General features: G+C 40.8%; 8 protein-coding genes and 2 non-coding genes across 14 annotated transcripts; 9 read left to right on the top strand and 1 right to left on the bottom strand.

Annotated features, from left to right (window-relative positions):
• The first annotated feature begins 13,873 nt into the window (after positions 1 to 13,873).
• Positions 13,874 to 19,567, top strand: LOC133970093 (protocadherin-10-like). Its single transcript, XM_062406915.1, has 4 exons — positions 13,874 to 16,405; positions 17,493 to 17,554; positions 17,639 to 17,751; positions 18,114 to 19,567. The coding sequence occupies exons 1-4, from the start codon at positions 13,874 to 13,876 to the stop codon at positions 18,383 to 18,385; spliced, it is 2,979 nt and encodes a 992-aa protein (XP_062262899.1). The 3' UTR covers positions 18,386 to 19,567.
• A 3,444-nt stretch (positions 19,568 to 23,011) lies between these two features.
• LOC133970094 (protocadherin alpha-C2-like) lies at positions 23,012 to 29,217 on the top strand. The gene is made up of 3 exons (XM_062406916.1): positions 23,012 to 25,471; positions 26,909 to 26,945; positions 27,893 to 29,217. The coding sequence occupies exons 1-2, from the start codon at positions 23,039 to 23,041 to the stop codon at positions 26,918 to 26,920; spliced, it is 2,445 nt and encodes an 814-aa protein (XP_062262900.1). The 5' UTR covers positions 23,012 to 23,038; the 3' UTR covers positions 26,921 to 26,945; positions 27,893 to 29,217.
• Positions 29,218 to 38,708: 9,491 nt separating this feature from the next.
• LOC133970095 (protocadherin alpha-C2-like) lies at positions 38,709 to 59,616 on the top strand. 2 transcript variants are annotated; one of them, XM_062406918.1, is made up of 4 exons: positions 38,709 to 41,471; positions 43,743 to 43,801; positions 48,555 to 48,640; positions 57,090 to 59,616. In XM_062406918.1, exons 1-4 carry the CDS (start codon positions 38,931 to 38,933, stop codon positions 57,404 to 57,406), a joined length of 3,003 nt encoding a protein of 1,000 aa, XP_062262902.1. In that variant the 5' UTR covers positions 38,709 to 38,930; the 3' UTR covers positions 57,407 to 59,616. The 2 variants fall into 2 exon arrangements, with proteins under 2 accessions (XP_062262902.1, XP_062262903.1); XM_062406919.1 differs by lacking the exon at positions 57,090 to 59,616 and adding an exon at positions 48,919 to 49,567.
• A 10,194-nt stretch (positions 59,617 to 69,810) lies between these two features.
• LOC133969222 (mucin-2) lies at positions 69,811 to 75,946 on the top strand. Its single transcript, XM_062405551.1, has 3 exons — positions 69,811 to 71,792; positions 72,731 to 72,805; positions 75,137 to 75,946. The coding sequence occupies exons 1-3, from the start codon at positions 69,838 to 69,840 to the stop codon at positions 75,354 to 75,356; spliced, it is 2,250 nt and encodes a 749-aa protein (XP_062261535.1). The 5' UTR covers positions 69,811 to 69,837; the 3' UTR covers positions 75,357 to 75,946.
• A 10,643-nt stretch (positions 75,947 to 86,589) lies between these two features.
• On the top strand, positions 86,590 to 86,661 carry trnad-guc (transfer RNA aspartic acid (anticodon GUC)). Its single transcript has one exon. It is a non-coding gene; the product is annotated as a tRNA-Asp (tRNA).
• Positions 86,662 to 88,136: 1,475 nt separating this feature from the next.
• trnad-guc (transfer RNA aspartic acid (anticodon GUC)) lies at positions 88,137 to 88,208 on the top strand. The gene has a single exon. It is a non-coding gene; the product is annotated as a tRNA-Asp (tRNA).
• A 1,087-nt stretch (positions 88,209 to 89,295) lies between these two features.
• On the top strand, positions 89,296 to 95,424 carry hrh2b (histamine receptor H2b). The gene is made up of 3 exons (XM_062405598.1): positions 89,296 to 89,400; positions 93,791 to 94,588; positions 94,770 to 95,424. The coding sequence occupies exons 2-3, from the start codon at positions 93,968 to 93,970 to the stop codon at positions 95,247 to 95,249; spliced, it is 1,101 nt and encodes a 366-aa protein (XP_062261582.1). The 5' UTR covers positions 89,296 to 89,400; positions 93,791 to 93,967; the 3' UTR covers positions 95,250 to 95,424.
• A 10,458-nt stretch (positions 95,425 to 105,882) lies between these two features.
• Positions 105,883 to 127,337, top strand: kcnip1b (Kv channel interacting protein 1 b). 2 transcript variants are annotated; one of them, XM_062405433.1, is made up of 8 exons: positions 105,883 to 106,673; positions 122,972 to 123,096; positions 124,131 to 124,200; positions 124,291 to 124,361; positions 124,454 to 124,561; positions 124,643 to 124,747; positions 125,033 to 125,095; positions 125,906 to 127,337. In XM_062405433.1, exons 1-8 carry the CDS (start codon positions 106,586 to 106,588, stop codon positions 125,951 to 125,953), a joined length of 678 nt encoding a protein of 225 aa, XP_062261417.1. In that variant the 5' UTR covers positions 105,883 to 106,585; the 3' UTR covers positions 125,954 to 127,337. The 2 variants fall into 2 exon arrangements, with proteins under 2 accessions (XP_062261417.1, XP_062261418.1); XM_062405434.1 differs by lacking the exon at positions 105,883 to 106,673 and adding an exon at positions 117,053 to 117,357.
• Positions 127,338 to 128,346: 1,009 nt separating this feature from the next.
• npm1a (nucleophosmin 1a) lies at positions 128,347 to 134,112 on the top strand. Of its 3 annotated transcripts, none has more exons than XM_062405600.1 (11): positions 128,347 to 128,504; positions 129,838 to 129,917; positions 130,591 to 130,710; positions 130,821 to 130,914; positions 131,015 to 131,127; positions 131,220 to 131,281; positions 131,912 to 131,966; positions 132,054 to 132,134; positions 132,214 to 132,327; positions 132,434 to 132,508; positions 132,953 to 134,112. In XM_062405600.1, exons 1-11 carry the CDS (start codon positions 128,456 to 128,458, stop codon positions 133,001 to 133,003), a joined length of 894 nt encoding a protein of 297 aa, XP_062261584.1. In that variant the 5' UTR covers positions 128,347 to 128,455; the 3' UTR covers positions 133,004 to 134,112. The 3 variants fall into 3 exon arrangements, with proteins under 3 accessions (XP_062261584.1, XP_062261585.1, XP_062261583.1); XM_062405601.1 differs by having other exon boundaries at positions 131,220 to 131,284; positions 132,217 to 132,327; XM_062405599.1 differs by having other exon boundaries at positions 131,220 to 131,284.
• A 2,427-nt stretch (positions 134,113 to 136,539) lies between these two features.
• On the bottom strand, positions 136,540 to 140,972 carry LOC133969250 (claudin-7-B-like). The gene is made up of 4 exons (XM_062405602.1): positions 140,564 to 140,972; positions 138,146 to 138,310; positions 137,976 to 138,060; positions 136,540 to 137,505 (listed from the first exon to the last, which is right to left on the bottom strand). Exons 1-4 carry the CDS (start codon positions 140,784 to 140,786, stop codon positions 137,352 to 137,354), a joined length of 627 nt encoding a protein of 208 aa, XP_062261586.1. The 5' UTR covers positions 140,787 to 140,972; the 3' UTR covers positions 136,540 to 137,351.
• Between the last annotated feature and the right edge of the window lie 3,207 nt (positions 140,973 to 144,179).

The raw sequence follows: 144,179 nt of genomic DNA, 5'->3' as shown, positions 1-144,179 counted from the left end.
CTGGAAGTCCGTGCGGCACCTGTGCACTTTGTTACACAGTGGCAGGAGTTTGTCGTTTTATTCACCAACACTTCAAAACCAAAGTCCTGCTGACAACTGGCAATGGGAACTCTCCTGAGGCCGCAGGTTGGCCCAGAGGCATGGACGCTGATTGATGAATGAAAGGTTGCTGTTTTGATTTCTGCTAGCAGGTACCTGAAGGTCTACCAGGCCGGGAACTAGAGGGTGACTGATATTGCATCTATATTACACAGCAGCACTACAGAGTCTCTTTGAGCACGACACTAGCGCCAAAACTGCTGCACCGCCGCTGCACCGCACCGGCCTCTCCAATTAAACACACGTGTCAACTGGGCTATTTGTGTACGTGTCTGCGAGGGATGTTCCTATTACTCAGAGCAGATGAGATCATGCGATGTTCATCTAGGCCCACATCTGAGGAATATATTTGTCTGGCAGTCAGCCAAGAAAATGTGCCATTTTTTGGTGCAAATTAATTTTCAAATTAAAGAGCAAAGTGTGGTAATTAATTTATATGTTACAGGCTTTACCTGAGGCATTGAACATTTACAAATTTAGATATTAATCCCTTTTTGGCATGTTTTGACATTGAGGGATTTCAGATAATTATAATGGGTTAGACAAAACTCAGGAGAGAAAGAAAAGCTTTGGGAGAGGTTAGACATATTGCACAGAATGGTACACCTTACATCACAATTAAATATTCCCAATGACTTATATCTAAATGACATATTTAAAAGCCTGAGAAGGAAAGTTACACTGAGAAATGCCAATTGCCAGTGTGTATGTAGTTTTGACGAGTTTTAGCAGAAAACTACGAAGCCTTTTAATCATCATGTTGAAAAATGGCACTGTTATGACATGAGCTCTAACAAGAACTGACACAAACATAATAATTACTTTGGCATGCAGCTGCAAAGACAGAAAAACTCACTTTCTGAGATTTTCCCCAAGCTGCCCACCTCTCCAAGTGTCATCATACTTGTGTCATCGTGCGGTTGGATGGATTTCATTTTTCTAATTACACAGAGTGTGTTAGTGGAATAACAATAATCACAACTCGACATTAATATTTTGTGCCAAAATACTGTTGATTTTTTTCTTAACAAACCACAGCAGGACTGCTGAATCACTAGCACATCTATCCACATTATATACAAATTCCTCTATTAAAAGATTAGACAGATGCTGACCTCTACAGGTGTGATTATGCCTTGCATTCTTGACAGTTATCACCTCGAATTACATTAAGGGGATTTTATCAAAATAGAACTGAAATAAATTGGCATTATTTACAGCATGCCAATGGGGAAAATGTATCTAAGCAATATAGACATGCATGCGAGTATGTACACTACTGATGGTTTTAAGATAAAGGCTGACATTGATTCATTTAATTGAGCAGACCGATGAGCAGGGGGTGCTGTAAGACATGCAGTGTTGCTGCTGCGGCACTGATAGATAATGAAATGTCTCACTGGAGCCAAAATGCAGTGGCAGAGCAACAGGGAGGCAGACAGCTAAACCAAATAACTGGGCTATCAGCTGCTACTGACAAACAGCCACAAGCCTGACTGAACTGGAGAAAATAGAGCAGTGGAGGAGACACGGCGGCAATGGAGCACAAAGTGGAGATGACAGCCTTTAGGACACAAGTGACAGCAATTGAGGGTAGACGGAGTACAAGTGAGTGTCAGGCAGAGGGGAAAGCCACGCTGGTGAAACAAGTATTAATGGTGACTGGCACATGAGCTGAGGACGGGCACAGGGGTCTCGCTCCCAGGGTCCTCTCAGGCTGAGACTTGACGCTTACTGGTCAACGGGGGACTATATAATGATGTTTCACTGCACCGATTTCCAAACTTTATTTATTTTGGGAAAGTTTTTTTACATCTGCAAAGCCTCAACAATAAGGTCCAACGGAGGGGTTTGAGCTGCACATCTAAGTCAAAGACTTCTGAGGAATTCGAAAAAGGGAGGTGTTATACTCTCACAAACAGTGATCGCATGAGTCTAATCAAGATGCACTGACACTGAAACAATTTAATATATTTGATCAGTATTATTCCTTTCTGCTGTGCACTAGCACTCAAGTTTAATTTCAGGATGGAGCAGCCAAAGAGAGTGTGACCTTATATGGGAAGACGTATGGGTCCCTGACCAGTTGACAGAAATGACCAACCTGTCACACTGACATGACTTGATAAATAAAATGGTTACACATTTCCCAACACGGCGGAGTGTGAGCCGATAAATCAAGAGGACATCCAAAGGTGGTAACAAAAGGTCTCCTGAGTGAAAAGATAAATCAACTATTAGAAAACTATGTGTTGTAATATAACTCATACATCATAATGCTCATCATCTGGACAAAATGAATGACCTGGGGTCTTGTTCAGGATGAATCACCGTTGCCCTGGAAACGATTCATTCCTAATCAGACAACTTTTCTCAGTAAAGACAGTAAACACTAAAAAACGTTGATAAACATTCAATTTGAGGATGTTATATCTGGAATATTTTGTGAAATCCCACATTGAAAACAGACTAGTTGTGCCTTAAATATAAACCATTAGAGTCAATCTGACAGTACAATGAGTAACATGAAAATTAAATATACCCAATTAATTTGAGATGACAGGCAAATATCAGGTTTGGAATTTAATCCTTAGAAGTGTTCCAATATAATAAACACACAGGACAGGTAAATAAATAATGTTCTCATCGGTCGAAGTGAATCTGAATTGGGGCCAATACGGATTAATACATTTGATTTAACAACTAAATGAGAACATCCACAATAAATTCCAGTTTCCTCTTCAATACCATTACAAATTCAGTGATCAACAATTGCTTTCATTCAGTCAAGGCAGGTTGCATAGTGTTTCCGACCGATCAATGTACGTTTACACATTTTATGTAAAAAGTTTGATTACCTTCCTAATTAAGGTTCTATATATTTAGTTGGATTATATTCCTCCAGTATATATACATTTCCGTCTTGGAATTGTTTTCCTCTGTCAGACTCAGGTTTGCAGGTAGACCAAAAATGCAGGAGTCAGGTTCACAAAAAGTATGATTTAATTAAGTGGAAGGTAGTTCGAAAAAATCTAAGTCCAAAAATGGAAAAGAATCGAAAAGACTGCAAATAAGGCTGAACTAAATAAATGATAGAAACACTGGGTTGTGGGAGAAAGAACACAGTAGAAACATGACAGCAAACATGGTGACAAACAAATGACAGCAAACTAAAAAGGAGAAAGGGAAGCGCAGAGACCTATACACAAGGGAGAAGGGGATAACTGAACATAGGTGAGACACATGAGGAGCAGACGATCACAAGGGCGGGGGGGGGGGGGGGGACAGGACAAAGTAAGGAAATAAAACAGGAAACACAGAACTCAGAATGAACACAAATCCAAACACAAGAAAAACACAGGTAAAAGTCCAAAAACAAAAAAGTGTCCATAATCAAAAGAGTCCAACAGAAATTCCAAAACTCTTTATCTCAGAGCTCAGAGTTTGGAGTCATGACATCCTCTCTTATATCAGTAGAGATGTCCGCCCCCACAATTCATATCAGTTGACCTAGTTTCCAACTTTTAGTGTCAATGGAAGCCTGGGTGTTCATCATGTCACCTCGCATAAGGTAACCTGTTATATTAGATATACAGATACAAGACCAGGAGTAAATATGATAGAAACTTAATGCTGCACTACATTGGCCTATATTTTTAACTTGTTGCTATATGTTATGTCTGTGCTAAATGTTTAGATTTCTTATTTTCTTATATTTAGTTAAATAAATATTAACTTCTTGTATTTAGGTAAATAAATATAAGTTTTTATTGTAAACTGTTAAATAAAAATTGAAAGAAAGGGTATTCATCAACCTGTTTTTCTGTCACATGAGAATATAACATTTCTCTCACAGGCATCTTCCAAATTTTTTCTTTCAAAGCCGACATGTTTTCCCAATTGTTTTTTTTTTATTCATTGACACCTTTTTTCTTTCTTTCTCTCTCCTTCAGGAGACGCAACTACAGTACGGGATCCAACTCAAACAAATACATAGTAAAAGATCGAAATACATTTTTTATTTGATGTTGGAATAGCGTTTCATAATATTTGTATTGCACTGAATATTTAACAGCTCTGACTTTGCAAGTGCAGCTTTAGTCGAATAGTGAGAAAAACTCACTTGTGGAGGATGCTGCATGAACCATGGACTAAACCATGGACCTGACCATAGCCTGTGTTTACAATTAGTGCTCTAACTTAATTTTGACATGATCACATCAGAGACCGCAAAATGTTACTGAAGAGATAATGAAGATGCTCAGCAAGACCAAAAACTAAGGCAATAAGAAAACGACTTTACTTCAGATTGCTTCGTTAATAATCGCTGTGTATTGATTGTTTGGCATGAGGGGAGACTGAGGGAGCCGCAGCTTCCCTTTTAAAATGTGGACTATTGAGATGCAAGTCAAATTGAAACGCTGAGAACAAATCAGCATGCAACAAGAAACAGGAGGTTCTGTAGAGCAGCTATTTGTACACAGTGGTGTGAATGGCAACAAATCAAATGCAATTACATGATAGAACTCCTTAAAGTGGCAGTGTGTAGAATTTAGTGACGTAAAGTGCTAAAGTTGCAGCTTAACACCCCTCACCTCACCCTCCCCTTTAAAACATGAAAGCGAACCTGTGGTAGCCTTCAGTTTTCATAAAAACTCAAAGGGTGTTTAGTTTGTCCAGTCTGGGCTACTACAAGAAACATGGCGGCCTCCATAGAGAGGACCCCCCTGTTGTAAATATAAAGTATTTCAAGATAAAGGGTCCAGTCTAGGGTAAATAAAACAACAAATTGTACAATTTAAATGAAAAACACTTGTGAAAACATCACAAGGATTATTTTATATTCAATTTCTGGTAATAGATCCCTTTCACCTTAATTTTACACACTGGACCTTTAAGTAAAGAGAAGATGGTATAAACATATTTTCAATGTACTGAGCCTGCAGGACGGAAAATTCTACAGCCAGGGACAAAATAAATGTTCTCTCTCCTGACAGTGAGGGGCGCTGTTTGCACTGTTTCAGGTCAGAGCAAAAATATGAAGACAGGTTTAATTTTACTCAAGTGCCAGAGCTACATTAATGCATCAATAAATCCCTCCTTCATCACGGTTATACCAATGTTCCTTTTGTTCAACCTAAAGGTGCTGAATTAACATTGGCCATGTTGTTCCTGCTGCTGCTGGATTCAATTGCCTGTTACTGAGAAGGGCTCTGGTATTTATGCCAGTGGGGGAAACTAAACACCTCTCAGTGTATTAATTCAATAGTACAAATATGGTATTTTAAATTACCTGGGTAGCCATGGGTATTGCATTAGACTGCAATGGTTTTAGTTAGGTGGACCGAGGCAAGATTAAAAGTTTCAAAAAGATTTGTGTGCAAGCTTAGAGACTGGTGAACATGGAGCAATTACCAGACTGATTCCTCCATAAAGGCACTACGGCTAAATCCTAAATATGGAATGTATTTAAAGAGACAGGGTCACGAATAGGGCAAGGATCATTGTGGGTGATGATGAGCGGCCTCCTCAATTGAACTGCTCCCATCTGGACTGCATTATGGCCCCCCTCTATTTGCAAATACCAAATAAAAAATGTGTTTTTATACATGCACAAATTAGGATGTCAAGCTGGTCTGGAGTAAATATCCGCCTATGTCAATGTGGAGCTGTTTTGAGATGCAATGCAAGTGTGTCTCCGGTCACACCAATGCAAATGTGCGAGCGAGAAGGTGAATAAAACATTAACTTCCTCAACGGTGATATTTGCTTCGAAATGTGTGACCGTGCCATGAGTGCTGGTTAAGTCTGCTGTTGTTTTTTGGTTACGTTGGTGTGTTTATTGCTGAAATGCAATCTTTTACAGGGACAAATAAAGAATCGGAAATCGGAATAAATAGCCAAACGCGCTGTGAATGCCCGGCAAACCACTGGTTCACCAAACAAGTAAAGACACTTCACTCTCCATTAAAGCGCCTGAAGGCCTGGGGATGGCCGTCTAAACTCCCTGCACTCATTAATTCAGATGGGGGTAAGTGCCTTTGTCTCAGGAGCGGCTGTTTCCACGTGTGAAGCAGCACTCGCCTGTCCTCGCTGAAAATGTGGGAACATTATGGGAAAAAAACTGTCACACGGTGCAGGCACAGCGATGTCACAGCTAGTTTGACTAAGTTCCAGTGAAGCCTGGGTCCGCTTCAGCTGCTGCTGAGACGATAACTGTGAGAACCAACCAGGCGTTGTAGAAACTCACTGGGTGAAGCTGCAGTTTAGTCCAAAAACAGCCCAGGGCCGTGAGTCAGCGGGAGCAGCCTGTGGGAGCCCGAGAGATTAGCAGGTGCAGCATTAGCTTGTTTACGATGCTAGCCGCTAATGAATTAGCTTAGCTGCCGTTGCCTTAATTTTCTCTATCCTCATGTGCTGCTGCACCTCCTGCAAACACTGTGTCACTAAGAAATTACAGAAGTTAACTCTGGTAATAGTTGTTTACATTTCACACTGTGATATCAACTCAAAGCACTACCACAACGACTTGCTAACAAAACCTAGCAAGCTGATTAGCTGCATGCGCTGGTTGACGCTAATCAGGTGTGGTTTCAATCAAATATTTTGTTTTGTTGTTTGTATGCTTTTCAGCGAAATTTTTTGATCTATGCAAAATAGTATAATAATAATATTTATTGTAATTGGTAGTTGTAGTAATGGTATATTATTTGTAGTAGTTATACTAGTAGTATTATTGTTGTTGTTGTTGCTATAATCCATTATGATATTAAATTGATGCATTTCTATGAAAGTAAAACAACCTCTGTAAAAGCACATTGAACAGAATAAATGAGGCTTTGTATTTACCAGGTACAATTGCAAGATGTCACAGAACCATTAATGCAGCGGAAATAATAATCCATGAATAGAATTTTACATGTTTGAGAATCCAAGGCTTATGCTTCAGCGGAGTACAGACATTGTTGTATATCATTCAAACATGTATCTCTAAGCCATTATGTGTGTGGTGAGCCACAAACTTTACTCTTAAAGCAGCTAGAGGGAATTAATTATTAATCCAAATTTCATACCTGATTTTCTTATGTTGTGTCAAAAAAACAACATCTGTGAAAAAGTGTCAAAAGTCTAAAAACGTTTTCTCACAGGCCCTGCACATAGCACAGCGACAACCAGAGCAACAACAGCCTCCCAAGGGCCCCGAGCAACGTTCTGCTAAGTTCTTAGATAGATATATATATCAGCTGGGTCATTTGGTGGATCTGCTTGTATCTGATGCTAGCTGTTTGTCTCTGGTAGTACTGGCTGCCTGTTCTTCACCTGTATCTGTATATTTTCTAAAGATTGCTGGGCCTGTGCTGCTGCTGCTGGCTGAGGCTGAATGTGGCTCAACAGTACCTTCACTGACTGGTTGGAATATGTGCTGTTAGACTAATGATCCAGCGTCTCCTCTACTAACAGACCAAAGCATAGCACAAGTACATTTACAGAATATTACTCATTAGCACCATCAGACCCATTCAAACTGGTTCCACCAAATTTCTTAGAAGATATTTTCAAATATAAAATGTATTATTTAAACAAAATTGATTGATTGGTTTATCAACTATGGGCTTTTTTTCATTTTCTTTTGCCCAAAAGGATAGTTCTGCTTATCAACACAATGAGTCCCTGACACTTGCTTTGGAAAGGGATGGAGACGGGCAGGGCCTTGCTTGCTTTGCCGAGCACTAACCGTAAGGAGCACATGAGCGGTTCCATATGCCAACAAAACAAACAAAAAAAAAGTCTCTCTGATTCAACCTTTGCTCAGGTTAAAAGTGGGAGTATTTGAGATCATTGGAACTTAGGTACCAAGAATGATAAAAGCTAATAGTGAAGCCGTTTTCAGACATGAACTTCAAGTAAAATCCCCAAATATTGGCGGAGTTTACCCCAAGTTTGCTTTACACACATGCACAACACAGCGGGAGGTTCTCTGCACTGACACGTTCACAACAGAAATAAATCCTAGGTGTTATTCAGGCTAGAGGTGGAGCAGCTGGGTGCAGCAGACAGAAGCTGCTTGAGAAATATGTTGATGCACAGATCTGATAAATACCGCTCGTACTTGCTGGGTTGCAGCGGGGGCTGGAACCAATACCAGCTGAGTGTCGGGCTGCCCCCTGGAAAGGTTGCCAATCCATCACAGGGCCGACATACAGAGACAAACTACCATTTGTATCCATTATTCACGTCTACGGGGAGAAGACCAGAGTACCTGCAGCAAACCCACACAGACACAAGATGAACATGAAAAATCTGGTCGACTATCAGATTCAAACACAAAATCTTCTTGCTGTTAGACGACAGTGCTTCATTTTTCTAATAAAAGGCAGTATCATTTCGAAACATTTCTAATTCTAGACAAACACAAATGATAAAAAATGACAACTGCGATTTTGTTGATTAAGCTGGAACAAAGTGTGAATGCCAAGGCTTTATGATAGGTCAGCCCAGCAGTTCGAAGGCAGTCAAGAGAAGTCTCTGCTCTTGTCTGACTCTCTGTTCCTGGAAAAGTAATGATCTTAGCTAGAGAGAAGCAGCTCCTCAAATTGGCTGTCTACCAGTCCGTCCTCCTGGGAAAGATGCTCATGCTGTGCAGACTGAGCAGTCTCTCTACTGATGCGTGGTGTTGGCATGTTGTGGCACAGAGACATCTGCTTGTCGGTGGGGTAATTGTTTTGTCTTTCCATATAGCGGGCTGACCTGAATTGCTCTGTGATCGGTGAGTCAGTGTTTTCTGAGCCAATTTATTTCATATCCAGGCAGACATGCCCTCATAGTCTGGTACTGATGTGTGCATGGGGGCCATTTCTATAATGGTTTCTATGAAATACTTATCTGTTACCGGAACCCATACAGTGAGGTGGATGGTTATGGTGGTAAAAACCAAAAGTGTGAAACTTGATCGTTAAAGTAAATTCAACAGCCTGCAGTGTCTTTTAACTCCAAAGATAACTAGAGGTGCATGGGGAGTGCATTTCTCCAACGCGTTAAGTTATGAAACCACATTGAAGTTCACTATATCTAGATTTTGGGGGGGATCTGTGCTAAACTGCCCACACGCATAAATATCAGTCCCCTTAAGAACCATGAATTATTCACAGAGAAATTAACAAAAAATTTGAAAAACGACCAATCTTCCAATGTGAAAGAAAGTGAAAAACTATCTATACGGATCTACCCCAAACTGTAATAGGTTCGCTCTTGACCCTTACCATGTCCATTAAACCGATTCTGGTTGAAATCAATCTGGAACTTTTTGCATAAATCAAGATATGACCTTATGAATTAATACATAGACACATAATAAGACACTGTTTGTGAGGTTTAACACTTTACTTTGATAAAAGTTACAATTTGGCTGCGTTTGCTGTTTGATACTTGTTTACCCAAAATCTACTTAACCTATTTAAATTACATTTTGTGCAGGGTTAGAGCACAACCCAATGAAGAACCCATGAAATGTTGCAGATTCAGATCAGAGGGCGGATCCCCATTGTTATAATGTTAAGATGAAGATTCCCATTTTCATTGATTTCTTCTAATTTATGGATCTTAATAAAAAATCCTGGGTATGCTTAGGTGACTGGTATTTATAATTGTGAGGAATTTAGATGTGCTTTTTAAGGGGACTGTTGGGCTTTGCCGGAGCTCTTCTGGGTGACATTCTAGTTTTATTAAGGTATCCTTTATAAACCCTTTTGGAATTACTGTCCTTAATAATAGTTAATGGAACATTAAATTGTGCTTTGAAAATCAATTATAATCCCTGAATAAGATCCACATTTGGATTGTCAGGTAATAGAAGCTCCTCCAAGATTTGCTTTGATTTCCCTCATCAGGAGGAAACGTCACTTGGACGGTCTGAACGCTTATCATCTGAACAAATGGCTTCAGGATCCCTGGAGCAGAATCCGTTTAATTAACATGTACAGTGCTGATATGATGTATTACTGAAAGAACTCTTACCCTTTATAACAGCCTGTGACTGAAATTGATAAACTTATGACTCTTTATAACTGGCATAGTAGCATTCATGACTATACATTTGTGATTTGAACCATTAGTCCTTTATTAATGACTCACAGTAACATCAATATAAACGCTGACTTTGTGGCTTCCTGGGCAGAGATAAAGCCACAAGTCATCAGTTATAAATGCAACTCGGCCATTAAAAATATCCTTGCATTATAATAAATCATCACATCAGCAGTTATAAATGTTGGTAAATCATTAAGGGGCAATGGCTCCAACTGTTTAATAAACCATTAATTCTACCGTTACAAATGATAGAAATGTCAGTTAAGGGTCATCTGGTTGTCACATTCAGTCATCTGCAAAACAGAGTGTTAACAAATTATTAATAAAGGATTCAAACAGCAGCCTGGTCCATAAAATCTCTTCTCTGAAGCTGTAAATGTTGACTCTCGTTAATGAAGGGATTTGGTGAACAAATGTATTTCCTAGAAGGTAAATGTTTGTAAAGCCTTTATAAACGGGGCTTTAACAGAAAGTGCGTCTGGAATTGTTGAAGCTTTATAAGAGACAGTGCTATTAAGGAATCATTACAGGCAATCATTCAGTCAAGAATGCATAAATCTGACAGGCCAAGACAACTCATGACATTACCATATGTTACCAACAGCTCGCGTCTGTGAACCTCACATATGGCCTCGCTGTTAACAGCCAACTACAAAGTGCACATCGAGCCGAGTGCCAGTTTCTCCCTCAGTCTGAAATAGAAAAAAGGTGTAAGAGAGTAAAGAGGCTCTTTTTCAGCCGCTTTTCACTTTCCTGCCACTGTGTCTGGCCCAGACAAGAAGTCAGAGCTGATGAGTCCAGCGGCTTTTCTGTGCCACCGGTCGGCGCCAGGAGGTTTCCAGGTGACTGGTCAAATAACAACTCTTGTGCTCACCTGTCCCTCTTTCGTGTCAAGTGCTCAAAAAGAAAAGCCACACAGGGGCCTTGTTTAATAATGCAGGTGATGACCTCATGAAGAGCCATGTGCTGCTAAATTTACGGAGACAGGGAGAAGGATGGAGTCGCATAACACTGTGAAGCCACTTTATGACAGCATAGACTCAATCTGTGTTTTATATTAATGATAATACCCCAAATATTAACATGATGATAAATACAGGCTCTATGAGAAGGACGGTGGAGTTCTTCTCTCCTCTCGTTTTTTTGGGCATTCACTGATATTTCTGTACCCTGAGTAGGTACAATGAGTAAATTCATTTTCTTGATGAACAGAGACTTGTTATAATGAACACAACCACCACACAACCATGCACATGAGGTCATGTCCTAATATATTTTTGCAGACTCAGATTTAATTTATTTATACAAATCTTTTTTTACATATGGAATATCCAAACTGCAGCCAGAAACCCTTACTCCTGCTAATGTTATGTGTTCTTATGCATTTGATAAACTCAAACCATCACTTTATTTTTAACCACACTTATCAAAAGAGCTGCACGCATACTCTCTCAGCAGGTTTGCTTCTGTTTCACTGCCTTCTCTTGTTTGTGCCCGACTGTCAAATTTCAACTGAGTGGTAAATCCTCCCATATTAGTATGTCTCTATTTAGCACATCCACACCATAACACCTCATTAATAGAACAGAAACGGAGACTATACGTCTTGGTGCATGTGGTTAGACAAATTGGAGAATAACCACAGCAGTCAATCATGCAGAGACATCTCAATTTGCTTTTGGCTCTTCGTGGCACATGGTGCACAACATCTGCATTGTTTTGCAGGGGTTTTTTGTTTCAATAATTAGGTGCACTCAGACCATCTTACACGAGAGGCATTTTACCATTTGAGCGGAGTGGACCACATCTTTCTCGACTAAAACCGCTTAAGTGTTAAAAGCTGAAGAATATAGGCTAACCTACTCTAATCCCACGGTTTTAAAACTGGAAAGTAGTTAAAGACAAAGGGATTGATATTCTACTTTTGCCCTTGAGTGAAAGAGAGAGTGTGTGTGTGTGTGTGTGTGTGTGTGTGTGTGTGTGTGTGTGTGTGTGTGTGTGTGTGTGCGCGAGTGACAGGGAGATAATCTCTTTTGTATTTTTGATCCCTAAATGGTGGTTGTGTCCCCTTATCCCAGCTACTCAGTTCCTGCAGTGCGTAAGTGATGCCATGCACTTAGGCTGTGAAAAGCAGGTCAATATGACCAGCGAGAGAAAACCACATGTGCATCACATGGATAGCCCTGGGATTATTCCTCACAAAATGTCTTAATTCCTCTGTTCACTAATGATCCAGGGAGAATGCCCTCTAATCTCCATTCCATTAATTAAAAAGAGCATGAGCCCATGGAAAACCTCACCATCTGCTGCAGTTTTCCTTCCTGCAGACAGATTGTGTTTTCCGTTTTCAGCCGTGGAACTGCATGGGTTTGTCAGAGCAAGTGGTTTCGGTGTGCACGGTACATAAATACTGCTCGGTTTGAGTAATAATACACTGAAATATGTTGAATAGGCTGTTTTAAACAGGAGCAATCCACAGAAAGGTGCTAATGTCCGTGAGTAGTGGCTTCAGGACAATTTTACAACTTGCAGACTCAGTGTCACTTAGACTTCATTCTAATTTTTACTGAGTAATCGATTTTGATATAAAATGATAAGATAATCCCTTATTAGTCCCAAATTGTGAAAAGTTTGCTGTGGTGCAGCAGCAAAGAGGACTGTCGAAAAAAATAGACATCACTAAAAGTAATAAATAAGTACACATGTAATAATAATGGAAGGAAATATACAAATATAAATATAGTAAAAATAATGTATAAAGTGTAAACAGAATATATATGCAGTTCAAGCAGAATACAGGATTACACATTAGCCATATAATTGCAGACTGAGATAAATATTGCACAGTTAAATGAGTCAAATCTGAGAGAGTTGCTATTGCTGTATTGTAAATATATGGACTTTTATCTTCTTGATTGAGAACGCTCTGATGCATACTATGTATTAATCTAGTGGACTGTTGTGATTATTATATCATTATTTCTACTAAGTTGGTGATAAGGCTTCCTCACATCCCTTTTTCTGATTCGGTAAAGGTTCATTAGAAATGTCCAATTTAGTGACATAAGATAAATTAAGGGATTAATATAACTAGTAATAATATAACTATTGATTCCTTTGCAAAATGCAGCTCGTTATGACAGTACCTTTTTATGCCATTTTTGTAATAGAATCATTTCCATCAAGTTGTATCAAAGCTTTATAAATAAAACTGTATCTTAGAGGTGACTGACAGTGAATTTGGTGCATATTGGTTTGTTTGTATGCGATCATACTGGAGCTTATTATTTCAAAGTGATGAAACTCTCCTCTGAAAAAACTGAATGTTGGATGTTTGACCTGCGGCCAGAGCCTGGAGGCTGTGACATGAATTTGATCGGTGCTATAGGCAGGAAAGATTATCCGAGCAGATGTCGTTTCCCCTCTATTGAAGTAGTACGGCCAATAATAAACACACGCACACACACACACAGACTAATCTGAGATAGGCTGGTAGCCCTTGCGCGTCCCTTTCTCTCTCCTCTCTTTTTTTTCTCTCGGGCAGACAGTCGCTGTTCCAGTCACACCAAAGTCAATTTTTTTTTTCTCTCTCTTCCACTCTGCATTTTGCGCAGTTCTGCTTTGATCATTTCATGTGACTTCACACTTTGGACTCAGTCCACGGTGCGAGATGCGGCTCAGCCTCCAGATGGACACTCAAGGAGCGAAGAGGAGACAGCATGGGGAATGGCATGTAGTGTGCCGTTTTGCGCTGCTCACTTGCTTCTTGGACGCGGTTCTGGGACAGATTCGTTACTCCATCCCAGAGGAACTGGAGCATGGCGCGTTTGTTGGCAACATCGCAGAGGACTTGGGTTTGGATTTGGACAAGCTGTCCGCGCGCAGATTCCGAATAGTCTCCGGTGCTAAGAAGCAATACGTGGAGGTGAATTTAGAAAATGGAGTTTTGTTCGTCAACGAAAGAATCGACCGAGAAGAACTATGTGAGCAGAGTTTGTCTTGTTCCTTCCACTTGCAAGTGGTGATAGAAAATCCTCTGGAGCTCTACAGGGTGGAGATGGAGATCTTGGACGTTAATGATAACTCCCCCAGTTTCCCTTGGACCGAGTTTAATCTGGACATCTCGGAGTCTGCTGCGCCCGGATCCCGCTTCCCTCTCGAGAGCGCACAGGACTTGGACATCGGGACCAACGCGCTGCGCACCTATTTGCTGAGCGTGAATGAGCATTTCCTATTGGACATACAGACGCGCAGCGATGGCAGTAAATTTGCAGAACTAGTTCTGCAAAGCCCACTGGACAGAGAGCAGCAAAGCGCGCACCAAATGGTCCTGACAGCAGTGGACGGAGGCGCGCCGGAGAGATCCGGCACTGCGCAAATTGACATCACCGTCCTGGACGCGAATGATAACGCGCCTGTGTTTGATCAGTCGTTCTATCGAGTGCGCCTGGCCGAAAACGCGCCCAAAGGCACAGTTGTCATAAAGCTCAATGCGTCCGACTTGGACGAGGGTCCCAATGCTGACATCACCTATTCGTTCAGTGGCCACGCTCCCATCAAAGTGCGTCAGCTTTTCAGCGTAGACTCTCGCACGGGAGAAATAAAAGTCAAAGGAGTGATAGATTACGAAAAAGCCAGGATGCATGAGATTTACGTCCAGGCTAAAGATAAAGGGCCCTCCGCTGTGGCGGTTCACTGCAAAGTGCTGGTGAACGTCCTGGATAAGAACGACAACCTCCCAGAGGTGATCCTGACATCTGTCTCCACACCTGTGCAGGAGGACGCGCCCCCGGGGACAGTGATCGCCGTCATCAGCGTGATGGACAAAGACTCGGGTGAAAATGGGAACGTGGATTGTGAGATTCCCAATCAGGTCCCATTTCAGCTCCACTCCTCCTTCAAGAACTACTATACACTTGTGACAAGTGATTTTCTAGACAGAGAGTCGGTCGAAGAGTTTAACATCACTCTCACCGCCCGGGACATGGGCTCTCCACCTCTGTTCACTCGGAAAACAATTCTGGTCCAGGTGTCTGATGTGAATGATAACACACCTCAGTTCAAACAGCCTTCGTATACTGTGTATCTGACTGAGAATAACGCGCCGGGCGCATCCATCTGCTCTGTGACCGCACAGGATCCAGATTCTGGTCAAAATGCGTATCTCTCTTATTCTATTCTGGAAGGTGACATTCAGGGGATGCCGGTGTCCACATATGTGTCCGTGAACTCCGACAACGGGAACATTTACGCGCTGCGATCCTTCGACCACGAGCAACTTAAAAACTTTCAGATCTCCGTTCAAGCGCAGGACGCAGGGTTCCCACCTCTGAGCAGCAACGTGTCAGTGAACGTCTTCATTTTGGATCAAAACGACAATCCGCCTGTGATTGTGGCACCGGTTGGACCAAATGGCACAGCATCCGAAGAAGCTGTGCCCAGATCAGTTGAACCGGGTTACCTCGTCACCAAGATCAGAGCGGCGGACGCAGACGCGGGCCAGAACGCGCGTCTTTTCTACCAGATGCTCCAGGCGACAGACCCGAGCTTGTTCAGCGTTGCTCTGTACACAGGCGAGATCAGGACGATAAGGCCGCTGATGGAGAAAGACCCCACCAGGCACAGACTGGTCATTCTGGTGAAGGACAATGGTCAGCCGGCCCTCTCGGCCACAGTTTCCATCATCCTGTCAGTAGTTGACAGGCTGCCAGATTCGCGACCCGATTTGGATGACCTGTCACTAATCCCCCATCACAGCTCCCACTTCTCCCTGTACTTAATCGTGTCTCTGGGCGCAATCTCCTTCACATTTCTAGTGGCTATTATTGTCCTGGTTGCAGTGCGCAGGCTGAAGGGCAGGCCCTCCGACAGAGAGTCCAACTTCCCCTGCATCCCTGACTGCTGCTGCTGCTGCTGCTCTCGCTCGGAAACATCCACCACCACGGAAGTGTTCAAAAAGACCAACTTGAACGTTCGCATGTCCGCCGGCGCGTCCGGCTGCGCAGAGGCCAACAGCAACGGCAAGCTGCCTCAAGTCTACTGCTACAACATGTGTCTCACGCCGGAATCGTCCAAAAGCGACTTTATGTTCCTCAAGCCATGCAGTCCAGTGATGTCAATGCAACAGAATAATGCCAAGAGCACGGACTATCTGACCTCTGGCTGGAGCGCACTGGACCGTAATGAGCTGACCAACAACAGAGCAGCAACCCCGAACGAGGTAATATACAGGAGTAAACATCATAAAAGCAAAGTTGATTTTCTTGAATAATTATACAAAAAAATGTTATTAAATCACCACCTCATGTCTTTAGGAGTCCTGCTCTCACTTGAGGTAGACATTAGATGTTAATTATAGGGGCAAATGGCCCAATATACACATCTAATTCCATTTGATTTACATATAGTACCAAATCACAATACACATTATATAAATGCAGTAACTGAACAGTTCCCAAAAAGTGAGAACACCACTGGAGAGAGAGGAAAATCCATATAAGAAGAAACATCTAGCAGAACCAGACTCTGCTAGAGGTTTGTGCAGCCCTCTGCCTCAGTTAGGGTGAGATTGGACAAATGGAGGAGAGAGGTGGGTGGAAAAGTGGGTGTGAGAGACCAGGAACAGTTAAGCATCCTATTTAATTTCAGTCAGACTGGTTGTTTATAATGAACACAATAAGAGTGGAATTTATAAAGACCAGTCCTCCACTTTTTATTGTGGCCAACTCTGCAATCATTTGTTTTTCATTTGAAAGGATAGACGGTCATATGTGCAAAGAATAATCAGATGAATATCACAGGCAGGATATTATTACACAGGCTTGCAGGTTTTTTCCTCCAGTCCACAATCAACCTCGGTCCCCATCTTGTAGCATCATACCCTGCAGGCGGGGCAGATTATCACAGTGTGTCAGGTTGTTTGACATTGACATAGCAGGTGCCTCTGGGATAAAAAAAAAAGAGATAAAGATTTGGATCACAGGCCTGAAGCAGTTTCTTGATCTTTAACTCTGCTTTAGTATTTATGCTCTAGTATCCATCCATCCATTTCAAAATTCACATTTGACATATTAACAAAACTTGTTTTGTTTGACTAAATCTTCTCAGCCATCACAACCTGACATTAGACAGCCTATACATTGTTTAATTTGTCGATGTAAATAAAGTGTCGACCTGCCAAATGTTACAAAAGTCGCTCTTTCACCTCTTGTTTTTCTTCACAAAAAAGTCTTTCTAAAATGTCTCTCTGTTGCACTTATTCACTCAATAACTTGCAATTAATTTTGTTTTTCTTCTTTCATTTGCAGCTGAAGTATTCGAACAAGGACTGGACATGGACCAAGAACCAACGCAACTCAGCGTACAAGAGGTGAGCGCCTACAGTTGAGCCAGACACCACTGCTCAGATGCACAAACATTACAGACTACTTATTTACCTTTGTTATCTTTCCAGGTACAGTTCAGCAAATATGGAGGGTACTCTTTCACGCCAGCAAAAATACAATGCTGAAGGGTTCTCCTGCTCTGTGGCGCCGCAGTACCTGACCTGGGGAAACCATATGAAAGGTAAGTGGTGGCAAGCGCGCAATCTGTGCCCATTATTGTTCACATGAAAGAGGAGATGAAAGTCGTCTGTGTGCCTGTGCTTAAGGATTTAGTCTGAAATATAAAACGGTAAACCGAAAAGCAGATAAAACCATGCCCCGAAATTGGGGGGATTTTAATGCATCAACATGAGGATTAGTTAAGCCCCTGCAAGAGGGTTTTTATTTAGCTTTTTTTTTGTGTGAAAAGGCTGAAATCAAGACGATGCCTTCAAAACCACCTTATTCAGATCGAGTATACTGTATGCAAATACGAGTTCTTTGCTGAAATAATCCTCTGGTAAAAAAAGAAAAAAAACACTGTAATTTATGTGCATTTTACAGACTGCAAGATTTCACTCCAGGAGGAGGCAGTGCCAAACTACTCATGGACTCCCAAGTACACCCAGCCTCACTCGGACCCGCCTGACTACCAGCACAACGTGTACATCCCCGGCACCACGTCCGGCTACAGCACCCTCAAGCTGCCCCCCAGAGGCGACCTGGACATGTACAACACCTTCTCCACGTTTGGGAAGAAAAAGAGATTCATCTCAAACTATGAACAATCTTTCGACCAGGATGACGGTCTTATAAGCAATCCAATCTTTAAATGATGCACTAACTCTGCTGTGTGTTTCGCGTGCCACACATATCCCATAAAACAAGTTTGAATACTAAGCACAAATGTGGAGGCGGACAGACTTTACTTCTCCTTTCCCCCCATGTTGAATTTAATACCGCTCCTAGCAACAAGTATGATACTTAAATAAAATAGGTCTATTCCGCGAGCAAAGACGGACTGCAGAGCAATGTGGGTAGTGAAGTGGAACACTCTGAGAAAGTTTATTTTTTTTCTTCCCCAGCAGCAGCAGTGACCTCTGGTAAATGTGATTTGATCCGTTTGGAAGCTGCTGCTTCTCAGTGAGGAGAATGGCAAATGTTTGTCTCAAAAAGGGTTCATAATTTTTAGCCTAAAACACAAAGGTTATGCATATACCAGTAACTGTTATGTAGACACGCCTTTGTGTTCTGTAGGGACAGCAGTACTGAGTATACGATGCCGTGCGTCATTCGTCAACCAACTATGCTAGCAATAAAGTTTCTATATTTTTTAGCCTTCAGAGTAGATGTTTCTATCAAGAAATCTGTATTTAACGAAAGAAAGAAAAAAAATCACTCACTTAACGAAACAGAATCTTTGTGGCCACTGTTATCCATGAGCAGATCAAGCTGTGCTATAGGTGGAGGTGTCTTATCAGTTAATTTTCAATCACCATCATGCTTGGCTGCATTCACTGACATTAATAAATGTAAATGCAATCCAGGCAAAATACAAAAAATAACTCAAAGGAATTGAAAAGAGAAGAAAAGTAATGGAATGTTGTTGGAGTAGAAATGTATACATTGCGGACGAAACATACAACAACAAATGCATTGAAGATATATATATTTAACATTTAAAGTTAAATGTGGTGTAATGCAACTTGTACATCCTGTACATCTTGTTTCCTTTAGGGAATAGTGATCGGACTGATTTAGTTTGTGCAGTCACCCATTGATTTGACACATCGGGTTGAATCGTTGATCGATGCTGTGTGTGTGAGTGTGTGTGTGTGAGAGAGTGTGTGTATGGGTGTGTGTGTGGGTTGCTTGTCATGTTCCAAACAACACACCTCTTGGCCCATCAGATTTATTTATCAACATTCCAAAAACACATGTCAAATTTGTGTTTTTCAGCGTGGTGTGATTTGTATGTCTAGACATGACCACAAAGTTAATCCAATAATTTCTCTGTGTAAATATAAATAAAATCTATCATCGAGTCTTTTGGTGTACAGATATTTTGTGTCTGTTCTCAAACCATTCATTCATTTGACAACACAGCCACACTTTTACTCTTGTTGTTCTGAAACAACTGTTGGAGGGACAGCGTCATCAAGGTCACATGAACTTGAACCTTCACCAGGTAGATTCACTAGAGCAACATTTATATTTGATCTGCATCGAATTGCACACACTGATGAATATCAGTCCCCTCAACATGCCAACATTTTACATCAAGATCCACGAATTCATCTCTTAGAGATCAATGAAAGTGTAGAAAACTGTCCAATACTAAAGAAAGAGAAAAAAAATTTAATCCTGGATCCGCTCCATATCTGGAGCAAGAGTAAAATATAGAAGCTTCTTCCCTGAATCAATATCCCATCCAGGTCTTGTTGAAACCTGTCCAGGAGTTTTTGCGTTATCCTGCTAATCTACATACAAACGGACAGGCCTGAAAATATAACCTTCTTGGTTTTTTCCAACTTTTCCCGCTCACTAGTGTCCCACAGATTTTCGAGATTAAACGGATGCTGCACACATTAAGAATAATGAGGAAAATGTGTCAGGAGCACAAATATCGTGCGTAAAGAAAACCTGCGGATATATAAAAGCTCCTTGTAAATTCATTGTGTGCACCGATACTGACATTGAGATCTGACTCCGCAGGGGTCAGAGGCATTAGGCCCCATCACCCTGGCAGGATAGAATAAGGCAGAGTAATAGATCAATAATCCCTCTCTCTTGATCTAGAAATTGAAAGCAAGAGACCATGCATGCCCTCATTACAATGCATGGAACCCAGTGTTTATGCAGCTTGTGGTGGAGAAGAGGTTGTTATAACCACTGGTTTATGACGTAAGGTTCAGCTCGTCATTTAAACTCTATTCGTTAAATTCTGCTCAGTAAACTCAGGGTTTTAAACTACTGCTGAGGAGATTATCCCCAAGATCCGTCACCTCTAACTGATTAATTGCAGACCACTGGGTTAATCTTGGGCTTGGGCCCGGCTGCTCCAGTGAACTACTTCATGCTGAAAGAACTGAGCTCCAGCAGCCAGTCTAAGATCTAGTTCCACCTCTCTGACGAGCGGGCTGGATGGATACAGTCAAAGTAATTTCTCTGTCATTTTTTAGAGACAGCCAGGAATAAATTAACAAATCCAGATATACCCATGGCCATATCCTGCCAATAATTACAGATAATCATGCCAAGACTTATCTTTGACTGTATCACAAGCGGTACCAGAAATAGCCAGGCTTAACGGCCATACAGGGTCCCTTGTGCTGTGGGTGCAGAGGCGCAGCATATGTCCTGAGTTGGTGCCATGGGAAAATCTCCAAAGCTCTGAGCAGAAGACTTTCCCTTTTATTTCCACTAGAGGCCGCCTTTACCTCACAGATAGTTTGTCCTCTGCAGAAACTGTCAACCAGTGTGTTAGTGGGTGTGAATGGTATCAATTTTGGAAATCGAAAATTGTATTTCTATGGCAGCCCTTCCTCATAGTTTCCCATTTTATGACTTATCATCTGATACTTCAGCTGCATGCATTCATGCATAAAAAAATATTCTTTAACTGGTCTGGAATAATTTTTGGTATATTCGGATAAAGCCCATCCACATCCAAATTCAGTCCTGATCATACTGCTCTAATATTGCTTTTTTGTAAGTTTTTTAATAAAAACCCAATACAAGCCTTAGTATGCCCTTTTTCTTTTTCCTTGTTTCATTAAGAAATAAATTTAATTGCCCGTTGAAAATCAACTCTTTGATGTAAACACAAACATCATCAGCAAGCTTGAGACGCAAGGAAATATTGTTAACAGAGAAATATAAAAAACCCTATTTGAAAATGGCATTACATGAAGAACATTGAAATAAAGGCTTAAATTAAATATCAACTATATATATATATAGTTGATATTATAGAAAGTATTTATTGCCAAGTAGGTTTACACCTACCAGTAATTTGCTCTGGTAATTGGTGCATACAATGAACATAGAAACATAAAAACACAATAAATACAACACACATAAGAAAATCATTAAAAAAAACTGTAAATATTTACTCACTATTTGCTTCTTATTTAATCACTTTTTCTAATATGTATACAAAGTAACATTTATTTAGACATAAACATATCTAAATAAAAATATATAAAGGATAATAGATATAAAAAGTCAAGTAAAAAGTGAAACGCAAATGCTAAACAGTGAACAGTGTCAAATTGCAATATGCAATGTAATGCAGTATACTATAATATAATGTGTTAATTTAACACATCCTTGAGGTGTGGGGGCGGAATAAAAGTCTGAGTCAGGTGGGGGTCCCAGCCTTGTTGATAAGGCCAACTGCAGCTGGGAAGAATCTGGTCTTGTGGCGGGCGGTTTTGGTCCTGATGGACCGCAGCCTCTTGCCCGAGGGAAGAACCTCAAAGAGTTTGTAACCCGAGTGTCAGTCTACTCTTAATCCGTTAGTCCATTATGAATGTATTTTTGCTCCTTCATTTACTTAAAAGAAACAAACATGAAGTATATAACTATCTCTATATGTGGCAGAAGTAGTCTGGCACTTCCTGTAAATCTCTGAACAGTCACTAGGTGGAGTTAAAGGACAGGGCTGCTGAGCCCTGTTCTCAGCTCACATCACAGTTTAGTTTGGGAAATTAAAAAGCTTCAAATATAAAGTAGGCAAACAACCACATTGAATGATAGAGAGCACATATTCTAAGAGCCTCTTATGATAGTAGTTTTCTCTTTGTGGCAGTAACCACAAAGAGAAAACCAAAGCTGTATATACAGAACATACCTATATAAATTTTCCATTTACATGTTATACCTATTCAGTTCTATTTTTATTGCAACCTTGTAGAAGCGGGAAAAGCAGTAAGTAAGGTTTGTTTTTTAACATAATATTTATCGATGTTTAAATATAGCGGGTCAGAGAAGTCATATGAGTATGATTTTTCCTATTATTTATTTTTTTACTTTAGATATTTTTAATACTTCTTAAGAAACCATAGCATTTATAAATCCATTAATGAGCTGGATGCAATGTAATTTCGTTCTATTTTGCACTTGTCTTGTAACTGGTGTGAATGACTTGATTCTTAAAAAAACAATAATGATTGGTTTGAATTACATTTTAATAAAGTGGGTGTCCAGTTGCTGCAAAAAATGATGGTTCAATGAACCTGTTTTATATTTTAGAAATGTTGGTGCTTGACTTTTGACATGTCCCCCCCACACACACACACCTACTGATCGGGCCACACAGACGCTTCGTACGCCCCTGCAGAGCGCTGCTGCGCTGTACATGGCCTAATGCAGCTGCAGCTACAACTCGGGGATGCGAGCATGACACCGGCTTCCAACTCCATCAAGAAAACCTGAACGTGAGGGCGGATCTGATTCATTTCTATCTTTTCTGATATATTCTAACGATGGCGCGTATCTTTGCACCTGCACGGACACGCTCGAATGTGGCCGTTTTCACGTTTATTGCACTGTGGGGATGTGCGCTCTCCATCACCCGCTACTCTATTCCGGAGGAGATGGAAGAGGGCTCCTTTGTTGCCAACCTGGCCACGGATCTGGGTCTGGATGTTCGGAGCCTGGTGCAGCGCAGCGCGAAGCTTGATGTCATCCACAGCAAAAACTACCTCGACATCAACAAAGAGACGGGGGAGCTGATCATCCGCGAGCGGATCGACAGGGAGAGCATCTGCACGACCAAGACAACCTCGTGCTTTCTGAAAATGGACGTCATCCTCGAGAACCCCATTCGCATTTTCAACATCGAGCTGGAGATCATGGACATTAATGACAACGCGCCCGTGTTTCGCAGGAAGACGATGCCCTTGGACATTTCGGAGGCGACCCCTCCCGGTGAGAGGTTTTCATTGACAAACGCCGTGGATGCGGACGTGGGGGCCAATTCAATCAAGACCTACTATCTCAGCGAGAGCGAATACTTTGTCATCGACATACAAACTGGCAGCGATGGTTCCAAATATGTCGATTTGGTCCTCAGCGGTAATTTAGACCGAGAGGAGCATTCAGTTCATAATCTGATTTTAACCGCTGTGGATGGAGGGTTGCCTCCCCGCTCCGGCACAGCCAACATCATCATTAATGTCCTGGATATCAATGACAACGCCCCCCTGTTCAGTCAGCCGGTGTTTGCAGTGAACATGTCAGAGAACACGGCTGCGGGGACGGTGGTCTTGAAGTTAAACGCGTCAGACTTGGATGAGGGCTCAAACGCCCAGTTGATCTACTCATACACACTGTACACCTCAGAGAAGACCCAGGAGCTCTTCTCCCTCGATCCAGACTCAGGTGAAATCCGGGTGAAGGGGGTGATCGACTATGAAGAGATTCAAAGTTTTGAGATGCACATACAGGCTCAGGACAGAGGGGCCAACCCGCTGTCCGGCCATTGCAAAGTGATGGTGTTCATCACCGACGTGAACGATAACTACCCCGAGGTGACAGTGAAGTCTCTGAAAAGTGCACTGACCGAGGATGTCTCTGTGGGGGCGCTGATCGCGGTGGTCACCGTCAGCGACAGGGACTCGGGAGCCAACGGTGAAGTGGAGCTCACCTTGAGTCAACAGAGAACCTTACCGTTCGTTCTCAACAAATCCTCGGAGGGTTACTTTGAGCTGCTGCTCTCAAAGCCTCTGGACAGAGAGCTCATAAGCAAATATGAAATCATACTGAGGGTGACAGACAAAGGCTCGCCGCCCCTGTGTGAAAACGAAACCATCACCTTAGATATTCTTGATGTCAATGACAATGCACCCATGTTCTCTCAGTCCTTCTACACAATCCACGTGGTGGAGAACAACGTACCAGGGGCGCTGCTGACATCTCTAAGTGCATTAGACCCCGATCTAAATGAGAACCAGTACTTGGTCTATTTCATAATGGAGAAGGAGATTGTCAACACGTCTATGTCAATGCTGTTCTCCATCAACCCTGAGAACGGGGACCTGTATGCCCTGAAGACCTTTGACTATGAGCGGGAGAGGGAGTTCCTCTTCCACATCGAGGCCAGAGACTCTGGTGTTCCCCCACTGAGCAGCAATGTGACAGTTCACATCATCATTCTGGACCAAAACGACAACACTCCGCTCATAGTAGCACCGTGGCGGGCGCGGGGCTCCTTGATAGAGGAGGTGATCCCCAGGTCCACAGACAAGGGCCACTTGGTCACCAAAGTGATTGCTATTGATGCGGATTCGGAGCAGAACGCGAGGGTCACATACCAGCTCCTGCAGATCACTGACTCGTCCCTCTTCAGTCTTGATCAGTATAACGGTGAAATCCGGACGACGAGGATGTTCAGCTACAGAGACCCAAGACAACAGCGGCTTGTCATCGTTGCCAAAGACAATGGCCAACCTGCGCTCTCTGCCACTGTCACCATCAAGATATCCACAGTAGAGCACGTCAGGTCCTTTTCAGAGACTACAGAGATGCCACTAGAATATGACCTCTTCACAGACCTAAACTTGTACTTGGTGATCGGTTTAGGAGCTGTGTCATTTCTGCTACTGATAACCATCCTGGTTATTATTGTGCTGAAGTGTCAAAAACCAAAGCCGAAGGTGCTAAAGATGCCCCCGGCCAATAGGAACAGCGTGATCAGCAGAAACAGCATGATCAGCCAGAGGAGCTCCACCATCGCAGACTCCACCCTGATCTCCAGCGATGCCTACTGGTACAGTTTGTTCCTCGCAGAGACCAGGAAAGGCAAAGTGGTGATGAGACAGCCCATAATCCCAAAAGGAGCTGGGTACTTTGTGTCCAGTATACCCAGGAGCATAGGGCCAAGTGAGACCACAGACTCCAGAGCGTCCACACTGGAGGTATGTATGACATGAAATGGCTGCGAGTTAAACTGATACTGATGATTGATAAACAGATGTGAGACAATATTTTAAACCCCAACTTGCATTCTGTTGATGCAAATTGGTAATACAGCACTCTCAATAATTGTCTTTATTACTTAATATATCCCTGTTTTAAAGTAATTCACACATTTCACATAGGTCAGTAGTATATTTAATCGAGCAGACAAGTTTTGTCAGTGTCAACTATCTAAATGTTGTGTTTCTGGTCATTTTAGGTTACGCACATTTCATGAATCCATTTTATGATATTTCATAATGGGCAAGCGATCATCTTCAAGGTCTATGAAGGGTCTAACAAGCAGGGGAAAGTAACTAAGTACATTTACTCAAGTACTTTACTTGGTTAAGTACTGCACATAAGGATTATGTTTTGGGGGATTTTTATTGATGCAAATTTATGTACGCCTTCTAAATTTAAGAAGTGAATATATTTATTTTTACTCGTCTACATTTATCTGACAGCTATTGTTATTAGTTACTCTATTGACATTACATACAAAAACATGGGCTAAACTACCGAACTGTATAGAGACCCCCTAATGTATACATTTATAATTCAAATGTGATACAAATGAAAACCGAATCATCGATGTTGATTGTGTAAACTATAGAATTTGACAAAAATATTTTCTTGACAAATTACATCCATTCAACGGAAATATATAATAGAAGATAATGCACTTATGAAGGCAACAGAAAGAATCATCAGGGCAATTAGTATTAACCAAGATGAGACCATAGTCATGCTGATGTTCATTATCTGTGTGTTTCCCGAGCCGAGTATCAGCACCTCAATGCATAATCAGGCCAAACAAATACCCCCCCTCCCACTCCAGCCCAAACTGAAAATGTGCCACTGTTCGATGTCTAATGTAGTATGTAGGTCATTTATTACAGATGCATATAACACACAGGCAGAGCATAAGCAGTGGGTGAGAGAGAGAGAGAGAGGGGGGGGAGTACTTCAAAGAGGCCCAGACATAGAGGGGCCTCTCTCTCTCTCTTTATCTCTCTCTCTCTCTCTCTCTTCAAGGACACAGACGTGTTGCTGAACGAAATGAGATGCATATGGTGCTGGAGGGGGGGTGTGGGGGGATGGGGGCTGTCGAGCCTCTGGCAGTGCTGCCCCGGCTCACAGTCGACTGTGAACGAGTGTGGATGTGCTGATACCGATCCAGATGTTGTTTGTCTTTGTACAGCTGGACCTGCAGACTAAACTGCAGCACGTGACGCTCTGAAAGATTAAACACCATGAATATGCATACACACACAGGTGTATCTGGGGAGAGGGAGCGAGAGAGCGACAGTGTGTCTTTTGTGTGTGTGTGTTTGTATTGGAAGTGTGAGTCGAAGTTGTACACACTGAACTTGTTTCTTTTTTCCATTCCTAAGTACTCAAAATGAAAGGAAGTCCATTCTACAACTGGAGGTATGCTGGTTGCTGACTACATTCTGTAGATCCACTATAAGTGTGTCGATGTTTTCTATCCTTTCCTGTTTGGTATACATGTTTGATTCGGCTCCAAAACTTTGTCACAGTTCCGAAAGCAAATCTTTGGTGTAATCCCTCAGTCAACACATTTTCCCTATAAAACAGAGCAGAATCAGCTCATTTCCTGTTCGTCCTCGACAAGGGCCGCCGCCCCTCTCAAATCCAAAAACTCTGCTCAAACCCAATCCGACATTGTGAGCGCTAACATTTATATTGGCCAGTCTCTCGAGTAAGAAAACCTATCAGCTTATACAGAGAGCTGAGATTAGAATAAAACTTGGCGGCTGGTCAGATACGTGGTGTGCACATCTGGCTGGCTTGGCAGAGATTCTGGGCAAAGTGATGGCACAGATAGAGGGGGGAAAAACGGATTATAGAATGAATTGTCCTGAATAGGTTCTCAGCATGTAACGTCAGGAGAGCCTCATCCACATCCTTGTACACTATCTTAGCTCGACCAAATTTTATATCTCAATAAAACATTATTCTTCCCATCTTTAGCTGTAATATCGTTCCAGCAAATAAAAAAATAGCACGTTGTGATGCCTGCTTGTGCATGCTCTATTTACACCCCCCACCCTGTAGTAGATAATGGCTTTGTCGTATTTTATTTTAACTCTGAATGTTAATCTGACAGATTTATCCGGAGGATTTTCGGGCAAAATGTATACTCAAAACCACTGATTTGAAAAAAATGAAAAATATTTAATCAAGATCAGCAAAACCTGAGAGCCAACGACATGTCAACGATGTTGGCAGTAACCAGTGGTGGCAGTAACCAGTCACTATCCACTGTTGCAGGAGTGGGGACTTTCTACAAGTTTATATTGAGGTTGAACTTCTCTCGTTGCTAATTTTTTCTTTTTGTTTCTTGTTTCTGTCAGCAGGAACCCAGGAGAGAACTGCCATGATATAATCATCTCTTCGTGGGAAGCTTTGGCTGAAACTCTCCCCCTGTGACTCGCAAAAGAAGAAGATGTCCTCCCCCAGTCTCTCGGCTCCAAAGCTCCTTTCTTTCAAGTTCCTCAAAACCCCCCCGCCCCATACGAACATCGACCACCAATCGCCTCAGCTTTCTACCTGTTTTTTTCTTTCTCTTCTAAGCATGAATCTGCATGATTCTACAAAGTATTTTCAAGTATTCGGAAAATAGGAAAATTTGAATCATTCATGGCAGAATATCTGGACGTTACTAGAGTGGCCTCATGTAGTAAATCCCCCTTCTCCTCAATGCTTTGAAGCTCCTCAGTGGACGAACTTGCCTTCTCTCCAGGGTCACATTATGTGCCGTATCGTTCTTAAAACCATCTGTAGGGTCACGATCATGCAACATTTCTTCAGCAAACACCTCTAATTATAAATACACATGAAACAGGGTGATATGATATGATTCTTCCATAAACCTGGTAAATACATAACTGTAGCTGGTTTTGTCATTGATTCAGGCTTTTGCACTTGGTATTTATCTTTCGTTCCTTTTCTTTTTTTGATAAAACAATTCTACTGTATTATGAGTCTCGCTGTTTACAGAGGCTCGTTCAACTAATAACTTTACAATGACAATAATTGGTGATAAGGTTTTTTTTTTTTTTACAATGTTTTTTGTTCTAACAGTGACGAATGTGAGAAAATGACAAAAAGACAATGAAAGAAAACAAAACTGTAAAAAAGAGGTAAAAAACAAACAGGAGATACATAAGGTGTGTCTCAAGTGCTGGGCTGCATCCTCTGGAGGAGGAGATCTACGACTGAGAGGGCCGGACCGACAAGTGACGGTCTGGTCACGATTTCCTTGCTTGTCATCGGCTTGTCCCACCCCCATCGCTGTTGCCTAGCAACGGAGGTGCAGTTGGACGCTCCAAGGAAGTTTGGCTGTCCTTTGGATGTTAGGTTGAGTTGAAGCATTAGTCGTCTTGTCGCCGACCGGCGCCACTACTTCTTTGAAAAATTGTTTGTCACTAAAGCGCAATGAACCCTGGGAATGGTTGGGCCAGGAAGGATTCTCCCGTTGGACCCTTCTTTTCTTTAGGATGGAAGGAATTGTGGTCGTCTGCAGTTGAAACAACCTTCCTAATAGGTCGGCCTAGTCGTGCAGCTGTGCAGCCTCCGAAGGATGCAGGCCCTGAATTGAGACACAGACTTTTTATTTGATTGTAGATAATGCAGTTCTATAGATTTCTGACACCTGCAGAAGTGCAGTTCATACTTTACAGAGTGTCTTTACATGTGTGCTGCTGTACAGTATCTGACTGGGCACTCATTAATATTGGTGTATTAGGGAAACACAACAACACTGGAACATTGATTGTTTTCAAACAGAAACAGCTTCAGAAGCATGATCCGAGCCAGGGTGCATGAGGCAGTTGTATCCTCAGGTGAAATATGAATGCAGTGGGGCGCTGACATCCCAAAATGGACCGGTACTGGAATGGGCCCTATAGTTTCAAATCCATTCAAAATTGATTTTTCTTTGTAATAAGATTTTGCTTATCACACATGCAGCATAAGCTATTAGATCCTTCGTTTCCCCAGGCTGATGAAACTGCACTACAACTATTCACTGCATTTATTAATTTGCACATGGATCAAATTATCAATCATTGGAAATTAAACAAAAAATGTTAAATGAAAAGAGCAAGATTATTCAAATGTATTTACCTTTGCCATGGTAAAAAGGGAATATAAAGCAAGGTGTCATTTTATGACTACATGTTTTTATAGATATTTTACGTATTGACTATTAATGCTGCTTTCGTGAGCTTCTTTAAGGGCGTTTTTTGTGTTGCATTTTTGTAGTTTAGTGCAGACGATGTTGTTTTTCATAGTGTACATACGTTTAACTAAGACAAGAGTACTTTTCTTGACCTCAGACAGTAGGGCAGTTGCACTACTGTGAAGCCCAGGACTTTCTCAGAAACATGGATCTTATTAGGATCCATCATTAGGGTGCAAATCTACTTACAGATAATTGGCGTAGTGAGATGAAGAACGTTGTGTTATTTATAGGTGCAGTATTCTTGCACTGATCCTGCAAGTAATAATACAAATAATGGTGCTGATCACATATAGGGTGCAGAGAAAAGTGCAGAGCAGATGACGGCACTTTGAAATGTGAGCCCTATTCCTGATGTGAGCGCAGTCTTCAGACGTATCGGGTAACAGTCTGAGTCAGGGACATCTAACCCCTCGCATTGTTAGACCAGGCTGCTGAGCACATAAACACAAGCATCTGTCTGACTCATGGTGTCATTTAATAAGGCATCTCTCGCTGTGGAGAACATGTCGTAGGCAGCGCCAGAACCGATTGATTCCAACAGTTTTTAAAGAATAAATAAATTGCACATATATATATATATATAGAAAAGATGAGCCCCTTGCGTGCCTTCCGCATTGTAAAAGATTCTGTATCCGAGACTGTTGATGAATGAAATAATAGCATTTGTTTATCCCCACAAGAAATTACCACCTTGAATAGGAGATGTTGGATATAGGGACTCAGCCTTTTCGGTTTGGAACCAGTAGATTACTGTAAAATAAACTGCTTTATACTTTGTGTTTTTTATACAGTAGACTTTTTTGATATCTTCTGTATTCACTGTGATCGACGGCACACAGGGTGCTTGTGCTCGATATAGTAAAAAAAAGAGAAAAAAAACAGTGTTATTTCTCATTTGTGTGTGCAGCTCAGTTTTCTTTCTTTTCCTCTGTTGATTTGCCAGTACAGATTGTACAGTAACGCTTCGAGAGTTGCATCAGACATAATCCAGCTCCATCCCACTAAGTGGATCAAAGACAATATGGGAGAGAATGGCCTTGCTTTATTTTCAAGTTGAGTTAATTGTCAGATTTTGATGTTGCTTATTTGGCGTAAATATTCTGCCTGATCCTGCTAGTTTGAATAAAGCTTTTTAATCCGTCTTTCTGTTGCGCTTGTGATGAAAAATGGAACTGAAGTGACTTCTCCATTGTGACACACATACATCTCCCTCTTTCACTCTCTCACTCTGAAATTCCCCCTCTCTCTCTCACACACACACACACACACACACATACTCTCTCTCACACACACACATTTTGACCCAGTTTCTCTGTACAACGCTCTGTACTAATTCTTGGAAATTGAAAACGAAATAAAGGCGATATGCCTGCAGTTCAAATTGCAAAAGCAGACAAATAATAGCTTTGTCAGGATTAGTTAAGGCCCAGAGCCAAATTGCTGCAGTGTGACCACACAGGCATGTCAGTCCATGGTCCTAAAGCAGACTGATGTGAGAGAGCCCCCCCGGATTTTAGATAATCACAACAATTCCCATCATAACCAGAGCCTTCAAGTTTTCTTTTGTGGTGTGCCTTTGAAATGGATTTGCTTATTAATACTAATTAGAAATGCAAATGCGATTGCTCACATCATATAATCCCAAATCCTAAATTCAACCCAAACTCCTCAACCCTTTTTGCATTCAGAACTTATATATGAGTTTTACACTCAACTGAAATATCCATATAGAATAGCACTTTAAACAGTTCCTTTAAATCTGATCTAGCTGCACCAAATTGCACACCCTCATTAAAATCAGTCCCCTAGACATGCCTGCTTTTTTTCATCAAGAACCATGAATTTATTTCCTGGGAAATTCAGGAAGATGTTGAAAAACGCTCAAAATTATTAGATTTTCCACCTGATCAGCAGCCGAGATTTAATACACCTTTCCCGGACCCATACTATATCTGTCCACTAAGTTCCCAGGTAATCTGTCCAGTAGTTTTTTGAGTAATCATGCTTAAAAACAAATAAACAAACCAATGAGTGACTGGGCAGGGGTGAAAACATAACCTCAGAGGTAATAAGTGATTTGGAACATGGTATTCCTAAGCTTCAAGCTGGTAAAGCAATGTTCACCACTCACAGCAGCACCAAAGCACTTTCAAAAACTAGCCAAACTATTGTGGAAGCCTTAAGGTCCTCTGGTTACTTTGCTCGTTTAAGAGAATAGCAAGTAGGTCAGTGGGAATTAGCAGGGCACCTGTGGCTACACTCTGAATGTTGCTGTAACACGTCTCTTTTCCTCCCCAGCGAGTCACATGTTCAGAACTGATGCTGTCCGCGGTTGTGAAAGCGTTGTGCAAACCCGCTGTGACATTGGTTAACTTGTTTACTTGAGGAAATCTTACAGTTTAATTATTTACTCTGCGAGGAGACTTGAAAAACTGTTGCACCCGTACAGCTAACCAGTATTGTAGTATGTAGGGCAGCTGTGAATAGCCACCCACATGTTTGTTATTCAATTAAACAGCAATTCAGTTTGATTATCATCCTGAGGATGGGAAGTGCACGTGTAGTCCCAACATGACTCTGAAGACAAAACAGGCCAGGTTAGAACATTAAGGAATAGACTGTGAATGATGTATCTAATGTCCAATTATGTGCATTGTATTGTAGAGAGAAGCGTCAAAAACAAGAGCTCATACAACCCGGGAGTGTTTTCACAGTGTTTGTGAATTCGTCACGGAAAAACATCCTTACTGAAAAACCTTCGCCTCTCTGAGCAGTTTGTTGAGATGGTGTGGTGTCGAAGTGGTTTACATTAGGCTCCCCATCATACCTCATCAGCAGTTCTTTGTGCTGTGCTTTTTGTTTGCCCTGGACTGCACAAGTAGAGTGCGGTTTATTGATCCCGTACTGGATTAGAATATTAAAAAAAGCATATATCCAGAGAAGGCTGCAAGCTGCTTAGGCATACTTTAACCGGATTAAATGGATTTACCCGATGTTTGGTCACTATGAAAATATGAGATCTGATCAAATTTAAAATCAGTTATCGACAGTGGAGAGACTTTCAGACATTAATGTTAAACTTCAAACTGGTTTCCTGCTGTGTTTGTCCCAACTTATTTGTACAAACAAAGACCATTTCCCTGCTTAAGACTGCAGATGGCAACAATGACTTTGAGCTGAAGCAGTTACATTTGGGCATAAGGTATTCTCTGGTGCCCCCTGTCTGTGTTTTAAGGCCCGGAGGATGGAACTGGGGGATTAGTGGTGTGTCACCCCTGGGTGAAAAGGAGGTGAGTGTTATAACCAGTGGAAATCACAGTTATTTCACTTGTTATTTTTTAAATTTAATGAATAGATTCTGATGTTTGTAATGGAAATCTGAAAATATAAGAGGCTTGAACACCAAATTTGTCTATGTGTATTTTGATAGGGGCTTTCTGCAGAAAGGATCAACACAGAGAGTCACAGGGATCTCAGAGGGAAGATGCAGAGCAGTCAAATGCAAGGTTCTTATGTAGGAGAACCAAGGCTGTTCATCCGAGCCAGGTCAGACTGGTTCTGTAGGTGCAGTTTGAGACAGGAATCAAAACACAGAAATCTTAGATTTACATATAAATCCTTTTGAGATAAAGCAGACATAAATTCAGTTCTGCGGAGAGTAGATTAGATATAAACAGGTTATGACGTTTGCAGGTCTTTTACTTTAAAGATCTTTATAATCGTTATACTTTATACAATATAATTGTAGGAGGCCAGAAAAGATATAAATATACAAAAGTGTAATATTATAGAAAAATATCAGCGTGTAAATTGAAAGTGTAAAAAACAGTAACAACAGTGGCAGCATGAGCTTAGGACTCAATGCTGAGACCATAAACCATCACTTCCACCTATGGATGTTACACATTATCCCATGTTGCTATTAGAAACATTGAGACATCAGTCAAAGTAAAGACGGGCTGTGGGTGCTTGACCCATTTGTGTGAGTGAGTCAGATCAGTGGAGAGGATACCCTGGCTGCAGCCCATGCACAATGGGGTCATGAGTCTTACCACCTAGAGCTTTGACTTGCACTACAGTTGGAGGGATAGAGTGACGAGGGAAAGTGTCCAGTAATGTGCAGCTCCAACCGAGGTCTGGAGTGAGAGATGATGTGTGGTTTAGTTTCGTCACTTGGATGTGGAAAAAGATATAGCAGTTATTACAATGGAGTGGACACACACAAATATGAAGAGGTTGTCATTCTGTTTTAATGAAACAAGACAGGAAAACAAATCCATTACAGAATCTGCAAAGTCTGTGATGTTAGGAGATCTCGGTGGAGAAGATCTGCCTCGCTGCCTGTATCTTCCACCGTTGGGATTTTGTTTCTTTGAGGCGAATGCTGCCGTAGATTATAGGGAATATATGGCTTAATTATTGCAGTATTTATATGAAGAAGTGTAAGCACTAATAAGGGGGTCCACATTCACAGGGGGAAACATTGACTGGAGAAGCAGACTGTGCTGATCGGGAGTACTACGATGGAGTTAAGTGCGGTGTCATCTTTGGTCCATCTGAAGTGATGCCACGAGCCGGTTATTTGTAGCGTGTGTGTGTTTGTGTGTGTGGCTGCCGTTGCCATGGGCTGGCCATCCTGTGCTGCTGGTTTTATACGACTACATGTGAGCTGGAGTCCTTCATATGTACTATTCTGCATATATCTGTAAAAATAACTGTGTCTGTCTACAAAACTTACACAAAGGTGCATCATAACATACTTAAATAATGATAGGGTCATGAAGGGAGTGAATTTGTGTCACATCCGATGCACACGCGCACAGACGGACTTGCTCAAGGACACTGCAGATGTCTCCACAACACATTCAGCTGTCCAGTCATTTAACTCACATTAGAATGTTCATCCGAATAATGAGAATTGTTGCGTTTTTGGAGTGCGCGAGTATCATGGCATCCTCTGCCTTTTGATTATGGTGACATGAAAATCAGCACATGTGGGGATGGTGCATCAAATTTAGAACAACTGGCACGGAAACATTCATCAAATTGTTGTTGCTATGGAAACAGTGCTCTATGCACCAAAAAATGGAAAGAAAATCCAAAATGGTCGCGATAGTGGCAGGTGAACAACCAGCAGTGTGTATTTGAATCCAATGCATATTCTATCAATTCAAATCCTTTGAACAGGATCTTTGCTGTTGTGCACTCGGCGTACACAAGTGTGTTACTGGTGAATTCAAACGTCAAGCCCAAAAATTCTGAGCTTTTCTTTTTTTAAGTACAAGAACAATGTAGACTACACACATGCTTTTATATAATTCTGCCCTCATTAATAGATATATTTCCAGTTCCCATTATCACAACAGAATTATGGATCCGTCTCAGTGCAGTTTGAGGAGGCTGAAATTATTTCAATCAGCTTTCCTTGGGTTTTACTTTTTTCGTTTTTTGTCATAGGCTAGTTACATTATATTGACACTGTTCTTCTTCAGAACATTTTATCTATATTATAGACATTGTTTTATTTTGAACTGGTATGTATTAATTTTTGTTTTATTAGGTGAACTTCTGTCCCATGACGACATCTTATCCTGGACTGTGGATAGATTATTTGAAGAAGCCATTACGGCTCTCCTCCATGAGATGCATTCAGCCAGTGATCTATTCTGCTTGAGGCCATCAGGACAGCCATTTCCTGCCAGCTGTTGTGACCGACTTTGCTTGTCTGTTTTGGACACATATGTGAGACCTCCGCTTCAACCCAAAATAATGATATAAAGTTATTTTGTTCCCTTTCACACACAAATATTGATACTGACTCTATAATATCCAATGCATGCCAATGACTGTATCAACACATTGTTTATAGCAGCTGTTCCTGAGCTGTGTTCTCCCCCACTCCATTTTCCTGTTTGGGACACGAAGCCATGGCTGCTAATTCATTCACTGTCTGATCGCTGTTATCTCCAGGCTCTACCCCAAATTTTACACAAGAGAGCTGTGGTTACTGACATAATAATTCCCTGTGTAGACTCATTTTCTATGATTCACTTCTCTTTCAATGTGTCTCCATAGCAGGGTTTATTTAAGTGGTAAACATATTATACAAAGAGGTATTTTGTAAATCAATATGCAGCAACATTGACATATTATAAAGTTGAGATTGAGAATAAAACGGGTAGTTTCAAAGCATTTACACATCAGCATGGATTTTTATATCATCCTGTTATAGAGCAAAGGTCATAATGATGATTATATTTGTATCTTCATTGATGATATTTGACCCTTTTAGAAAATACTTTCACATTAATAAGAATTCTGTATTCTTTTTACTCATTTCATTTATATACATATGCAGCTATAGATTATATTTTAATCTGAAGTAAATAGAGGTTGTGGTCCACTTCTGGTAAATAACAAATACTTTTAAACCTAATTTTGTTCAATCAAGGGATTAACCGGATTATAATTCTACATGCAAAGATCACAAACCAGGTCAAACGCATGATCAAACTTCCTTAAAGAAGTAATCATAACAGTAATCACACAACTGCGCCGTTATCTTTTGTAAAAAGAGTTTGTTGCCTCCTCACCCACCAATACATCTTTTCAGCACCAGGGACAGCTCCTGTGCGTTGAGCACAAACAGATTCTTTGCAGATGCTTCCTTTGCTCTCAGACACATTCCTGGTAAATGTGTACGTAACGACCCACATTCATTACGTGGAAAAGAAAGCCAGGGAGAGAATTTTGTCCCAGACCGGTCAGTATTTGAGAGCAGCTTTTCCTCAAACAGTCCCTTACAACTTCCTGACGGGAGGACCGTGTTTCCTGCTGCACGGAATCCATAGTAAATGAACACAAACACAAAATAAAGCGTAGAACAAATGTTATACCCATGAGCATGTGTACTCTTTATAACCTCCATTATTTTCCAGTTTTGAGACAAAAGTTTGTGTGACATCATGGCAAAAAGTTTACTGAGCACAACACTTGATGACAACAACACTAATACTTACTTACTGCCCTGGATGCTTTAATGGAACTGCTTTGTACTAAATCTGTCTTACCAGCATTTTGCAGTGTAAACTTTGATCACGTCATCCTAAAAAACACCAGCCCTGATATCAACCTTTTCAAATATCCATCCCTTCAGTTTCTATAGCTGCCTGTCCTGTGGGGGTCTGGGGTGTGTGTGTGGGGGGGGGGGTCTCATCATGCTCTGGTTGAGATACAGTGAACACTCTCGTCATGTCATCTTGTAACACACATGGAGCATCACATTCACACCTTTGGGTTACTCTGATTTTTCCAGTTCACTAAGAGAGGTGCACATGGAAATGTGAGAGGGGGCGGGGCGCATAATTTTTTTTGTGTCTCCTGTATTTTAGTTTTGTCTATGGCGGTATTGATTTGTCAGTTAATTACTTGATGATCTTTTATTTTATACAAACAGTGAAAATGGGACAATGTGCTTTTTTTTAATGGATGTAAGTGAGAATGAACAATTGTCGTCCATAGAGTCTGCCCCCTTCTCCACCATGCTGGCTATGTTGAATTACACAGCCAGTGTATATACATATATTACATTTTTAATTTTTTTAGGATGTTTTCTGCACACCACCAGTAGCACTGTTTCTATAGCTACACCCCGATATCATGTTTCTCTTCGGGACATATTCTGCAGAGAGGAAATGGGTCTCGTGCATTATAGGGTCGACCACAGGCATTTTAAATACGATTATGTGACCTGACAGTCTGAGGTCTATCACTGACAGTGATCCATGTGTAGGGAAGGTTGTGATTGTCAGTGCGAGGCTTTCTCTCCGCGCTGCGCCTGAGCCAAGCGCTCAACATGCGGTGCGGGGCTGCGCCGCAGAATCGCTACCGGCAAATTAAGCCTCCTTACGACTCCAGCATCCAGGCCTGTACAGACAAAGGAAGACACACATATGCGAGCCACAGAACATGTGTCCATGTTTGCGACCACGTTTTTTCCCGTATGAATTTTTCATTTTAGATGAGGTGATGCTGAATATTCCTCACATTATAGCCCTGTGCTCGCTTTTATGCGCAACAGTGAGAATAACGCACAATGAGCCAAATCCCTGGGTTATATTCTCAATTTCAGCAAAAGTCCTCAATGGATGCCCCAGTCATGTGCTGCACAGCAGTTGTGATTTATTTTTACAAACTGAATGACTGGTGTCGCTGAATGCATTAAAAATGTATGCAGCCGTTCTGTGTGGTCGCCTCTTCTTCGTATTGGGGGTGCTTTTAATGTGTAGGTTGCTCATTAACTCCCAGACCATACACCGCCGTCGCAATGGAGGGATGAGAGGAGGAGAGAGAGAGATGGGTGGGGTAGAAGGAGGGCAGCTGCGCCACGGCGGAGAGGAGAGAGCTGAAGTCTGGGTGCGCGCTAGGGTGGGATACGGTCCCTCCAAGGTCAAGTCAGCTATATTGAATTTTGAGTGTTCCGGTTAGTCCTCTTCAAAATAAATCCAATATACATTAGTACGCGCTTGATATTGAAACAGACTGGCTTTACGCAGAGCTGCTATGGCACATAGAGTATGGTGACTTAAACAAAATAAAAAATAGTTATACAGTCAAAATAATTGTTTAATTATTCCAAAAAGACAAACAAACTTGGAAAAAGCCTTTAAGTTTAGAATTAACCCCAAACAAACAAATATCAACCCATTACGCACAGCTCTTTGTTTTGGCACATTTAACTGAAGGAGCTCTAAAGTTGTAACTCTCTTAGCCTGTACTACAGCTACGTGAAAGAGACAATTAACACTTTCTGAGCCTTATTTTGAAAGGTATGCCTCTGTTTTCCGGTTTGCAGGGGCAACATTCTTCAGTCTTGACGGAGTTCACAGCTCCAGCAGCAGGGAAACACACCCGTCAGCAGCGCGCATCGGAGACACAAAAAAAAAAAGGCGCATCGCGGACAAAGGAAATATGGGTGCGCTGAGGAGGATTCACCTCTGCCCGGTCACACGATGGATGAGCCGCTTCTGTTTCATTCACCGGGAGACCAATTAGCCCACCTTAATGAGGTGCTGGGATGCGAGGTACTGCAAGCTAAAAAGGCGGAAGGCTGCGTTTAATCCGTCTGTGGATCCTGTGAGCTTGCAATGGCTGTGGCGGGGATATGCAACCGGATAGGGAATAATGTGCCTTTTTATTTTGTTATATTTTTCTTATTTTGTGGCCTTTCGTGCGGACAATTGCGTTATTCTATTCCGGAAGAACTGGAAAATGGGGCACTGGTCGGTGATGTGGCGCATGACTTGGGGCTGGATATTCGAAAGCTTGCTACCCGAAAAATTAAGGTAACCTCCAACAGCGGCAAACGCTATGTGATTGTCAACCCCAAAAATGGGAAATTGCTCGTGAATGAGAGGATCGACAGGGAGGCGCTGTGTGATCTGTCCAGCACCTGCCTCATTAATCTGGAGGTGCTGGTCGAAAATCCCAGCGAGGTGCACCATGTCGAGGTGGAGATTGTGGACGCCAATGATAACGCGCCGCAGTTCCCCAGAGAAGAGTACCAACTGGAAATCACAGAATCTGCTTCACCGGGGACTCGGTACCCGATTGAAAACGCTCAGGACCCAGACGTCGGGTCCAATTCAGTTCGTATGTATCAGCTCAGCACAAACGACCATTTCGCGCTGGTATCCAACAAACCCTCCCTAAATACAAAGCACATCGAGCTTGTGCTCAAGAAGCCCCTGGATCGTGAACAGACGCCTTACCACCAAATCATTCTAAGTGCTGTGGATGGTGGGACCCCAGAGAAAACAGGCTCTGCTAAAGTCAATATCCGGGTCCTCGACTCAAATGACAATGTCCCCCTCTTTGACAGCTCAGTGTACAAGGTGAAGCTGCTGGAAAATTCACCCAAAGACACCTTGGTAATCAAGCTGAATGCAAGTGATCTGGATGAGGGCACAAATGGAGAGGTGTATTACTCCTTCAGCAGCTACACTCCAGAGAGAGTGAGGCAGATGTTCAGCATGGACACTAACACGGGAGAAATACGAGTGAGGAGCAATGTTGACTACGAAGAGACCAACTCCTACGAGATGTACATCCAGGCGATGGACAAGGGACCCGGGGCCGTGCCAGCACACTGTAAAGTCGTGGTGGAAGTGGTCGATGTGAATGACAATGTCCCTCAGATAGTGCTGTCATCTCTGTCCAGCCCCGTGAGAGAAGACGCCCGTGCAGACACAGTCGTGGCCCTCATTAGCGTTACCGATCGGGACTCTGGCGCGAACAAGCAGGTGAGCCTGGAGATCCCAGCAGGCCTTCCCTTCAAGATCAAGTCATTCAGAAATTACTACACTCTGGTTACCTCAGCCTTCCTGGACCGTGAGACCACTGATGCCTACAATGTCACTCTGAGTGCCACAGATGGAGGAAACCCTCCCCTCTCCTCCCAAAAGACCATACAGGTGGACGTGGCTGATGTAAATGACAACCCACCTCGATTTGAGCAGACTTCGTACACGGTCTATGTGGGTGAGAACAATGGCCCCGGGGCCTCTTTGTGCACGGTGAAAGCTCAGGATGCAGACATCAAGGAGAACGCGCGCATCACCTACACAGTGCTCAATGACAACAACCATGGCATCCCTGTCACCTCGTATGTGTCTGTGAAGGCCGATACTGGGGAGGCTTATGCCCTGCGAGCCTTCGACTATGAGTCACTGAGAGAGTTTCACTTCCAGGTCAAAGCCCAAGATGGGGGCATTCCTCCACTCAGCCGCGTCGCCACTGTCTACATCTACATAATGGATCAGAATGACCACGCACCACTGATAGTCAACCCTCCCGGCAATGGCACGCGCTCCTTGGAGACCGTGCAAAAGAACGCAGAGCCCGGTGCCTTGGTGACCAAAGTGGTAGCATACGATGCAGACGCTGGTCCAAATGCCTGGTTGGTGTACTTGCTGGAGACGGCCACCGACCTGGACTTGTTCAAGGTCCATGAACACACCGGTGAGATCAGAACCACTCGGAGGATCCTGGAGGACAACTCCACCTCCTTTGCGCTGACAGTGTTAGTGAAGGACCATGGGCAGCCTGCTCTCTCCTCCACCGCCACCATCAATGTGGCTGTCATGGAGGTGCTGCCCAAAGTGGTCCCGGACCCCAAGAGGATCATCCGACCTCACAGCACCCTGCTCTTCTCCAACGTGACCCTCTACTTGATTGTGGCCTTGAGCGCCACCACCTTTGTGTTCCTGGTCACCGTGGTGGTGCTGGCCATTGTCCGCTGTCACGCCTACTGCACCCAGCCTGGGTCCTGCTCCCCTTGCTGCGTGTCACAGAAGCCCCCTCCAGACGGCGGGAGCAACAGCGTAAGTGTTGGTCCGCCAGGCGCGGCTGGAGCCGGGGCACAGCCCAATAGCAATGTGATGCTTCGTAGAGACCTTAAAGTGGAGCCTCACTACATCGAAGTGCGTGGGAATGGCTCCCTGACAAAGACGTACTGCTATAAGACCTGCCTGACGGCCACCTCTGGCAGTGATACTTTCATGTTCTACAACACGGGACGTCCCATCAGTGGCACCTGGGGCAGCGGCGCCGACCGCTTCTTCACCAGTGGGAGTGGATTTGTTCGCAGACTGAGTATGCCTGATGCCTCGCTGCAGCTCTGCCCAGAGGTGTGTCATTAACTCTTTATGTTTATATTTGTCTGCAATCCTGCAAGGACATGAATCTTAATGGTTAATCTAAATCACATTTTAATTAAATGTTATTTAGTTGCAAACAACTATTTGAAGCACATAGTAAAACACCCACATTATTGCTAGTCAGTTTTTTTTGCTGCTGCAGGATTATGATATTCCTGCACTACTGTGTAGTCACTCGTTCCAGTTCAGCTCGGCACTCACACTGCATCAGTGTCAGTCCGGAGTCCTTTCAGGGCTCCGGTGTTATTTCTGATGATTCAGAGATTTGAGTTTCAGTTTGAGGCTGTCATCACATCTACACGAGAACAGGTCACGCCCTCTTCACTACTCGCCCCGTTCCCCGTGCATGTGGGCTTGACTTCTGTGCGTGGGTGTGAGAGAGAGTGTGAGTGAGTTAAACTCAACAGTTACACTGAAGCAGTCGGGGGTTAAGTGACTCGATCTAAACCATTGCAAGACTTGTTGATTGGTTGTTGAAAAGGACTTGAATATCTTCTTGGTTTGCCCGTGTGTCAGTGGGAGAGATGTGCACTTGTGTGACGAGACTAAATATTGTGTCAGAGTTTGTCATTACACCCTAAATGTTTTCTTTTCCTGCTCTGAAAGGCTGTGCCTCACTTCAGTGACACAGTGTTCCTCACTAACAAGGACTTCTGGATGTGTGAAATAGTGATTGCCTTCTAAATTAACAAAAAATTATTAATAGCAAGGCAACAATGTAACAATTTTGCTGTTAGGTGTTGAGTAGGCACAAACTCAACCCAACAAAATTAAGTCTGGCCCCTGCCTTTCTTGCCAGAATAATCCAAATGTGTAGTTCCTAAATTCTGAAATCTTGTTGTCTGTTAATCTTGCATTCAAACAGTCTGTCTTTAAGTCTAACTTGAACAGATGAATCCTGATTTTGTGGAATAACATTATTATATCGTTGAAGCCAAGTTAGTATTTTACCCCTGGATGCAGCATCTGAATCATGATGTACCAGTCGCTGGTACATTAATACTAAAATGAGAAAATCTCTCAAACAGTCAAGTCTAGCAGTGACTAAATTGAATTAACCTCCAGCCTGTGTTCCTTAGCCCTGCAAATTAGATTTACACACAGAGGCTGGGGCGGCCGGCTGAGAACACTCCCCTCTGAACTGAACTGAGGAACAACATGTGCCTTCTTTATCTGGGACACTAGCTCCAGCAGGTCGTGCGTCTGAGACCCCCTGATTTTCCTTCTCAGTGTCCTTGAGATCTGAGGCTGTGACCCACATGATGCTGACAGATTCCAGTGTTGGCTGTGCTACCAATGTTCACAGTCAGTTCACACAGTGCATATGCACGGCGCCAGCTCATGAGGAAAATCATAACGAAAGGGTCAGGCACAATTAATGCTAATGAAAGATTAGCTCATTAAAAATAGGACTTTTCCCCCCATGAGGTTTCTATGGGTCTTTGAATTTAAAGGCGTAATCCTGAGGCTAGCATGATAACACATAGGGCAGCCTGGTATAGGCCAAAAAACGTCATTCATCACTAGATAAATGTAGTTTGGATTAGAATGCACTTAATTAATTAGCCCCCAAAAAATCTCTATCATATTGTGAATAATATCTATATGACCTGCAGATTTATTCCTCCACATACGAAAATAGAGTAGAAAGAACGATTGGAAAAATAATACATTTGTGAGTGATTGCTCTTCCCACTGATCCAAGATAAACCAGAGGAGTTGTTTGCCCTAGCGACAATGGATCATCCTTATTTTCATCAATTTACTAGAGGTTGTCAAACACCTCAGTACAGGTTCATCAGGAGCAAATAGATTTACTCAAAGTCGTAGACAATCACACACACAGAAGTCTGTACAAACGCCTCAGCGCTTGGGGAAAGGGCATCGACCTCCCAGTGCTCCCATTTACAGAGCCACAGAGTGAGAGTCTGTCCAAAACCCCATCAATATGGCTCTCATTCGCTGCCCTTTTTAAAGCCCTCAGTGTGGACCTCAATATGTACGCATGCGTGTATGATTCTGTGCTTGCAACAGGGGGAGACACAACTGCAGTGCTCCCACCACGTACCGAGCTGGGATATGCATGATGATTAATTGATGAGACCATGGCCCAGCTTGGCTCTGCACTGTATGAGAGCAAACTAAACCCACACTCTTCCCTCTCTCTATCTGTCTTTCCATCCCCCCACCCTCTCTCTCTCTCTTTCTCTCTCCCTTTCTGTCTCCCTCTTGCTCGCTCAGCCAAAAGCCCCGAATGCTGACTGGCGATATTCTGCATCTTTGAGGGCAGGGATGCAGAGGTAAGCACTTTCCATCTTTAACTCTTTTGCAACTTGTGATCATCATGGAATAAGTTATTAATTCCTGTAGTATCTACGCCCCCGTCTGTGCCACCACCACAGTGTATGTTGCTCTTTACCTCGGATAATGCATTAGTGTTCATACAAATCGCCATTCCTAAAAAATCGGAACAGGCTATTCAACCAAAATGTATCAATCATAAGCAGAAATGACTGCTAGTGACCCCTCAGCATCTGTTTCAACCGCCTCCTCCTTAAGGAGAAGCCGTTTACCGCTCCCATCAGTGGAGGCACTGCATTCCTCCTCTGCAGTGAAACACTATATAGGCCATCTACATTCTGAAAGCCGCTTCCCCCCGTTACAGTCTTTAAGCAGGAAGCATGAAGGACAGATGAGCTGACTATGACCTTTCTCAGATTATCAGATGCACACACGCTTCATTGTCTGCATGTACAAACGCCCAGCACATGTATGTGTGCGTGTCTGCGTGTATTCGTACACGTCCTTCTGCAGATGAGGGGAGAAGTTTTGAAGTCGGACAGCAGAGGACCTTTCAGACACCGAACTCATACTTGTTTATTCACTGGGCATATTTGCAAGCATCTCTAGCTCCATACGGGCCCCATCGCTTGACACAATTATACAAATCACAACATAGATAGGTCTGAAAACGGACAGATGCACTCTATATTCAAAATATTACACTGGAATAGGATAAAGCTTTTAGAACCCCAGGTAAATGGGCGTACATCTACACATACTGCAGGACTGCATAGATTGTCCTTTCCCCAACAATAAGAGGCCGACTTCTAAAGTTTAGGTTGTATTGCTGGTATTGTCTTATTTCAAATGATGTGTTTTCAATGTGTTTGCTCTTAAAAGAATATAATAAAATATGAAGAATTCATTAATTCTGAGTAAGAGAGGCACTACATGTAACATGTAAGCTTTTTTGTTAATTACCTTTTTCACAAATCAGAGAACACAAATTAAAAGGATGCAACAATTTGAATAAAGTCTGTAATGAAGTGTTTTGCTAATTTGATATGAAGACAGCTGGAACGTCAGGGTCTAATGAGTTTCTCCTCCACATGTCTGTCGCTTGTACCGAATTTTCATAATTTCATGCTAACAATGCTCATGCTCACATGTGCAGTCTACTGGTCCGTCTAACTTTGATTTAATTGGATATTAGTGTTAATTTCTATGGTGCTCAGGGTATCATAATGTGCATCATGTCATCAAGTCACTGTAACACGACATGGTTTAACATAAATCATCACCGCAATTTGCCGCTGTCATCTCTAAAATGGCTGGAGCGCACGCAGACCAAGAGACGGCTCACATCAACACTTAACCCTAACGTGCACGCGCGTGTGTGCTGTAATCTCCCTCACTACACTGCAGCTTGTAGCACCGACAGTACTGACCCACATTCCTGGTGTAGTCGGTTACTGTAGGAAACACCAGTCCTCTCTCTGTGTGTGTCATATTCCCACACATTCAAACTGCCCCTCTGCTTGTGGACACGCTCGAGACTCACGCTGCTCAGGACATCCATAGCCATTTTATATTCCTGGCAAATCCCTATTTATCCCAACCAGTGTGCTGCAGTTGGAGACGGATTCTGGATGTGCTGCAGCGAGAGGCCCAGGGGGATCGTGGCCTTGGTTTGAAACGTGCACATGTTTAATATTTACAACTTGTTAAAAAGGCACAATCGTGCACAGTGAGCTTTAGAAGTGGAAGGTAGATTATTGTTATTATTTGGACCGAACCTGACTAGTCATTTCCCTCTGCCTCAATGGGAAATGCTAAGCTCAGCTAATCAGCTGTGGGCTGCAGCATCACATTGAGAGTGTAGGAAAAAGAGTGATACATCTCTCCTGTAACTCTTTGCCAAAAAAGTAAATAGAAATATTTGTTCAAATGTCTTATTATTCCCTCTTTTGAACAAAGAAAAGATCTAGATGCTAACCTTTACATCCTTTGTGTACAATCACAGAAAAAACTACAAGTTGTGGTTTCGAGTGGAGGTCATGTTGCTCGGCAGCATCACAGGATGATAAGGCTGCAGGAAGTTTTTTTTTTGGGACAAGCAGCTGTTTCTCCCGTTTCGAGTCTTAATGCTAAGCTACGCTAACCATCTGCTCACTGTGGACCTTATTTAACAGAAACTGTGTCAGTGGCAAGACTGCAAATAGTAAAATAGTGTGTCAACATTTTCTGAAAAAGTTTAAATATTGAATGATATTACAGACTTCAAAACAAACAGAGCACATTTGAAATGTGTTTATTTATTAGGATACAACCCAGTACATCGTGGCAGAGACATAAATTAATAAAATTTTTTTATATCCATTGGAAGGGAAATAAAGGTCATTCAGCGTGCTACATCAGAACTTGGTTTCCCCCATGTAATGGTTTTCTAATTGATTTCCATGAGTCATCGCAGAGTGCAAGTAAATCCTGTCAATGAAAAGAACAGGAAGATGAACTGTGTCTGCTTTCACTTTGCCATCTCTCTGAGTGCTGTCTGCCTACCAGCTACGTTGAATGAAGAAGAAAAGTAGACCCTCTGGGTTTTCACATTACCAAAAACAAACAAACTGAAACTTATAAATGTGGATTGAGATTGTAGGAAGAATAGTTTCCTGCTTTTCATACAAAAAAAACAAAGCAAACGTCAGGCAGTTCACAACATGCATTATGTTGTGCATTCCAATTGGATACATGAATGATTTTCATCTTATGTAAGTTGTGAGAAAGACAAAAATAAAATACAGTAACACATGTAAATTTTAATATGTTGCATGCTAGATGCTTGTAAGATTAATTCTGTGGCTAAAACCTGAAGAATCGTAACAGGTGCAGCAGTTTATAGTCTCATAAATGCAGCCCAGGGTTTTGTGTAGCAGCACTAATGTGTTCTGCACCATGCTGTGAGCAACCACAATCAATTCCATATCCCTGAGCTGCATTTAATTTTTCTCTCTTCAAACCTGCAATATTTTAAACCAGGCCATCGTTATGAATAAGAATAGTGTCTAAATGTAGACATTAGCACAGTTCAAGAGGGTTTGTACATAGAAAGCTCTCATTGCTGGAAAGGCAAGAGTGTAACACACCGAAGTTAATATCTAATTTGCTGCTTCACACAGACGACAAAATGATTTAAGAAAAATGCAATACAAAAGAAATTTCATACAATATCATTTAAATTCTAAGACATCTTAATGTTAAAATAAAAGAAAACCAATAATACAACATCAATTACAAGTAATGGCAACAAAAAAAAGATAACAGAAACATTGTTAAGTTAAGCGCAAGCTTAGAGATCATCTGTTGGATGAAGGGAAAATAAACAGTTCGATTGGAGCAACTGAATTAAAAGTCCTCTGAATACCTATATTTTAAGTTGGCCACCATCTCCAGTAATATATGAAGAAGAGAATATGGATTATTATGATAAACTCAGATGACTCTGACATCAGCAGAGATGATGAAGACACTTATTTATGTATTCTGAATTGAAAAAGTTAAAATTTGTACCGTGTTTAGTCTCAAAGGTCAAACCATACTCTCAAGCATTTCTGTCCCACGTGCAAAACCTCTGCTCCGCAGGCGCAGGGATGAAACGAGTTTGAACTCACCATTCCAACTATAATCGCAACTGCTCACCACCGCCTGTCACCTCTCGTCAAGTAAAATTTTGAGACTATGGACAGGGGCTGATGCTCCCTCCTTTGATTGGTCCCTTGCGAGAATCCCTTTCTGCTATTGGATACTAATCTTTAAGCTGGGAGAGTAGAAAAGCTCCCTCATCAGAATGGTTTGGGCTCAAACAGGCGTGAGATTTGAAACGCGATAAATCTACATTTATTTACATTCATGCAAATGTAAATGCACCCAGGTTAGGCAAATTTTCATTGACCGGAGCTTTCAATCGTTAAAAAGCACAAACCAGTATGAGTAGGCAACAGTTGATAACGGTACATTCGAGTCTCTAATAAACTGTGGTGCTGAATTCCATTGGTGTAATGCCGTAATGGGAAAACATCCTCGCTGAATTCAGTGTTCCTCAGGGGGATTCTGCAGTGCCCACTGGCTGCACCTCTAGTTGTTGGATTTGAGGAACATTTGCTTTTCTTACTCACATGTACTGGTTTGGTGTTTTCATGGCGGATTTTCATCAGTTAAAGGTAATTCATTAGATGACTGAAATCCACTACACCGGGGTTTCAAGAAGCAAAATCTGAGGGCTGCGCTAGCCTCAGTCTTGTATGCATATTTTTTTTATTCGTTGACCCATCAGTGGTTCTGTCATTGTCGCCACATTGTAGGTTTGCCGTTATTTCCCAAACAAGTCTTGACAGAGACAGTAGGTGTTAGAAATAGCTGCCAGGAAACCAGACGCAGCTTTCCATTGCCAGAGTTCACAAAATACTTTCTGCCGATTCCTCTTCCGCAAGGATAGGCACATTTTCAACATTTGTACGTTAGACATTTTGACAAGTGACAGCAGGGAGGAGGTGTAAATAAAATCAATGCAGGCAAAATTTTATTTAGCTGCTGGTCGCCCATGGCTACTGGGCTGTCGAGGCCTGTAACTGTGACTAATACTGCTAAAAATGGCCTTTTTCTTTTCTTTCATATTAAGAAAAAAACAAATTATCTACAGGTAAGGTCTGTGAATAATTAATTTTGTTTGGATGTGTCGTCTGACTTTGCTGAATGTGTCCTGCGTTCCAGCTCGGTCCACATGGAGGAGTCCTCTGTGATGCAGGGAGCCCAGGGGATGCTCGTCCAGAACTGGCCCACTGTTTCCAGCGCCGCAGGTGAGTGGTTATGTAGCAGTCAGGATGTGTTAGCTTCACAGATGGTGACGAAAAATATGCAAGTAATATATTTTGCCCGTTTTATCTTCAAAAATAATGCCTGAAAAAATTAAAATAAGAGATGTTTACTATAAGTCAGATGGACTGAAATGAAATGTATTAAATATGTACTATTATTAGCTGAAACAGATTCTGGGAAACGATTTTGGAGACAGGAGCTTTCTGTTGTCCATTTCTTGGTTTTGACCAATCATGTTTGACTAGGCTGTTATCCGCAGGTAAATAGTCCATGTGAAGAGCAAAAGATGTGGACATCGGCTATCAGCCTTTTAAATTGCAAAGAGTTTTTAATAAAGATTAGCAAAAACAAAGTCTGGACCTACAACACCTTCAAAAAGTATCACTTATTGTGTTTTGTGTCGGAAAACGTATCCAGAATGTCGGTGGGTTGATTTCCTGCTCCTTCAGTCTGCATTCCGAAGTATCCTTGGCCCTGACAGCCGTGCTGACAGTGTTTGAATAATGTGACAGACAAACTGCTGTGTATTTAGTTGCTGTATGATTGCCTGTGTAAATGTGACTTGTTCTGTAAAGTGTTGTGAGTGGTCGCTAGGACTGATAACATGCTGTATGAATACAGTCCAATGCTGTACATTCTTGTGTATCATGCAGTTCAGAAATGACAAAAAAAGAAAACAAGATTAAATACATAAAAAAACGAGACAATCAGTGGAAATGCAGTGATTTGCAGTAGAATGTATTCATTCAACCACAGTACTGAATATGTCCTAAGTAATAAATGGTTAGCTTTGCATAGGAAACCTGAAAACATGTTAACAGCTAGCTTGGCTCCGTTATAAAATAAAAAGAACTCAGCCTATTAACACCTCTGAAGCTCCTTAATCAATATGTTTATATGTATCTAATTTCATTAAATCATTATTAATAAAAACTAACCATATAATACAAAGTTGAAGCATGAAGTTTCCAGAACAGAATTTTATCAGATTTCAGAGTTCTGCAGTTTTTTTTTGTTTTTCTTAGTTTTTATCTTCTCTCATCACATTAGATTCCATCTAACAGATTGAATCCATTAAGCTGAATGCATCTCAGCTTTTTTTTTACTTTTGGATCAGATAAGATGGTCAAACTGGGGATTTGACAGAAATGAACATCAACACGGTCTTGACTAATAGTGTGATGCTCATTCAGAGCATTGCCGAGAAGCCAACAGCCTGAAGTCGTCGTGCACAGTCACAGACGAACAACTGTTCGACCCATGAAAGCAGCTTGCAGCGTGGAGAGGTGCAGACGGAGAAACGTCTGCAGCCGGTTCAATGAATGAGAGACGAGTTGTCCAGTGTGGGTGCGACCAGTGAGAATGTGCAGCGGCAAAGCAGCTCGTGCATCATCATTCACAGAAACACTTGCACAAAGCTAATGACTACGAAAAATCTGTTACCGTACGAGACGCTGAGTGGATCCTTGGCGTCGGCTGACTGGAGGACTTTGTTACTAGGGAACATTGTGCTGCCCTCCCTTCATTGGCCCAGCTGCCGCTCATTGATTTCCTGTCCAGCTGCAGGAATTAGAACATAGGTGCAGACTTGAGGGTGACGTCTAACATCACAGTCAATCACTCAGTGAGCCAGTGACAGACCGTATCACTGTCTTCTGCAAACACACTGTGTGCATGTGAAGGCTTTTCTCTCTCTCTCTCTCTCTCTCTCTCTCTCTCTCTCTCTCTCTCTCTCTCTCTCTCTCTCTCTCCCAGGGAATTTGTTCGAAATACATGCTGCTACACCAGTTCCCTGTTTCTCTGTGCCTGTTTGCTGCAGAGAAATGTGACAAACCTGCGCCTGTCTGGTTACGTAAAAGCTCAAATAGTGTCTTCAAGAAGAATATCACACCGCAGCCTGAGCATCGGTGCATTGTTGCATCAGGAATTCATTTCGTAGGAGAGGCTCAGCGCTAATGTATAGAAATCTAGCGGATTGCAGGTTGAATCCTCTTGCAGGTTTTTTTGCCATAATGAAACTATCTCATGTGCTGTGATGCATCTAAATGTAGCACCCTCACAACTGTGTTTATGTAAGCGACCTGTGGTGCAGATGAGACGTACGTCTGATGCCGGAGGGGGAGACGAGCTATTATCAGTCATGTGAGAAAGTCATGTGGAGAAAAAAAGAGAGAAGGAGAGATCCGGTCAAATTAAAAGCAATTTTGGAGAGAGGGATCAGAGGAGATGTACTGGGGGGGGGTAAAAAAAGAAGGAAGGTGTGGGGGGATGGAGGAAGAAAGGTTAAGAGGATTGGCAGGTTCCTGCGGTAGTGTTGTTGCTAGGGAACGCCATGTGACCGGTTGCCTGGCAACACTGTCTAACGGAGAGATTGCTGCAGCAGCCGCACCCTCCATCAGCAGGGAGTGGGCGAAGGCAGTTTCCAAGGCAACCGGTCATATCTCTGAATGGGAGATTTAGAGACCGGGGGGGGGGGGGGGGGGGGGTGAAGGAGCGGGGAGCAGAGCAAGGGACGGGGACACTGCAAGGGCAGGTATTAAGACGAAAAAGAGGGCACGCTGTAATTTAGAGGGAACACTGGTTTCGGTGGACGTGTCTCATGCAGAATAGATGCGACGTGCCGCGTGCACCACTGTCAGATTTGAGCAAGTGCCACAAACCACCAGAGGGACGGTTGTAGATGGGAGCGCATCTCGGAACTAGACAGGAAATAACACAGCCTAGTTTGAATGTAGGACACCAGGTTACATGAAATGAGGCTTCAAGCACCCACATATCTACACCAGGTGTCATGGCAACCTCCTCCCAAGGAGTGTTACTGTCCTGCTTACCAGCGGTTACACCATAATCCGATTCAGACACGCATCCGCTGTGAAATGTTGGCTAATGTGAAGCCACCGCAGAGTTACAAATAATCCTCCAGGTCAGAGAAGCTGCAGCACAGACGAGGCAGAGCTCCTCGGAAATGTGTCAACTCCTGACATGAACCGCTCCCTATGAATGAACTATTCACACACACATACACAGGCCTCAAATTAATACATGCACCAGGTTTCTAAATTACCAACGTCAGGGTCCCTAATTTGTCACAGCCAGTGCAGAAAGCCCTGGGGTGTCCCAAGACGACGAGACAATAATCACTTGATTAAACAGTAAAAAGCAACACAACATTTTAGCTCAGATGGTCATACATAGGCATGTGAAATGCTGCAGCGCCGCCAGGTGCACGTAAGCCAAAGATGCACTGCTACGCTGCAAAGTGCACAGTGTTACTGCTGTGAAGAAAACCGTATTCTATCACAGCTGCTTGTCCAGTCTTAGTACGCACATTTCACTATGAAGCTGATTTTTAGACACATTGGGTCCAGCCTCTAACGCCAAGAGCTCTTGAATGTCGTTCTCTTTCCAAGTTAACATCTTTGTCTGCTTATTGTTTGTGTCTGGTGCCTCCTCTTCATCCTGATCTATTTTTGCTTTCATCCGGCTTTGATAGAAATGTCATGAACATGCCCACTCGCTCCCTGTGAATTTAACTGCGGTATTCTCACATTCATTGGTTCTGTAGGCGCAGTTTGAGACAGGAATCAAGACACAGAAAACTGACTGCATATGTTTCCTTTGGAGTTAAAGCAGACAGAAATTCAGTTCTGTGGAGAGTAAATAATTAATAAAAAGGTCATAAAGTTTTCAGGACACACACACAGTTTAGATCATAAGGTATTTAGACAGGTTATATAAGTATTTAGACAGGTCTTTCAAATACAAAATAGGTTTCAACAACACCTAGTTATTTTCCCACTACACTTCCCCCCTTTTTGTCATTTATGACCACATAAGAGAATGCACACTACAGTAAAGAGATGGTCTGGTTCTGGAACTCTCTTGCAGTGACTGGCATGATCCATGTTGTCCTTTCAGCGACCTCTACTGCTGTGAGTGTTGTAAGCAGGATCTGGTACGGTCCTGTCCGGCGTCTATTTTGACAATTTTTCCCGCCTAAGGTCTTTCACTACCACCCAGTTACTGAGCATCAGGTCATAGAGTGGTCCAGTCGGCGGGGTAGGGAGTGCCTCTTTGACAACCCATCTGTGTATGTGCAGCCACATTTCCTCCAAAGAACACGCTCATCCACTGTGGCTCTAAGTCGGAGGTCTTGTGAGTGAGCCGTGGGGGGTGTTCGACCTGTAGGAGTATGTGTGAGACAGATGGTGGCTGGCGAGCGGCTGCTTTCGCTGCTGCATCCGCTCTGGCATTACGTTGTGATTCTGGGACGTTATTCGGTGGAGGAGGTGGTTGACCCTGGGCTCCTGCCTGTGGAACACCTGCTTGTGGTGAAGTTGTTCAGGTTGTCATCTTCTCGGCGGGGCACAGTCGAGGTCGGAATCCTACATTTTGAGACTTTGAGACACTTGTGAGGAGTCATCTGTCCCTGTCAGTGATTTGATGCAGTTCTTCTCACAACATCTGCACACCTTCCTATCTGCCTTAATGTAAATTTTACTTTTCTGGCTTGACTTACTTTTTCTTTCTGCTCTAGCTTCAGTCTCAGCTGTTTTAGCTCCCTAACACTAAAACTTCCACCAGCTGGAAACCCACATTTTTTCATCCACACTTGTATCTGGCTTAGTGCTGTGTCAGCATAGTTCCTTCACATGAAGTTCATGTTAGGAATACTCAGATCAATTCCATTATCTATTTCTTTACATTTCTTTTACCTATTTAAGAAAATAATTATGTTTAGTGTTAGTTACCTTAAGTCTTCAATCAATCTCCAAAATACTTTTGTAAGGAGTAATAGGAAACATAGTAATATAAACATCCTTAAAATAATCTAATACCCCCGATATAATATAGTCAATAGTATTTTCCTCTTATAATTACTTGGTTACTGGTGATTTTCCCCTTTTTTTTCTTTTTTTGCTTAATACATTTTATAAAATCATGCCTGACCAACATAAATCCTAATGCCTAGGAAAAATTGTCTACGTTGCGCACTTTTGGAGTCTTACTTCACACAATCTAAACACTAACGAGTATTATATCATTCTGTGGTTGTGGTCTTAGTAAACTCTAAGGTACCTCGTCAGTCTACCTTCCAGGTTTCTTCTAAACCTTGGTAAATTATTTACGGGGCTTTCACCCGTCTGGGATCCCATCCCCTTAACCCAACTTCTCCTTAAGATTATGTACACCGGTATGAAATACACCTTCAGATTCTCACCAGATAGATTGCAGGAGGTTTCGCCTCCTACATCTAACCCGTCCTTTTTGGGGGGTTGAGTTCTGAAACGTAGATGTAGACACCGAGTCCAGATGAGCCCAGTCGTGCAATCCCACTTCTGACATCAAATTGTGATGGAAATCAGAAAATACAAGAGGCTGCAACGCCAAATTTGTCTTTGAGTAATTTAATGGGGCTTTCTGCAGAAAGCATCAACACAGGGAGAACAGTCAAATGCAAGGATCTTATACAGGAGAACTAAGGCTATTTGTCTGCCCTTGTTCACTTCTCATATCCGACAGATTATGGATTATAATGTTTCCCGTGCACTAACAGACACCGTGACGGAGCATCAAATCGCCATTAAACAGCAGCTTCAGGTAACAGGAAACGATATGAGCGTTGTATAAAATGGAGATGAATTGTTTACAGCACTGCATCACCGGCTCAATAAGCTCATCCGCAGTGTGCCTCAAACATCTCCTTTTATACTCACCGGCTCTCTGTTCAGTTTATTTCAAGCAATCTTCCTCGCCCCACTATTAATAGCGATTGACTGGGACTCATTTCCAGCACTGGAACCTCTCTCTGGGATTTAATACCCAGATTAAATACAGACAGACCATACCATCAAATGTCATAATCCTCAGAAACAGACGAGTATTAGAGCATTAGACCAATGACTTGACTAATGGTATCATTATAATCATGGTAACATCTGACATGGAATAATCATGAAACAAGCTAAATTACCCGAGCCAATTATCTGCAGTTTTTCTTTTTACAGACCTAACAAGCTTACTTTAAGTGAAATTACACAAAACTAGAAATACAATGTTCTTTTTTATATATTTAACAAATACAGCTATACTCTAATAAGACGTAACAAGTCGTACTTTATATGAAATTACACCAAATAAGGAATAAAACACTTAATACACTATAAGATACCAATGACCAACTTATGCTATAATGACTTATATTTATAACAGTCAAACAAATCACAGAGAGCCCAGAGGACATGTTCATTTTTACTTTCCCATTTTCTTTTTGCTCATGAAAAGACATTGGTCCACTTTCTGCTGCTTCTTCCCACGTCCCCTCGTAGCCTAGATGTTCTCCAGAGAACCGCTGAGTTAGTGATACAGCCTAGACATGGCTTTATAGTACATGCACCAACTGGGACTGTTATCAGGCAAAGTCACTATCCAACTCCAGGGGACTGTCTAAAGAAGAAGATAGTATTGTTAGTAATGTCTAATTTGATAGGAAAGTGCTGTTTTATCAGAACATATTCAAATAATTGAACTGTCAATTTGTTTTAATAAATGTAAGTAAAAAACTTTAAAAACCAAAGCCATGACAAATCTGGATTTTCTTTATGACAAAATACTTTATTTTGTCATGTTCTTGTCTTTCATATGCAAATATCTTAATGCAGGTTAACGTCAGTCCTTTACAGCATCCTATCTGCACGAGTTAGTACAGCGCACGATCAATTTGCAGTGAGTCATGGCTCAATAATAAAACAACGGCGGCCTATTAAATGTGTCCAGTCGACAAGTGCAGCGGTGTCCATTACATCCACTCTTCTTATATTTCATCCTCGAAAATGATTAGACTCATCCTCAGAGGGACAGTGTGCATATGGAGACTGTGCATTTTCTGAATACTGTATACTTCCCGTTTGGAAAGCGGTTGGAACCGTGTCAACACTCCCGCAATTTCATAAATAGCCGATAATGACCAAAAAAAAGAAATCAAACAGAATCTTTTTTGCATGGTTCTGTGTTTCATCTAAATAAAATCCAGACGGAAAGTAGGTCAGCGCAGCGGGAACTGGTGTGGGCCTGAGTGCACCATGTCTTCAAAACCCACCCACCCCCATCTTTCTTAGTATCTCTCACCCTGTTTCTCTCTCTCTATCTCTCTCTCTCTCTCTCTCTCCCTTCCTCCCTCCCTTTCTCTTTCTTTTCTTCTCTCCTCATCTCATCAAAAATCCTCTTTGAACTTTTTCACCTAAATAGCTGTCATACCGCCACTTTACATAATATTTTGTTCCATAAATAGATCCTATCCCACGGTTGATGATCTTTTTATATTTCTTTTTCTTTCCTTTTCAAAACTGCTTTCTGGGTTCTTTCTCTGTCACATTCGTACTTGAACCCTATTGAATCCCAGTCTTTGGCCTCATATGAGGTTGTAGGATAATGTTGCAACCAAACATCCAATGATACGAGTTTAGCGTTCCTGTGTTTTTAAAGGTTAGTCCCCTCCAGTGTTGCCTCCTGTGGTCTTGGCTGAACTGAAAATATCTACTCCCTGTGGCTATCGCTGCACTGTCAGGCGATCTCTCTGCTAGCTGCTGCTTGAGTTTGATCATTCCTCACATGCCTGTGTCAGATTTAGGACCATCTCAAGTAAGGAGCAACGCATGACGAGCAGAGCAGTTATTGTAACATAGATCACAGTGCCAGGCTACTGGCATTATGGGGGTTGGAGGGGAAAAACAAGTTTTTCCCAGTTAATCTTGATCTTTATTTGAGTCTTTGGATTGGGCCCTTTTTCATCTGTACCTTCTTAAATATGTGTAGTGATGACGCATTTGTCACAATGAACTCGCTTGTGTAATACCTAGTAAAACAGGATACAACTGTTTCTTTGCTTTGACTTGAACGGGTCAAACTAAATCACATATGTATGTAACTGCATATGCTGGTTGTGTTTACCAAGGCTGAGTATTTCTCCTGCTTCCTGTCCTCATGCGTTGGATACCTCTTTTACAAAGTTAGCAATTATATGAAGGGCTTTTTCACACTTTTTCAGCAAAGCAAACCAAACAGGCTGGAGCCATAGACTTAAGAATCACTACATTACATGTCAATTAGCTGACGGTTTTATCCAATTAGTGCATTCAACATCTATGAGGGGCTAATAGGGGTTCAGCCCATGCCAAGGACACTTCAGCATCGGCTGGGATTCGAGCTGCCAGTCTTCTGGAGGACGACGCCTCTACCCTCTCAGCCACAGCCGCCCGAGTGGTACCAGTATTATCATCAAGCTCTCAACAGACAGTCAAATCGCTCTATTTTACATTATGTCCAACTTCCTCACAGGGAGCAGTGCGGTTATAGTGGTAGTTGAATAAATGTATTGTGTGTATGTTTAACAAAATAACCACTATTTGTTTTCTGTCATATTCTCTGTAGACGGTGATGGTGGAGAGCTGTCACCCCCGGTGGGAGCTGGAGTTGACAGCAACAGCTGGCACTTCAGATATGGCGCCGGGCAGAGCTACGGCCTCCCTCAGCCCATGCCCATGATGAGGCCCGGAGAGATTCCCCCCGAAGCCTTCATCATTCCCGGATCCCCCGCCATCATCTCCATCCGCCAGGACGCGGGCCCTGTGGACGACAAGGGTGACTTCATTAGCTTCGGCAAGAAGGACGAGGCCAAGAAGAAGAAAAAGAAGAAGAAGGACAAGAAGGACAAGAAGGATAAAGGAAAGGATGACGGTGACGAATAGAGGAGAAGGAGTGATTTGAAAAAAGAGCTACCAACAAACTTTCATCCCAATTTCAGAGCCAGAAAAAAAAACGAAATGCATATTGTAGAACCGGGGGATTCTCTATGCACCATATTTGCATAGACACTGTACAGTGGCCAAACCCTCATTAGACCAGGCCTGGCTTCCCCGCACCATGCAAACCTGCAAAACAAATGTTCGTCTCCCTTGCTTGGCTTATTTGGCCCAACACTTCGGCCAAAGTTTATGGTACAACAAATGGTACAACAACAAATGCTCTAAGGAGCTAGATTTCATCGAAAGGCTGGACCGAATTCAAACAGAAAGCAATTCATCAGATTAGAATAGCCCTGCCGTGATTCCCACTTTGTATAATGAAACACAAAGACACCTGAGAAGGTATACGATTTGTATCTGACCATTGTCAGCTGAGGTGGCCCGCGTTGGCACTCTGTCTATATGCAGCCCCCCTTACTTTTTGACTCGCCTAGTTGGAGGTGAAGATGAAGCCAAACTTTAAGAAATGAAACAGAAGCTTTCGTCTTTAGTATTATGGAGGCCTTATGGTCTTTTGTAAAAAAAAAAGAAAAATGAAAAAGTAACAACAATTCAGTACATGTACCATGAGATTAGCACCTTTTCAAGAGAACGAGGTGGCTGAGACGAACAGGACCACTCTCGGATAAAGAGCTCTGTTTCATTGTAACATAGCACATCGCAGAGGCTGAGGACCTGGACTGGGTTGCACCAACTATGCGCAAGTTTGTTCCCAAGGTACAAAATACAGTAGTGGCTGCATGACTGCTGGTTCATTTGCAGTTAGCGAGTTACTGAATGAGACCGGACTAACGGATACTACTCTACAACTGTAGCTATGGTTAGAACATTGAGATTTGAGATGAGTAGCTGAGTAGTAAGAGCACTACCATGCTGATGGAAACAAACCACTTTGATTTGTAGTAGTTTGGAATAAAAAATGAGGATTGATAAATAGATCCCAAACTTGACACTTGAAGGACAATACTAGAATTTCTATGTTTTAGTCCGTTCTCTACAATTCATTTTAAAATCTAACATCGCTGCTTGCAACTTTCCAAAGCACAACAATGGGAATTTGGGGAATTCCAATGTGTTTTTAGTTCCAGGCAACAAACGTTATACTTTCATCACATGTTGATGAATCTTGAGTGCAACTTAGTTTAAAAACTGCCCTGCACCATCCCAGTAAGGTCATTTTGGGCAGAACGCCACACAAAACAGGATGGATTTCAAACAGTGTGACCAGAAGCTGTTAATTTTTTACAGCAGATTCGGCCTTAAAAAGGACAGACTCTTAGTCAGTTACGTCTAATTTGTAGAAAATGGACATAAACGGTCAAAACCACTGGTTGCGTCCTTTCGGTTGCAAGGTGGCCTGGGATTAGTCAAGAAAAAATAATTAAGAGTGTGCGGGAAATACTCCTGCTTTACTGTTAGTGAGTGCAATTGTGTGACTTTGTATCATTTGCACCCGCTTTATTGCTTGCTTAACTACTTAGTTGTTACTTGAGGTTATGTTGTAAGAGATTTTTCGTGGTGCTACCGCCTATATTTTAGCAGTGCGTGAACCGGGATCAGTGGCTTCCCGGGGCATAACTAGGGAACCTAAACGTGCAGCTGATGCAACCGGCCCCTGACCTTGACCCCTCTCTTGGAATATGGCACAGGTCGTCGGGGGGTCTCAATCCCGCTGTGTATCAGCACGCCCAGTTTGACACACGCTGACAACACAAACATCACACTGACTTTCTCTGCCTCTTACCGCACACACACACATACAAGCAAACACACACGTATCCCCAGACATACACACATATATATGACTAAATTACCCTTAAAGACAACAAAACTCCTCTCTGGAAAGTCCAAAATCCAAGACTAAAGGCCAGTGCCACCCTGAATATGGGAGTGTATTATATGGCTGGGAAGGTTGCTTGTCGCTTTGTTTCTGTTCAAGCCTGATCCCCTCTACTTCTGTCTCTGAATGTTAAATAGTCATTCTTCAAGCCCTGCACCACTGCCTCAACTGCTTCAGTGCTTGTAGGATTCGCTTTGCCCGCTGCTCGTTTTCCTCCCCTCTACTCCCGCTTCTTCAGATCAACATGGTCGGACGCCGTCTTTCAAGTCGCTCTCCCTCGATGAACTGTGCGGCATTAGTGCATTTGCATATTCACACACACACCCACACACACACAGACACACACACACACACACACATACACCCACACGTCTTTTGTTCAAGTTCAAGTGAGCTTAGGTGCTTCAGCCTCAGAGTGTCTCTCCTGATGGCCGCTCGCTGACAGCACTGTCATCTTTCGCATTGGTCCTTGCGTGTCACGTTGTAAGGAGTTCTGACGGGTTCTCTGAAACTGTGCTGGATAAAATGAGACAGGATGAAGAGGGACGGAAAAAGAGACGGAAAGTAAGAGAAAGAAAGAAAGAAAAGCAGCCATCGTAGTGTTGTGTGTGCTGCTCCAACGTTCACGATCGGGCAAGTCATGCCTCGTTTGCACGCACAGCGGTACTCCAGTCATTCCTGTGTCAGCCATTAGTGACAATTGAGTTACTTGGGTCAAATAAAACCACGCTCAATGGGAAGTGCAGCACTGGGAATGGTGGTCGACTTGGAAAGGGCGGAATCTTATGAGTTAATGTAGGAGAAACACGGTGCTCCACTGAGAGGAATTAACATTTGAAAGGAACATTTTTAATAAGACTTAAATGATACATTCTTTTGCTCGACCGCTTCACACGAACATTAAAAGCGAGGGCTGCTGTGGAAGTGCAGCGTCAAAGAGAAGCCTGCCGATCGACTTTAGACGACCCTGACGTTGTGAGATCAGTCACTGGAGAGGTGCTCAGAAAGTGTACTGGTGGGTAATGGAACCGCATCTACATAATGGGAAGTGTCGTGAAATCTCGCCTCAGTGTTCCTTTTTTATAAAAATCCATCGTGTTACCAGTCACAGTAGGAGTGTATAGGTGCTGCTATCAGGCTCAATCCCCCCCCCCATGCACACGTTCCCTCCCCGTTCCCCCCAACCCCGTCCTCCAGGTGTACTTCTGTGCTGTCAGATCACCAAGTGGCTGTTTGCATGTTATAAGCAAAAGGAAACAGATACTATATAGATGATATATATACATAGATATGTTTTTCCACTGCGAAATGCGTATTGGATTACATATACCTCTGATACACATTCTCAAAGACGACACGCACACACAAATGTTGAACAACCCACAATCATCCATACACACATGAATAAACACATACGTCCATGTACTCTACTGCAAACAGTCATTTGTGGAAAAATCTGAAAGAATCACATTTTTTTATCCTGCTGAAAATGAATTTAATCTTATAGATATACATGATGCTATTATGTGTTATGCTGAGAAATGCCTTTGTTTTTATCCCAAATGATTTTTTTTCATTGTAAGTAAAACTTTAACTTGTGTTAAGATATGGAACGATGATCAAACAAACACTGTTGTGAAATGAAATCATTTACTCACCCTCCATATCTATTCTTTGCCCAGTAGAGAAATAAAAAAATGTGCAAAAAGACAGAAAAAAACATCAAAATAAATAAAAAAGTGTATTAAAAAAAATCAAGTTGATGTATTCTCTGCTTGTGTATAGTGAATGTTCTTCAGTCGCTGGATGTGACACATGCCAGGCGACTGTGACAGTGCAGATCTGTTCATAACTTTTTTGTACACCTGCTTCTCATTGTAAAGGTGATAATAGTGATTCTTATGATTTCATCAAACTGGTGATGTGTTTTGTTTATAAGTCACAAATAAAGTTTTTCTTAAATATCTCAAAATGTGTGGGGAGTGGATTTTATTGCAGTGTTAAGGTGATGTCGAATTCTGGGGCAATATTAAGTTCAGTATTGAGTATGAGATATTTCTAGTGTCACATCTATAAGGACTCGATCAAAATCATCATGAAAAACTTGTGCAATGCTTCAGGGAGGGAACTTTTTTTCAAGCTGATTACTTTTGTCAAGCTTGAGAGGAAAGGGAAAACGTTTTTAAGGCCTATTTTCGTAAAATACAACCGTTTTTGGAGAAGATTTTGAGATTAAAATCCTAATATAACAATTATAAAGTAAAAATTTTAAGGTATGTGTCATATCAGAAGGGGGACAACCAACGATCAATCTATCTCCTGTATTAAAATGAGGGATGTGGAGCTTTTTGCTTCATTATACCTTAGGATAAGTTTCACAAATTAAATAATATTAATTACATCAGCACCAACTTATCACAAGTATCAGGACTTTGAATGATTGTGTCTATTCTGAAGGAAGAACGACACAGACTTGGATGAAATTTGCCTCTTTTGTGGAGGTGGTCAAGTGGTCTACTGTGGGGTTATCAGTGGGAACATCCAGAACTCTACTGAGCATGAGTTCTCTTTGTTGCTCCCAAGAAATATCAAATTAATTAGAATATATGTTTAAAAAATAGATAGATGCATACATATTTATGAATCACATAACAGGATGTCAGAATGTAATGTCTATTGGCAACACAACTGGTACAATTTGAGGAGGTAGATCTTCAGTCATTCAACTGACCTCATGACTGAGGAGGAAAAGCCAGAGTCAGAGTCTGCAGACTTCAGCAAGGATTCAAACACACTAACAGGGTGTTGGAACTTATTCGTTTCCTCCACTGGAACACGGAGTTCTAGTTTTTTAATATCATCTAACAAGCCGGGATCTGTTGATGTCTGCAACAAGGGCTCCATCTGTCTGTGGCCTGGAGAAATCCACCTACCTTACTCCACCCTAGGTCAGTGATCTCGCCAGTGATACCGCCACCTACTGGTCAAAGCTAAAACTGACAACTGACCCACATTATTCATAGACAGAACAATTAGTATTCACTTATTGTACAGCAATTTGAAGGAGCAGTTTATCATACTTGTTTGAAAGAGAACTTATCCTTGTGACAAAACTTGTTTTTTACTAAGCAGTCAATACTGACATGGTCCTAGGAAATGTGCAGACATGGGACCGTGTAACAATAAACAGATGATAAAGTATTTATCATACACTCTTCACAAACCTGTTATATCATGGGGAAATGGTCAAAACTGCAGTACTGATACATTTCTTTCTGTCTCTTACTTCTTTCTTTAATAATACAATACATCTGGAGAGTAAATACTAAAAACAGATCAAACACAGTTTATTCTCTTTAGTTACTGATATGAGGATGATGTAATCCACTATTTCTTATTCCCAATTGTCTCATTTGTCAAAATCCGAACTGGAATCACATTTGAAAAGCTTTGTATGATCTGCGGTGATGTCCATCTGCCCCTCGGTGGTCATGTTTATAAATGCAGCTTTGAACCCAAGAGACTTAGTTTTTATTTTCAATATTACAATATTATTAAACTTTACTAAATGTTTTAAACTTGCTTCGGCACCAGTGCGAACATGAACTTAATTATAAACTTAAACTCTAATAACAGTCATTATACCATTTACTTTAATAAACATCTATGATCTGGCACTATAATATATAACTTTATTTTTGAACTACATGTTATCAGTTTGTCAGCTGTTTCATCGTGGAGCATAATATAATGCTGTTGAGAATCTAGTGTCCCTGCGGTGAGCATGGTGGTTCCTCTTGTTATCCTTTAATGAACCATTAATCTGGTGTTTTCAGTTTCAAACAAGCTGAAATTATGACTCATTTAAAAAGAAAAATAATAATCTCCAATTATGTAAGGAACAATAGCTAAAATATGAGTGCATGAGTGTAAATCCCCTTTATTAAACTTATGGGAAATCGTGGCTTATAATTGTTATTTATTTATATGAATGAAGAACAATCTAGTTTATAATGAATTCTTTAAGAACTACGCTTGACATTAATTTCAATTAATGACCATTAAAGGATGACAATGTGTTTCTCTTCCTTATTCACTTCATTGTTAATTCAATGAGACACTGTTTTTAGTGGTTGAGTCTTACTGTGTGTGTGTGTGTGTGTGTGTGTTTGTGTGTGATTGCATTAGTGGTGGACCATAGGAAGAACAGCCAATGCTTTTACTGGTGCTATGTGCATCCTCGCCTGTGGCCAGGGGGGACAACAACTAAAAGAAATAATGAAGTGAAAGAAACTGAAATCTAATATTTATACACTTTTATAGCAGCTATACAAACGAATAAAAGTTTTTTTTCCCTTTTTCTTTACAGTGACAGTAAAACGGTTTTGCCAAGTTACTAAGACATCACAGCACATTTTCTCTGATACAATATTGTGCAATCACCTTCAGGCGATGGAGGAATTTTTACGCTCACAAAGTCACCGTCGAGTTCCCCAGAGCTGCAGTGATGGAATATCAGTGCAATCTCCTGAACACAGCAGGAACCTGTTACAATGCAGGAACAGTTAATTTTGTTCATTACTGATAACTACTGTCAGATGCCACTTAAATAAAAGATCTGTAACTATAATAAACGGTGTGGAAATGCTATTAACAATTATTCCTGTTGTCATTTATTGCGAGTGACTGATTTAAATAATGATGCTGATAAATTTTCCCAAGCCCCTGCTTGAAAAATTACAAAAGTGAAAATTAAAAGTGTATATCTCTGCATATACAGGGTCTATATGAATAATCTTTGTATCCATATAAAGGTAGATACGTTGTGAGATTTATGCAGATGTGTAAACATAATTATAAATATCCGTGTGTTAGATTAAATGAAGATGGAACACAACATAAATAAAAGATTACAGGTCTGCCTTAAAATGTTAATTAAACTGTAGCGCGAATAACTTGAAGCCCCTAGTGCAGTTGTAACCTAAAACCTCCTGTAATCCATAGCACAACATCAGAATATTAGCTGTGCCACATCTTATTCTTATAAAGTAAAGCAGAGCAAAGTAAGAGAGGTTTTAGTCTAGATATGTACGGCCTAATCTCCAAATGGCTGTTTTGGCACAAACGGTACCATCTGAGATTTCTCACTATGAAACTCATTTATTTTCACTCATATGTCAATATTTGTAGTAATTCTATCTGAATACAACCGTTTTCCAAAGACACTGGCATGAAAAGTTCTACGAAGAGCACAATGCCAGCTGAGCTCTCAAGCAACAATTATCCGCAGAGGACATTATCTCGGCAATCGATGGGTGACCCCTCTTAAGAAGCATCAGAGCCAATAGAATTGAGGGACAGCCTCTAAATCTATGTCAGCAACACCGTTCGTCTACTACAAGGAATCGAATACTAAATGTGCAGATTTGCTTTTATCTGAGGCACACAAGTGAGCCTGGGACATCAGAATAAGTTAATTCAAAATATATATCCACTTTTTTTAGATCAGCGAGTTAAAAAGCAGTTTCTAGTGACAGTGTGGTAGTTTGTCCTGATTGTTGCATTCACAGAACTCCTCAAAGAGACTCCCGACTCTTTGCTGCAGCAGAACATGAATTCAATGTGACAGAACTCCCAGCGGAGCAGTTTGACTGGACTTTAGCTTCACTCAGTGCTGTCATTACTGACAGGCGTCTTCACATGTACACATAAACACACAGAGAGGTTCAAAATGGAAGATTGAATTCCCCATGCACTGCAGGCAATTTATATTTGGTGGATTAACTGCATTAATAGAATTTATATTAGCTAAGCATACTTTGTTTTGGGAGTAAAATGTTAAAGGTACCATATTTTAATTATACAACAGGTGAAGCTCAATGCATTTGTTTTATTCAGATTAATGTAGCCCTTTTCATCAATTGCATGTTTTCATCTATTTGTCTATTAATTTTATCCCAGCATACAAATTTTTTTCTATTATTTGCTTGTTTTATTGAATGAAATACTCCGATCTTATTTACTTGAGTGAAAATAGCAACAACATTTTTGAAAATTCACTTAGTGAACTTTAGTAGTACTAATACTGCAAGCATTCATTTTGTACCATAGTCTATTTCAGAATAATGTGTATTGTGTTATTGGAAAATAATAACAGTGATGCATTAATGTGTAGATTGACTGCTGCTGATTTTAATTACTTTATATTCTGTTGGGTAACTCATTAATTTCCTCTGGAACCAGCTTATCTCAAACTATTAAAATAACATAACTAATCCGTTCATAATATTTTCTTTCACGAATATGACTCCTCATTATAACTGACTCAAATAAATGGGACGGTACAATATATGGCTCTGAGTAAAGGTTTAAATAGGATGGGATACTCAAGTAAAACACAAACAGAGCAAGATTTTGCAGTACTTGAGTCAATGTATTGGTTACATTCAACCTCTGTTGTTTTCTTTAATCAGTCTGAGTGTAACAAACTATACTGTAGGTGTGCGAGTCTTGTCAGAGATACATAACAGTGGTGTCCCTTACGGTCTGATAATATTTCACACGGAACAAATCAACCTCAGATCATAAACCCAAAGGCAAGGCAGCAGTCATAATGTAGAAATATATTGACATAAACTGAATTAATAATAAATTAATGTTTATTATTCTACAGTCCAACATAAGAATCAGTCAGAGAGAGCATACCTCCACCAAGAGCCAACAGTCCTCTTCTGAAAGAGACATTTAAATTCACTGGTATCAGATTTTTATTTGGATATGCACCAAAACAGTCATAAATATCTTGACTCTTTTCATCAAGATCCATGAATAATTCACTTTGAAATGAACAAAAATGTTGAGAACTATTAAATCTCGCAATGATAAAGTAACTCATTCATCCGCCCCCTCATCTTGATACGCATCAAATTTTAATGGATTCTTCCCTGATCACACCCTTCCACCAGGTTTCATGGTAATCCGTCGTTTAGTTTTTCATAATCATCTAACTAACTAGCTAACAAACAAACACAAAAACCCTCTCGGTGGAACAAAACAAAGTATTTGTTTGACAACTGATCAAACTCAGCCCATTTACTTGTTAACCTCAACAACTGAACCACTGCCAATTAAGAACAAGCTAGATATGAAGGAATTCTTCCTAATACCAGTGAGAGTCTTCAGATACTTGAATTAATCAGGTTTTAAAACTTAGCATGAATAACTGGGGTTCTTCTGAGGAAATATAGTGTTGGTCAAATTATTTTCCCTTCATTTTCTTAAATTATTATATCGTCCCAACAGACAGCAGTGTTGTATACATTCACAGCTGTCAATCCATTTTCCTGCTTTTTAACTTGCATGATAATTTACAGACAGTCCCTACTCCACTGATGCAAGTCACTTCCTCTCTCCCTTTCTCTGTCTCTCTCTCTCTCTCTCTCTCTGTCTCTCTCTCCCTCTCTCCCTTGCTCTCTTTCTCCACCCAGCTGTAGATCAGGATGCATGAATTCTGGGTAGGAGGATAGTGGCTGAAATAAGAGAGAGAGAGAGAGAGAGAGAGAGAGAGAGAGAGAGAGAGAGAGAGAGAGAGAGAGAGAGAGAGAGAGAGAGGGTAAAAAGGCAGGACAGAGTAGGACAGAGTGTGTTGGAGTGCAGCACACAGTAGCACACTGCTGTGTTGTGGTTATGGAGAGAGCATGGGAGCAGCCAGACCAAAACAAAAAAAGAGAAAGGGGATACAGCGAGGACACCGCTTTGGTTTTAATGCCTGATCAATGACAGGCAGATTAGTTTAGAATCTGAAGCATTAGAAAAAAGAGGAGGGCTCATTTAGCAGCACTGCCTTGCAGGACGAGCTGCCTGCAGACTCCTCTGAGTTTGGACTGAACACCGACAAGGGATTTCTACAGTATGAACTGTCACTCCAAACCTCGAGGACCAGGGGGGACATGAAAACAAGGAGCGGAAAACTAGCTTCTGACATTTGGACTCCCGTAAACAAGACAGCTTGCAGCAGGATCCAACAAACATTCAGGTATGTCTGCTGAATAGAAACACACAAGACATTGATTCTGCTGAAGACAAAAAAACTGCTCCTTTTGAATTTGTTATAGTCCTGATCGTTCCTGTGTGGTGTTGCGGGAACCTGTTTATTCATTTATTTAGCAGTGGGATTTAATGGTGAATTAACACAGCAGGACAGTTGTCACTTAGCGTTAGACAGAGACAACAGACATAGGTCACTTTCATGAGCTGATAATAATATACATGGTACATGGAACAAGAAAAAAATGTGTCCCTAGATGACTAAATATTCTTTTTTTTGCAAGTTTGACATCCCCTTATGAATGCTGTTGGGGGGGGGGGGGATGAGGAAAAGGAAGCCTTGTCAGAATGTGTTTGCTTTGCTGGACATTTCTGTCATAAATCAAAGCACACACACACACACACACGGATAAACACACAAACACTCACTCCCTTTCACACTGGATATTTTGCTGGACAGTAATGAAATGCCAGACATGCGCACATTATCGCACTGTTATCATCCGCTGAGATGGTGTCACTTAAATCATTAAAATTACCTCCTGCACACACACACAAGTGGCACATGTGAAATCAAACACAAACACACAAAACTGTGTTACGCCCTCTGTGCCCACAAAGCCTTATGAACTCTCCACTGTAGCCTCAGTGTATACATTATGGCCTCTTTCCAAGGCGAGCTGAAAGTGGAGGAAAGCTGAGTGGAGGCTGCTGGCTCCAGCATGACAGACATCACAATGAGACAGGAGAGAGAGAGAGTTCACCACAGGAGCCATGTGTTGAATTTTACTCCACAAATAAATTATTCCGTGCGCTGTCAGACATCGAGACGAGATCTGTGTGAAGTTTGTTTGAAATGCTAATGACATATCTAACTTGTTCTCGCAGCAACAGCCTCCTCTTATCGTCAGCACCAACATACCGCCAGTCCCATTTCTTACCCCGTCACATCAGAACTTTGCGAGTGAGAGTGTAATTTTCTCAGCTTGAATTTCCGCAAACGGCTTTTGACAACCCCAGTTATCTTTTTACTGTGTATTATTTGAAGCAGAGCCAAATTCTCAATAGTAGGCCTGTGCATTGTTTCAATTTGTCCTGCTTACTCATGCATTCCCTTCACAGCACCATCTCAAAATGCCTTTCACTGTAAACTTGTTCCTCTCTTACTTCTAGAGGGATGTAATGGTGTGGAAACTCTGTCGCTCTCTCAAATTATCCCACTTTTGAGTCAGTCCGACGAGGGATGGGGAGGCGAGCGGCTGACCTGACGACTCCGGTTCCAGTTTTAGGTGTCCCCGCTTTGGTGGGAGTGCGTGGTTTGAAGACAACAGGAGGAGACAGAACTGGAGGGGCCCTGCTGCAAGCGTGGGGACTTCATTCCAGCATTGGTGTTCAGACGTCCCCAGGGAAAAGCAGACCACCTACGCAGCACAGTGTATTGCTAACTGATGAGCTCTCCACGCCATCAGATAGAATTACTCAAACATCCAACAGATGTTGTACCAGCGAAACGGAGTACAAGGAGATATTACTGCTAACAAAGAGTTACAAGGAGAAAAGGGCTATTTTGAAACAGAAATGTGGGGAATCCAAGACGAAAAAGGAAGTGACTTTCAAAGCACTTGGAGGTGAGGCCTCTAAGGATGCGGCCTGCAGTCAGAGGAACAGTAGTGGGACCTATTGCTACGCCAGGGCAATCAAGACGAATCCTCACTTTGCAGGGAATGCAACCAGTGTCAGGCCTAAATACACCAATGGAAGCGTGGTGGATTCAGAGGCGATCGGTGGAATCAGCATCGATAGAGGTGACGCAGAGCCAGTGAGCCGTGCCACCTCTCGCGGAAGGGACCAAAACAGAGTGCAGAGTCAGAATGCAGAGCAGTCGGGGAGGATGGCGCTGTTTTCTGCTGCCCATCATTTTGGGATGCCACGCAAAATATGCATCCTTTGCGGCGGGAGACAGACCGTGACCGCAGCGGCTGCCACTTTGGGGGAGAAAAGCCCTGCTGCTGACGATTGCCCGTTAAAGTCAGCCCTCACCACACTTTCAACTACCGCGCTTTTCCAGATGCCCCATACTGAGGGGGACATGGACCTTAAGGCAACCCAGCATCAAACCCCTGACAACAGCACAGACAGAGTCCATCCACAAATATTATATCTTAATGAAGAACTGAGGTACAGAAAAAAACCACATCCGGCATGTCCAGTGCACTCTAGAGGCAATCTGGTCCCTTTGTCATGTGCATATGCTGCTGCTGATATAAAATCCCTTACCCTATCCCAACCCACAACTCTCCTACAAGCCAAAACCATCACAAAAGCAACTGTAGAAATAAGAAAGGATGATGCAAGTTTAAAATCCTTTGCAAAACCTACACAGGACGGTAAGATCCCCCGGCCGACGAGTCTCATGCTGACTCCACAGTTGGTCACGGCTACCAGACCAAACGACCCGCATTCAAACACTTATCCTAAGCTCGTCAAGATGCCGCAACACAACACTTTAAAATGGACTGGGCCTCAAAATGTGTGCGTATCTGTGCATGCTACACCTAAAAAGACTCTGTTGCCAGCTTCCCATTCATACACTACAGCTGTGGGACCTGGAAACACCTCAGACACTCACACGACAACCACGACCTCTACTGCACTGATGTCCTCAAAAATCACACCTAGTAAAGCTGCTAATGCTGAGGATGAAATTAAACTGCGGCAATCAACGCACACGACTCGAGTGAACGCGGCGACAAATACAACTTATAGCCCGCAAATTTCTCCAAAATGTCCGACCCTATCTAAAGCAAGGAAGGCAACAGACAATATTGATAGAGGAGAGGCAACTGTACGACATAGAGCTGCAAGTCCGCCATCTACTTCACACAATCCATCTCAGAAACCACATGAAAATCCATCGTCAAAGGTTAACATTAGCCCACCTGCACATCCCCATTTCGCTCATACACCCCAGAGCCCTTTGTATCCTAACGCAGCATCAGATCAATCTAGGCATACAACCAATAAGCGAGACGCTAAGCCTGAGGCAAGACAATTTCACCCGATTCAACCTATGTCCTCAAATTCGGAGACTGCAATTCATGAACCTACAGCGTCAGTTAACACTACAGCAGGTGCAACTGGACCCCCACATTCAAGACCTCCATTTCTTTCAGGTCCCGGTTCACCATCTACACATCGCAAGACTTTATTTGAAAGCATTGCCCTCAAGAACTACTCAGTCAGCATGAAAAAAGTACCATCTACAGCCAGCTCCTCATCACCGGCATTGACAGAAATACAAAGAAACGTCTGTGTATCAAGCACAACTATGCTTCAGCCAGCAGACACAAAACCAGAAGAACTTTGTTGTAAAGAAGCGTCACGCAAAAATAATCCCGGTCATGCAACTCTAGCCAATGAAAACTCTGCTTTCTGCAGCATATCCAATCAGGAACACAAGTCCAAAACAACTCTGCTTATATCATCTAGGCCACTGAATGTGTCAAAAAGCCATAACAGAGGCAGTGATGTGAGCGCCCACAATTCGGAGTCAATAATGAATCCCAACGCCGATACACAAACTGATAGGAACAAATTTGGTGATAATCTAAGCAACGAATTTGTGTCGCATGAGTCAAAACGGCAGGAAAATTCAAATCTATCACAGGTCACTAAGCTTCAGAATCACATTTCCTTAATTAAGTCAAGCTGCATTTGTCTGCAGGGCTGCATAAACACAGAACAGCAAAGGGTTGCGCAAGGATACACAAAAACAGAGCACGAGGGACACTGTGCTCCTGTCCCACCAGTGAAAAGAGCCCAGGAGACAGATTCAAACGCAGAACATTTGGCCTTGGGTGTATCACCCAGGCATGCTAATATAAAGCTTAAATCCCAGGCAGATAAACAGACACATTCCTCTTCTGTCACAGCACAAACCAACTTCATTAGCTCATCGACGGCAAACACTCAAGGGCATGTTGACCCCAGCCCCTTCTCTGCTGTCCATCAGAACTCTAATACAGATACATTGTCCCTTCTGCAAGCTCATGCAGGTCTTCCTGTCCCTGCACCAGCCCCATTGAAAAGTGAGGATCTTCGTGCACACACAGGCCCTGGCTGTAACTCCATATTGCGGTCGTCAAAAATCCACTTGGTATCCCATCCCCAACCCCAGTCCCGCGAGGCAGTGGCAATCGCCATAGCAGATTCGAACTCAAGCCCTGCTCCCCCCCGGCCCTACCCGGTGGACACCAGCCTGGCTCACTCCCACCCGGCTGATGCAGCCATGTTGCTGCCCAGCTCCCAACAGTGCTGCAAATCAGCAGCCCTACAGCAGAAGCTCGAGACGGTGGAGGCCAGCCTGGCAGCCAACAAGGACAGGATCACCACTCTGCTTAGCATTATCCATGACCTCGAAACATGCCACACTCCCACCAGCGGGTAAGAGCAGGCGTTGGTGTGTGTCTTTGTATGCGTGTGTGTGTGTGTGTGTATGCGCGCAGGTTATGCTGTACATTGTGAGGACCAGTTTGACATTTAGGTCTTAGCAAGGAGATGGTTCCCACCATATTTACACGCACATTAACTTGAAGTGACAAATCATGGAGGCAATTCGTATATGCAATCGCTGCACCTCAACTATGCTGCATCAGGTGATTGAAAAATGGTTGAAAATGAACAAAACTAAATTTGCTGGAGATGTAGTTGATGGATTATGTTTTATTTAATTTAGAAGCAGCAAATTGTCTGTGATTTTACTTTCTGAAGACCCTGACCTACCACCCACACTGGTTCAACCAATGTGGGTAAACCTCAAATGACACATTCATTACATAAACCATGATATAAGACAAAACAGATACTATTGAAAGGCCACCACACCGTGAAGACATAATAAAGTTGTTGTTTTTTTCGGTCCAAAATGATGCTTTAAATCCAGGTTCGTATTGTGATGATGCAAATCTGTAACATTGCAAGTTTGCAAACAGGTTTGTGGACGTGCACCTCTGTGTGACAGAAACCTACTTGGGCATTTCAGCGGGGCACGTCTCAGAGAGATTTATTTAGCCGTGTAACTCTTCTGGGACAAATAACAGGAATTAAAACGGCCCTCTGGCAATGTGCCTCCGTCAGTCATTCTCATCCAGCGTAATGCGCTAATAAGTTGTGACTGCCTCTGCGGTCATGTTTCAGAATAACCAACTCCTAATAAGCGACATAATGCTCGTTATACAGCTCATCACTGCCATCAGCGACAGTCTGAATGATTAGCAGACAGAGAGGATGAGCGGGGAGAAAATCAAACGGTGGATCTGAGGCAATGGGTGCTTTGGATGTTTCTTACCTCACACACTTCAGTTTACTTTTGTTTATTTCAGACGGCGATCCTTCAAAACTGGAAAGGACCTAAAGAACTGCTCGAGCTGCCAGAAAACTGCTTGTATAATCTACAGGTGAGATAACAGTGACATCCAGGGTCTTGTCTTTGAGCACTGGATTGAACTGTAAGTGATCAGAGGAGCTCCGGAATTCAACTCTTGCCCGAAAACAAAACTATGGCCACAGAATATTAATTCTATGAATACATCATGTGTTATCACATTGAGCTATTATATGGTGTTGATTATAGGGAGGCTCCGTTTGATAAAGTTGAAAATTAGTTTGGGTTGAGAACGTTCCCATGAGACCTATTTTCTGAAAGGAGATTAATAAAATATTATAAGGAAATTCATTTTTCAGACTCAAACTTTATAGACATTTTATAATTGCTACTGGGTGGTTCTTCACTTCACTTGGACAAAAAGAAGAGTACCGTAAAAATCAATTTGAATAAAGTCAGAAAAATCTGTTTAGACTTTTATTGTTTCTTCTCCCTTATTTCTTCATTACTTTTCCTAATAAACTTTGTAACATGTGCCGCTGCAGAGTCAAGTCATTGTACTCAAGGACAAAGTCAACATTTGATTAACAGTTTCAGAAAAACACAACAAGGTTAGGCCAACTTGCAATTTCAGCTGGCAAGCAGTTTCCCACCGTCCTGCTCACTTCACTTCACAGAAAATGAATGACTTACAGTTTGGGCAGCTCACCAAATGAAAAGCTGTGCGCTGCTCATTTGTTTCTTGCTCAGAATACATAGAGAGATTACATTTTGCTCTCTGAGCACACCGTAAATCTTTTGGAACAGCTGTCAAATTGAAGCACTTAACTGCTTGTGACTCAATCCTTTTCACACGACAGATTTATGGAGATTACGGAGGACTTTTCAAAAAATTCAGGCAAGCAAAAAGGAATAGTTCCTGCCTACGCAGCCTGTAAATGGGATTCAGCGCACGTTTGCTTACAAGGTGGTTTGCTTTCATGTCAAATATTTTAGCCGATGGAGTGGGCTGAATGGGCTCAGTACTATCTTCAAATGAAAGATTTCGCATTTTGATATTTGCACATTTTGAAGCAATTTTTAAGAAGACGTCACTTAAAATCCACCTTTTCAGAATACAAATAAAAGAAATTGAATGATATAGACACATTTTCCAATGGTGGTCTGAGAACAAACTTTACGTTTTGAAATTACTTGAAGAAGTAGTGTATTAAAGTGTAGCATGCAAGAGTCCTCCACATGCTGCCTTTGGTCTAGGTTTGCACCAATTAGATGAAAAGTTGCATCAGTTGGAGGCGACAGAATATAAAAATCTCAACAATACTGTGTGTAGAAAAGGAGGCTAAAGGAGGCCAGGAAATCTAAAAGTCTTCACATCATCTTTCTTTTTTTTGGGAGGGGGAGCCTCATGCCCCACAAAGGAAAACCTAAAATGGTGTTTATCTTGAAATATTCAGAACATTTCCCCCTTGATCCATTTACTTTCAAAACCGCTTTTGCATGACAAAAAGATGTTACGTAAGTCGATTTGCTGACTGGTGTGTGTGTGTTGGCATCTGATCCTCAAAGGCCAAGTGTATGATAAGACCCCCCCCCCTCCCCCCGGAATAAAAGACATTTATGTACCTTCATAGAAAAAGGATACCCTGCTGGGGGAATGTCTTTCTGCCCAAACCAATCAACCACTTGGAAATCTGACAAGCACAAAGCTTCCCACAGCTTGAGTGGTACCGCACAAAACAGAGGGAAGTGTAGCGACACAGTTTACAGTGATGTGTGGGATTTATCGAAACAGCCCTCTGCTGTTAAGAGAAATGAGCTGGTGAAATGCAGACCTCACACAAGGAAGAACTCATTTGCATTCTTTGGCAAGAGCTGAATTTAGTAGTTTTCAGACACGTCCTCTGCGGATTGTCCGCACAACGGGGCATGACCTAACTCCAGAGTTTGCCTTTCACGTATCTAGAAGGAGGTTATCTGGTTCACAACAACACAGAGATCTCAGAAGCCTTTAGATGATGGGTTGCAAAGCATGTAGGAGGGATGTATAAATACTGCTGATTGCGTGTTTTTGTTTACAGCATATTCATATCAGCGTCGGTGCATATCGCCAAAAAGTCTCAGACCTCACGTTTGTGTCCGTGGTGTGTTAGAAATGTCATCAATGCTCGCCCTCCCTCTGAGTGGATCCTCCAGGTAATCATTTGCTGTATTCTCACATGGTCTCAGATATAATCCAGAGGGTTTTCCAAGGAGGTTGGCAGGAGAAACTCCGGAAAATGTCCGCCGCAACTGATTTGGACATTTGCGTTCAGTCTAGTTCTCGTCTGAAAGCAGCTTTTGATAACTGTTGTGTTATTTGGGTGGTTTGAGTAATGTTGAGTTGTATGTCTGTTGTGTCCAGTGTGGAGTACGACTTCAGGCAGCAGGAGAGACGCTTCATGGAGGTTCTGAATCAATCAGCTGGCGGAAATAATGCTTTCTCCATGCATCTGTCTCCGCATTTGAACTTCAGCCTGCTCAGAAAAGTCATCATTAAGAACTTAACAAAGTCACGAGTGAAAAGCAAAAAGCTGTGCAAGACTCTCTTCCAATGGCTGCCCAGGAAAATCCAGCAGGTGTAGCTCTCTTCTCGACAGCCTGGTGCTGTTTGACAGCCATTAGCCTGTGTCCCAAGTGACCAGCAGAAGCCTCTGCAGTGGACTTTCATGATTTGCCTCCTCCTCACAGAATGGGATTACTCTGAATTAAGGCTCTTGCCCGGTGGAGTTCCACTCCCCTGCACACTGTCAATGCTTATAAGCAGGATTTTGTACTAAAACGTGCCCCCTCTCTTTGTGACCTTCACCATCACCCCAAAGGCTTTCTATACATCACTATTGGAAAATTTAAGGTTAATTTGTTCTGAGCTTGCCTGCTTGAAAAATGAATGACTCACCACGGCCTCAGATTTAATTTAAATTTCCGAATGAGAACCTGTTCTCTTAAGACTGTTATGATTGATGCACTACGAGTTTCCCCGAGAAGACATTTCTCCTTCAACTGTCCCCTAACTCGCTTCTCCTTAGAATAAATGTGCGAAATTAATCATGTTTTTCAAATGATTTATTAAATGCTTCTGAATTTACTGACAGTTGATTTGTCTGTAAATCTGTTTGTCAACCAGAACTTTGTTTAAACTGTGAATGTTAAACAGAGCTCTATCCGTTCCGTTTCTGAATGAAATAAACACAATTTTCAGCTAAGAAAAAAGGGCTTTTGTGCATCTTTCACGTCTGCTAATTGGTCATCAGAGTGCAGGAAGTCGAGAAACGCTCATTATGCTTTAGCCAATTGTGTCGATGGTCTCCAAATCCCTGAACAATATCAACTTCACAAAGGGTTTCTAAGTAAAACAATGATGTGACGAATGGCTGCAATGAAGCATGAGTCGCAATCACAGCGTTTATGAGAACGTGGACCCACACACACACACACACACACACACACACACACACATACACACACAGGGACATGCAACGCACATCGGAGCATCGACAAACCTTGGAAGGTTTCACTGAAGCTTTCATAAATTATCAATGTTAAGGGAGATGCAGAAAAACTTAGGATAGAAAGCTCACAGTTTGATTAATGAATGTTTGAACAGTCAAGCATAAATAACAGTTAGTCAAGCTCAGACTGTGACATTACGCTTTGAGCCGACTTTAACTCAGGAAAGCTTTAATTAAAAACACCTCTAAGAAGAAATAATACAGAGTGAAAATGAAATTCTTTTAACAATGGCACTAGAGGGAAATAACTTTAACAGCCTTCTAGCCTCATGGGGGGAGCACAGCTCTGCCACTAAGATGCATTTAACAACTGTCGACTGGAAATTATAACGCGAGCAAAGTTGCAATGTTCAGTTAATGACCAAAATTCTAATTATTTCAGCTGCCCAACTGCAGTCTATAAAGATATGTCACAAATACAAAGGGAAAGCATTGTGAAAAACTCAGAAGAACCAGATGAACACCCTGTTGTAACAAATGCTGTTTTCATACTGTCTTACCATTTATAGCGATCACAAAATAAGTTAATGTCACTTGAAAGAGAACTCAACTGGTTTTGAGGATCGTGTTTAAACATCAAGTTTGTTTACTGTTGCATATGAGATATGAGAGTCACATAAGGTTTTATGTAACATGAGAGAGTGTGAGGCAAAAGTGATCCATTCCAGATCCGAGCTTGGGATTACACATTTTTAAAAGCATGGTTGGTAAGTTATTGAGACACTTTTGTAGAAATTCCCAAATGCCCCCAAAAGTTATGAAATCGTGCAAAAAAAACAAAAAACGGTGTTTGTGACCCTTGCAGGACTGTTATAAATATGACCAATGATTTCAAGTGTAGCCTGCTGTCACCAAATGGCAAATGATCATGCATTATAGATAATATACGCACAAGATACTGAAAGCGGACAAATAAATAAACAAAAACTAAAAGATGGCTGCACGGATTCTTTTTTCTTTTCTTTTACTGTCCAACAAGTCAAACAATGTTGAAATGTGAGATTACAAATCTATATCAGTGCAGGACATTTCAACATTTCTGGAAAATTAGTATGTACACATGTGTCATGCAGTTGTTCTAATGGGCCTATAAGCAGTGTCACTTAAACACAAACCATTTTCCTTAACTGAAGTGACACGTCAAATGTTGGTCAAAACTACATCTATGTGGAACGTTCTCATGTCACAGAAATAACGTCAAAGAGACACTGCCACGATACTTACAAACAGGGACATGGTTAAAACTTATAATTGGGATTAACAGACTGCAGCCATGCTTGTTTATGCAGAGGACTGTAAACTCTCTACTTGAAGGTTCTGGTAATTTTCTGTGGTTCACCCAGAATGGACCTGCCAATTTTGAGAAGTGGTTCTGCTCAACACTGTATTGATTTAACAGCATTGTACTGAGCCCGACAGCCAAAGACCAATAGGTCCATAAAAAAACAGACCAGACCACATTTTGCATTTATATGATCAGAGAATCCTACAGTGACTGAAACTACTTGTCCCTTTATGTGACGATAAAAGTGTCAAATTGCTAAATGGCTAAACAAGAAGTCCTGCAATATCACATCTAAACTTCTCTGTAGCTGGAAAAGTTTTAGTGTTCACCTAATGGCGGAGAAGAACAATTTACAGTCTTTCAGTTATGTAATCAAACCATTTTATTGCTACTTTTGAAGTGTGGCAACCGGGTACAGAGCCGCAGACAAATACTGAGGGAAAATTACAGAATCAATACCAACATGTCTGTTATGCCTCAGGAGATAATTCGGCACCAGTGAGGCATTGAGCTGCTGTGCTGGTGCTCTTCAGACGTCACATTTCACACTCCTCTAAATAACTGCAAAGGAACCTGTAAAATGGTTCAGTAAGTAGCAATTTTTCCCTTTAGGTCCGTCTTTATTTAAAGGTGAATTTTACGTATTTAAAAACACATTATTCTGCATGTACTGTCTCACAAAGTCAAACCTTGCAGCCTCCAACGATATAAAGTTATAGTAAATTAAATGTTTCACAGCCCTTTGGACCAGTTTTAATTTTAATTTTTTATATTTTCTATAAAGGTTTTCATGAAAATGAAAAAGTAATTGGAGGAATCCTCCTGCTACAATGATTTAAGCCTCCTGTCTTGGAATTTTCCTCTGATAGTCACACATATGTACAAATAAATATAGTGTTTTAATTTCTTAAAGTTTCTTTGTGTAAGATTTAGTGGCATCTAGTGGTGAAGTTGCTCAAAAGATATTCAGTTTGTCCAGTTTGGGGTACTGTCATAAAAAACATGGCAGCCTCCTTAGAGAGGACCCACTCCTGATGGAAATATAAAGTATTTAAATATAAAATTGCCCCTTTCTAGGGTAAAGAAAACAAGAATTTGTACAATTTAGACGATTTCATGATGACTTGTGAAAACGTAGCTAGAATTATTTGATATGCAATTTCAGCCTTTAAGCCAAATCTTACTTGTCTAAGTGTAGTCTTCTCATGACTTTTCCCAGCACATGCCGATTATAAAGACAGAATTTTGCCCCGTTTGGAAATGACATTGCAAAATAACCTAATATGTAACCAGTACGACACCAGTTAAAAGTGTAAGACAGACAGCTGCAAATATTCATGTGTGAATAGTATATCTATATATCTAAACACAAACATAAAATGTTCTCCTATGATTGCAGGTCAATTTCCTGCCTTTGGTGAAAAGCAATGCACATGAAATCAGGAGCACAAATCAAGCCCTGTCAGGCCCATTATGAGGGAACAAATAAAGCCTGTTAGGTGAAAAGCTTCAATCTCCATCAAGTGGCATTGCTGTTATGGAATCTGTTCCAAGTGACTCCCTCTAAGGTGAAAGAATTACTTCGGCTGCCAACACCACTGAAAGTGACGCCACAGTCTGCAGCTCTCTGCAGCCTTCAGCCACTTTCAGCTCATTAATTTGGTTCACTGGTCCGTCTGGTTGAGGTCCAACGACTTTCACCAGCCCCTGCAATAGAAAAAACTGGGGGCAGCTGCCAGCTCACAAGCTCAACCATGTTGTGTCCTACCTGTGCAATGAAAGGTGCCAGAGCACTGCAGCACGGCTTTTTCTGGTTTTCAAAACAGGACTTAAGGGTGAGATGAAATATGACAGGGGACCTTCTCATAGACACTGTATGAGCAGAGGTGAGGGTCATGGGACAATGGTGGCCAAGCTATCTCCAACCTTTGAGCCCATCAGCTGTCGTCTGATTACGAATTAGCCTCTGTGGCTCGTTTCCTTACTTCACACAAGTCAAACATCTGTCAACACAATATATAGGTGTTGGTGTTTTGTGCCCAGGTGACACTTTTGGCCCATGGCTTTAGGTAAGGTAAAGAGCCGGTTGACGAAGCATGTCAATGTGTTCCCTTTCTTTTACTCTCTGCACGTTTACATGCGGTCAACCAAAACAATCTCAAACCTGATTGGTCAAACTAGAAATGGTAACCAGAAGGCTTCCTTAAACAATAATGTTAGCCACTCTCGGAGCTCATTGGATTAAATTAAAAGCTGGGAGATCACCATTACAATTCATTGTGGTTTGAATGGGTACGTTTCTTAAGGCTTATAGCAGAAATACAAACTTTTTGCTGTATTATATACAGGCGACTTTCTGTTCTATTTTCCCGTTCTTATCAATTATAACGTCACTTTTGGTCATTTGATTTTGTCAGTTATATCATTAACTACTGGACAGACTGCTATGAAAGAGTTAAATGGACATGATATGGTCCCCAGAGGATGAAAGCTGCCCACTTTGGTGATCCCAAATAAACGCTGTTATCATGAAAAACTGATTATGCTAATTTTACTTAGTGCAAACTGAAAGCGTGCCACCAACACACAAGCTATCCCTGAGGGTCCACTGGTGCTGATTTGCATTTTTTTGTATTTCTGAACCACCATAAGCTGTATGTAGCGCCGATGATTCATGCATGCTTTTAATCCAGTAAAACATATGCTAATCATTTGAAAATGCAATACAGCGTAAAATGTTATGATAGTAGCAGGGGTATTAACTGGCTATTTACCCAAATTGCCCTTTACCAGAAAGGGATCCTCTATTTTTGAAATTTTAGGCAGTTTCAAAGAGGTTAATTTTTGGTGCAGTACTTTTCTCCACTGGCAGCCTGCTGTACACTGACAGTCATTTTCTTTAGACGGAATTTCTGTGCAAATTGGCCTGTTAGTTGTCTTTCCAGCACGGTGAACAGTGAATGGCTAAAGCTACAGTATATGTAGATTTCTATTTCTGTTGCCGACATGATCCGGCTCCAAATCCGTTTTAATGTCTGTTAACAGTGAGTGTGAGAATGAGTGTCACTTTTTTCCCACTTTAAATTAGCTCCATCAGTGTCATTGAAAGGTTCCACACAATGAGATGCACTATCAGCTTCAACCTTGCTGTGACACCAAGAGTGTTTATTGTTTAATCCCACCTCTCCCTGTGAGGGGGAAAAAAAAAAACTCAAGGATTTTTAACAATAGAAGGACACAGAGTTCTCTTTTGTTTGGTAAAAAAAAAGAATAAAGAAATGTCCTGTGAATATCAATGTGATGCTTTTATGCAAATTGTGATCTCTGTCGTGCGCTCGGTGAGAATGGCCACCTCTGGGGAGAGAGCTGCCTTTTTGTAAGCCAAATAGGCTAATAGCCAATATATCAACAAAAAGCAAATAAGCTTTTAGCCTAATACATCATCCTATAAAGGACTCTACATTCATCTTCTGTCGTATAAAATTATATCAAATGTCTGAGACACTAAATGCATTAAATATATCCTACTCTCAGAACTTGAACCTGTGCTAGACTGAAGTTTATAGTTAAAAATACATCATTTTTAATACAGTTTACACAGCAACAGTAACAATTACTCACACTTACAGATGCTGAGTAATGTTGGTTTTCACAAAAGTTAAAGATTTGTGGGGGTAAAAAAACAACACATTCCTCAAAGGAGTGTCTCAGAACTGCATGTTGTTTACAGATCTCAACAAACCTTGCTGCTGGTTGGTCTAACTAACGGGTTCCACTGTGGGATTCGGTTTTATCTTCACCTTCACCTCCTTAACAGCGGGTTACGGACAAAACTCATATTGAGTCTCTCAGGATGCCAAATATATTCAGCTGCTGCTGAAACTATGTGGACTGCATCAGCATGGTGAGCTTATTTATCTCTATTTTGTCCCTATCGATCATTATTGCATTTATTTATTTATAGAGGCAAATAGGGTTGTTTGCTTGGTAAGCTGATGGGCGTTAAGAAATATGGTCTCATAAATGACTATTTCTCTTGCAACTGACCTATTGGTGTATATATGTATAATGTAAAAATGTTTTATGCTTCTATAATTAAGTACCAACTCACATCAATGTTATGATACAATATTTTTCTTGTGAATGTACTGTATCACATTGACACCCCTATTATACCTAAAAAAAAAAATACACCACGAGGGAATTTAAAGTTTACAAACAGGTTAATTAGAAGAGAGTAAAAAGTTATATTTACAAAGAATCCGAAATAGCTTGTCAATTATAATAATAAAAGTAACACCAAGTAAAACATATTGAATATCATAAAAATCTATAAAAACTGCCTTAAAATAACACATACTAAATGTTTGGGAGGAATTTGAGCATGACCACCAAACAAAACTGAATTAGGTTAAATCAGGTGGATGCGGTACGATTAAAGTAGGTTTTAAGGTTTGGATTAAAGGATACTGACTCAGCCTGCTGTATTTTTATTATGGTGTCAAAACACCAACACTTCATAAAGTACGTGGTTCTCTGGGCTGTGGATTTAAATAGACATAGGTGTTGAGTGATCTGATGTGACACGGTTCATTTGTGTTGGTGTTAAACAGTTTTTAAGCTTCAATGTGGTAAAGAGATAAATTACCAAGCTCCATTTTCTGCACCAGTACAGTTTATATTTAGAGTTGTATGTCTTCCTGTATAGTGGACGTATGAAATTAAGTCAAATATAAGACTTATCGTCATTCATTGCATATGACTAAATAGTGGTTTGCTATCAAGCCATCACAAAAACAGTCTCTATTTGTTTGTTCTGGACAGTGAATAGGCAACCAAACTAAAAACAGAATCATGAGGCGGTCAGGATGACCTGAGACCGAAGTACGGTCGTCAAAAAAACAAAAAAAAATACATGCTTCCATGAGGAACTGTGATCTCATTGGACAAACTGCTACTGTTGTGTGAATGTGGCCAAACATTCAACAGCTTCATACGCACAGGATTTCAGTTCCCATGTCAGTATTTGTTTGTCTGTTTACTTCCGTTTTTCATAATTCATATTCATATTTTTTCTGCCGTTGTAGCCACCAAATATAAACACCCCTCCCCTTGAAGCTCTGCTGCCGGTTGGATTCACAGACAGAGACTAATGAGTCATTTTGACGCGAGGACTGGCTGGCAGTGGTCCTTTGGGGACGCGGAGGGGTTGAGGAGGGCAGATTAGGGTCTGCGCTCACTCCTCCTCTCAGGGTCGAGCGTCCTCCGGGGCGCGGGGGGGGGCTTTAGAGGAGCAGTAATGCGTTGAGATGGGAGAGATTGGATTCCCCGAGGATTTAGATGTAATATGACAGAGCACAGTGGAATGGGAAGGCAAGGGCGCTGACTGCATTTCCCCACAAGAGAGCAGGGGATCGCCTCTGGCTTTCATATGGCCTTGAACGTGGTGAAATTTGGCTTGATAATCCCATGTAACACAAACAGCAATTTCCACTCTACATCCATTATGGTCCCCGACTTCACTTTGTCATATTCAACACGGTGTGGCACTATTTTAGAATAAATGACAAAGCGTTGATATAGCACTTCCACTGCAGGAGATAACCTTGTTCTCCTCAAGCTATATTAGGATCACACATGTAGTACTTTGTCCAGAAACTCCTTGGAAACTTTGAATAATGCGAAGAAGAACACACTATATCTGGTCATCAGTTCCTTTACTGCCCCAAGGTGGGCAATTCATTAGGCAGACAAGGATCTGGACAGGCAGAGATACAACACACATACTTTCTAAACACACATAAGGCAAGCAAATGATGTGCAATACATCAAAAATGTGAAATTTCACACCATTAGATAAATAAACAGTGCAAAACCCATCAGCTGCACTGGAGCTGTTGCTGCCGTTTCTGCCATATGCTGCCTCTCCATCATGATTTCAACGCTGTTTTCCCCAGATCTTAAAGGTACAATGCAAAATTTGAATGAAAACAAGACTAATCCTAAAGCAAATGTATCATTTCATAGTAGCTGTTATTTTAAAGCTTTGTTTAAAGTTGCATTACAGGAAGTTTTCTTAAGCCTTCTTACTTAAATGTTAATGTCGCACATTTGATATGGTGTGGTCTTTATATTTTTTGAAAAACTGCATTAATACTGATTACCGTGATCATTTTGGAATCTGTTATCGTGATATTGGCTTATGAAATAAACACAAGTGAGTTTTAGATACCTAATAGGACTTTTGATTTTGACTATTTTAGAGTCTTAGATGTTTTCTTTGTATCTAAATTAAAAATCTCGACTCAATTACAACAACATTTTATGCTCATAACCAGAAAAAGAATTACCGCCAAATGATGACTCAATCACCCAATTAGAAACTTCAAGTGAAAATGTCTCTCTGAAGTTATAGAAATTAAAGAACGTCTCATTCGCTACAGTCTGTTTTTATTTTTATTTTGATCTAGACAGCTTTGATGACAGGAAACAGGGCGGGTTCAGAGGTGCGGAAACACAAAGCAGGTCAGATCAGCAGCCTTGAAAACAGCGAGGAACAGCTTGTTAGTCAGAAACATCACTTGAGGCTCCCTCGCATCTTGTTAGCGCGCCCATGTGAAGGAGGATGATTGGCAGCCGACGCAGCTGGAAGTTGGTTTTAATTCCTGTTATTGGCCGAGAGGAGTTTTATTCCCACCGCCCGGGATAATCTGACACAGCTTGGTCTCCTCTGACGTGCACAGATGAACACGTTTTTCACCGGTAGCTTTACAGAGTATCAGTGGTGTACAAACAAGTGGGACGTGACAACAACAAGCGAGCGAAGACACAGCCCCATCCTCGTGAAGGTCATTTGAGTGAACTGTAGTAAAAGCGGGAGCCCTGGATGGGTTCATATTGCCATATAATTTCCATAAGGACATATGTAAATGTAACACACAGTAAAACTACACTATTACAGGTAAAGTACAAACAAAAACTTTTAAAGATATTTTATTTGATTTTACCTGTGATCTCAGATATAATGCCATCGAAATCATAAAGGGAAGTTAATGACAGCCACAATACTGTTTTAAAGTGCAGTTTCTATATATTTCTGTTACAGTATTAAAATGAATAATTTATTATATCAGCAAATGGATTTTGGTCTCTTATTGAAAAGGTTGCTTGATGATCTCACTTATAGTTCAGTAGCTGGGACCAAACAGCAGTATCCATTTATGTCCAGCAGATGGAGGAAAAGAGTTGTTTTGATTTACACTCAACAGTCACACTCAACAGTTTCCGCTGTAAAAACCATGGAAACTGTATCACGCTGTCATAATAATAATTTTTCATTACTAAGACAAACACCCACATATGTTTGTATCAGAACAATCCAATATGAGTTTTGATCAGATGTATTTGTGTCAGCTCTTGTGATTATGAGAAGTGATGTTTCTCTTTTTGCTGATGATGAAAATACTGACTTTGAGATTATACTCGTCTCCACTTATCTGATTAATTGATTGAAATAAATAAATTTTCACTAGTTCTGCAGAAGGTTTGTTTATTTAGCGTAACATCAAACACTCTCTTTCCATCATCCTCATATTGCTAATGCCAACGTTGCTCCTCACTGAAGTCATTTGTCTCTGTCGCCCTCGCTGACCAGGTCTGTTTTATGGGGCATATTGCAGGCTGCTATTTCTAGATGAACAAATATTCTTACCCGGATCAGTGATTCTCTGGCCTTTCCCCCCTCCATAAACACACAGCTTTATGGCTCCCAGATGGATTCAGAATATTAACATTCCAATCAACATCCACACTGATCTTCCTGTCTGCTAACTTTTTATAACTCATTCATTTAGAGCAACAAGGTTTTTTTGTTATTTTTTAAAGGATGTTACGTTTAAGAAAAGTATGTGGCTGCTGTGCATGTGACTTCAGAGCCAGAAGCCCTTCACTGAACTGCCTGAGGAGACTTTTAAAGGGTGATGACTTTCTCCCACATAAATCCAAATATTAGTGCGGCTGAGTGACACAACCTCCGAGTTAATCCTGTTATTGTTTAATCTCTTTAGTCGGAATGATGAAAACTTTGTTTAGTTCTTAACTGGTTCTCGTTCAAGGAGAGGGAGGTAGTTTTGGCTGCTCGAAGTGAACCGTACACTTTAATTTAAAAGAAACCATTGACTCATAGTATTGTCACGTGACAAATATTTTGGAAGAGGATTTTCACTGCAATGGCCGAGGACACAGTGACACAATGTAACACCTTGACTGAGTTAATGATCTATAGAGCCTCACAATAGTGGAGATATTAAAGCAATATTTCACACATGCTAGGGCAGTTTCTGTGGGTAATACAAACTGATGTGGTTCGGAAAGTTCCCAAAGCTATTACAGCATCAGCGGCAGCAGGTCAAGTTACAGCATCACAAGAACAAAGTCATGTAGATTAGATTTTATTAAAACCAGCTCAAATCACTCTTCTCTGTATGCTTCCACAACCTGCTTCAGTGTCTCTGGTATTGTTATGTAGGGGGTGTGGGGCAGGAGACACACCGGCACACTGTGACTAACACCAACCATGTACTCACTGTACATTGAATACAAGCCCCATTTAGACTTTTATGACATTCTTCGAAGGCCCAACATGCATCAAGCTCACCCCCTCGACTGATATGGACAGAGCTGATTCTCTTTGGCAAGGCATGCGATGTCAGATGGTAATGATGATGATGATTATGATGAGGATGATGCCCCTGGCTGATGGTTTTTCAGGTTTGGGTCAAGTGAATCCATGCAAGAATCCATTATGAGAGGAAATGCTCACAAAAGTGAAGGTAGTCCCAGCAGAGAAGCAAACTTCAGTGTGTCATCAGTTTGGGAAAATCATTTGTTTGTATAGAATACTAGTAGGATGTTGTACACACTGTGGCTAAATGTAGTATTTACATGTTTTAGGTTGTCAGGCGTCCTTGTATTAACCATTAGGTAGTTCAGTTACAGGATTTACCTGCCCCCTCTATCACTTCCTCGTTAGTATAGTGGATAGTATCCCCGCCTGTCACGCGGGAGACCGGGGTTCAATTCCCCGACGGGGAGAGCGCTACTTTTTTCAACATGAATGCCAGGATTAGGAAGAAGACCAACCAGATCATTAAAGACCCCTTTCACCCCAGCCATAAACTGTTTTGCCTGCTGCCGACTGGCCAACGGTACAACAGCATCAGGGCCCGCCCCAGTTTCATCCCCATAACTATTGCACATATTTGTACAATTATTTTCTCTTCAGGTGTATATATATATATATATATATGTTATTTTCTATTTAACCTTTTTGATATTCGTTTTTGCATTATTCTATTCAATATTTTGTTTTTGTTTGTAAATATTCTGAGCATTGCTAGAAGGGAGCCTGTGACCCAAGCATTTCATTGCCAGCGACTGCTTAATGGAATTGTTGTGCATTTGACAATAAACTCTTGAAACTTGAAAGTAGTGTGTCTTGTTGTGTCTTGAGAAAGCTGCTTGTTGGACTCAAAAACTCCCCTGAAGAGCATTTACTTTAACCAAGACCATTTCCCCTTGTAACTTGTTTAGATTAGATTTCTTTATTTATCCACAATGGGGAAATTCACTTGTTACAGCAGTAATAGAAAAACAGAATTAAAGTAACAGTGTCGAAGCACTGTAAAAAAAAAAAAAAAAAAAAAAAGAAAGAGATCACAATATGTACACTTCTAAAACTACACTTAATAAGAGTATGAAACAAACAACCTGCAAAAACAGACACTGTACAAAAGCAGGTGCTGGGGATAAAGTGGAATGATGTTAAGTGTTATTGTAATGAAAACAGAAAATATGCAACAGTAGTGACCATGATACAGAAAATAATTAAAAATAATTAGAAAGTAAGTGACCATAATATAAATAATACTACAAGATAGCATACTGGAAATATGAATGAGTTGTGCAGCTGATAAAGATGAAACACAAGCGGAGTCTTTACTTCTTTAGTCAGTCAGGTGAGCATGAATGGAGTATGGAGGACCATACATGACATAAGTAAAAATAAATAAATAAATAAATACAGAAATAAATAAATAAAAAAGGAAATAAATTAATTAATACAGAAATAAATAAATAAATATGTTAATACCAAAAGAAATGTCAAAATAAATGTCTTAAATATATTTTCACATTTATTTATTCCCTGATACATTTCCTTTTCATTTGCAGTGTCCTTATGCTAATGAGAAAGGCGGGCCTATCCGCAGTCTCATGCAGGATTGGTCACAAGAGTGTAATGATCCAGCCCTACGTCTGCCTCTCAATGCTGACTGTTGTCCAGTAGCTGTTTGCAGCGTTGAGCCAGTTCACACTTAAAATGAACTAGTTCAAGTTCAGAGGGTTAGTTAAGGTTATTTTTTATTGGGATGATTTAGGTTTCAGTAGTCCTGACTGTGAGCGTCACGTCTCGTGTTGTACTGAGCACAATGAGCGAGCCGAGAGGAGGAGGAGGAAACAGACTCAATAACCCAATGACAAAAATGAAAAGAAAATGAATTACAGATATCTCCTCGTTAGTATAGTGGATAGTATCCCCGCCTGTCACGCGGGAGACCGGGGTTCAATTCCCCGACGGGGAGTATACAATACTTTTCAAAATGGATGCCAGTACAAGACCAACCAGATCTTTAAAGACCCCTATCACCCATAGACTGTATATATAATGACGAAGGGTCCTTGACGTTAACAGTTGGTTTCTGCACAGTGAGAATGAGGCTATTATTGAATTTGTACATAACAATAACACAATAACCCTTATCATAACAAAAAGCATAAAATGTATTATATTATTATAAATTTAATATTTATTCTTTTTTCTTATTATACTTGTTTGTCATTTGACTGATATTGAATTACATTAGAACTATATTTAACTTGATTGATCTTGCATTGTTAATTTGACTGCTCTGTCTCTTTTGTTCATATTTAGTACTTTTGCAAATTAAGCAAGTGAAAACAATTATTCTGACTTTGGGTGTTCATGTGCTTTGAAGCTGAATTTTGAAAAAGTATTGACGCCGTCTACAAATGTGTTGTATTCACAAAATCTCAACTCCTCTTTCCAACATTTGCATCACAACAAAGAGAAAACAAAAAGGACCAGGTGTGATAGACGTATAAATAAATTAAAAAATACCTTTATTATAAAAGGGCCTTATCTCAATTGACTGTGTGGAGTCAGGGAATTGTGAGGGAATGACAAAAGTGCAATATTTGACAAGTTGACATTAAAAGCCACTATTTAGCCTTTACGATTTTTTTGACGTTTTTAATTGATTTGATTTATTATGTATCTTTTTTTTCAATTCAATCCTAATTATTCTCTTTGTTTTTCCAGTTACTTTGGATATATGTCCTTGGCAGAGACAGTTTATTTGTGTATATCCTATTCTGAAAAGTCATACAAAATAAATCAAATTCTGACTTGAGATGGGGTTAAAATGAATCTTCTCAGGTAGGAACACAGTTTTCAGATTATTTCCGACACCACTTGTCACACAAATAGTAAACAACGGTTTTATGGGTATTGTTTTCATGATGAGTACATCATAAGCCATAGCTTCCCCGCTCGTACACTAGAGGGAGTGATAAGTGTTTATGTCGGCATATGTCTATGAGAGGAGGGAGGGAGGGAGGAGAGAAAGAAAGATCGTGAGAAACACAGAAGTAAGTTCACACACACATAAGTAGGCTCTGAGGAAACACAGGAAGACCTCAGTGATGTGGGAATAATGTCAGGACCTGATGCACACTCAGCACAAACCATGTGAGGTGAGTGGACATCTTTGTTTTTTATGTGGAGTATTTAGACTGAATAATGTCATTTCACTCAGATGAAGGTTCATACAAGAGCTGAGGTTTATTATATAGATGTGCGTATGTGTTGCTTGGAGATTCATCCCTGTGTTATTTTCTTTGGTTGCACATTCACAGAAGGTTAGCAGGTAGGTAGGTGGGTGGTTTAGTCTGGACTGTGCAGCACAATGCTGGTCTATGCTGTTTGTTTTGCATTTCTGGAAGTTATTTGGACATTAATATACTTTTAGGTTTCAGATATGATGTAGTTTAAATGTCTTCATTGTGTATATTAGTATCTTATCATAAGTTTTAACCCAAAGTGAGGGTCCAGGTTTGAACATACAGTAATGCTGGATAGAGAGTTTACTTAGGGTTTTCTTGTTTTTGTTTTATAAGGCAAATCTATGTTTTATATATCATTATTTATATGTATCTTAAAATAATATTACAATTGTTTGTATTTCCAAACCCAGTTCAGATAAAGGCCTTTCCTTTACTCTGTGTGTGTGGTATAGTACAAGAGCATAAGGCAAAGATATGAGTATACTGTGCACCAATCATGTAATTGGCCACAGAGGCTTTGCCATATACTGCTCTGAGCAGTTTTATTGTTCACGTTGTTACATGATTAATTTACATTACTCGGCCACGTCCTTTTGTCCTCCTGGGCCGGATGTATTGCCACAGTGTTATCTCACACTGTTGACTCATTCAACTCACTGGCTACACTTAATTTGCTGCTCAATGCTTGGGGATTTATCAGACCCCTTGTCCGTCGCGGGCTGATATATTCGTTTGATATTGCAGAGAGCTAAACAGAAACATGTCTTAGAATTAGATTAGATATGCAGATGCACTTCTCATACATACAACTAAGACACCCGTCTATGATGGCACCCCAGAGACTATCTCCCATCTGTTCTGGTCTTGGGATCTTACTCGAAGTCTGTGGAAATGCATCAATTGTTTTGTTTTGAAATATATTGATGATTTTTATACTTTTAAATCATAAATATATATATGTAAACGTGTGGCCCATATGGTAAGTGCCAATTTAGTCTTTAAATATGCTGTGAATTGCTAACATCTGACAACATACATTTTATAACACTTTCTCCTCATGCAATATAAAGAGCTGATTATTTAATGTCTCTGGAAAACAAACATTGAATTAATTATGGAGCACCGAGCGAGAGCAGCAGGAGGACTGGGGACCCGGCTCCATCTAAACTGTGAACAAAGTTGCCATGGAAACGAGAAGTGTTTAGCCCTGAGGAGGAATTTATTGACCTCATTAAAAAAATCAAAACCTTGAAAGTCTCACGCTGGATGGTCAGGCAGAGCTGAGACAATGGTTATAGTTTGACTTATTAACAGATTGCTTTAGGAATCATCATTTGAGATGAGCTATTTTAACATTATACACAGCCACTAAATAAATATACACATTTGTTATCATTATTAGATGCATTGTAGCAATTGTTAATTTCTTGCAACATGGCGGAAGAATTTAGTCACTCACAAATAAAAGAAGCAGGAATGTTGGAATGTTCTAATACTTCTTAAACTATTATACATGTGTAGAAATACAAATTACTGCAGAAAATGGAGAAACAGTTTCCAAGAAGCAATAATTAGAGCGATTGATTAGATTAACAAAGCAAATAGATTGGATTAACTCAGTAAATCAGTTTTGAAGTGGGCTTGCTGCGGTTGTCATAACAAATATAAAGTTGTGGTTCTTTATGATTCATACTGCATCAAACTTAAAAATTTTAGAAATGGTTATTTTAACAAGTCCACTGTTTTTGACACAACTCTACGTTGGTGGTTCTTAATGTTGTCATACTTCATCCATTATTAGATCTGAGTCACAGTAATCGTCGGAAAACAAAAGATAAAGCAGATCCTGAAGGATGCGGAAATCAATACTTTTGCTGCTGTTTACGGTTACAGTAAATTCGATTTTATTTTATTTATTCTGGATTGAGGCACCATGGAGCGGCTTGGTGGACCAGAGGGCAGGATCTGTTTCACCCCACAGCAAGAGGGTTACCTGTTCAATTCCCACTTTGGCCCTGGCTGCAGTCGGAAAGTCAAAATGATCTAATTTCCTAACAAGTATTCCTGGAACCTGATTGAGTTAGGAAAGGAGAACATCTGACCCTACTTACACTCTGTGATTGTATTTATAACAGAAGAAGGTGAAGTGTTCTGTACACCGACAATTCACGAAAGGTTTTCTGTTAAAAACTAAACGACATATACCAATGAAAGATGTTTTCAGTTCATACACAGGAAAACTTGTGGTACACAGAGGTATAATAATAACCTCGTTCTAAAACCGATGAGTGTTTCCTGTTATAAATACGCAGATAGCGATTAACAACAACACTCGCTCAAACAAAGCGAAATCAAACACAAAATACAACGTGTATACAAGCAAGACGTGAGACATAAAATGACATCAGTGAACTGTATAAGTGCATATTAGTTTAACTTGATTATTATTGAATCTGCGTTTATCACTGTATCCTTTGTGCAAGAAGGATCAGCTATGGCTTAGAAAGAGTATCTCACACAAAAATCTAGGTTATCCATAAAGAAAATCTTTTTTTTTATAATTACATGCATTCAAGAAAAGATTAGAGTGACATCTGAAAACAAATCAATCTTTTGAAACAATTGGTGTATTTGTTTGTCTGTAACAAATGAGATGTGGTCAAATGACATGTCGGGGTTGAGTGCATGGGAACCTTTTCCTGGTTTTAGATTTATCAGTCTTCTTAAAGCGCTCAGTTTTGTTTACTTACTCCTCTGAAAGAAATTTTTGTGTGTTTTTAAGATCTTGTTGTATAATGGCCTGACAGTCATGCACATTATAGGTCAGTCGTGCTTTTAGGGGTTGGTTTCTCAGTGTTGTTTTTTTTTTTAAGTTACAGGGACCATTCCCCTCCAATATATGTCTATACGAAGGTATACTTTCTCTATTTGTCTTTGTTGTTGACCAACCTGGTAGAGTGTAAAAAATATGTGGCCCTCGATGCCCCTTACTGCCAAAGTCCTTCAGGAAAAATAGTTAAATGTATAACCCACGGAATATAAATGAACTGTGCCTTCTGAAAAACAAAACAACCTATGCTGTAGAGGAATCAGGGAATGTCTATGAATCTGATTAAGTGTTTGAATGAACATCAGTAGATAGATGTTTTCACCCCTGTCCATTTGTTTGTTTGTTGGTTGGTCAACAGATTTCCACAAACCTTGGTTGAAAGATGACATTGTGCAAAGAAAGACAATATTTTGGAAAGAGGGACAATGTTGGTGTTGTTTCTTTTCTTACATTTTCACGAAATTATTCAGGGATAATGAAAAATATCCGTCTTTTTTGTCTGCTATACGTTCTTCAATAGGCAGAGAAACCTGTAACTACAACATTTGCGTAGCTGAGGTAATGTGGATTCAGAGGGGAATTAACTTTGTCTCAATAGTTTTAGGACAATGTCCAAACGAATGTGACTTGGTGCACAAGTTAAGGGGCCTGTTTGGCCTAAGTGGCGAAGGTATGAGCTCTACCGAATACCATTCTATTTTTAACATGTAAACTGATTAGAGGGTTTATACTACATGGTAATGAGCTGGAAATGAAGGGCAAGAATTTCGCTGTTGTTTTGTTTTACTTGGTAGATGTATTGAAACTTAATGGTATTAAAAAAAGGTATGTCAATATGTCCACAAGAGGGTGAAAGGTTCGTGTACTGTGTGAGTGCTGACGTGAATATTAACTCTATGTAGTATTTTAATAGTTTCTGGTACTATGACTGTATATGTGCATCAGGCAAGTTTATTTCGATTTCAACAACAAGGCAATTCAAAGTGCTCCAAATAAAAACACAACATACACAGCATTTAAAAATAAATCATTAGTTTAAAATGAGTCAAATACAGAAGAGAAAATAAATAGATACAGTAAGATTTATAGAACTGTTAAAATAAAGAAATTTGTAATTATTGATTTGTTATAGGGCCATGGCAAACTGGAAAGTCTTCAACATTGATTTATTAAGAGTTGCAGCATACCTGCAGTTCTCTGGGAGCTTGTTCTACGTATGTGGACCATAGAAACTGAATGCTGCTTCTCTATGTTTAGATTGAAGTCATATTCTCAGAGAACATATATGATAAAATGATCTTAGTCAGGCAGCTACAAATAGGTAATTTCATTAAATGACAAGAGGAGAAGTCACATGCCTTATGAAGCAAATTTAGATTTTTAAATGGATTATACAAATATTTGATTGATTAAATGATAAAATGCGTGTAAATTATTCCGATGATGACAGTTCTTCTCCTTCTTCAACAGGGACATCTTTGCCTCAGAAATGGCTGGGAAGTGCTTTGAGCTCAGTGATCCACTTCGGAAAAGTTTGGAGAAACTTGGATGAAGCAGTTATTACTTCTTTTTGTTTTACTGGGATTCGCACAGTAGCACTGTTTCTGTGGCCTGGTGCCTGAGGAGGAGGAGGAGGAGGAAGGCACCATGATCTCCACAGCCCTCCGCTGGTTTGTCCTGGTGTTGTTCATCATTCTGACCATCAGTGGGAACGTGCTGGTGTGTTTGGCTGTCGGACTCAGCCGTAGACTGCGGTGCATCGCCAACTGCTTCGTGGTGGCGCTGGCACTGACGGATCTGCTGCTGGGCCTGCTGGTGCTGCCCCTGACTGCTACGGTGGAGCTGCGTGGTGGGAAATGGCCCTTCGGGGGAGCCCTCTGTAACATCTACCTTTCGCTGGACGTCATGCTGTGTGCCTCCTCCATCCTGACCCTGATGGCGATCAGCGTGGACCGATACCTGGCCATTTCAGATCCGCTCAGCTACTCCCGGAGGGTCACCCCTCTGAGGGTGACGCTGGCCCTCATCGCCATCTGGGCCGTGTCGCTGGCCGTGTCCTTTGTGCCCATCCACCTGGGCTGGAACACGGTGGACTACAAAGTGCAGCACGTGGACTGGAGCTTGGGGGATGAGGACGAAGAGGGACGCTACTGCCAGTTTGAATGGAATAACAACTACGTTCTCATTTATGCCTTTGGCTCATTTTACCTGCCTCTGCTGCTTATGAGTGGAATGTATCTTTGCATATTCAGAGTGGCACGAGAACAGGTCAGTGATTATTAACATTTTGTGAGGGGGAATGTGAAAGGTCATAACTCAATGCAGTGCATAACCTTTTTCATCAGTCTGAGGCTAAAATAAATTTGTGATTTTGTATCAGTGATAAAACCTAAACATATGATTCACATATTTTCATATTCCTAAACCTTTTCTCCATCGATCCGTCCAGGTGCGGCGTATTCGTGCTGCCATGCCGTCATATCCACGCACAAAGACGACCGCAGCCATAGCCCACGAGCACAAAGCCACAGTGACCCTGGGAGCAGTACTGGGGGCCTTCATCATCTGCTGGTTCCCTTACTTCACTTTCTTAATCTGCATGAGCATAAAGGACAAGACAAACCCACCCAACACGCTTCATTCGGTGATCCTGTGGCTGGGCTACTTCAATTCGGCCCTGAACCCCATCCTGTACCCAGCCTTCAACAGGGATTTCCGCAGGGCCTACGGAGACCTGCTTCGCTGCAGGGGACATTCTCGCAGAAAACTACTGTTCACCCGCTTGTTCGTGGATAGAAGACTGAACTTAACTAACGGACAGAAGGTGACGCAGCATTCGGAGAAACGTACGGACAAACTTATGAAAGAAAATGAGGGGAAGAGCCTCACACTTCATGAGAGAAACGGTATCCCTGATGAGCCGTGGTGAAATGCTGGGCGGTAGACCTGCAGGAACTGTTAATACAAAGTCAATACTACTCACAGTCCGAGCATTTTTGGTCTTCAGTGTATAGTGCCAAAAGTGATACAGTTCATGTAAAACGCACAACATTATGAGTGTTTTTTAAGTGTATAAGCTGAATAAAAGCTTGTGTGTTATATAATAGGTGGCCCGTGACATAACTATTTTCTTTATGACTTTTCCAGTAAAGAAGAGTCACAGTTTTGAAGTGATGGCTTATTATAATGTGTAAAAAACCTAAGTGTAGACAGAGCACAGCAGAGTGGAATGAATGGATGACTAAGTAAAAGTACCGGCAAACTGCGCAGAGGTTAAAATGTTGCATATTGTTTATTTTGCTCGGGTCCCAGCAATGCAGTGAAAGTGAATTCCTGGACTTTTCAACACATTAACTACAACTAAATAGAACATCCATTCTTCAAAATAAAGGTGTATTTTTTTGTTATTTATGCGTGCAACATGGTCCAGGGTTGTTGCACTGATATAACACATAATATATAGTAAAGCTGCTAAAGGCTTTTTTCCGAATGGACACACTTGCAAATCATCAGATACATAAAACCACCCAAACCTCCTTCATTACAACTTAATTATTTGTGTGTACGTGTTACCAGGATTATTGTCAGACACTTATCTATAAGAAATCAAATAGAACAGATGAGCATCAACCTGGAATCTCCTCAACAATGTGTGTTGACTAAAGACATGCGCATAAAACGAATTCAGATTTATAAATATCCCTGGGTTCTAATTTGTAATTTAAAACTACTGTGGTGAACGAGTGAACTTAATCCCACCTTGATCAGGGGGAAAGTCAAGATGTACCACTCTAAAGAAAAATATCATGTTAAGCTGAAAGTTTTGTGAAAGTTAAAAGCCCCCTTTACAGTTTTTCTCGATTGATTAAGCACGATTTTCGTAACAGGGGCCGGTGTTTCAAAACCGTAAGACCTCCACCACCATGCCGATAAAATGTCTTTGGGTTTAGAAACGGAGAGTATGGTGGACGTTATAGTACTGTAAACTGTGGATGGTGTTGAAACCAGTTCTGGACCAGAGCAGAGCGATGGAATGACACATTGTCCAAGATGACAATGTATTGCATCTGGTGCTTGTGGTTTACTGCTGTGACGATATTGTGCAATCGGCACAAAAATGTGAGAATGTGAGGTGTGTTGTAAGGGCCCATATCGGTGTGACGGAGGAGGACACCATTCTGTGTAATGGCAGCGCAAAGGGTGATGTTACCCCTACGTTGCCCTGGGACATTGATTATAGCCCCATGGCCAATGATATTTCTGCCTCTCCTTTTTGCTTTTGTCAGGTTGAACCCTGCCTCATCTATGTAAATGAATTCATGCGATTTCCTCATCATCCATCTGTAAAACTCTCAGAAATACAGTGAAAGACAAGATCGTGTAGTTCAGCATAGGTCTGGAATACAGTACATTTACATTACAAATGTTGCATGTACAGTATGCAACATCACAGTGCTAAAGTGAACAATACACACCTCCACATACTCATGCCGCAGCCACAGCCTTCTCCTCCTCCGTGGATTCCCCCATCTCACCCTCACTCTTCTTCTTTTTTGAGCCCAAGCTCCATTTTGGTTGAAAACAGGTGAACTCAGATGCTGCATTGCTATAGTGCTTAAACCTGATTGGTTTGTCTAAAATTAAGCAATCATGTGTTTGAACAACTTATGGCCGTGTTTAACCAATTGGCCCATAGGGGGGGGGTCATTTGACAGGCAGTGCTTAGGAATTGCAAGGAAGTGACATCTTGATATACTTCTGTGACTAATGTTTACAAGTGTGTTTAGTGTTTTGCAGATCACTGTGTGTATTGTTTTGCAAAAAGTGTGAAGCTGACATTGTGCTTATAGTGGTGCAGATCTGGGCCCATCTTTTGCTCCTTGAGTGTAAGGTTTTGATAATTGTGTGGCTCTACCCATTTAAACCTTATCAAACTGGGTTATGTGCTTATGTAAATATTTGGTAATGAACAGAGAACTGCAGCTGAACCTGGAGTGATTGTAGTAAAAAAAAAAAGGGTTAACCCTAACCCTAACCCTAACCCTAACCCTAAAAAAAAGATCTAAACAAAAACACAATATGATAAAGGTGATTTCCCCTAAAATAATCAAGCTATTACTTTGTTTACATTGTCATAATGTATGAATTATAACATAACATTCAAACAATAACCTGTTGACAGACATGCAGATCAGCGTCGGGAACATTGAGCGTGCGTCATCACACTGTTTACAAGTGTGTTAATCTAATACCGTGATTTTTCCATTATGTAAAAGACCCAGGCTGCCGTCTGTGAGTCATTTTCATTCGGGTTATCTCAGTTTACTCTCACATTATCTACGTTACCTATGTCACAATTCTTCAGCAATAAAATAAAGTCCCACCTGCTGCACAAAGGGCATAATGTTTTTATCTGAATGTCTCTGTAATGAAGGTACCATTGTTTTGGTGTGAGAGTGTGTGTGTGTGTGTGTGTGTGTGTGTGTTAGTGTGTGTGTGTGTGTGGGTGAGTGTGTGTGTCTGTGTGTGTATGAGTGTATGATTGGTTATTTATGGCTGAGAACAGAGCCAGGTGTTCACAGTGCAAGCAGGGTCGAGTGAGGGTGAGCGTTGAGGCTGAATCAATGTGATAATAGTATGAGGCTTTGTTCACCTTGAGGGTGGCTGTGGCGTAGTGGATAGAGCTGGTTACCCACTTGCCAAAGGGTTAGTGGTTTGATCCCTGGCTCCTCCATCCTTAGGCAAGACACTGAACCCCAAACGGCTGTGTAAGGGATATATGATAGAGCACAAAGTGGTTGCCGATAGATGCACTGAATAAATGTGTGTGTGAATGGGTGTATGGCAAAACTATGAAGCACTTTGAGTGGTAGTCATAGAAAGCACAATATATTAATATATATACAGACTGTTTACCTTTTAAACACTATGTACCATTAACATGAGAATTTAATCAATAAGGATCATGCAATGGTATAAAGCCAGAAGAGAGCAGGTGTAACCTGAGCTAAACTTAATGGATGTATTTACTAATTGAATCGGAATATTTATAGCCAGGCCTTTGACTAGCCTTGTTTACTGAACAAACTTGTGTATCTTTAACATTTAAAGAAATTATGGTTAACTTTACTTAATATTCTACAGATTCATGACTTTATTTAGGATGTACCCTGCAGGAAATAATGCATCATGCTGTTGTTGATGTCTGAGCCCTCACCTGCAGGACAGTGTTATATACAATCGATTGTAATATGATATATGCTTTTAAAAGCACCCTTATAAAGTTATCAGACTATAGCAGCATTAGCAATTGTGTATTTCTTTTGACTTTCAATGCAGAACACCAAACAAGACCAAATGAATCTGTTGATGTACAGATGTCAAAACAAAAACATATTGAATATTTTGTACTATTTATGTATTTAACTACTTTGTGTAGAGGTTGCAATGACACCAAGGAGATTACATTTTGGTTTTAGTTCAAGTCAGCCATCAATGAACATCGGCCTAACCAACAACTTCTGGGAATCAAGAGGAGCAAGAATTAAAATATTTAATCATGAAAACGGGGAAGACATGAAGCCGAACGAGAAGGTGCACTGATGTGTGTCATAGTCTGAACTCAGAGGCAAATCACTGACAAAAAGCTCACTGCTGCCAACAAGTTCTGTATCAGTGGCTATAGACAACTACTGCTGGGCCAGACGTTGAGGCTCCTCTGCAACCGACTGGAGAGCCTTTTAATGGAAAAGTGGAGAAACGTAGGAGAATCTCTCCAGGGGACGCAGAACCCGAACAAACCCAGAGCTTTGGGTTGAGGTAGTTTGTGAGAGTCCTGTCTTGATAATCTGTCATTTGCAGTAGAGGAGACACTGGGCCCACAGCCCCTGAGTGGGTTCATCAGGCCAAGGTGGGGCTCAACTAAGAAGAACTTATAAATTTGAAGTGGTTCATCTCAACTGACTGATAGATCACATGAAAATGTGTCAGTGAGTGTGTTCACAAAGATATGCAGCCCAGCCTGAGGTGTCCTTATGGGGTCATACTGGAGCTTCCATAGAATAGAACAGTATGGTATTTGATGATATTTATATTTCCACCAGATGGCAGTATAAAACTGGTTTTGCACAGAAACGTTCTTCTCAAGGCCTTTTTTCCTCAATTGTCACAGAATGCGTGATGGCCTCAAGGCGAAAGTAAACATGTTGACAGTGGTGGATTATTCTGATTATTCAGATTATAATACAGGTTAAAAGAAAACGTCTTAATAGGAGACAAGATCCACTGAGAAATGTCAGGGTAATGACAACGATAAAGTCATTGTTGGAAAATGTCATCAAATGTTTGGACTTGGAGTTTAAGAAGTTATTAATATTCATTAGAAACTAGTCAAGACAAAAAGAAACGGAAGCGAAGTAAGCTTGGACATTTTGGAGATTTTAGAAAAGGTTCTGAAAACCCCTCACATTTAATAAAAGTGTAATTTAAGGAGATATTGGAGGTGAAATTTAAGTTGAATACTCCTCACCTCTGGTGGCCTTCAGGTTATGTAAAGATGCATTAAAGCTCTCTTTTAAAAAAGCTACTGTTTGGCACATATAGGGAAAGTGAAGGTGTTTAAGCAGAGCGGCAGACTTTTGAGGAACCTACTGATAAACTAAAATAAGAGGATGATTTAATTAGCTGAAGAAAATCCCTTCAATAATTTGGATTTTTGGAAGATGTACACGTGTCAAATTTGAACAGAATTGATCAGAAATTACTCCTCTGGTCACTTGTCAGTGTCTGCTCGGTTTGTGCATCTAGACATTTATATACTGTAAGTATTTATACTTCTTATCATAGGAATGTGATAAAAGTTTTCACATCAGCAGCTGAGTAGGAGGTGAGGTGGGCAGTGAGGTTGAGAAGCGTGAAAAAATATTATCTCCTTCTCCGGTTTTCTCCACAGACATTTTTGCCTGCATCGAAGGGCCTTGAATAAACTGTCTTTGTATGTAACTGACGGCTGGCTGTAGTCTGTGCAGTAACACATCCTAACTGTACCCAGTGGACCTGAACAGGGCTAGTATCTGCTATGGATAATTAGACAAATTTCTTCTGCAGACTGCACCGAAGCTAGTTCTGTGGAGATTTGCCAGTTGGTAAGAAATAACAGTAGCTCAAACGCCTGTGCTGTATATCTTTGCCTTTAACTCTGCTGCCACAAAGTCTTGCAAAAGAAACGGGTACTTTACAAAACTCTTCAGTTTGAGAGGAGAACTCAGCGGTTTCACCTTCATATTTTGTAATGCTTTGTCTCAAAACCCTGCGCTCGCACTCTAATTACCCCTGCTTGTGCTTAGATTTGTTGTCTATCGCAGTGCTTGCACTCAGATTTTCCTGCGCTCCCGCCACAGCTCTTCTCCTTGTGCTCTTGCCACTTCTGTGTGCGCGTGAAACGTCTGCTCTCAGATTTCTCCTCTGCTCTCAGATTTCTACGCTGCTCTTGTATTTTGTCAAAGTGTCAAATTCCCCAACCAATAGAATGCCAGGTGTAGTGTTGATGAAGGAAGTGTCCCCTCCATGGTTGTGGGTGTGTAACCTTTACTACAAGGGTGTTGTCTTTTTTTCCTCAAGCACACCAATGGGAAGCCTGGTTTTGTGTAAAATGTGCAAAATTTACTGACGCAATGCATTAATTGATCCACACATTTACATCATCATGTTGAATTGTAGTATGTTGGTGCTGCCTTAGTTTTTCATTGTGTTGTCGTCTCACAACTCAAAGCCCACCTCATCTCCAACGATCTGTACAGGCCATTTAAATCCGGTTTCCACTCACAGCAGACCTCAACATCACTGCTGTCTGCCTGCTTAAATCCTATCTTACAAACCAACAACAGTTCATCAGTATCAACAACTGCACCTCCGCCACCTGGGGTGACAGAAGCCCCCTTCCTCTGGAACTCTCTCCACAAACACATCCGAGACTACACCAATCTCACAATGTTCAAATCCCAAATCAGAACTGACCTTTTCCGAACTGCTTTTAATGTGTGATGTAATATCTGTACTCAATGTTTTTTAGTGTGAAGCTTTTTATACTAATTTTAACATTTTGAAAGTGTCGTTGAGTATTTGCAAAGCACTCTATAAATTAAATGTATTATTATTATTATTCATCTAACGTCAGAACCCTGTTAATGTGTTTTTGGACAGAGAAGTATTGCTGGATACGATTTATTTTTTCCTGGTGAAAGGGTGAGGTAAGGGCCAAGGTATGTGCTTTAATAAGTGCTCTTCTATAGTTTCAATTTGTAATATACGACATGAAAAAAGGTCGTAGATTCCACAAAATACATGTTAGGCTATTTTTGTTTGTGCCCTTATGTTGCTATAATTTAGATTATTGTGTTCCGACTGAAACCTAACATGTAGGTTTTGTCTCTTCCTACATTCAATTTAATCTACTCCAGTAAAAAAATGTAATGTTTGGTTTCAGCAGTAGCATGTCCCCGTGTGTGGGTTGAGAAATACTGTCATACAAAAGCAGCTTGTCACCTCTCATCGTTCCGTGTGCAGATGACTTTTCTAAAAAGAAGCTGCAGGAGCAGGTTTGTGTGAGCGTGCTCGGTGCTCGGTGCATGTAGGAGGCAACTCATGAGCTGTGTGCTGAGTGTGTATGTGGGGGGGGGGGGGGGGGTCAGCTGTGTGGCTGCCTTTTTTCTTTATAACAGCACTGAGCAGTCGACCCTGGAGAAATCTAAGGCTTTTCTCAACAGGATTATGCAAATGAGTGAATGAACTGTATATGGCTCCCAAAGCGAAGCAGTTACTATGATAAAGACATGAAGCTTTTACTTGATTAATTCTCAAAGAACTCCTTCTTGTTTCTTCTACTCAGCTTCACTATGGCAACAACAATTTCTGCAAGCAAGTGCCAAAGGATTTTTTCTAAATTCAAATACCGTGGATACTGGACTTTTTAATGTCGGCTAACTGTGCTTTATTTATTTTTTTCTTTCTACTTACCTTTTTTGGCCTCTCTATTAATATAACGACAAATGTGGCGGGATATTGATCCCAACTTGATCATCAAGTTTGATTTAGCTATATAGTTACATCCTTCTCCAATTCTATCAAAAACATTGGTTATTGGAGACTCAAACTATCATAAGTGGTTTGACGATAGAGTTGATGTACTGATATTTGTTTTTGGTACTTTTTTCTTTTCTTTAGTTTGTCCAGTCTCCCTTATTGTTTTGTTTATGTATGTGGATTTCATTTTAATCACGTTTATGTATTTATATTGTTTTAAGTGGTCATTTATTTTTGTCATCAAATCAAAGTTTATCTGTCACGATGAAATATTGAATGGATACACTAGGACATATGAACTGATGAATGTATATCATGTTTGTAGGAGGCAAACAGGCTCAGGATCAATGTCTAATATGCTTAATGATATAATGACATGTAAATGCTTTGGGGGAAGCTTGCGACTATACGTGTGTGTTGACACTTACCATTCCTGCTAATGGTTTCTCTAGAGAGTGGATATGGTTACATAGAGTAAGTGGTTGAGCAAATGGAAATGCCTTCTATTACAGTCTGGTGCACAAAGTGTGAAACATGTGTCATATTCAAGTACAGCTTTGATGTACATGGACTTTACTTGAATTTTTAATGCAGCCGAACAGTTCAGCTGTATTACATTCCAGGGAGACACAAACAAAGCATATAAGATACAATGCATTTTGTTCGTTCAGAGGTCTATCTTCTAAAAAATGTTATTTGATAAAAATATTCAATTGTTCCAACTTTTAGAAGAAATTAATTTGTTCTCCTTTAATCTCGCAATAATCATCAAACCTCAGATGTATCTTGTGACCCTTTTGGAGGAGGCCCGACTCCACTGTACTAAACTATATTGAACTTATAAACTAGCTCCATTCTCAACAATCTAATAAAGTTATGCATTTTTTTGATACTTTTGACATCAAGTGCAATTTGAATGGAGGACTTTTCTTTATAAATAAATACTTTCTATCAAGGTTGTTCGGGTAGTTCTTCAATTGTATTTGTAGATACTTCGATAGAGATAAAAATGATAAATGTCTCTGTGTCTTTTCATTCTTCTTCCCTCGTCCATACCTACAGCTCCTCATCGTCTATCCATCATTCCTATACCACATCCCTTCATCCTCTTTTCCTCAGCCAGCCACATCCCTTCTTGCATGTCATTGTATGCATTATCATGGAGGGGCCTGTAATAAGCTCGGCTGGATTGATGCCTGAGACAGAAACGCACTGAGTCTCCCTGCAATCCTCCCAGATCAGACACATCCTCACCTCAATCCCTTCCCTCAACCTCCATTCAATATTCCTTAACATCCAATATACCAGTTTCCGTTCAAACCTTTAAATGACATATTGTTGTGGTGTTGTCTCTGCTCTTAAACCCTTATAAAATTCAAAAAAACTGAGTCAGTGTGCTGACACAATGAAAAACTGCTTTTTAACTGTTTCAATTCCCTCATTAACATTTATAATTTAACAGTAATTACTAATCCTGTACATACTTATATTATATTATATTCTTCTTGACAGTGAGGCCATGTTGCTATTTTTACTCCACCACTTTGTGAGTAAAGTGCTCCTCCCCTGGGTTCAGAACAGGATCGTGCCAACAACCACCTCAAGTCACGAAAGCTGTAAGCCACGTTTTTCCTCTTGCTTTTTTTTGTATACTTTGTTTTACGTAACAGATTCATGACATTTAGGAAAGAACTACACTGCGTGTGACAGTGAGACTTCCTAAAATACCACGGTGAGGAGATGAGCCTTTGGACATTAAATATGGACAAGACAGAGGGTGAGCAGGAGGAAATAGACAGGGGAAGCACTGTGTCATGCTCTCCCGGAGCATCTCCCCCAGTTCAGTGGAGTGAGCAACAACAAAGCTCCGTCTCCTTGAGCAAACCGTGTGGGCTTATGTAACCTGATTTGACCTGCTGGTTTTTCGTGACGGAGCTGTCTTCAGATAGCGTATGAGAATCTGACACAGAGCCTCCGGTTCTCTTTCAAACACGATACCCTCTCGGTTCTCTCATCACCATAGCGACAAAACTATTTACTCAGGAAAGCAGATGTGCTTACCCAGTGGAGATGCACTGATAATAATGGCAGTGATTAATCACTAATGTGGAAAGAGACTCATTCTAAATTCATTTCTGGAGTTTCTTTCTCTTTTTTGCTTTTTTTTTCTATTTATTCTCATGAATATATTCCATGACATTACGTTACATTTCATTTAGCTGATGCTTTTATCCAAAGCGACTTACAATAAGTGCATTCAACCATGAGGGTACCAGAACAACAAGTATCGAGGAAAGTACAATTTTCTTCAAGAAAGTCAAACTACAAAGTGCTATAAGTAAGTGCCATTTAAGTGCTACTAAATTGTTCATTTAAACTTTAATTCAAGGTAAAGACGGAAGAGGTGTGTTTTTAAAAGACAGCACTATACTCAAATATAGGTCAACTTAATTTGTAGGAAAGCATATATTTAAATAAGGTATTCATCCATAAGTCAGTCACTTGATGCACTGCCATATGAATATAGTGGTATGAACTTAGAAGATATTGTAGCTTGTTAATTGTACGTTGAATGTAACAAAATTGCAAACTTTGTCTTTGAAATAACTTAAAGCAGTTTTGTGTTACTGAGTGATTTTTTAAGTTGGTTTGCATTAATTTACAAAAACAAACAAAAATACTTTGTGGCAAACAAAAATTAAACTTAAATAAACATAATAATTATATATATAAAAAAGACTGAAATAGATAGATAAATAATTAATGGATAAAGACATAGTTTCTGATGATTCACCATAACTTCTTGCAAGAGGAGATGGTGATTCATATTACTGCTGTAGACAGAGACATATTTAATAATGTATTCCATAAGTATACTCAGATATGGATATTCATAGGTTATTAATGTTTATATATAGATATAGATATAAAAAAGAGAGAGAGAGAGAGCATTAATGAACTAAACTACGTTTTTTTAAATGCATATTCTAATCTTTTATTTGAACTCTCTATAAACTTACTTTCATTTGAGACAGAATATTGCATTAATGTACAATTCTAAAACTAGGATTCTGAATACCATCAGCAAAAATTGACCTTATACAAACAAAGTTCAGTTCTACTTCTTGCAAGAGGACATATTTTAATAATACCCTGTGATAATTTCTATGGATTGTAAAGTAAAACGCTGCAGGCCCTATGAACTTGAGAAATACATTTGCCACAAAGATGTGGGCTCCAGCTATAAACCATCAACTTTAACCTGCTCCTTTTTATCTCCTTTTTAATGGTGTGTGGAATTGTGTAAAGGCTCTGGAATAAGGTAGAAGAAATAGCTTGAGACTGCCCGAGGCTGAGGAGGCACCAATGTACGACAGGAGGAGGGAACTGAGAGGAGAGAGGGCGGGCACGCGGTGGTGGTTGCTCTCTGCAGTACAGATCTGCTGAGAGCGCCAGAGCAGAGCTTCTCCACAGACCACAGCCGCAGGGCTCTCACTGCAGAGAACAAGAGGAAACGTACAGGCTGGGAGGAAGGAACTGATACCTCTCAAGACTACAAGAGAGAAGAAGAGACAAAGAGCAGGGGAAGAAACGGTTGATCAGAAGACAAACAACAGAGGAGGAGGAGAGAAAGAAGTGGACAAGGTTTTACTGCTTGTTTCTTGGACATTCAATAATTTATCGTCTGACTCATTTTGCCTCATCGATCACAACTTTGTTTGATGTAAAGGACGGTATTTTTCCTCCAACCTCTCCAACTATCTGACTCCTTTGGGCAGTTCCAGCCATACCTGCTTCTAAACTTCGCGGATGTGCTTGTGATTTTGTGTCTTTGGGCGTGGGAGCATCTTATTCTGACTGAGTGAAGAAACGTGTGTCTTCACAGGTAGATGTGGAAGTGAATACACACTGTTTGTTTTTAATCTCCAGTTGAAACTTCACTTTGATCAACTATCCCAATTCGTTTTCACCTTCACCTTCATCATGATGTATGTCACAAAAACTACTGAGACCGACTCCTCTTCGCTTTAAGGATTGTGCTCCACACTATAGCAATTTTACATCCTGAAGGAGCATCTGCAAGTTCAACCCTTTTTTTTTTTTTAAATACACTGGAGGAAGCATTTTTGTCTGTGGTGAAGCCCCTTCCCCATCTGCCCCATTGGCCCCTGCCTCTACCTCAGGATGGCTGGCTGTACCAGACGCTGCAGGCAGGGGGTGCTCAAGTTAATCCAGTCCCTGCAGAGATTGGTCTCAGGCACCCTCGTAAAAGGTACTGTGGCTCTTTACTCTGACACCCTTTCACTCAGATGTTCATATACACACTTCCCATCTTGTGATTTGATACTATATAGGGATGTGAGAGGACTACAGCTAACCTTAAATTAAGTATTAATCTCTGCTGGTTCCATCTACTGGTGTTGTCACACAGCGCAAAACTGCAGCCGAGTGGACAAGGTCAGGACTCAATTAAGAAAGTGTTGTAAAGTTTCCTTTGAGATTCTGCTGCACGTCAACATGATTGCATCACTTCGTTTCCTCAGATTTAGCTCATCTCCTGTTCTACCACATATCAACAGTGTTTTCCTGGATTCAGATCTGATGACTGGGAAAGTCACTGAAGTTCAGCTTGACACCATTATTGCTGGGATACGGTAAATTGTAATGCTGGGAACAGCCAGTAGAAGATGGGTTAACTGTGGCCCAGACTTATAATGGGTCAGGGTTGTGGTTATTAGGATAGCTGACTGTGCAGGCCAGGGTCAGGAACAACTCTCACATTGATCGGTACTGAGAGGTCCAAACTGTGCCAAGAAAATACTTCCCGTCATCACCACCGACAGGTAGTTTGGGTCCGTGGATTCCTGCTGTTGATGCCAAATTCCTTACAGGTTCAAAAGGATTGCCAACTTGGAATTTTGGCTGAGAGAGAATAACTGCACATGCTTTTTAGAATTGTGAGTCAGTCTCCATTTTTTAAAGCATCAAAGAAGTAATTAAAATGAAAGTTATTGGAAAACTAACATCAGTGTGATAAAAACAACCTGAAATGACAAAAAACAAAATTGTAATTGTGGTGACACTGCAGCCAGAAAGTGGTGCTGACCAAAGACTGTAAACAGATGGATGGCACGGCAGCTCCCCAAAAGTGAAGCCAAAGCATCAATTGCCCCCTGATGGTAGGCTTGAGTAGAGGTCATAAACCACACCTCCTCCATGTACGTGGATGGGGCATGGGCCAAAGTGAAATGTCGCAGTAATTTTTCACAAAGCTGGGAATTTAAGGCTGCTCTTATCACACTGATGTTTGTTTAAGTGTTCATTTTTCCATTAAGTTTGGTTTTAATAAGTTATTTGATTAGAACACGGGCTAAACCATCAAGGATTCACAATTGGTCAAGCAAGAGCACGGGCGGGGCCTCTTTGCCGCATCTTCATCACCTGATCATTCTGTCTCTAAATGACTTTTTCTAGGAGAAAATCTCCACATACAGTCCGGTACAAACAAACTCACCTAACTCATCAACCTCTTAGTTTGTGTGTGTGTTCGCATGGGTGTTTGTGTGTGTGTGTGTGTGTGTGTGAGGGGGGGTATTTATGGCCTGAAGCCCGACTTTTTCCTCTTGACCTCTTCACCCTGTGGTTGAAAGTCTCTTTTCACCTGAGCAGCAAAAGAATAACTGCTGAGTCAGAGTGCGGCTGAGTGTCAGTCTCGACTGATAAAACACAGCAGAAACCCCATCATGTCTTAAAATGTGAAAATGTACACACAAACACACACACACACACACACACACAAACACACACACACACACACACACTGCTCCAATACATACAGTTGCTTACTTTCCATCTAGAAACCTTTGGATCCTGTCACTATATAGCTGCAAATCATTCAATTTCCAGTGCAGCAAGCGATTTTGAAGAGGAACGCTGAACCTGTTTTATTTTTAATGATCCTATTCATGCATTGCCTAGTTTCTGTCAAAAACATGAAACATGAATGCAACTGACAGGGGCAGCAATATCACCGCTTCAAAGCCAAAGTATTCCCCATTTCATCTTCATACTGATGATAGGAGCAGACTCTCGGACAATTGACACCTTGTTATGACTGTTCAAATCTATAGAAACTATAGGACACTTCTGGTAGTTGTCCAGTATTAATATTATATTGCATCATGCATTTTGCATCTGTTATTTCAAAGAATAAAAACAACAGAAAGGAAAGTGCGGTGAAAGCAGCTGAGAGTGAAACTACAGTATACACTCTGAACAGGAGAAGTTGTCCACTGTGCTATTCTGAAAGTAATGCTGCCTACTCATGGCTGCACGGGTTGACAATCTAGGTCATTCATCGCATCTGTAATGTCTAAAAACTGAGGGACTGTGCACCCCGCCATCCTTTTACATTACAAATTATAATCTTTCTTGACTTGCTGCAAGGTGACTCGTTTTAAATAATTTGGGCTTTTTACCAAAGTAAAATTCCTTTAGAAGGACAAAGAGGGAAACTGCTCTTCACCGTGACCTCCGCCTCTCTGGCGTTATTTGTGGACGGCTGCAGTTTTGTCCTCTGTGTTCTCAAAGGATAAGCAGTGTGTGAAATGAAGTGTGAATTTTATTGAGCGTCTGGTCTCTTCACCCCCTAAATGTTTTTCGTGCATTGCTGATCACAGTTCATGGGCCTGACCTGTTTTTACTTCACGATAAGATGGATTTTGCAGCACAGTGGCCATATCTTTATTTTACACTATAATAACATTTCAATGAGTTTATGTCCTCTTGTCAAAATACAAAGTTGGAAGCAGTGTAAAATGTTGCCTTTTGACATTCTTTAAAGTTTTACAATTCATAACATTAAAAGTAATGTGTGTAGTTTTATAACTAAGCAACAGTACATAGTGTAATGTACAGTTTCTGTTTCAAAGTGTGAATTGTGCTATTGTAGCTTCCTGTTGTAATGTATCTCTGATATATCTCAGATTACCTTGCTCAAGCTTTTATTTTTATTAATTTAAAATGTATTGACACACAAACAAGAAAGCTTACAATACATTAAATATTAAAGAACAAAAGGGCCTCAAGAAGCAACCTGAAAAAATATAAATTAATATAAACATAAATTAAAAATATGATACAGACACACATAAGATATAATATATGTATTTTAAGGCTTTTGTGTTTTATTGTGTCATAACGTACTGATGGCAGTCTAATTGTTTCCATAAATGCAAAGAAACCCACTAAAAAAGTAGAATTCCATCTGAAAAGTTAACTATGACAGTTAGATGCATAACGAGAGGATATAAAGGATCAAATAATAATTTCTGTTCCCCGAGAATATAAGAAGTTTGAGTTAAACAATAGCTTAATAGAAAATCTATATTTACATCGATGTTTTGTTAACCCAATGTTCAGGCCTGCTGATTAATGAAGAATGACCCTGAGTCTAATGTACAACAAAACATGTCAAAAGTTTCAGACCCAACTTCTATAATGTTCGATAACAAGTTCACATGCTGAAAGATCTGGGAGTCACTGTGCATAATGCAAGCTTGCAAGTTTGTGCTTGTTTATGTTTGGATCATATCAATTTAGCTCATAATCCCTTTTAAAAGTACATTTTAACTATGTTTTTAACCAGAAATAAACACAAAACCTATGCTTGATTTATGTTATAAACATTCCATTTAATTGCAGTGGTCTTGTAAAGCTGTACTACATGCACCATGGACACTGTTACGTTATCGTTGGACACATAAAAGACAGATTCAAACTAGAAGGGCTCTCAGTAGAGCAGAGTGTACCTCCGCCAAGGCCCAACAGTCCCCTGAAATACTGCACCGAGCTTTACACACTCGTTTTTGCATAATCTTGCCGACAATCAAATCAACAACCCAACGGAGAGGGGTGAAAATATCGCCTCCTTCGCTGAGGTAACAACAGAATAGAAAAGAGTTGATCTCACACTGTAGGAGTAGAGTGTGAGCCGTTGCCTTTGTCCTCTCAGTGTGCAGGTTGCATTCCTGATAAAAATCCTTTCTTTGCACCATTTAATCCTAATCGTGTCTCCGAGCATCATCTCTGCACATGGCAGCAGCTATTGTATATGCATGGAGGAAGACGTGACAATATGCACACACATGCATATTCAGTTTTGCACACGCGAGCTATGTCAGGTAAGCCCCTCATCTCCAGCACTGATGTATCTGCTGTATTTTGGTTTGTCGTGCACACTTGCCTGCACACACTTACATTACATGCATATACATGAAGCGTGAAACTATGCGTGTTAACCTTTAGAAGGCTATTCTTACAAACTCTGCAACATGCACTGCATATGCATATCCTATTAGTCATTATTCTGTCCTTTACACTTCTGTTTCACGTTGTTGCTTTGGAGAGAGTTTCGTAATGATCTGTGAGAATATAACAAACTGAGATGTAATGAGAAACCATTTTTGTGGGGTTGTCTTTGTTAAACGAGACGGCTCCCAGTTCGGATCCCAGCTTGGCCGTGGTCGTTCTGTGTGAAGTTTGCATGTTTTCTCCGGATGCTCCGGCTTCCTCCCACAGTCAAACAAATGCAGATTGCGGCCTGGCTGAATGGAGACTCTAAACTGTACGTTGGTGTAATGTGAGAGTAAATGATTGTTTTTCCTGTGATACACTGGCGACCTGCTAAGGGTTTGTCCCAACTCTCCCTCAATGTCAGCTGAGATTGGGATGTATAGTAGATAATGGAGGGAGGGATCGAGGGATTGATTGAGGGAAGGAGGGACAATAGGACAAATTGAAAAAAGTGTTTCCGGATTGGATTGATCCTCTGCATTTGGATATTTTTCTTCTGTGCTCTGATTGTTTCTGTCAGAATGCGTTAACGTGGTGTTGACCCCAGAAAGAAAAAAGTCGAAGCTCTTTGAAATGTAGCTTTTAGAGGCTAATCCTACTAAACGTTAGCAAGCTTTAGGTACAGTGTGCTACATTACCACATGAATAACACACAGTGTAAGTGCATGGATTGTATCTTCTCCACATGTGCTGTCACAATAGCTTTGGGTTTTTAGAAAAACGCTAGAATCTGTCAAGCATTTAACCAGGGCTGGGCGATATGCAAAGAATGGTACGACTTTTCAAATTTCCGTCAGTATTGTATACAACAATCTAAATCAAATAGCTATTTCACTCGGTAAAAAATAAAAAAAATTCAGACTTTAAGCAGCCACAGTATCTCCACACTACCGAACTCCTCAGACCCTTCTTCTCAACGATGACCTCGTCTTGGGCTGTGTCCGTTGGACACAGTCATTTTATGTTTAATAAAATAAGACGTACTGGTGTGCATGGCATCTGTAGCCCAAACATAAGCATGTATTCTGCTTCTGGGTGCTGCTACTTCACTCTGTGCTGTGTCCTTCAACCTTACCTGCCGTGGCTGTAACTCTACTCCAGCCACATGATTGGTTCGGGGCGGCGCTATTCTCATTATCATTGTATGTACGTGGTGTCTGTCCAAACATGGATGGTATTAATTCTTTCGACGTTGTATCGATCATGTCGAGGAAAGGTTATTTCGCGATAACTATCTTCATCATTTTGTCGCCCAGCCCTATGTTTAAATTTAAAAATTGGGATTTGTGACCTTACCTTAATGTTGGTTTGAAACCAAAAGTTATTTTGCTCAATGCACCATCTTTCCTGTCGACTCATCGGAAACAGCAGGAGCGAAAGGTGAAGGCAGAAACCCACTCATCCGGACTCGTGCTGCACCTGTCTCTCGCTATTACAAGTCACATGTGTCCTCTAAGTGCATAACCTTGCAGCGGGAGTCACAGCGTCCCACACTGCAGAGGCAGGGTCACAACTCAACTCCTGCAGTACCACCATCAATTTAATGTTCTGACCAAAACTAAGGCAGCATTTGTCCCATGCGCCACGCTGCATTTGTGAACCCAACTCTCTCCTTTCATTCTCCCTCCCCCCCCCCTTCTTTCTTTCTGCAGCTGTAAAAGCAGAACAAGGAGCTGACTATGTGTCCCTGCTTTTAATTTTTTACATCGCCTCACTACAGTCTTTTACGTAACCGCCTCCTTCTAGATTTATTTTTACCTCTTGCCTCCTGTCTCTCCCTGTGTCTTATTCCACACAGTAATTCATTCCAGCCTCATTGTTTTACTGGTCCGACACAGAATCCCCTGTTGATAAGGAACAGGTGAGGCTATTTGATGCAGTGGACAATGTGTTGACAGCTGAGTTGTGTGGCACTGAACTAAAGATTCTGCCCAGATTTCCATGTTGTTGCAAATTGTGCTGTAAAGGCTCAAGCAGCTGGTTTATTAGTAAGACTATACTCTGCTGCCACCTGCTGTCCAAAGACTCGCACTACAAGCCTTTGATAAAGCAGTGAGAGCTTGATAAGTGCTCTGCAGCTTTGTCTGCACAGTGTTTCCTCAGTGTGCTTACTCAGAACTTGCTACCTTTTCCCTCTGTGCTCTGGGCGGCTTAGGAGAAGCAGGAGGGGGGGTTGTCCACAAACCAATAGGTCGGTGGTTCGATCCCCTTCTCCTCTATTCTGCATTGTCTTGTTAAAAGCTTTCAGTGGTCGATAAGACTGAAAACCAAAGTGCTATATAAATACTGTGCATTTATAATTTACCATTTAAATATAATCACATGGAGTCACTTGTATATTTTTTTCTGAGAATATATGTGTTTTTTGTAACACGTATGTGCGAACGTTTGTACAGTGTGGAGAGATAACCACACATTTTATTTTGAATATAGAATATTGAATATTTTAATGTAACATATTAGGTTATATTTTATTTAAAAAACTAATAAAATTTGAGATTTAATTTAAACTATCCTATTCACATTTCCCACTACTGATAGAAATGTATTTGTGATGATACATATTTAAAAATTGCCAAATATTATATTATTTTGTCCAACCAAAAATGTCCAAAATAATAACAATAGAAAACAAGGAAAAGTTGCCCTAGATGATGACTTATTTATTTATTTTATCTGTGAATTTTCTTTAATTATCTATTTGCAACGGTGGTGCAGTGGTCACCTCACAAACAGAAGTTCTGAGTTTGAACCCTGAGCCCTGCATTTTCCTCCCACAGTCCAAAGACAAGCAGATTTCATTATTTGCACATTCAAGGTCACATTTATTACTGAGCTGCAGTGACCCAAATGCAAACAAAACCAGGAAGTGCAAATCCAAGAATGTTAAACTCTGGTAAGAAAATAGGTCATCTGAGGAAGGAGACAGAGACTAAATACACAGTTGGAGATAAGGAGGCACACGTGAAAGACACGCTAGAGGGGAGGCAGGAAACCAGACAAAAACTGGAAAATACACAAGGCAATGTAAGACAGGAACAAATATAATCAAAAACCAAACAACTGAAAAACAATCCTCAAGACTATCAATACAGAAATTAGTTCATCAAAGGTCTTAAAAAGGCGACCTGGACAAATGATACAGATTGATGAATAAATGTACTTGTTTTTTTAATGTTGATAGAAGCTTCAGTGATTCATCCATGACTTTCACTTATATGTTAAAACCAAGTCCCACAACTTAACAGGTAATTCCCGACTTGTCCCATGTCAGGGACCACATGTTAGAGAGAGATATAACATTTTTATAAACCTGTAGCCTTCCACATTGATTCATCCTGCTGCCCCTCTCTGCCTATCTCTCCTAATGCAAATAGTTATCATATGCAGTGTACGGATAGAGAAATGTCATGGGGAAGAAGGGAGTTGTTGAGACCTAATGAATCTAATGCAAACTCGTATATAGACCAAGAAACAATGCTCAGCCCTGGAAGAGCCAGCTCCTGTCAGAGAGGAAGGAGAGATAATTTTTACTTTATTTCAAATTATAAACTTTTACTTCTAATTGAAAGAATGGTTTTGGTCAGATGTTCTCTGAAGGACGTACTCAAACGTTTTACTGAAGTAAATAAAAAATGTATTGAGATACAAGCTTTTCTACTCGAGTAGAAGTAACTGCTTGCTTGTAAATATATTTTTAGAATAAAAACTACTTGCTGAGCGTAGCCTATTCCCTAATGTCTAGTACATCATCATGGCTGAGTCTCTTCCAAAAGGGGGTTCCTAAGTGATGCTGCTGCAGCGGGGTCTTATTTAGCAAAATGCAAAAAATATATTTAACAAATTTATGTGAAACGTAATGTAATGATTTACAAAAGTATAGTGTCACAGAGTAGTACAGATATTTGCTGTTATATGTGGAATAAATGCTATGCTCCTACTCTACGCCTGGCTGTTTGGAGAAAAACTACCTACTGAAGTAAAGAAAAGATACAGGAAAAATATACTTTAGTATAGAAACCAAATAAATGTATTACATCCCATCACAGATTTTTTCACCTCTACTGGAATAATGAAATGAATGAAAGATGATCAAAGATGCAGGAGAGTGAGAGGATGTAAGAAATTCAGATGCCAGTGAATAAGAAAGTCATGCAGCACGTCTGACACACTTTTCACTTGTCTGATGGAAGCTGACGTGTGAAGCTCAAGCACTTGGGACAAGAAGAGGGATTATGAAGTCAGACTCCAGCTCGGTGTCCTTGATGCATGTCACAGTACAGAGTGATACGGTGCAGGAAGGCAGTTCCAGATGGCACACATCTGTCACATTTGGGATTACATGGGGTTTCTTCTTGAATCCTGTGTGTGTTTGACAATGTGTGTATATTTCTGTCACAGAAAAATTTCTGATTAAATACCAATTAAATGGGGATGGCTTATGCTTTTTGGGACAAAAGTTGTGTCCCCGGCGAAAGTAAGGATTGGGGCTATAGGGTGTGGGTCAGACTTTTCAAGTTGAATGGAAGAGGAAGTAATGCAAAAACTTGGGTAAACTGTGGGGAGATTGTTTGAATTAAATTAAAGTGTAATTAATATTTTGTAGAAAAATTTAGGGAGAATAGCTAAATGAGATGCATGTGGGTGAAAGGATGTGTGGTGGTGAAAGCATATTTGATCCATGTGACTGAATTCGAATGGGGGTAAATTGATCCTAAAAGAAAAAGTGGTATGTGAAACTGGAAAAATACTTTGTTTGTTTATTAGAATGATCCATCATTATTAAATTATTGAATTGCGTTTGATCAATCGGTGCAAAACAAGTTCTTACCTCAACTCCACGTTTGCAGCCACAGGACAACTTTATCCCTAACCTTGATAGTGAACAATTCATGCCAAACCCTAACCTTACCTCGTAACCTCAACCTCAGAAATTATGTTTTGCCTCATTCGGATCAGGCTTTGGTCCCCATGAGGTCCACTGGTCCTGACATGATCTGTCTTTCTATGCTGGAAAAGACTGGACATTACATTGATTTCATAAAGACTAACTAACCTTAATCATTCTGGCCTAGCCATTTAACCTTAAAATAACCCTAAACCTTAACTTAACCTGAAACTTAAACTTACCTAAGCCAAACCGGTCGTTACCCCGAAATATAAGGATTCACATTATGAGGACTTATTCTCTCCCTATTCAAACAGCATTCATAGATCAGGCTTAACTATGAGGTGATAAATATTCAATTTTTGAATGACTACAGTGTTCAAGCTCTTAAACCCATGATGTAACAAATCTTATGTCTGATATACTGATATACTGTTATGCCACTTTATTCCTTTTACATGGCTGCTCTTGTAACGGCTCATGCTAAGGGATTGAATGCATTTTTCAAGAAACAGGAACGCTGAAACAGCATTTTGGTTTTCTAAAAGGCAGCGCATAAATGTTTTAAACCAAGAGAGGAGCCGTCACTTACACACATATGGACGGAGCGATGCAGGGAGAGCATTTACATTTCTGGTCTGCAGCCAGTGCATACTTATGCTTAAGACATTCCCATCTTCTTTGTGCTCCATTCCATGCACCTCACACAGACCATAGCGGTTACTTTTATAGGAGCATCCCAGTCTACAGCTGTGAGTAATATTGTTTAAGCAGAAAACAACACTCATAAACACTTACCTCTGTTTCCAACAGCCCTGTCTGATTCTTACTACTGAGCACTCGCAGGCTAATTAACATTAGTCGCGCCCACAGCTTTCCTTCCCTCAATGCACACAGTCGTACCATGGATATTCATTGACACATAATTTTCTTGTTTGTACCTAAGTAATTGTCCATTGGCCACATTAACAGATATGCTAGTAAAGATCGAGTACACACACACACAAACACACACAGACAAGTGGGCAGCCTATACAAATATCTACATGCTCATTATGGTGCAGATCATGCTTGACAAGGCAGAGGACGTATTTGAAATGGTAACGGACTATAGGCACCGTTAACACATCGTGCCGGGTGTGTGTACATGTGTTAGTGGAAATGAAAAGACAAGTCATGATTAGGAGCAGGAAATAAGGATGAAAGATTGTTGGAGCTCTGAGATGTGTCAGCTTTAAATGAATGTCCTTTATCTGATACCATTCACCTGTCACTGTTGTTATTACTGAATTAATTACGAGCACTCCCCCATAACACTAGGGCATGAGCAGGAAGGGAGCTGGAAAGAGGGGGGGAAGGCTGACAGATGAGTAGAGTGAGGCACAGAAGAGAGGGAGTGGCGCAGAAAGGCAGGAGCAGCTCGTGTGTTTGGAGAGAGCAATCAGAAACCAAGAGAATCGGCTCAAAGACGAGAAGCGTCCTCCAGTGAAAGATCTGAAGACAGTGAGGAGATACAACCGGGGCAAAGCCCCTTTAAGATACAGAGCGGCGGAGGCAGATAAAGACAGGACGACGACAGGACAACTAAATCCTGAAAAAACAGCACACTGTTACTCTCTGGGTCGTTTGACCAGGGCTGGTTTCCACGGTGACAACATGGGTGCAGTGGTGGGCACTTTGACCATGCAAACCAAGCAGAGGACAACGTCCAGAGGTACGTCGACACTGGTCAGAGAGAGAGATGGAGAGAGGACAAAAGAACCACAGAAAGATAGATTAAACTGAAAGAAACAGAAAGAAAGAAAACAGTCTCAACATAATAATTAAGATATATTGTATGTTTGTTTTGTCTTTTTCTGTGTATATGCACATTCAAAAAAAAACATTTACATGTATGTAACCAGTTGATACTAAACTGAATGTAAATATAAAGTGCTGTAAACAACAGCATCAATGCAACATTCTATATCTTAGGTATTCAAAAAAAACATCACTTTTTTACTATGAAAAATATTTCCTCAAGGGAAGAGGCAGCAGGATTGTGATGAGGAGATTCCAAGTCGTCCACTGACACTGAGCTGTGAGGTAGAGCGTGTGCTGTGGTAACGATGGAGAGATAACAGTGCCACGGAGTAGGATGTCCTTGAGAACCACAGCAATATCACTGACCCTGACTCAATCATTATGGTTGTGTGTGTATGTGTGAGTGTGTTTGTGTGTGTTTGTGTGTGTGTCTTGTTTGCGTGCCTGTTGGACGTGATTGGCGAGTGAGCGAGCGACTGCGAAATGGGAGGCAAACGGAGGGGTCCAGGCGCGGGCGTGCAAATTAACAGGCAGCTCACATATCATACCTCCTTGGCCTTATGCTTGAGGAGCCTGTTGTCATGGAGACTGGGTTGTCGGGGGGAGGGGGGGGGGGCATGATAGGAGCGTGTGAACAATACTCAGCCAGGATGAATGATGAATTTATAGCAGCGTGAGATACAGATAAAATAGATCAGGCAGCAAACACAGCGATTAGTCTCTGACACCGTTGTTCTTACTCGTCCTTGCTCTGATAAGAGCGTCTCAAAAAGCTATTGAGGAAAAAAAGATATGCACAGGGGTCAACTTGTTTCTTTTTTTATCTCCATTAATGTTTGCGTTACGGTGCCAAGCATGGAGAGGTATATGGCAAGATTCCCAGGAGGAAAAATAAGTACGGCAGAGCAGGAAAGTGGTTAGAAGGGAAGATCAAAGCCTGATACAAGTAACAACGTGTCTGTAAGATATAAAATAGTGTACTGCAAACCCTTATGTGAAGGACAAGCCTTAATTCTTGTCTAAATGAAAAGATTTCTATCTGGATTCAGCGGATACGTCACCAGGTAAAGACTGCGGCTTCAGAATCAAAACACAACTTTGAATGTCACAGAATGAAGGAAAATCCTCTGTTTCATTTTCAGCTACAATTTGTGTAGAGAAAAATATTGTCAGATACAAAAGGGCTAGTTTGATTTTTTGGGAAAAACAAATGTATTCATATTACCTTGGATTAGGACCAGAAATAAGTGGAAACAGCCTGGCACTGTCCATATCTCTCAAAATCGATTTAGTTACTGTCAGGGAATCTGTGACTTACATCTTTTGATGCCTTTTATATGCAGGAATATGTTTCTTATGTTTCTTGTGTTTTGGGTTGGAAGTTGCGATCATGTCTCTGGTAAACCTTGAGAGTTTGGGGGCGGCCTGACATGATTTATGGTGACCTACACTGCTTTCTGCTCCCTCCCATTTCCTTTAAAACACTGAAATGCATCTATTGTACTTGAGGGTTTTTGGTTTTACTGCTTGCAGTACTGTTCTTCACTGCCAACAGAGCTATGTAGTAAATCAAGTAAATGAAATGTATTCACCACTGAGCACTTATTAGAAATTCAGCCATCTTTCATTAAACATCTGCACAGGAAGATTTTTCTTCATCAGGACAAGACTAGCGCCATGTGCACAATGTTTTCTTGTGTGAACACCAATTTGTAATATTGGGCCATATAAGTAAATACAATTTGACATAGGGAGGTCGTTGAATTTATGGATCAAAGAAAGTTAATATAATGGGCGAGACGGTGGTCTAGTGGCAGAAACTTGGACTATGGGCAGAGAAGGTCTCTGGTTCGTCTCTGGTTCGACTCCACGGAGAGACAACAAAAGACGAACCTGGATTGATCTGTACAAAAGTCTAGTGCCCCTGAGCAAGGCACCTTACATCTGGTCCCCGAGCGCCGTACATGGTCGCTCACTGCTCTGTGTGTCCTGCACACAGATGGGTTAAAAGCAGAGATTATATTTCCCTACCTGCATGAGTGTGCCTTTGCATGTCTGTGCATGTGTTTGGGACTAATAAATGCATCTTAATAATTAGGGTTAGTGGTTAGTTATTAATTACTGAGCTTTATTCATGCTTAACGGCGGATCTTGTTTCCCAAGGACAGAGTCAGACCAGCTGTTGAAGTTTATCTTCTCAGCTATAAGCAAGGAAGGTGTCACTTCACCATACAGTGAGTGTAAGGTCAATCTTAATTAACTCTCAACAAGAAAGCAGATGAGAGCCCAGTACTTCAAGGTGTGGTAGCAAATACATCTTTGACTGCATGGACACCAATATTCGACTATTGACCCGATTCTGAATAAGGCATTATTTTGATTAGGGTGTTTACATAAGTTGCTTACAGCATTGTGCGACTATGACTCAGGTCATTGGGTCTACTGGCATCACGTCCTTCAACATTCCACAGGTTTTAAACCACCAGCCTGAAATAGTGTAATGTAAGACGCTACCCCTTTTTATCTTTAAATCTTTATAACACCCAGGACATGTGTCATCAAGCAGTTGGGAGCTGCTGTATGTTGATGTCGCAAAATGCAGTAAAATCTCCAATAGGACGTTCTTGTAAAATTGAGACGTATGTATGTCTAAGGTAGGAATGTTCCACATCTCATTTTGATAGCTGCTTATTCCAAGTATGATCTTATTTGGGTTAAGGCGATCAGAAAATGCTGTCAACATGTCAGTGTCTTATCCAGTCTTAATCAGGTTCTTTTTTAACGCTCAATTTGGCACCAACAAAGTTGTGTTGTTGCAAGTTGATGTCCACTACCACTCATTTTATTAACTTCCCTTATGTCAAAAAACACCTTGTCTCTGGCGTAGCTTGGGGCGGGCCTTCGCGGCCGCACACCAGATGAGCGCGCTGAATCCAATCTGTTCCAGGAGCAGTTGGGCCCGCGGCACTGGTGTTTTGTTGTCGACAGAGCCGTAACAGAGCTGTGGAAAAGCAGCACCTGACACATTCCTCTCATTATCTCCTTCACGTCATGGCGTGACACTTCCCTTCTGGCTCGTGTTGATGAGTGTTTGTGTGCAGAGCAGCTGTTGAACTATTTACATCAGGGATCCTGCCTTCAACACTGGATCTGTTTCATCCCTTAGTTTCTCCTGTGCTTGTTTTTCACTTAATCCCACATAATTTCCTATTTTCTCCCGACATATTGCACTCTATTTCTGTCATGTGTTGGCTCCTCTCTTTTTTCTCCACACTCTGTCACCTCCATATCTCACTCCTCCTCTGATCAACACCTCTGGCTCTTTCTTTTCCTCACCTCCATTTGATTTCATCTGTTTACGATCACACTGCTGCGTTTGGAGGAAAGAAAGTGTCCCGGGCACAAAGAACACACAACACCTTTGTTTTTGTTTTTTGGAAGTCATGTGATGGTGTTTTTATTCCCAGGGCCAAAAATAAATGTAGAAATTGTATTTGACACCTTTTGTTTCCCCCTCCTCATCGCGTTCACCTAATTTACTTAGCACTGCTCTCATTTATCATGTCTATTCATCTCCATGACAACAACCGTCAAGAAGATTGCACCAGGAGCTCAGAGGAAGATGGAGGACGGGTTGAGAGAAAGCAATTGACGTGTGATCAGATGATTAGTGTCAGTAAGCACTGTATTGAAAACAACATATCTCTATATCTGTTGGGATTTAATAATATTCTCATTAAAATGGCTGTGTGCGTATAAACATACATTTGGAAGATATTAATTATGTCATTATTTCTAAATAAGCATAAAGCTGTAGCTTCAGAGAGAAAAAACATTGTTGAGCTATCACGAGATAAACATCCCACAGAGAGACGTTTGTGGAATTAGTTTTAAGATTAAGATTAAGATTAGGATGTATTTATTAGTCCCAAACACATGCACAGACATGCAAAGGCACACTCATGCAGGTAGGGAAATTTAACCTCTGCTTTTGACCCATCTGGTGCAGGACACACAGAGCAGTGAGCGACCATGTACGGGGCTTGGGGAGCAGATGTTAGGGGAGTAAGGTGCCTTGCTCAGGGGCTCTAGACAGGGTAGGGAGACTCTAGGATTTTTGGACAGATCAATCCAGGTTCGTCTTTTGTTGTCTCTCCGTGGAGTCGAACCAGAGACGAACCCCACTATTTTACAGATAGTATGTGTCTACATTCAAGTTTTTTTATATATGTGGAATATATCTATAATTTTTCCAATTATGTGAAATTATCTCTAAATAACGTTACGCTATAGAGAGGCTTCGGAGAGAACAAAGCTGTGCTTCTGATACTTGAGACCAATGTGCATGGATTGTATCTTGAACAATCACAGTAATTATTCCCCCACAAGGAAACAAATGAATCTAATTGCATCCTACTGTACAGAAATTATCGTTGCATTAGGTTCCGGCTGCATCGGGCTTCCGGGAACTGCTTAAGAGCGGATGATGGATCCCAAGTTCAGATTAAGATCGTCTCTGGCAGGTGATGCATGATTCAGGAGACAGTTTCAGTGTTAAGGATTAATCCTGACACCTGAATGAGTCATCGCCAACCTCCAACTGGCAGGAGTATTACATTATATTTAATCTGCAGCTTTTCGTTTATTTTTTTTCCTTTTTAAGGTTGACTGAGCCGCAGCCATGCGGACACAGCTGGCCTTGCATGCATGGGAACATCTGTCAAGTCATCGATGATTCGCTGGTCAGCTGCGACAGTGGATTTAATGGGGTTTTGATTTATTATAAGAATTCGTCTAAGGATAAATCATAGTATATCATTTGTTCTCCAGGAGAAGAAGATATATCGCTTATATATCTCAGGGCCCAGTATGGATTTAAAAGGGACCACAGACCAAGTGTAAATCTGCAGCTCGGCCAATATAAGAGTTGACACTTTCATGTAATTTCTTCATCCTCTGCGGCCTGTGTGAGAACAAGTGTTTCCCAGCTATGGTCATGTGGCTGTTTCCTCTCAGACATTTGCTCACGTTTGTGAACTCAGTTGTGTTTGTGTGTGTGTGTGTGTGGACTGTGTGCACGCAGCCGGATGTCAGTGATTTTAGTGCTGCCCCGCAGCTGGAGACAGTCACAGAGACGAAACCTTGCCCACAGCACAACCATGACTCTTCACATCATTAACCATCATCTGTCTCCACAGCGGCCGACACTTAACACTGTGTTGCCATTAATAAAGTCCCTCAACTCCTGCGGGGGGATCTATTTGTCGAGCACACGCACTTTCCACTTTTGTCTCCCTATCCACCTTTTTGGCCGCTTCACTCGCCTGTGTTTCTGCTGCCTAATCATTTCTCGATACATGTTTCCTGCCGGGTTAACATTGTTTAGCTTTGCTGAGTTTTCACTTTCCTGCTTATTACAGTTTTTAAAGGTTGGGAAGAGCACAAGTTTAACAAAGATTAAAGTTGTCACGACATGTTATAAATATCTCCTGCTATTTCTATTTCGCCCTCTCTCTCCCCTGTAGATAGCATCGATGAGGAGCTGGAGATGACGATGGTGTCTCACCGACCAGAGGGTCTCGAGCAACTGGAGGCCCAGACCAACTTCTCCAAACAGGAGCTGCAGATCCTCTATCGTGGATTCAAGAATGTAATCACACACTCTCGGATTTGATAAGGAGATTACGTTTGAGATTACACACGAAAGAAAAAATTATACCTCGTGGTGATAAATTAAAAGTATGGTGATAACAAAGTTCACAGATATTCGTCATCAAGCAACCATGCTCATCATGAACCAATCTTAACCAAGAGAAACTATCCACAAAGCATTATTCGCCTCATATGACTGAAAATTCAGACAAAACATGTCTTACCTTAAACTGGAATGTAGTACTTCAAGTTACAAGACTAACTGCCACACAAGATTAAATACTGAAGTAAGAGACAATGAGACAAATGTGTGACACATTAGGCTGCAGTGAAAAGTGAAAGACCAGAGGAGAGTTACAAAGTACAACAAAGGGGCCAACATACCAGGAATGAGAAGAAAGTATCTTTACTTAGCTCAAGGAGAAAACAACCAAGATGCAAATCCCAAAAAACGAACTCAAGGAAAACAGAGTAAAAGTCCTTGAACACAAAAAGCTATGTCGGCCGATGAAGGTGGCACTAGACTGTCCCATTTTGAAAAGCTCCGAGGGGGGTGGAACCTTCCTGTCCCGGCATATCCCCGTATTCATTGCATGTCAGTGACAAATAGTTTCTCAAAAATGAAAAGAGCGCAAGGACAATTCAAAATTTCTCGGTGTGTCTAATGTCTGTTCAGTTGCTAAGGAGCAGTGATAAGGGCAGGACATTTCAGTTTGACCTTCGCGGTCCATCCCTCCCACGACTGAAGGATGCAGCCACTGCATTGAGACACAGCCAAAGAGTCCAACTAAATATCGAATGTACGAATAAAAAACATGCTATGAATGAACACAATAGCTTTTCATCTTTTGCAGCAGCTAAAAAAGATTAATTTGTATCAGAGTTACATTCAAATATAAAGCAATAAACAAAAGGTGGTAGTCCAGTGCTGGCTAAACGGTCAAGTCACTTAGACTAAATAATTGTGATATAGTGACTAACATTAAAAAGTATAAAAATCACTGAATAATGTTTTAATCTTCTCCTCCACAGGAATGTCCGAGTGGAATGGTGAATGAGGAGACATTCAAACACATTTATGCACAGTTCTTCCCTCATGGAGGTAAAGTCCAATGCTCTTGATCTTTCTTTGCTCTCTGAAGCTTTCTGAGAACAGAAAACCTCACACGTTTATGTTTCTTGTGGCTTTCAGACGCAAGCATGTATGCACATTATCTTTTCAACGCATTCGACACCACAAACAATGGCTCCATTAAATTTAAGGTAAGAAAAATGTGTTACCGTACATCCATGTGCTGTGATGTTTTGAGAGGCTGGTTCCATTCCGTCCCGCTGTTCTTCTCTGTCGCTGCCAGGACTTTGTAATGGGCTTGTCCACACTGCTGCGGGGGACTCTGAGGGAAAAGCTGGAGTGGACGTTTCACCTGTATGACATTAACAATGATGGATACATAAACAGAGAGGTGAGACCGCGTTGTCACAGCGATTACAGGGTCTCGTCTCTGTGTCCCGCCGTTATGTCAACCATTCTTCTTTTCTTTCAGGAGATGACTGAGATTGTGAGGGCCATTTATAACATGATGGGAAAGTACACCTACCCTGCACTAAAAGGGGATGTCCCACAGCAGCACGTGGACGCCTTCTTTCAGGTTAAAAATGAAGTTAATCTTTGAAATGTCATATATATTTGGGGGCAGTGACAGGTTATTGTCTCTCATCACACTCCAGTACCTTCTGTTATGAACCTGTCTGCCTTTTTTGAGACACTTTGCCTGGTTCTTAGATAAAGCTTATGAAGTTTTATGTCATTATTAGTCCGTAGTGTTTTCGTTTCTGTGGCAAATTGACACACTGCCCCAACAGCAGAATTACAACTCATTGAATTAACATTTTGGAGAAGATTCACGTTTTGTTCTGTCACATTGTTTTTCCAGAAAATGGACAAAAACAAAGATGGAGTGTTGACTTTAGAGGAGTTTGTTATAGCCTGTCAGGAGGTACGTATTGTCCTTCATCTGTGATTCCCTTCATTTCCTATGTAACATCGAGGAAAACACTATTTAACCATAGGCTGCCAACTTTAAAGAGTCAATATTAAGTTACACTGACGACTGTTCCCAGTACTTGTCATTTTTTATGTAAAAAAAAACATCACATCTAATAGACATTCATTCTTGATCTTTGAGAAAAAGTATAAGCGACAAAATAAGTGAATTGATCACACAGTATTTCCACTCATTTCAAACTGGAATTTAATGCACATTTACATTATAAGAACATTATTTACATGTTAAAGAATTTGTAATATGTTACAAATGTATATAATTATACAGTTCAAAAAAACATTTAACTTACACACAATCAGGAAACTAGTATTCGGCCCTTACTTTTATAACATTATATATTTATTGTTATAATGTCGTCGTAATTACTTTTATTATATTACTATTGTCTATTTCTACTTGTATTACTGCCTTACTCTATATACCTTACTGCATAGACAATGTTCAATATGTATAGCTGGTGGGACAACACATCTTGCATGTTAAATCTTGAATCTTGAATATATCATGTTCACGTGTGCAAGTTTAAAAGAATATCAAATGACTCGAGTCATCAACGAAAATGGACTTAAACATTTAAACATTAACACCTCCTCCAGACACAGTCTTGTTCAACGGGCAAAGAGAAATGACTGATTTTGTTGAATATATATCTGCTGTCCTTGTGCAGTATTGCAGTGTCAAAAGTGCAGTGTGAGTCAATTCCATCATTCTGTCACAATGACTCGTCTTCACTCTCTGCAGGATGAGACCATGATGAGATCCATGCAGCTGTTTGAGAACGTGATGTAAGCCGAGACGATGGGAGACGCAGACATGGCCAACGAATAGGGGCTCGGTGTGAGTGCATGTGCGTGGATGCATATGTGCAATGCATCCGGTCCCTCCTCCTCTCCCCCCATCTCATCCAGCTGTCGTCTGGATACACACAGCCGGGGTAAAACCTTGCACACACGTGAATAAGGGACTGGACTGGAATGCTTTTAAAAAACAGCCCTTCCTATGGAGTTCCACCACACAATACCTTTACAGAGTGGCTGAGAGGCCTCGGACATAAACACATCACTCTTCTTGATTCTGTATGGAAGATTGAAGATTGACCTGTTGCAGATAAAGATGCATTACAAGGCTGCTCCTGACCAGCAAAAAGCTATTTGTTCAACCAGCAGAACTATTTGTTTCCTTTTTTCTTGTGGCCAAAAAATAAATGCATGCTTTTGCAAGAGCGTTTGATTTTTCCACCCCTGCAATGACCTACCCTGTACTGTTTGTTTTGGCCTGGCTGTTGCTTTCCTGCTGAGTCAAATCAATGCTTGTTGTCATGTGTCTGTCTAAAGCTTTCAGTAGAAAATAGTACGATTTCGAAAGCAGCACATTTCGTGGGGTCTTTTTTGTGCGTGAGTGTGTCTGTCCATCTCTGTTTGATCTAAGGTTTTAGTGAAAAAGAAGGAAAGAAGAAGTGGATCCATTCGTTTATATTTTCACCTGCTGTTTTGCTTCTTGTGAAGAACTCGATGTGTTGTCTAATAAAGGTATTGTGGAAAAGTGTATAAACATTCTATGACAATGTGCAATTCTAAGATGTTAAATAATAGTGAAGAATCTTAAATTAGAAAAACCAATGACTTAGTTTTGCACTTGGAGACGGAAACAGGGATGTGAATAACATATGACATTTGTATGTCATACCGATCTCTCGATGGTGGTCGCTGGATGGAAACAAGCTTTGAGAAAAGTCGTGAGAAAGTTGCAAGGAAACACGACTGATAGTCAGCTTTGGAATGTGATATTTGGAAGACGCTGAGGACGGCTCCATCTGTACATGTGAACAGGTTGTGCTGCTTCCTCCCATCCGAACCCAATCTGTGATGTCACGCTGATGTATACAGGCGACTGTTGCAGCTCCATGCAGATGGTTTGCTGTGAGTCACAGTGCTTCTGAAAGCACGACTGTGATAGAAAAGTCACAAGGCTATAGTAGTTTAGGCTTGGAAATATTAATTGCTGTTCTTTTCGCCATCAGTGGAGCAGCTCTTTGCTTAAGATACGTCTGCAAGACATCACAGCCCCTCCCTTCCCCCTGCAGATCTCTGATACCTTGGTTGGAGCAGAGTTGTTATATCTCACAATCTAAATGATGCTAAGCCATAAGATAATAAATATGTAAATTCTCAAACTGAGTTCTCTCCTTTGTGCAAACGTGTATGGTTGTGTGTCCATTGGTCTATGGCCGTGTGTATTTATTCTGTGTGCTCTTAAGAAACTAGCTTTTCTGACCCTACAACATATAAAGTGATGATAATCATCATAGGGAAAAAACAATAAAGAAGTGGAGAAACATGAATGCTGATACTTCTGTAGAGGGAATACTTTTACCAGTATGAATGGTTTGATAGATATGAAAATTATGTGAATTATTGTAGTCCTCCAATCACAACGTATAAGGTCTCGACTGAAAGGCTTTCCTTTAATTCAATTTAATCCATATCTGTACACATTAATGTCTGGTCAGCTATTCAAAGAGAAAGCCTGCCAAGCCCTAACACCCCATATGCAGTCTACGAACAGAGATTCAAACTGGATGAAGCCGTTGCATTTAGTCTCTAAAAAACTACACCTTTTTCAGGGTACACATTTTCTAACATCAACAAGTGAGGGACAGAGCATATATCTGCCGAGGCCTACACAGTCCCCTTATGAAACCACATTTAAAGTCAAACGATCTGGATTTTTATCTGGATCTGCACCAAATTGCACACACTCATAAATATCAGGCCCTTGAAACATGTAATATTTTATTTTTCATCAAGATCCATGAATCGTGGAAAATGTGTGTGTGCTTTTGTGTGCTTTTCTTTGAGCAAAAATAGTGTGACTGATAGAAACTGCAGTAAAAAGTGGTCTAACTAATCTATCTACAGTATTTATCCATCTATCTGTCTGCCTATCTATGTATCTGTCTATATTATATATATATATATCATTTAAGAAAATAAATAATGGCAAAGATTAAATTGTAAATTAAATATTGAAAAAATAGATAGATTTTTGGTATTTGGTACCACAGGACATATTATATATAGGTACACATGTGGACTGTGCAGTGGCTTCCCCACAATTTCGCCCGCAGGGTGTCGCTGTGGGTCTCCGGGCTCTGCACTCAGCGGCAGCCGAAGAAGACAGGAGGCGGGACACGTGGGATGGGTGATTAGCTAGTGACTAGTAGCGGTAGTAGTCGGTTAGTCCTCCACCTCTGAACAGCAGCACCTGACCGACTCTATATCAGCATCCACAATGAACGGGTTAGACGAGGAAACCATGGCGCCCCAGACGTTCCTTTACGGTGAGAATAATGTGTTTGTGCGTAGAGTTAGAGAGAGATACAGAGACAGGGATAGAGAGAGCGTGTCCTCATCTGACTCCTGCTGCGAACACACACACACAGTCAGAACACGTGGAATGTAGCTGCTTATGTTTCTGTTACATGTCTGGTCCTGTTCCCATTTTAACACATGTATGATATTAGCACATGTGCTAATAGTACGTGTCAGTAACGTGTGGGTCCGTGTAGCCCCCGGTCCGCTCAGTCCCGCTCAACAACGCGGTCGAACACGTGTTGGATATCAACATGGCGGCGCCCGTCTCTCCAACACTGTTGATATTTCACACGTTTCTCTCAACCAGACTCTAAAACGTGTGTCTGTGGTATTACCACCGTGTGCGTGTGATCGAGGTCGAGCTCGGGCTGAACTATGAGCTGGTGTTTATTGGCTCGTCAGGTTAAAATCATCTCAGCGTGGGTGAAACTCGCGAGGACCACGTTGACGTCTCCTCTCAAACGTCACTTTCTTTAGCTTGAACTCAATCCAGTCAGTGAAACCAGTGTTAAACCAACGAGTCAAATCTCAATAAAGCTGCCGCAGTATTTGATTGGCTCGATCATCTCCCAGTCTGACCTTACATGATGGGTTATAACCAGAGGAGAAGAATACTATTATAATATAACATACAATGTGTTTTTAAAACATCTGTTATAAATCATTTCCAAGCCTCGTTTAAAATGTATTTAATTTAAATATAAAGTAAATCGGGAACCTCATTGTGACAATTGGAATATAGAGTATTTTGAGACACGTGCTGACACTGATGTATAGCAAAGTACTCGTTATGCCTTATCTTATAATGTTATGTCCTTCAATTAGACATATATTTCTTGTGAATTGACCTCGATACATAAGTAGAGTACAATTAAATGGTGGTTATATGCCATTGTTAAAACGGTAAACTTATTTTTCATGAAGCATCTTCAGTCTAACAGTCATTGTGGGAGAGTGGGAAACATCGTATCGATTCCTTGTATGTTCTGAACATGTTAAGAAATTGACAATAAAGCTACTTTAACTTTAACTTTAGTTGAATTTTCACCTAGACTTGATTTGCTGTGAAACTATTTTAAAGATGTTTCTCCTAACTTCCTTTTGCCTGGGCCATGTGGAGATATTCATTATCAGTCATTTGTATGGCGCCCCCCTGTGTGCACTGGCAATACAGCACCTTACACTCGCCTACAGAAAAGTTTATAAGACATTGACTAATCCATCAGATTCATATGCCTCTACTTTCTGCTGTTGGGAAACTGTTCATTCATTAACTATTATTTGAAATCTTTGTAACAGGCTGTGTGCTGGAAGCTGGAAAAGAAGTGTTGTTCAATCCTGAGGATGACGACTTTGAGCACCAGCTAGATCTGAGGATGGTAAGTACCCGGACATCCAGTGTGGGAGACTTTCATAAGAAGAACAAACTAGAACTAAAAAGTCACTCAGTAGAGTGCATCTGTCTGCCAAGGTTCAACATGAATTCATTAAAACCACTAATTATTCCCTGGTAAAACCGAGAAAACAGGAAAAACTCCCTATCTCCCAATGATTAAGAAAGACGAGAATTTCTTCTCCAAGTTTCATGAGAACCTGTTTTGTGTTGAAATTATAAATTGATTGGAATTGTAGCCTTAACCTGCAACTGTTTTGCAAATTGGTAAATTCTGTAAACGATTATTTAAGAAAATATCCTGTTTCTGCCTATTTTGAAGTATTCTGATGAATTTGCCTCTCTTTGTGATTTTTTTTTTTTTTTTTATATGAAACCTGTTGTCTTTGTTATGACTTGTTGAAGGTCAACGACTCTGTCTTGTCCTCTAGAATATTGTGATGGCCATTTTTGTAGACCAGTCAAATAAAAAACATGTACGGTGGCACCATTTTTAAATTTTTTTTACAAAAAACACCTGTTTTCTAATGTATCCACATTTGATGCCCATAATGCAAGAGCCAAAATGAGAGGGTGTTACTTAAGAAGATGCTTTAGCACTTGTTGATCATCAGTTGGTCTCTGAACATAGAATCACAGTCCGTTCTTGTCTTCTTTAGGCCTGCGTGGACCCCGCCACAAAAGACGTACTTCACATGGTGGAGGTGGAAGGACAAGACGCAGAGGGTGAGAAAATAAAGGCAACACTGGTTTCACTGAAGCCCTCGACCCTGCCCAGCGTGAGTAAACGCTTTCTTGTCTTCGTTTATGTACAGGCGCACTAAACAAACTCAACTGCGTTTGGTGGGGAGGAATAAAGTATATAAAAATATCTGAATTTTCGTTGCAGGTTTGTCTTGGTGGTTTCACAATCACACCTCCAGCGGTTTTCCGTCTCAAGGCAGGTGCTGGTCCGATCCACATCAGTGGACAACACCTCGTCAGTGAGTATTTGTGACAAGAATATCAGGGTGTTTGACGTGTTCAGGAACGTGCACAGCCAAACCATTCTTCACCACTCCATCTATTCTTTTGTGTCTAAAGTGATGGAATCTGAGCAGTCTTTTGATGAAGACAGTGATGTAGAGGAAGAGGAGGAAGAAAATGAAGTCACATCAAAGAAGAGACCTGCTTCCTCTCCTGCGGTCAAGTCTCAGGTTTGATTTACAGATTTTACAAATTCATTGTAGCTTCAGTTTCAAATCTGTCTCAGTTGAAATGACCACAACTCATGTTTACCTCCTTCCAGAAAAAGATGAAAATGGAGATTGAGGAAGATGATGACGATGAAGATGAGGAGGATGATGATGATGAGTGAGTGCCAGGCTTTCACATATTTACACGGTGGTCAAATCTATTACAAAGACAATGTGGGGCACTATCGAAAATTATAAACTGTTATGCAGCTTTTGCCTTTGATAATAACACTTTAAATCAGAGAGTTTGATCATCAGATATTTTTTTAATATACATTGTGCCTGAACATCTTGACCCCTGGCATCATTTTAAGATTTTGGATCAAGCCCTCAAAGATTCTAACTGCACGTTGAAGTCGCTCCTCCTGGAACATTCAGCTGAACAGGCGTAACTGATATCAAGAGCTTCACTTTAATCAGTTTGTAGGTTCTGTCTTTTCTGTTCATATCATTAGCAAATCTCCAGCTGATGCATGAAGGGAAAGTGGAAGATCATTACTCCATTCCAACAAAAATTATTATAATTTCAGAATTACAGTTCATCAGAAATTATGATTGGCTTTCAGAATTGACAATCCACATGTCCTGTCAAACCTTTCCTGGATTCACCTCAAAAGGAGACCCTTGAAACCGCTTTAGAGAACTTCTCGAACATACACTTTTTATACTTGGTTAGACATTTAAGTGTGACTGTCCTTTTGTGGTGCTTTAATTTTTTATCCTGATTGTTTTGTCTCTTTTTCAGGGATGGTGATGATGAGGAGGATGATGAGAGCGAGGAGGAAGAATCGCCTGTTAAGGTAAATGAACAGATTTTAAAGTCACCTAGTAGCAGCTGAATAAAACGAAGTGTTCTCCCATTAAAGCAGCATGTTGTCTTTTTACAGGCCAAGGCAACACCATCCAAAAAAAAGACCCCTGCTCAGAATGGCAAGAGTCCCATACCCACCACTCCAGCTAAAACACAGGTAACGATTCATACAAATTAACTTCTTATTATCCACTGAATAGTTGGTGTCTTACGCAATAAATGTTATATGTTCTCAGCAGGATAAGACCCCTAAAGGTAAAGGTACCAGGACACCTAAAACGCCAACAACTCCAAAGGTTATTCTCACAGTTCCTGAGATTAAAGCCAAGATTATGGAGGCAGTTAACAAGGTTGGTGTCTTTGTGCTTTTTTTATTAAAGTTAAATTAGTTTGATTACTGTTTGTAGAAGTGTTGAATTTAAATCCGTTCATGAATTGTAATGGTTTTTCTTACAGGGAGTGACATTACCCAAAGCTCAGCCCAAGTTTGAGAACTTCGTGAAGCACGGCTACAAAGTCTCTGAAGCCAAGGTATGGTACTGAGTTAAAGTTGCTTTAAACTCTTCTTCCCTACTTATAAGGAACCCACTTGTTAACATTAATATATTTGGCATAACTACTACTCCGCACTCCTATCATTTATTTTTTCAATAGAGTAATAAGCTATTTCTTTAGAACTATTCACCACCAGAGTTACAATGTTTGTCATAAAATCTAGGTGCAACGATGGCAAATTATAGAAAAGCCACAGATCCCTTGGACACAGTTGTTAACTATCCAGTGTGTTCTGCTTTATAGACCATGTAGTTATTACCACCAGGGACCCAACTAATATTTAATTCTCACAGTGGAAGAAACAAAATAAATACCCTAAATTATTTGATTGTGCAGATTTGGATTTGATTTTATATTGCCAACTCAACTCCAAGTTAACAGCCTTTTTTCAATGTGTTTATTTTGATTGTTTTCCCTTAGGACATTGCGGATCTGTGGAAGTGGAGACAGACGGTGACGGATGCTAAATAACAACCTACACAACAGTTTTATTATCTCTTTTTATGACTTGTTTATATCATCGCATCTCTATAGCCAAACTCAGTCCCTTCCCGTCGTCATGAATCCATTCAAAGTCTAATCCAGCCTCCGTCTGCCCTCCTGCATGAAGAGACTGTACAGGTAGTGATGTGGCTGGCGAGCGTGTCCAGTGATGTTGTATCATGTTTCTACCGCCATATTACTCACTGGGGCAGAGATATTATTTGGTTTGTTGAATAAACCCTGGGAGAAAAGACGTACAAATTTGCATCTTTGTAGATGTGTAAATACATTTCTCGGTAGATAATTTTGTTTTTCTGGCAGCATTGAATGCAAAAACAATAAAAAAAAAACACATTTCCACAAATGACACAAAGACTTGGAACAGGGCAGTTCAAAATAACTTCTTTTCATTCAGTAAAACATCAGCTTTGGTGAATTATCACCGAGCACTTCAATGAAAACTGCACTTTCTGAAATGTGTTGATTGTTTATGCTGCTGTGAGATTCTTGTGGTTAATACCCCTTTGTTTTCTTTTAAGTTGGAAGATTTTGTCTGAATTCAAAGGTTCTTGCCATTTTCCTACATTTTACCGTCCGTACATGGTTCACCATTTGGTTTAAAGCTCCCATGAACCTTTTAGAGCCAAGAGAAACCCCAGCAGCAACATCCACCGCTGCTCTCTTGGTTTATCTGCCACGACTACCGATATCCAACAGGCAAAAGTATAAATATTTGCTCATCGGACGACAGACTTCATGAAAGAGTTTGTTTTTTTGCATTGCTAAATCTTTTCAAACCAGATATTGCAGATGTGGAGATATTCTATACAATAAGAAACCCACCTACTGTTATAACTCAGCCCATTTCACTTGATCGTTAAGTTGAATTGATGGTGTAAGTGTTCGTGCATTTGGCCTTTTTAGAAGCAGCTCATTCCATTTTTGCAAAAATCGAAAATGCTGTTGTTTGATTTAAATATGCTGTGGGTGTAGGCTCGCCGTCAATGAAAATTGATTAAATAAAGGATATGGCTTCATTACAACTGTTCTGTTTCTGTGCAGCGAGAATAAAAAGCTGTGGACATGTTGAAGATAAATCTGTTGATCATTTTACTAAATGCCTTGTTAAAATTTCAAGAAGTTACAATTCAACTTTTGATCCATCCAGTACGTTGATTTTTTTGGGATTATATTTGGGACTGTCCACGTACATATTTTGAGTTGCTATATACATAGTTGTCCCTTTGCATGTACACAGAAGGCAACAGAATTTGTAGTTTGAGAACCACGTGGACAATTGTGCTGGAGATTATGTACTGATATTCAACAAAGTAAATGTGAAGTCCATCTTAAATTTTTTGTATTGCCTTTGAGCTTGTATTATAACTTGTATGATTTGTCATCTCTGAGCTGTGAGTGTGTTTAGGGCTTTAAAGGCTTCCAGTACTTATCCCTTATTAAGTAACATGTTCTCGCAGGTTTTGGTTAGCAGATCAAAGGAGTGGCAGAGTAGGTCGTTAAGAACTCAGTTAACCCAGTTTCCCTGAAGGCATCGTGCTGTGTCACCCATAACAGCCCAGGAATGATGGAAATAAATATCAAAAGTTAAAGTGCAAATCTACTAGCATTCTTATACAAACATACAAGACAATTTTTTGTCTAGCTCATACTGCACCCTTTAATAATCTGATAAGACATTTTCACAATCTATTACCAAGGATTTATTTAGTGTCAGAACATTAGAAACATTGTGACTAAAAATCTTGAATAAGTGTCTTTCTTTTTATACAAACTGGATCTGCTTTGATTAGAGGAAGAGTTGCCTATTGCAGACTGGCACACAGTGTTAATGTGCAGGTTGTTTGCACTATGTGACCCTTGATCGAATGTTTTTTTTATTGCTATGCAGTCATGTGACAACTGAACGGTCCTGTACTGTGTTAGACAGAGATACAGTGAGAGTGCTTGAGTGGGAGAGGGTTGTTTTTAAATGCTCAGAAACTGCAGGTGTTTACCCATTGAAGAAAATCTAAAGATGTTTTTGCTAAGAGAATTTATTTCATTTTAATACCCTTGTGGAAGTATTTTTCCTCAGTAAAATTATGTAACAAAGATAATGCCTTTCTTTGCATAGGACTTTTAAAAACTGTTGCTACAAAGTGCTTCAAAAAGAAGACAATAAGTAACCATTCAGTTTTGGTGATTTCTCAGAAATTATTCATTGATCTTGATTTAAAAAGAAATCTGAAATGTTGAAGGGAATTATATTTATGAGTTTGTGCAATTTGGTGCAAATCCGAATAATGGTAGTATGGTAGTAAGGTTAGTACGTAAAATAATTGTCATAAAGGGACTATTGGGCCTTGGAAGAAGTTAACATCAAGGACAGTTTTTTTCCTAGACAGTATCTTTCCCTATAGCAATATTGTATATCGTTGCGTTTTTATATATATATACATTTGCCTAATTAAAATCTGTATATGGGCACATTTAGCAATTTTGCAGTGTAAAAATAGAGTTCCTGAATCAAAAAGTTATCACAATATAGATACAACCACAGAGTTAAAATGAAGAAGACATTCTCTAAGTTTTTATGACAGTGGCAGAGACTTTGGGAAGAAACCATTAGCTTTACGACCTTTGTGATCTGGCCTGACAGGAGGAAAGAGTAATGATTCATGAGTGGCAGGCAGAATGAGAATAAAGGAAAGGCAGAATTAGAGCAAGACATCCCTGAGTCTAATAAATCACAAGTATCCTAACCCAGCCTAGAGACACATGATGACAAAGTGAGTGGAGACGAGACACTGTGAAGAGACAGGGGAATAAGGGGGATTCAAACACTGCTCTGGGATGAAATAGTACTATAGCCCACATTCTTCAAAACATTTTTTAATGCTTTTGAGAGCAACATGACACATACTGTAGATAAAAGTGCATCATGTGAATGTCTCCATGCGTTCCATATATAGTCATTTGATGTCCAACTAAAAACAGTAACCTGTATCTACCACAAGGTGGCAATAAAACCAAAGCAACTTTCATTTTTTTTCCAATATAAAGCTGCGTCTCATTCACTCACAGGAATATGGCTTCCAGCCAGAGGGAGTGGCTGTGAGGATTTCAGATTCCTACCTGAATATGATTTGATGTCTTCTCAATTTTTAAATGCCAATAAACCTTTAGTTTGAAGAAAATGTGTTTATGACGTAATGTTAAGACTGTCAGCTGTTCAAGTTCCAGAATGAGTTGTTCATGGATCTGTTGTCCTCATCAATGACTGAGCGCAATAAATAAATAAAACTTCAAGTCTCCATAGCTGACCTTTAAGCTTTTTGGTCACCAAGGGGGAATTTGATGCATTTACTTATTGTAGCCTCTTATTTACCTTTTCAACTGCAACACATACCTCCGACCTCCTAATTAACTTTAAATACATTTTGTTTATTGTAAATCAAGCCAGATTTAAATACTTTCCTTTAAAGCTCCTTGAGTGGCATGGTGTATGAAACAAGATCAACAAGTTAAAAGTATTTTTCACTTTTATTTTATGTACAACAAAAAGACAAGAAACACACAAATCACATGTTACAAAGTTTTAAAAACTGAGAATTTGATGAGTGCAGCAAGAGAGTTATAGTAAATAAAATAAAAATAAAAATTTCACACAAACAGTAATCATTGCAGAAGGAGTGAAGAAATGGCTTACATCATTTGTCACGCTGTTTGATATTGGCAATAAAATGGAATCAGTAAGTTGCATTTATACATTTAAAGTTTCACTGCAGCATTTTGATTATAAAAAAATTGTCTGAACTTGTGAATGATTGTCTTGTTTCATATAAAGAGGGCACCAACATGGAAATAAATGGGAGCACATTGTTAGGCATGTAGCCTAAAAAGGAATAAAATGGCTGTAAAGTTCACCACTGACGTATCTGGTCTCTGGTCAGTGCATGCAAACTATTTTCCTAACACATTCCATTCTCCAATAATGCAGAGCACACTAGCATGCAGCATGTGAAAATATGTACTGCATACCAGTTGAACAACTAAGAGCGTTACAGGTGTTAGCTGGATTGTGTCACTCTGCAGTTCCGGACAAGGCAAAGACAGTGAGCGCATTCTTAGAAGTAAACTGCTTATATATTTAAAAACTTTAATGAGTCTGTTAAGATAATATTTCAGTAACATCACAGGGCAGTCTAAAATACAAATTAAAAACAAACCAGTACTGATCGCCACCTGCTGGATACATATTTTTCGACGTTGTTAAAATCTCAGAGTTGGTCAAGCACAAATGTCAAAGTGTCCTTTCATTGAGTCCCAGTCCCGTTCAAACGTATTCCTTGCTGCTGGGGGGTCTGGAGATGGGATACTTCGGAGATGTGGATTTGCCCCGTGGGCAAGACGCAGCCAGCATGGCACCTCCAATGACAGCCAGGAAAGCTCCAGCCCATGCGATGAAGATGGCAGATCCAAACTCATACCTTGAAAGAGATTAACAAGCATTAAAAAAAGAAAAATCAAAGCAAGTGGACAAAAATATTTAGATAGAAGGGATAGACTAGCATGTTTGGACGCAATACAATCTGCTGAAAATACCACCTGGCCCAGTTAAACTTGGCAAATTTCATTTAAAAAAAAAAAAAAAAAAAAAAAAAAAAAGGACAAGCGCTAGGGGTGTTCAAAGTGACCAATCAAGGAGGGGAACACCAGCCACTGTCCCAAAGCGGACAATGTCAGTGTTGAGCAGTTGTTAGTGCGAAGGGAAGTGCACTTTGCTCCCAGAACCACTGTTACCATAGAGCAAAAAAAGCTAACTCGTGAATATACCCTTCCACCCACGGATTCTGTTCTATGCAATCGATGAGCAGGTTTTTTTATGTGGGCGGATTTTGAGACTAAATAACCGCACAAGTAGTAGTACACAAGAACAAACATGTTGCCATTGACTTACTTGGTATTGACAGGGGTGAAAGGGTTGTAGAAGGCCTGGATGATGTCGTGAGCGTACCAAGAGCAGGCAACAACAGAACACAAAGCTGTAGGAGTGAAGAACATTAGTACTGAAGCGCTTACAAACCCAGGGATAAAATACAAACAGGAAATGATTAAATGACTTCTTACATCCAATCAGGACGATGATGCCTCCAGTCATGGCGATCTTGGACTTGCGCGCTTTGTCATCTCCTCCACAGTTGGTGCACTTCATTCCCATGCATGCTACACCCAGACCAGCCAGCGAAACGATGATGGCAACGATCATGAGGGCGCGGGTTGCCTGGAGGGCACCTGGAAAGGAGGGCGAGAGACGTTATTCGGTTATTCTGACAAATATCAAACAATTAAGTCAGTGCATTGAGCCGTGGGTGTGGCAAGTCTTAACAGGTTTTACTAGGCTAAAAAAAACAAACACAATTATTGGCATTTGAGTTCAAATCTACAATGATTTGTGACGACACTTTTATGTATCTAAAAGTCTTAATATTGTTGCAGAGCCGCTTTCATGCGCTTAAAGACAGTCAGTGTTTGTGTGTAACAGACTAGCTTCTGTCTCTTGGGTCTCTTCGCCGCTCCCTTTGACAACGCACCACAGAAACTGGCTCTAACAGGAAGGCCAAAGAAACTGCAGCAGGGGGAGGAGGGGGAGGGGGGTAGAGGGGAGCGGGTGTGTGGGTTGGCAATGCGTGCAAGTCAGAAACCAGTTTAACCAGGTTTCAGGTTTCATTACAAAAGAAGACACTCCCAATTTCAGGTGCACACCGGCCGCTTTTCAGCAGGTGGAAGTTTCCGAAATCGAAGCTAGGCTAGAATGTGAAGAATGTCCAAATGTGGCTTTTAAATGCAGAAGCAGCAGTTCAGGGGTTTCGTTGTTGTTAACATTTTTCCAACCATTGTCCTGTGTTTCAAAAACTACAGGTGTGGGTTAGTAGATCCAGAGCAGGTATTTTCTGAGTAGCGCGTCATTATTTGTGCTCTTGCTCCATATCTTTGCCAAAGCTTTACTCACACAATGTTTATCAGAGTTGGTTTGTGTTCTTATTTGAAGAGGCGATAAAGACTCATTGTGCTGTAGATATTCTATCAGATGTTTTGATAAGCAAGAGAAAAAAAGAATATTAACAAAAACGACACTATTCTGGGAAAATGTCCATTTTGTGAGCTACGCCCCCATAACCAACATGTTCTTTAGAGCAGTAAATGTTGATAAACAAACATGTTGAATCAAGAGGAGCCTGCATACAAAACTATAAAAAAGGCATGTTATGCCTGAGGGCTCTCTACCAGTCATCTGAATTTGAAAACAACCAACCGTTGTGCGACCAGTGACCCATTAACCACTGGTTTTACGATAGACAGGAAGATAAAGCGTTATAAAACACAGTTGATGTTCTGTGCGCTTTTTCTTTCTAGTTCCTGGCCCACAATGAGGGTGCACTTAATGTTCAATTCTACTTCTGCCCCTGAACCACCCACACTACCACATAAGCAGGAAGCACAGCCGACTGAACTCGTTTAAACTTTTCATTTGTGTTGTGCTCAAACATTTAGATTAATTCAACTAAAATGCAATTTATTGCATTTCATCATGAAAGGAAAAGTTGAATATTTTCAACTCGTGAACCAATGCATCGAATGAATGGGTTTGTGGCCTCCAGGCCAAAGACAAAGCAACTGTCTGTTGAGGGGGGAGGCTGTGTTGACTATACAGTGATCCATACTGGTATTGGTTAACCTCCACCTGTGTAATACAAGTCCCACAATGAGGTTAGCCACACATGCAGGAGGAGGAGGAGGGGTGGTGGCTTTACTGGTTACAAGATAATCATTGTCCAAGTGTAGGAGTAATAGACCCATTTCCACATAAAAGAGGAAATGGGTTCAAATTGAACATTAGTCTATATTTAAAAGATAATATCCTGCAGTGACATGTTGCCAGTCTGCTGCTCTGTGAAGGTGAGGCCTGATCCTGCGGCTTCAACAAAGTGAGCTGCACTTTCCGAGGGAATAAAAAAGGGAGTTAATATGTGACCAAACCGGTTAGTCAGCTCCACAGTGATCTGGTGCGAGTTCACCACCAACTGTAGAAAATGGCCTCAAGACCAACACGTTACTGAAGTCTCTGTGGCCTGCCACACGCTCACTGGAGGCACACCTCATACAGTAAGCACAGTTTAAAGAAATCTGAAAGCACAATAAAAAAAGAGATACAAAATATCCCGGAGTAAAAAGAAATAGATTAAAATGGGCGGATGGATTAAGAAGAAGAAAAAAAATCAGTTTGAAAGCTGAAAACAATAAATTAAGAGAGAGAAATAATTTGAATGTGTAGAATTAATACAACGAGGACTTTAGAGTTTGAACTACAGACTTTGGTCATGAAAATCTGCCATGATACGTTTCTCTTAGACAGAACACGAAAGACGAAGGCGCTCTTTCAACAGGCCTGTCCACGACCTGCAATCCGAACAGTCTCCGTTTGGGACGTTCTGCTCCAGAGGACACAACTCATTGAAAACAACTCGGACGAGCGGAGTTACTGACCGTTGAGCTGCAGTATGGAGTCGTAAACTTTGCACTGGATCTGCCCGGTGCTCTGGAAGGCGCAGCTCATCCACAACCCCTCGTACATGGCTATCGCCGTGATGATGTTGTCCCCGGCATAGGAGGACATCTTCCACTGCGGCAGAATGGTTCCAATGATCAGTCCAATGATTCCCAGCAGGGCCAGGGCGAAGCCCAGCATCTGCAGACCGGAATTTGCCATTTTCCTCTTCTTCCTCTGCTGCTTCTTCTTCTTCGAAAGAGAGTCGCTCACCTGCTGTGAAGGTTAAACCCCCCCACTCCTCTCTGGCTGTAGTTAAAGTCGCTCGGCTGCTCACTGGCTTGCTTGTTTACTTGCTACTTACTACTCGTCTCTCTGAATCAAGTTAAAAGTTAAAGCTGGTTTTTATTCTCTTTCTCTCGGGAGCTCCTCGCGCACCTGTTCCTCTGCCGCACCTTGAATGGTCAGGAAGCAGCGGGGACGAGCTTTTTTAGGCGGTTTCTGTAGCTGGTGGGCGGGGACGCGCACGTAGTTTCGACTCATCAGGTAGTGGCGTCGAACACCTGAAGTTTCATGATGTCAGGGTTAACTGAAACGGAACCATTCGAGACACCGTACACTCGGAGATAACGTGTTCAGCACTTACAGCCTGTGGTTCATCATAACAACAAGCAAAACTCACACTGATACAATAATAACTTAATTTATACTGCACCTGCCAAAATAGCCACCATTCTTTAATAACATAGTATGATATAAAATACTTCAGTTAATATCTACTTAAATATAGTTTAAAGTTTATAGTTAATTTGATTTTAAATGATGATGCTATACGGACAATAATATCTCATAATGTATATAGTTTTATATATATATATTTATATATATAAAGTCATTAGTTAAATATTTAGTAAACATTTTCTTTCTGTATTTATTAATTATTGTATAACACACAAACGATCGCCCTCAGATTTGTAAAACGTCTCGCTGGTTGTCAAGTGTTTGCCATTCTCTGTCCACAGATACGAGTTTAAAACAGGGACCTTCACTTAAGAGCAAACATCTGTATTTAAAGGAAACAAGAATCTTAATGTGGTATTAATTGTGACAATTATCCATATCAACTGATATAAAGGTCTTTATCTTTTATATTATATCCTGTCATTTTTGATCATACTGTACTAGTCAAAAATTTCCGACACTTGAGCCAGTATTAGTAATGTACTGTATTGACTGTGAGATATATAGTAAGGAGAAAGTTGAAAGATTTTACACTACACATTATTTTTCAACAGTTACAAAAAAAACAGTATATGCCAATAATATTAATGACACAGTACATATTATATAAAGGCTATTATAAGTTCAACAATAAGATAGAGATCAACAAGTGTTTTTAATCCTTTTATCTGTAGTACCTGCATTTTTATAAATACAGCATCTTGATTTCTTTATTTAGCTGCAGGCCAGTTATATTGCAGGTAAGCAGAAGCATATTACCCTGTTTCCCTAAAACAGGGTAATATGCTTCACAGAAGAGCATCATAAACATATGTGTAGAATGGGAAGTTACATTAACATAAACGAAAGTGGGATGTTACTTTTCATATAAATACAACATAAAAATAAATAAATAACATGAAAAGTTTAATTTCTGGGCGAAACACTGCATGATTGCACAATAGATTTTATTATACAAAGCATTGTACTCAAGTGAACTACTGACCGCAGACTTATAGGCTACTTTTAATTATACAAAAACTGAGCAATAAGTATTTAACATGTTAAGGTCACATGCTGACACAGGTATCCCCTAAATGAAAACTCTTTACAAACAAAACTGAAAATGTATAGGCCATTTGGATATATTATATATTTAATAATTATATAATTCATTTAAAGTCTTTCATCCTAAAATGATATCATATCACATTTGCATAAATCTTACATTTGGTCAAACACCTCACATTTTTTTTTTATCTTCAGTAGAGGTGAACTGAACTACACTCTGCCATGTAAGAGGTACAGTACATTTTAAATTGAGGGAAATGAACAAACAAATCTGGATTGGCGCACACTGAAACACAATTCAGAAGCTGAATGTAAACTAAGGTTCAAGCTGCAGTTTTGAGTTTAAATCCGGTGTATTGATGAATTCTGTTTATATGAAGGCAAAAAATATATCCAATTAATAATAAGTATGTGTAGGAGTACCGTAGAGTACAAAACAAAACTATCACTAGTTACCATTATTACTTGGGAAGAAGATTATGAGTCACGGTTTCCTGCTGATCCCTGATACTCCACTCACTAGTGAATGTATGCATGAAATGAATGGAAATCAGACTTCCTTATGCTTGTTCTTCCCATTACATTTGCTCTGTGGTCAAGACAATGAGCAATGTGTCTGTTGCAATCAGCTCCCACTTCTTACTGTGTTTATTGTCCTTTACTCAACACTTCCCAGAACACTTTTATTGTCTATAGCAGTAAAACAAAGGAAAAGAGCAGAACTGCCTCTCCTATAATGTTCACTATAAATAATACATTGGTTTTGTTACCAGTATTTTCCATTTGTTCATATTCTGCTTTTACTTATTACTATATATATGTGAGCCAATGAAGCCACCTCTATTCTCACAAAGACAGATTACGCGATCTACACAAGGTGGAGCTCCATGAAGAATTCCCGGAAGCTCACACTTGGAGCTTTCATTTCAGAAAACACTGTAACCCGAGAGCGAAGTGTGATCAGATTACGTAACTGGGCTATAAACATGACAACACAAGAGCAAACAAGAAAAACTTGGCACTTGGCACTTTTTTGACAGATATAGAAAAAGTTCTTAATCTTACTTCTGATTTGCTCAGATTTTGTTCCCTAGAATTGTCTTTTCAAATTAAGTCTTTGTTAAAATCATTAACTGTGTAACACTGTTAATGTCAATCGAGTTGTGTTGTGTATGTAAAAAGCATTTATTGTGTGCTGTACAGGTACGTTATGGTGGCAATGTTAGCCTCTGTTTTACAGTGGGAATTAATTCAGTTATTTTAACCAGTCAAAACAGTTTGTTGTTGACCGACTGCTGCTGTCTTAGAAAACCTGAATTATGCCACAAATAAACAATTTGCATACACCAGCCTTGTAAACAAGGGCTTGTGAATTTCCCACACTCACTCTACATTGCATGATCACGTCTAAATGTTTTCATTTGAGTTCAGGTTTTGAAATTACTATGAGACTTGCGCAACAAGGTTCATTTTTAAATTGATACCAACAGTCACTCTCTGAGTCATAGTAGTGGTAGGACACTGGAATTACGCTGGAAAGATGTTTTTTACGTGTCACATGTTTATTGGCCAATCAAATGACTCATCTGAGGACGAAACAGATGACACTGACTCAAGCAATTTCAGTGTTTGTACTGCCTACCAAGGCGTGTTCGCACAGGTATTTGTTTATACTTCTGTTAAAGATACATCTTGTTTTTCAATGAAAAATGTAACAGGAGACTTATTTTCATGGTCTGGACTGAAACACTTGAACTGACAGGGCCCACAATCAGAGGAGTAGTAGAGGATGGTAAAAGTACAATTAAATAGATAAAATATACT

Source organism: Platichthys flesus, chromosome 15, assembly GCF_949316205.1.
Source record: "Platichthys flesus chromosome 15, fPlaFle2.1, whole genome shotgun sequence".
In the NCBI taxonomy this organism is placed as follows: Eukaryota; Metazoa; Chordata; class Actinopteri; order Pleuronectiformes; family Pleuronectidae; genus Platichthys; species Platichthys flesus.
The sequence above is the reverse complement of the archived record's forward strand: the minus strand, read 5'-3'. Positions and strand labels throughout refer to the sequence as shown.

What these genes read in the sequence shown, in the direction of transcription:
- LOC133970093 (XM_062406915.1), top strand. Translation starts at nt 13,874, where the DNA reads ATGGACACTCAAGGAGCGAAGAGGAGACAGCATGGGGAATGGCATGTA. An exon ending in GAGCAGCAACCCCGAACGAG is followed by an intron (nt 16,406 to 17,492) that starts GTAATATACAGG and finishes TTTCATTTGCAG; the next exon opens with CTGAAGTATTCGAACAAGGA. An exon ending in CTGGGGAAACCATATGAAAG is followed by an intron (nt 17,752 to 18,113) that starts GTAAGTGGTGGC and finishes TGCATTTTACAG; the next exon opens with ACTGCAAGATTTCACTCCAG.
- LOC133970094 (XM_062406916.1), top strand. Translation starts at nt 23,039, where the DNA reads ATGGCGCGTATCTTTGCACCTGCACGGACACGCTCGAATGTGGCCGTT.
- LOC133970095 (XM_062406918.1), top strand. Translation starts at nt 38,931, where the DNA reads ATGGCTGTGGCGGGGATATGCAACCGGATAGGGAATAATGTGCCTTTT. An exon ending in TTGAGGGCAGGGATGCAGAG is followed by an intron (nt 43,802 to 48,554) that starts GTAAGCACTTTC and finishes CCTGCGTTCCAG; the next exon opens with CTCGGTCCACATGGAGGAGT. An exon ending in CACTGTTTCCAGCGCCGCAG is followed by an intron (nt 48,641 to 57,089) that starts GTGAGTGGTTAT and finishes TATTCTCTGTAG; the next exon opens with ACGGTGATGGTGGAGAGCTG.
- LOC133969222 (XM_062405551.1), top strand. Translation starts at nt 69,838, where the DNA reads ATGCCGCAACACAACACTTTAAAATGGACTGGGCCTCAAAATGTGTGC. An exon ending in TGCCACACTCCCACCAGCGG is followed by an intron (nt 71,793 to 72,730) that starts GTAAGAGCAGGC and finishes TGTTTATTTCAG; the next exon opens with ACGGCGATCCTTCAAAACTG. An exon ending in ACTGCTTGTATAATCTACAG is followed by an intron (nt 72,806 to 75,136) that starts GTGAGATAACAG and finishes TGTTGTGTCCAG; the next exon opens with TGTGGAGTACGACTTCAGGC.
- hrh2b (XM_062405598.1), top strand. Translation starts at nt 93,968, where the DNA reads ATGATCTCCACAGCCCTCCGCTGGTTTGTCCTGGTGTTGTTCATCATT. An exon ending in TCAGAGTGGCACGAGAACAG is followed by an intron (nt 94,589 to 94,769) that starts GTCAGTGATTAT and finishes CGATCCGTCCAG; the next exon opens with GTGCGGCGTATTCGTGCTGC.
- kcnip1b (XM_062405433.1), top strand. Translation starts at nt 106,586, where the DNA reads ATGGCTGGCTGTACCAGACGCTGCAGGCAGGGGGTGCTCAAGTTAATC. An exon ending in CTCAGGCACCCTCGTAAAAG is followed by an intron (nt 106,674 to 122,971) that starts GTACTGTGGCTC and finishes TCTCCCCTGTAG; the next exon opens with ATAGCATCGATGAGGAGCTG. An exon ending in ACAGTTCTTCCCTCATGGAG is followed by an intron (nt 124,201 to 124,290) that starts GTAAAGTCCAAT and finishes TGTGGCTTTCAG; the next exon opens with ACGCAAGCATGTATGCACAT.
- npm1a (XM_062405599.1), top strand. Translation starts at nt 128,456, where the DNA reads ATGAACGGGTTAGACGAGGAAACCATGGCGCCCCAGACGTTCCTTTAC. An exon ending in CTCCTGCGGTCAAGTCTCAG is followed by an intron (nt 131,128 to 131,219) that starts GTTTGATTTACA and finishes ACCTCCTTCCAG; the next exon opens with AAAAAGATGAAAATGGAGAT. An exon ending in ACAAAGTCTCTGAAGCCAAG is followed by an intron (nt 132,509 to 132,952) that starts GTATGGTACTGA and finishes GTTTTCCCTTAG; the next exon opens with GACATTGCGGATCTGTGGAA.
- LOC133969250 (XM_062405602.1), bottom strand. Translation starts at nt 140,786, where the DNA reads ATGGCAAATTCCGGTCTGCAGATGCTGGGCTTCGCCCTGGCCCTGCTG. An exon ending in CTCCATACTGCAGCTCAACG is followed by an intron (nt 138,311 to 140,563) that starts GTCAGTAACTCC and finishes CCTCCTTTCCAG; the next exon opens with GTGCCCTCCAGGCAACCCGC. An exon ending in TTCACCCCTGTCAATACCAA is followed by an intron (nt 137,506 to 137,975) that starts GTAAGTCAATGG and finishes ATCTCTTTCAAG; the next exon opens with GTATGAGTTTGGATCTGCCA.